The sequence below is a fragment of the Tiliqua scincoides genome, chromosome 6 (assembly GCF_035046505.1).
Source record: "Tiliqua scincoides isolate rTilSci1 chromosome 6, rTilSci1.hap2, whole genome shotgun sequence".
NCBI classification, from domain to species: Eukaryota; Metazoa; Chordata; class Lepidosauria; order Squamata; family Scincidae; genus Tiliqua; species Tiliqua scincoides.
In genome coordinates this window covers 81,442,257-81,586,435 of record NC_089826.1, presented here as the reverse complement: position 1 = coordinate 81,586,435, position 144,179 = coordinate 81,442,257, and the positions used below count along the sequence as shown (strand labels likewise).

Below are 144,179 nucleotides of genomic sequence, written 5' to 3'. Positions count from 1 at the left end.
ATGACTTGTGTGCCAATTAATGTCATTATGTCCTTGTATGAAACAAAAAAAAAAAATTGCCATTGGAAAATATAACTGGGATGTAGTGTCTGTTTCCTTCTCCCTCCTGCCTTTCTGAACTCTCTTCAGTGGCAAATAGCATTATTTTGTACACGGCACAGTCCCAAAGGCAGAATTCTAACTGCCTTGAAGGGTCTGAGCAATGATTGCGGGAGAACCATAACAATCAGTTCCCTGGCTTTCGGCAATTAGAATCTGAACCTGAATATTCCATTAGCATAGATTTTGCATGTAATTTGCTATTCTACTTATAACACATTGCTCTGATTGCCTTTTAACATTCCCCTGCTTTTTGTGTCATTAGTTTTTTGCATGAAAACTCTGATTTTTGGTGAGTGAACAGCAGAATAACGTTCAGTTTTACTGTGTTTTTTTCATTTTTAAAAAGAGAAATATCCCCCAGATATCCATTGCAATCCTGTGAACACTTTCCAGAACAGTGGTTCTCACACTATTAGCACTGGGACCCACTTTTTAGAATGAGAATCTGTCAGGACCCACCAGAAGTGATGTCATGACTGGATGTCATCAAGCAGGGAAATTTTTTAATAATTCTAGGCTGTAATCCTACCCACACTTACCTAGGAGTAAGTCCCATTTACTATCATTGTTAAAAGCATATGCATAGTAGCCCGTTCAAAGTACAGATCTGTAACATCTCCCCAAATGCAGTCACATACCATGGCAGCATCAAGTATAATACATTAAAAATAAAATGCACAATGAAATGAATGGGGACACAACTGAAACTGGCTCGCAACCCACCTAGTGGGTCCTGACCCACAGTTTGAGAAACACTGTTCTAGAAGTCAGCCCCACTGAACATTATGTGACTTACTTCTCAGAAAACATGTAAAGGATTGTGTGGAAAGTTTTCCCTTTGAAGACTCCAAGAAGGAATCATAAAGTGTGGGGTATCTGTACCTGAAGTATATGAGAGCATTTAGTGATGTGCAGCAATGAGAGGAGTAGTAAAATTTGGGGGGGCAAGTTCAAAATGGCAACACTTCCCACTTGAAAATTGCTACCTGTATTGGGTCAATCCAGATCAGTTCAGAAAAGGAGTCACAAATATCCTTCCTTGTCAGTTCTTGTCCAGATCAAAGTCCCGCTTTGCCTGTAACCCACTTAGCTTTGCCAGTGAGTTCTGAGGATAAGATCCAGTGCGCACCATCGCCACTGGATCCACCCCCTTCCACAACCTCCCTGCCTCCCATGCCTCCCCATCCCCACTCCTTCACCCCCTCCTCACCCAACCCACCCATCCCCTGCCCCCACTGCTGCCTTACCTTCTCCAGCAGGCGCAGCGGGGTACATGGTTGGAGTTGGAGCGCTGCCAACTCCTGTGGCACTGCTCTGAAAATGGCTGTCAATGGAGCATTGTGCGCTGTCAGCAGCTGTTTTAAGACAATGGAAGATTCTTCCACTGTCGCAAAGCCCTGTCTTCCAACGGCTGAATCTGGGATAGGATCTGGCTGTTATTTTTATTACCATCATTGGTGAACAAGTTTTATCTGAAATTCCTTCAAAAAATGAGATTGTTTCGGAAAACAGCTGACGGTTTTCCCAGTAGTTAAACCACTCTCTGCAATCTTCTGTAAGTTTTAAAAGATAAGCCTCTTGCTGCTATATACCTTTGTACACTTTATTAAAAGAGCGGGGAGGGCAAAAGCTCCAGTAAGCTTTTTCTCAATCTATTTCCGAAACCAGCTGGGAAGCCCATGGGCTGTGGGCACCATACTAATTTAAGTTTGTTCAAAACACATTTAAACATATCATGGGTTTACCACAGGGAGCCCAGGGAATTGTTGTTCAAAGAGATGGAGATAGGGACTACGCAGCATTCTCAGCACTCATAAAGCTTAACATTCCCCGGAGTGGTTAACTATATTGGTTCAACTGGTTTAACACTTGCCGTGCCATCTCACTGCATCTTAAGCTATTCCAGAAAATTCACAGAGTCTTAGAGAATTGTCCAGCACAAAGCTTTAAATTAGTGGTTCTCACACATTTAGAACCAGGACCCACTTTTTAGAATAAGAATCTGTCAGGATCCACCGGAAGTGATGTCATGACCAGAAGTGATGTCATCAAGCAGGAAAATTTTTAGCAATCCTACCCACACTCACCCAGGAGTAAGTCCCACTGACGATAATTGTTAAAAGATTATACATTATACAAGATTATACATTATACATTATACCTGTACAGGTCTGCAGCATTTCCCCAAATGCAGCCACATACATCAAGTCTAATATATTAAAAATAAAATATTGAATGGGAACCCACCTGAAATTGGCTCATAACCCACCAAGTGGGTCCCAACCCACAGTTTGAGAAACACTACATTTAGAGAGACTGTTGGATTCTCTAACACAGCAGTAGCAAAGAAGCAATTCAAGGAAAAACATTATCTTTGTTTGAGGAGCTGAGCATTGCTCTGGGCCAGCTGCTTTACTGAGTGAGAAGTTATTTAAAAGCAGACTCAACACTCTAGGAGGAACAGCCCTTGAGCAAATCTGCGTCCAGCACCTCTAAGTGACTACAGTCATGCAGTCATTTGCCCTGGAGAAGCCCAGCTGTCTCACTAATCTTTCAGTAAAGTCAACGGGGATGGTTCATACGACATTCCCCGCAAACGTTGTTATTTGTCAAGAGGCCTCCTCATTCCATGTCTCATGTAATCATATCTGAATCAATTCCGGAAGGGTAGCTGCAGAATTGTGCGGTGGCACTTGAAAGATTAATAACTCTGCAGACTAATCCAATGCATGTTTTCCGAGAAGACCCACTGTGTTCAATAAGGAACTACTTCCAGTTCCTTACTCAAGTATGTCTGTATCTTCTGACTTAGCTCTCATTCCCAGCTGAAACAAAGCACATATACGTAAATGCATTTCAATACACTAATTTACAGCCCAATCTTATCAAGCCCCCCTACCGATGCAGCTGTATCATTGTACAGGGGGCCAGTTCCAGAGGTCTCTTCTGGGCAAGGGAATACTTGTTTCCTTGCCCAGAAGTAAGTCTTCACTGCCTCGGTGGGTCTATTTGGATCTGTGCCAACAATTTTGCTCGTGCAGCTTCCAAGTGGACCTGGAAAGGTGGATCCAGGCAAGGAAGGGGGATAGGATATCAGCAGCACTGCTTTCGCTGCTACTGCCCCCTTCTTGGCCTCGATTTGCCCTTCTCCCTGCCCCAGTTTCTGCCTCGTTCCCCCACCCTGTTCTGCCTACTCCCCAATCTCCCTCCTGCACATTGCACTACTTGTAGGCACCGGGGCTCCTGTCCAGGCTGCTAGGGTGTGGGCATGGCTATTCACCACTTACGGCAGCAGCCGGGTTGCACTGAATGGCATGTAACCTTTGTGACAGCTGTAAAGGAACTTGTGGGGGGGGGCAGGTATACGGGTTTTGTAAACGCATCTGGCTGACCTACTGATGCTGGACTAGATGCATCACGGTTCTGACCTAGCACGGCTCTTCCTAAAATAGCAATTTCTCATTTCCCAAATGTAAATAAAGGGTTTGCGTAGATTTCTTCCTGATTTGTAATTGCAGGCTGTTCCTCCTTGAAAAAGACACACAAACACACACACACCATCTCATAGTCAGCCAGTAAAACAGGAAGCAAACAAGTAGCGACAGACATTTGGCTGCCTCCCAGACCCTCATTTGCCATGAACTTGCAAAATCTATGAATCAGCAAAAGCGCCCGGCCCTGCGAATGAGAAAGACCGGCTTCCCAACATCGCAAATGTTTTGGCAAGCGTCTAATTGCCGCGAACAGTGTGTTGGATGTTTTATTTTTACAAACAAGCGTTGTGCATTTATCTTTTTAATTGGTGGATCATACCGCTCCCATAAAACATTTCAGCAACACATAATTTTGAAAAGGCATCCAAAGAGGTGACGGCTGCATTATTAGAAAGACATTTGGCTCAGCGGGAGTCTTCTGCAGCAACACATTGCGTTGCCGAACAGGTTGTGCTAGAATTGAAGCACATGATGTGCTGTCCTTGAAATAATTCTAATGCCTGCTTCTATTATTACTTCCTAGCAATAATGGCTTGAGAGAATGCCGTGTAACCTGCTTGGTCTCTCCTCAACCCTAATCCTCCCAAAGCCATCTGTTAGGGCAGGCCTCACGTCCCACTGACTTTGGTGAGAGCCTGTCTGTTTACATACATGAGCTCCATCTCAAGTCTGTGTCGATACCTGTAACAGCAGCTGTCACACCAAAGCAGGCAAAAATTAGGACACAGTGTGGCTCCAGCCTGCTTCTGATTCACAAACTATGACCCAGATTCAATGATACTTTCTCCCCAGTTGTGCCTCACCCACCAGAAGGGCCTGTCCCCACCAAAGCTCCATGTGTGGGCCTAACAATTTAATAGGGTGTGTGATTGTCAGTGTCCAAGCATGGGGTGAAGGTGGAACACTTTCTTTGGGCTCTTGGATAGATTTCCATGAGTAAAGAAGTGAGGCTAAATTGCAATCATGCCTGAAGGCGTATGTGTACACTCCCCCCCCCCCCCAGTATTTATGTACAGGTATGGGTTGTCTTCATACCACATCGCAATCCGCTTCTAGGTTGTGATCGCGAATCTGGAAGTGGGTCACAATCGCTATTTTCACTTTCTACAAGCTGCGGGGAGCCCTGCAGAGGGCTCTGCAGGGCTCCCCACCTTCCCTGAACCCTGGCAGCAGGAAAGGTAGTAAAAAAAGCCCCCCACCTCCACATGGTCCTGGGGATCACTGCCTTTTTCCCCGCCTGGGAGTTTTATTCCCAAGAAGTTTGAGAATCCCTGTCTTTGACTATTAAGATTGCCAGTGGCATAGCTAAGGGGGTGCAGGGAGTAGCAGTCACACCGGGGAACAAGCTTTAGGGGGGCAACAAGCTGAGCTTGAAACTAGTGACCAAAACTGTGAAAATGTTGGTATGTACGAATAATACCATCATGTTATATATCCTTGGAAAGGTAATTTAATGCAGAATGCAATGAAACAAACCACATTAGAATATCTGTATTCTATCAAAAGTTATGACCAATTAACCAGAAAACAAAAACACAACTCCCTTAAGGAACAAAAAGTGGATTTCTTTAACTCAAAACCGACCTATGAGACTGATTGTTCTGTGAGCCAATGAGAGGTTATAATAATACAGCATGGAACTAATAAGTTGTTAATATGAGTCAGCTCTCATTTCCATGTATCATAATACATCTACTCCTGCTAACTGGTAAAGAGGCACTTTTTCAAGTGGTGCTCCTCTTATATTTAGCAGGGAGAGGATAACAGTCCCTCTTCACCCCAACACAGTGTCTCTAACCGATAAGGGGCACACCTTTTCTTTATTTACTTATTTATTTACTTGCTTATTTGTTTGCTTACTTACTTAATTAATTAATTAAGGGTGCAATCCTAACCCCTTATGTCAGTGCTTTCCAGCACTGGCATTGCAGTGCCAATGGGACATGTGCTGTATCCTGCAGTCACTCACAGAGGCCTCCTTAAAGTAAGGGAATGATTGTTCCCTTACCCCAGAGCTGCATTGCCCTTATGCCAGTGCTGGAAAGCACTGACATAAGGGGTTAGGATTGCTCCCTAAATTTGATTTTGTCGTGGAGGTGGAGGCTACAAATCTTTTTAATCCCAGGCAGCAGATAGATGCCTTAGCTATGCCATTGGCTGGAGGGAGGTGGCAGATCAAGTGGGTGGTGAACTGCTGGGGGGAGGAGGAGACAGGTTTTCCCCCAATTTGCACTTTTTAAAAACAGTGTGTTGTCCCTTCCGGTTGTAACACCACTTCCAGAGCATCGTTTTGAGCTCTGCACTGGGCTACACATTCATTAGCTACGCCACTGAAGGTTGCAGTCTACTATGTGTGAGTTTGACTAATGGAACCATAACCAGACAACCTCGCACTAAAGAGCATACAGCCAAAGAACAGCAAAAGGATGGTGAAATATTCATGTAGCAGATGGAAGCAAATTACCCGAATTACATTGCCATGGACACTGCCTGGTGTATAAGAAACAGATTGTGAGTCATTCCCAGCCTCCTAGAAAATGCTTTCCCAGCCTCGATATGGAGCTCTCTTTCATTGCTACTGTCTTCCGCCAAGGTACCCCAGGTGTGACTGCAATTTCATTGTTCATAATAGTTCAACTGAGTGTACCAGCAGAATATCCATGGATTAGCAAAGCCTCGCAAAAAATACACACGTCAACAAATGTCAGTCAGTGACGGTCAATATGTGAGAACTCTCACGTAACTCTTAGAACTGGATGGGACTGTCACATAGGGTCCATGAAAGGGGGTAAAGGGAGTAATTTGTACCCAGGGTCCAAAAGGGAGTCCAGGAGCCAAAGGTGGGGTCCCAGAAATTGCCCAGGAGCTTGCATGTTCTGATCTCACCCACACTCACTGCCTGTGCAGGATGCTGGCGGCTCTACCACAGACACACTGAGGTCGACTCTGCTGAAAGCCATACGTCCTGGGTTAAGGAATACGTACATGACACTCCTTGACACAGTGACAAATCTGAAAGGAAACTGGCCTGCTGCAGTAACTCTTTGATTTATGGATCCGCTTACCATGAAGGAGTGTGTAGGAGCTCAGGGGAACAGCTGCAGGGCTACAGCTGCTGCAGGAGTGAGTTTTGGTGCACACAGGACGCATCCCATTCTAGAGTGAGCCTAAATATGCCGATGCTAATTTTATGCAATCATTTTCTATACTTAAAAGATTTCAGGTTTTTGTGTCTGGTTTTCTGTATTACTGTATCTACTGTCGTTGCCACACAACCAGATAGACCTGGGCTCTGCACTGAGAAGATCAGCTGTCGCCACTCCCAAACCTCTTTCTCTCCCTCACTGCCCCAGTTCTTTCCATCTCTTCACCGCCCTTCCCTCACTCTGTTTCACCCGTCCCCTCCCCCTTAGGGAAGGGGCCCAAAATAAATTTTGTACCCCCTGATAAAATTCCCCTCAGAGGCCCTGTCATCACAGTTATAATCTGATGGGCTTTACTGAAAGGTCTTGATCCAAATATAGTTGTATGCAACAGTGGGTTGGCAACCTTCAGTCTCGAAAGACTATGGTATAAGCCAGGGGTGCTCAAACATTCAACTTTAGGGATGCTGGACCTTTAACAAGTGTATAGAAGAGAGAATTTCAGCATGTGCAGCTTGTCATCTCTGGGATGACAAGTTGCACCTGCTGCAATTCTCTCTTCTATACACTTGTTAAAGGTCCAGCATCCCTAAAGTTGAAAGTTTGAGCACCCCTGGTATAAGCCTACAGCACCTGATATTCCCAGGCGGTCTCCCATCCAAGTACTAACCAGGCCTGATCCTGCTTAGCTTCCAAGATCAGACATGTGCAGGGTAACAGTTGCTGCGATGAGGTACAGTTTAAAAAGGATTCTCACATCACTGAATCAGACCCTTGGTCCATCTAGATACCTGAAGAAGGCATGCTCAGTAGCATAGCTAGAGGGGGTGCAAAGCACTACGTTTTGCAGGGCGCCTCGCCGCACCATGCAGGCAGCTTCTCCCCCTCCCTTTTGGAGCTATTCCAGGCCGCTAGACCAAAACGGGGGGGGGGGGTTGTTTGTCTTCTGGAGGAGTTCCAGGGAGGCTTTCCGGGTGTGCACTTCCATTTTGCTCTAGCGGTCCAGGATGGCTCTGCTTGCATGGTGCGGTGCAGCTCCCTGCCAAACTTAGCGCTTTGCACCCCCTCTAGCTACACCACTGGGCATGCTGTACAAAAATCCTCTGAGAGAAGGACATGTACATTAAAACTGGCTTCAAAATTGTTGGGTTTATAAATACGTTCCAAGGTTGAAAAGGAGAAGGGACTGGCCTGTTGTTTTGGTTGCCATGTTGCTTATGTCTCTGTGATGTAGCTAAGCATTCTGTAACATCATGTGAAGAATTAATGGTGAAGGCATTAGGTTGCTAAAGATTTCTTGCCCAATTAGAGCTCAGGGAACAGATTAATAGTAGCAATCAAGCTTCACAAATTATATTGGAACTTGCTGAACTTAAATGTTGCCGGAGAGAGTGAAACTTTACAGAAAAGGCAGTCTCCTTTCTGCCTACAATCACAAGGACTGAAAACACCAGTTTCAAAATGGGCTGTTGGGTGTGTGATTGGGAGGATGCAATATGCAGCTTCGGCTTTAGGCATGAGCGTATCATCAGTGGCGTAGCTAGAAGGGGTGCAAAGCACGAAGTTTTGCAGGCACCTGAACGCACTGTGCAAGCGGCCCCTCCCCCCCTTCAGAGCCATTCCAGGTGGGGGGAGCAGAATGGAGGCGAATCGGCGGTGGGAATGCCTCCATTTTGCTCCCACAACTCAGAATGGCACCAAAGAGGAGGGGGAGGGGTTGTTTGCACACCATGGTGAGGCTCCCTGCAAAACCAAGCACTTTGCACCCCCTCTAGCTATGCCACTGCATGCCATAATGTGGTCATTATGGGGAGGATGATATTGTTTTACTTGCATGACTCTTCCCTTCTCTGAGCAGTACGAAAGTACAGAATTTGCCATCTTGAGGTCTGTTTCCTTGTGAGGAGAGAAAACCGATGACAGTCTCTCAAGCAGCGTCAGTTCCCCCCAAAGCAAACAGTTGGATGCTCTTAATACTACAGCTCCTTCCTGCAAGTCAATCACAAAATTCAGTATTTCTTCAGTTGCAGACCATGTTGCAACCAGTACCAGCCCAAGACGGTTTGGTGCGCAAAGTGAACACCAAACACCACTCTCCAGGCTGCCCACACACTCTCAGCCACTGCCTCCTTTCTTGGCAGCATGTTCGGGCTGGTAGGAATGATATTAGGCAAGCATGTGATGTGGAGCAGGCTGACAAATGGCACACCTCCTCCTCCTCACGCACTTGATTTTGCAAGAGGAGGAGGAGAGAGATAGGAAGAGCAAGTGAAGGAGAACATTCTGCTGGAGTTGACCTCCCTTCTCTGCTGCTGCTGGCAGCAGTAAGGGGGACCAAGTGAAGTGAGTGTGTGCACAGGCTAGCTCAATATCTGCCATTCAATAGCATCACTAGGGATAAGGGGTGTGTGGATTGCACTGGGTGACACCATCAGGGGTGGCTGGAAGAGAGCTGGACATTTCCTGACTGGGCTGACTGGGAGGCCAGGATCAGGGCTCTGCCTTGGGAACCTGGTAGACCTGGTCTCCATATACTTTTCTGACCATCATCAAAGTCTGCCTGCCCTGTTTTGCCTTGCTGCCATCCCAGGGCCTCTGAGAGGAATTGTATCAGGGGGTACAAAGTTTCTTTTGGGCCCCTTCGCAAAGGGGGAGGGGTGAAACAGAGTGGGGGAGGGTTGTGATGGGTGAGCAGAATAGGGGCAGGGAAGGGCGAAGCAGGATGAGGGGAGGGGAGAGACAGCTGGAAAAGTTTTTGGCGCTCAGGTCTACCCACCCATGTGGCATCAGTAGTGTCCCCAGCACCCCCAGTCATGGTAGTGTCCCCTGCATGTCGTACGGGCAACAAGCCTGAGTAGATAGGAAAATGTCAGAGCCTAGGAAATTTCTGGGACCTCTCCTTTGGCTCCTGGGCCCCCCTTTTGACCCTGGGCCCGGGTACAAATTACCCCTTTACCTCCCTCTCCTAGGCCCTGCGCCATCCCATGCACCCCCATTGCCACCTTCCCCCTGTACTGGGTAACACAAACCCTATTGATGCCACTGCTAGCATGATGCATTCCTCCAAATTTGCCACTTGAGGCAGTTCACTTTAGCTTGCAGTATGGTAGGGGTAGACATGACTGCAACTCTTAACTGCTCTCCTAACCCCACCGAAGCATGTGGAATGGGCCCTAAGTGATAGTCACCAAACATCAGCATTCATAAAGAAACACCTTCTAGCCACTCAATGCTTTTGCACTAGTATCTTTCACTAATGGTCAAAGCATCAGTTGATGTGTGCCCAGTTAGCAAGAAAGTCTGTTAGAGAAGATATGGCCATGTCTTCGTTGCACACTACACAACATACTAGCACAATCATGCTTCTGTCACAAAATGGATTAGAACTTCATTAAGACCAAAAAACTCTTTACATTGGGATAAGTTAGGACATTTGCATTGTATATAAAATTGTCATAAAGCAACTCATTTGGTATGATATCTAATCACCTAACAACAGCATTTCTCCAAGGGTGAGTTGAGACCCACTTTTTGATGAGTTAAAAGCCCGCCATGCCCAGGAAGCTGCAGAATAAAATGGCACATGACCCTGCAGTTGCACCACACGGAGCACAATCCTATGCTTATCTACTCAGAAGTAAGTCCCATTGTGTTAAATGGGGCTTACTCCCAGCAAAGTGTGTATAGGATTGCAGCCACAGTTTGAGAACTGCAGCACTACCCAACCAATGAAATGGGCCATGCGCTAGCAGGACCTTGTAGCAACCGTTTTATTTTACAACTTCCTGGTTTCAGGGACCCCAGATCTACCATACAGTGGGTCACCAAGGTATGAAGTTTGAGAACCCCTGCCTTACAGCTAATACCTAAATGAGCATCTCCTTCAGGAATGAGCTGGACTACTCTAGAGTTGCCATTCCTTTCTGGAGACATTCAAAGTGATGACAGCATTCTTCCTAGGGAACCACTGAGAGTTCTGAAAAGTAGTGCAAGTCCTCTTGAGCAAAAGGATGGCCTAGATAATCAGAGACTTTTTACAAAGAAAAAGAAAAAAAGAGAGCTCTTTTCTTATCCCAATGTTGTTCCTCTTCCATGGTATTTAATTTTGATGACACAAAAGGAGGAAATGAATAAATAAATGAATGCAAAAGCATGCAAGGCCTTTGCAAATCCACTTGAAATTAGCAGGCAGGCCTAAATACATTTTCAAAGTGTCGGAATGCTGGGTCAGCATCTGACAAGACTCTTCCTTGCGGCTGAAATGAATTTTCAACAAGATGTTGCAGTGACAGATTTCTTCATTCCCTGCATTGTGCGGCCTGATCCAGTGGAGAGTTTGGCATGTTAGCCCTGGCATGGCCACTTAAGTCATGCCTGATGTAGTAGTATAGCCAGTGGGGGGCAGTTCGGTAAGTACCGTGTAAACGGCCCCTCACGCTCACTGTCAGAACCATTCCAGTAGCAAGGGCAATGCAGACACTCAGGGCACAATCCTAACCAGGTCTACTCAGAAGTAAGACCTATTTTGTTCAATGGGGCTTACTCTCAGGAAAGTGTGGCTAGGATTGCAGCCTCACTGAAACATGTTGAAGCTCTCTGCACCCTTTTGAAACTAGCTGGAGCCAGTCCTGGCAGCACCCCAGAATGCCTTCCAGCAGCCAGTAGTGCTTTGAGGCACCAGAGGTGGCTTGGGCTGCAACTTTCCAAACTGCTGAAACTTCAAAGAGGGCTTTCTAAAACTGCAGATTGTTTTTATTCTTTTACACTCTTGTTAGGGCCCTTGGAGCCATCCAGCTAAAAGAAGGGCAGGGATGAATATGAGAGTAGGCAGTCCTTTTTCACCCTGTACAAGTGGGTCTTTGCCATCCCGCAGGTTTGCAATCCGTGGATTTCACTCAACACAGATCACAAGCCCACATTGGAGGACCTCAGAGGACCTTCCAGACACAACCAGAGGTCATATCTAGGAGGTCTTCTGAGGTGTGAGGAGGACACTCACAGCCTTCCCATGCTTCAGAAGGCCTGCTGGAGTCTTCTAACAGGCACTTCTAGTTTTTGCTATATCGGAAGTGCCTATTAACCACAGATTTCATTAACCACAAATTTCGGTATCCACTGGGGGTCTCGGAACAGACCTCCCGCGGATACCAAGGACATACACTATAGTGTATGGCACAGAGGGTTTGTGACCCCTTTAATCCCAAATGATTCCATAAATGCGGTTTCCATATCCCCTGGGTTTTTCAGGAACCTGACTCCAGTGGATAAGGATAAAGTAATTATAATTGCATCGTCGGCAAAGAGGAAGTCACGCAGACATTTCAGCTGGACTTTGGACTTTGCTCTCAGTCTGGAGAGGCTGAAGAGCTTTCCATCTGATCTGGTCCAGAGTGGACCTCAACAAGTGGGAAACCCTGGCCTCTGAGCGGCCCGCTTGGAGGCAGGCTGTGCAACATGGCCTTTCCCAGTTTGAAGAGACACTTGGCCAACAGTCTGAGGCTAAGAGGCAAAGAAGGAAGGCCCATAGCCAGGGAGACAGGCCAGGGACAAGGCTAAGAGGCAAAGAAGGAAGGCCCATAGCCAGGGAGACAGGCCAGGGACAGACTGCACTTGCTCCCAGTGTGGAAGGGATTGTCACTCCCGAATCAGCCTTTTCAGCCACACTAGACGCTGTTCCAGAACCACCTTTCAGAGCGCGATACCATAGTCTTTCGAGACTGAAGGTTGCCAACTATTAATTATAATTGCAAGAACATGATCTTTTTTAAAAAAAAGTATTATCTACGCATCAGAATGAAACATTTTAACTCAGCCTGAGTTTTACCATTTTTGGCATATAGCATATTAAAAGGCACTGCAGACAGAGGGCTTCAGCTACATTTTAATTCCCTATTTTGAAACTGACCCACTTTGCTGCCCTGCATTTGGGTTACATTTATTTGATCAATCCAGCTTCTTATTTCTCAAACAGCTATCAAAGGGCCTTCCAAGCAGCCATGTCACAATTATCAAAAGACAAATGCTTTTCAGATGCGAATGCTGAGATAAGCATCTGGTTAATTATGGGTGTAGCTGACTTGACCTGAAAAGTCCTTGCAGTGCAGCTAATGCATTAATACAATATTATGCAACATTATGCCCAATTAAACACTTGAAAGTGTCATTGATTGGAACTGGAATGACATGCACAGAACTTTGTGCAAGGGTGCAACTCTACCTAGAGCTACAGATGGGTAAAGCTCTTCTGTTCTCATTTAATTGAACTTGGACCAAAAAAGCATATTGTCATTATTCCCATTTTACAGACTGAGGATCTGAGTTTTGGAACCTTAAACCAAACCTGTACCTCCATGGCACACATAAGTTTGGGAACCAAGCAAGGGGAAAAGTGGCTGGGGTCAGAGGCAGGAGGATCATGTACCCCTGCGAAATAGGCAAGAGTCTCTTTCTCCAGTGGTGCTCCTTTTATACTAACAGGGGGAGAGTAACTGTTCCTTTTCACCCCAGTGCAAGACATTTTCTAGTGGCTGTTTGCTGATGTTCTTCTGCATATTTTTAGATCAGAGATCTCTAATCCAGTCCGGCGGCCACATCCTGCCTTCTAGAGGATTTTATCTGGCAACACGAGGTTCCCCAGCATCTCAGATCTAAAAATAATCTCAAAATACGCACTTCCGGGTTTCCCAGCATGGGCCATATACCTCAGTGATATATACCTTTACTGCCCTCCTCCTTCCACTCCCACCTGCTTATTGTATTCAATCCAACTGTCAGTACATCGTTTCTCCATTTATTTATTTATTTATTTTCCGGCACTCAACACCATGTGGCCCTCATGCCAAAAAGTTTGGAGACCCCTGTTTTAGCCATTTAATTCGATTTTTTCCCCTGTAAACTACTTTGTGAACTTTATTATTATTATTATTATTATTATTATTATTATTATTATTATTATTATTATTATTATATTTTCACACAGTCAGGTAGATGTTATTGACTGGTTTGTTTTTTCCAGACATCGAGTGTTCCCAACCTGGGATGGAACATTGAGTCCTTCCTCGAGTCCAACCTGGGACATCGAGTCCTTCACAACCTGGGATGCCTGGTTTTTTGTCCTGTTTTGCTGTTATAAATACCATCGCAAGATGCATGTGATGATTATGATGACTAATGGTGATGATGATGTACACTGCAATTTTTTTGCTGCAGAGTGCCCTTCTCTTGTTGCTGCTTTGAACCAGATAAGCTGCAGCTATGCATTTGCACACTAGCTGTCCAGTAATGAGCAGGTTCAGACCAAAAACAATCATGTTATTCAAGGGGTCGCATTTGGTTATGGACTGCATATAGTATATTCTCATTCATTATTTATATAGTGCCATCAATGTATCCACTCGACTTCAGATATTGGATGAGGCATTTCTCATATTTGCCTGGAGTGTAAGAATATTTTATTGGTGTTTATGCCTGCCTCTGCCAGTCTGAGAAATGCGGAGTCCCTATTTTAATCCCATTGCGGAAAAATGCGTCTCTCTCATCCACACACATGACTCAAACTGATTTCACTGCAAGTCTTTAAAAAATATATATATTTTATGTGGTCCTTTTTTGAAATCCAAAACTGGTATTGAAGAATCCTTACATCCAATCACACATATACAAGCACACAAAACATTATATAAATTATGTAGATGAGTAAGCCTATACCTTATTAGGTCTGGCACATCCCCAAAACACGGCAACATCTTGGGTACAGTGTGTAATGAGATGTGGTTTTAAATTGGTGTACAAACACAGAGGCGCCTATAAATAGTCATTTATAACACCCTGTTATCAGAGTGAAAATGCAAGAAGTAGTGAGGAAAGCCAATTACCTTCTAATTTCCATGGCTACCGTGGCTCTTCATCACAAATGGGGTTAGCATTTCTGTAAAGCAATTAACTCCTTACATTCACAACTGCCTAATAATTCTCTTCTTAATTCTCTTCTGTGACTATTCAGGTAGGTTCAGCAGGATAATGCCTGAGAACTTCTTAAGGAAGGGCCCGCATTCCTTGTTAAATGTTATTCACCCTGCAAAATGAAATGATGCAATAATTTAAATTAAAAAATACAGGATTTCTTTCCTTGTTTTTAATAACATGATCTATGCATTTAAAAACTCAATGAAGCGGTTGCACCTCCAGGGATTACTTCACTTCAGGAGCAGACAGGAGGATTATGGCCATAAGTGCGCGATGCAGTTTTGCTGTCTGCTGGACACACATAGCAAATGAACCTCCTGTTGCTGTGCTGTACCATTTCAGGCTGTCGTAAACAAGAGGAAAGCCCTGCTGGATCAGACCAAGTGTCCATCTAGGACAGCGCAATCCTAACTTGCACTGGAACAGGAAGGCCGGAGGGCCTGCGCTGTATCCAGTGCAAGTTTGAGGCTGACTGCAGGCCAGCCTGGAGCAAGGGGAAAAATTCCCCTTACCCATGGATAACACTGCAGCAGCCCCAATGAGGCTACTAGGATCCACGCCACCTAAATCAGTGGCGCAAATCTGAGCAGCCAGGGGTTGACCCAGGTGGCCTGGGAACAGGATGCGACAGGTGCCATCTCCTGTTCCCTGCCTGCCCACCCACAGAACTGCCTGCTCCCCGCCCTCGCCCCACCCCAAAACATAAATTTTAAGGTCTTGCAAGAATCTATTTTCTTTACTGCATTCACAAAGAGAGTCTGGTCCAACAAGAAGCTGACGGAACATACCAAGATCCAGGTCTACAGAGCTTGCGTCTTGAGTACACTTCTGTACTGCAGCGAGTCATGGACTCTTCACTCACAACAGGAGAGGAAACTGAGTGCTTTCCACATGCACTGCCTCCGACGCATCCTCAGCATCACCTCGAAGGACAAAGTTCCAAACAACACAGTCCTGGAACATGCTGGAATCCCTAGCATGTATGCACTGCTGAAACAGAGACGCCTGCGTTGGTTTGGTCATGTCGTGAGAATGGATGATGGCCGGATCCCAAAGGATCTCCTCTATGGAGAACTCGTGCAAGGAAAGTGCCCTACAGGTAGACCACAGCTGCGATACAAGGACATCTGCAAGAGGGATCTGAAGGCCTTAGGAGTGGACCTCAACAAGTGGGAAACCCTGGCCTCTGAGCGGCCCACTAGGAGGCAGGCTGTGCAGCATGACCTTTCCCAGTTTGAAGAGACACTTGGCCAACAGACTGAGGCAAAGAGGCAAAGAAGGAAGGCCCATAGCCAGGGAGACAGACCAGGGACAGACTGCACTTGCTCCCATTGTGGAAGGGATTGTCATTCCCGAATCGGCCTTTTCAGCCACACTAGACGCTGTTCCAGAACCACCATTCAGAGCGCGATACCATAATCTTTCGAGACTGAAGGTTGCCAACAAATATACTGCATTCAGCATTTTATAAACCTGGATCATGTGGTTTCTCCACCCTTTGTCATCTTCTTTGAAAGTAAAAAGCCCCAAATAGAGTGATTTCTCTCAGAAAACGTTCTCCAGTTTGTTGATTGTGTTGTATTTTCTTTGCCGGAAGATGCCTGGTTGAATAGTCCCTCATATTTATTGAGCAACGTGCATTCATTTTGCATCAAACACAAAGCCCACCTTTAGAAATTGGTTGAAAGGTAGTATATAAATAATCTTAATAAATAAAATCAAATAAATAAAATTGGAAATAGGTGGAGTGTCCTTGTTTCATGAATCACTATTAGCAAAATGAATGTGAGAGCTCCAAATATCATTTATTCCTTTGTTTCATTCAGAATTCTTTGGCATTGCTTCCCACCAGGTGTTTTGGTCATGCAGGGTCTTTATCTCATACTGATTTCTGTGAAGTGAGGTCACTCTACTGAAATCAATGGGAAAAAGAAAGAACCAAGTCAGAGTAGGTATGTGCAAGCTCTTGGTTTTAGAGACAGGCTGCCTCTGACTACCAGGCGCAGAGGAAGGCACCAGGACACAGGTTGTGTCTGTTGTCTTGTGGGCTCCCTGCAGTATTTGGTGGGCCGCCGTGAGATACAGGAAGCTGGACTAGATGGGCCTTTGGCCTGATCCAGCGGGGCTCTTCTTATGTTCTTAACGTGCATGCCTGAAAATTTCATTCCGACTGGATGGAAAACACAGAAGATAACAGGCAGCAGAAAAGCATTCTCCTATTGAAAGGAATGGAAGATGGGCAGCCAAAATGGTCACTGCTGTATCCTCTGGGGCTGAAGCAGCTGCCAGAGTCTCCTTGGGGTAAGGGAACAAATATTCCCTTGCCATGTGCCAAGCGCTGTAGTCAGCAAGGGAGCTCCTTGGATCTGGGCTTGCTATTTAGCAGGCACAGAATCCAGGAGGCCAGTGTCGGGCTTCCGAGTGCAGGAAGGGGCACAGGATTCGGCTACAGACTCCCTACACCCCTACCAGACCTGATCCTTCCCTTGGTCTGTCCTCCCTCCACCCAGTTCTACCCTCTCTCTGCACTCCCCCACCCCAAAACAGCTCCCCAATGCCCAACAGGGCAACTTACCAGCTGGCATGCTCACGGCACAACCTCCTGGCAATGAGGCCTAGCATTGACTGGAACTGGCCTCTTCACTGACACAGCAGGCTTACTACCAGTGGTGACGTGCCTTATGGCACACATGACAGCAGCTGCCCCAACCACCAACAGTGCCCTGCACAGGATCAGGCCCTAAAACAAATGGAATAATGAAGCACAAAGGAAATAATAATAAAACAAAGGTGGTTTTAAGAAATAGCCAAACAAAAATAAATGGAATAACCAAAAGAATATTTCACAGCCCCATTTATGTTCATGCATATGATCGAGTATGGCCTTTCCCAGCATGGCCTTTCCCAGTTTGAAGAGACACTTTGCCAACAGTCTGAGGCTAAGAGGCAAAGAAGGAAGGCCCATAGCCAGGGAGACAGACCAGGGACAGACTGCACTTGCTCCCGGTGTGGAAGGGATTGTCACTCCCGGATTGGCCTTTTCAGCCACACTAGACGCTGTGCCAGAACCACCTTTCAGAGCGCGATACCATAGTCTTTCGAGACTGAAGGTTGCCAATACAATATGATCGAGTATATGTACCCACACACATACATATTATAAATACAACACATACATCCATTGGGACCATGAGTGATTACTTGGGGTCATTTATAATCACTTCTCCTTGGGAGAGGTCAGAGTTGCTTAGATGGGGCTTCCAGTGGTTTCCCTTCCTGTCCGGATTGATACCCACTTAACTTCAACAACGTTTTCAGCACCCCTCAACCATTTACTGGGTTCACTCCAATAAACAGGAGCTCAGCAAAATTTCAGTTGGAGCCTGTAGGAGCAAGAAAGAACTTGAGCCATTCAAGAGCTGCATCACGGATATGAAGAATTTAATAAGACAGATGTACTTATTTTGTACTTGGAAGCGCTTTCAGGAACTTTTTGCCCGCTCGGGGAGCCTGCATGGTGAACTTACGGTGTGAATGGGACACCATGAGAGCTACAGACTGTCATTATGCCCAGAACAAGCTGTGAGTAATTTTCTCACTCCCAGCACAACTGGTAATTGGTACTGATGGTGGAAGCTCGCCCAACCAGTTCACCCAGCATGATGGAGTCTACATGGACTGAAAAAACAAGCAATTGCGTGAATCAGCCTTAAATGAGGGTGTGTGCTCACCGTCCCTTTAATTTTGCCCCATTTCCCCAATGCTTTTCCTCCTTGCTTCTTTTGTACTTATTCGCTCACATCCACCCACGGATACCAGCATGTGTGGGCCGTAGAGCCAAAGCCAACAAGGCATTCCCACAACCCCAGCTCTTTTCATTGCCAAGAAAGTCTCAGGACTCATGGACTCAGCAAGGGAAGCAGAGGGCTATTGGGCGGAGATTCAGCCTGTATGCTCTCAGACAGGTCTGGGAAAAGGAGGACATTGCTGGGAGGTTCCCCACCTTGCCCCTGCAGGCCACATTGGGTCAGGTTATATCTTCTGACACCTATAAAAGATTCCAGGTCAAGTTTGTTTACTGTGCAGCTAGGTAGCCTGCTCCTCTTGCATTTAGACTGCCTTTCATTGTGACACATTAGGGCATTATGGCACACTCACTGGGCCACCATAGGATGTTCCTGGTTGCCCTTCCTAACTGTTCTCTTTGGGTGCCACCACCTTGGATCTCACAAAATCTTGTGAGATGCAAGATGGAAGCACCCAAGTCTCACAATCCAATCTCGAGATCCATCTTGGATCTCATCAAATCTTACAAGATTTGGGTGCCACCTTCTTGGATCTCATGAGATTTTGTGAGATCCAAGATGGCAGTGCCTGGCTAAGCCAGAAAGAAGAGGCTATGGGGGTGTCATGACCCAAGTAAGTTTGCAAACCACTGCCTTAAACAAATAAAACAAATCAAGTACAGAAATGGAGCACAAAGTCTACCAAACCCGTCAGACCAAAAACCAGAGCAAAGTGGTAAAACCAAGCATCACCTGGTCACTCTATCACAGTCCTCAAAGCTGTGAACAACTTCCATTTGTGAACCCAGTTAAGTCATTTCTGTCCAATGGTGCATATACGCAACAGGGACCAAATGTGTACACCTGTGGGGCAGGCAAAAATGGGTTAAGAAGCCCAACAGTCATGAGCTCCTTTCATTCCTCATACTTAACTTCTCTTTTGCATCTATTAGTATAAATTTGGGAGTAACCCAAGAGGAAGACTGTTCATGTACACATATGACAACGATTTAATTAAGCCCTTGAAGTCCAAAATAAGTTTTAGAACAGAGTCCCTCCCTGTACCTTGTCTACCAGCAAGACTGGTTGGTCTGTTTGAAGTGTTAGGTATGGACTGGCCAAGCTAAGATCCGGCTTGGAAATAAGTAAACTAATGCAACAGAATGGTTGAATGTGACCTGACAGGTCACGCTGTCCAGACCTACCACTGCTTAACGCGGTGGCATAACTGGAGGGGGGCGGAGCACCCAGTCTGGCGGGGAGCAAGCGACCGCTCCCTTCGGAGCCATTCCCGGCAGGGGAAGCCAAACGGAGCTGTATGGCTCCGTTTTGCTCCCCCCGCTGGGAATGGTTCCGAAGGGAGGGGCCGCTCGCCCCCCGCCAGACTGGGTGCTCCGCCTCCCTCCAGCTACGCCACCTGCTTAAGATTTTCAGACTCAGGTCCCCACCTATAAAATGAGATCCAATGTTAGTGCTTAGCACTGCTTTCTCTTTCGGTCTCTCCTGTTACGTGAAAATCCCCTTTTCCCTTCCAAGTTGTGATTTTTATATCTGGTTATGTTTCAGAAACATCATGCAGGCCACAACTCCCCCAGCACATGTTTCCAAAGGCCCTGGTCAAGCCACAAGCACATGAATTACACAACCCCCATTTCCTTGCAGGTCAATGTATCCATTGTATTGTTTTAAGAAAGGGTCTCCTGATCCAATCACTGTTATGCAAACCCATTAAACCTCAACACACAGGACAATCAAGTCAAGTCAAGCTCACAATGACGACAAGGAGTCTGGCATAGCTCCTATTGTTGTAGCTTAATCACTCTTAAGTACAGTACTCGAACAGCCAGCTACCCCCTCTCACAGGAAGCCAGCCTTTGCTGATAGCTGATTTCCGGACCCTTCCACTGTTTTACATACTCCACGTGTCCCACTGTGTGTAGTGAGCATGCACATCTAGGACAGCTCTAGGCCACATCCGGGTCATTCAGGTCAGCAAAAACCCTTAAAAGAGAACTTCACCACATGTTCTCTCTCTCTCTCTGGCTGCCCTCCAAGGCAGAAGTCCTCCATAGGACTCTTCCCCCCTCCTATCCAACTGCTCCTCAGGACAGGTAACTATATCTTGCATCTGGAATCTTTTCCCTTCTTCCCCCCTTTTTTCTCCCCTTCTCTCCCCATCTTAGTTAGCAACTGGGTTAGGCAGATTAGGGACCCCTAAAATCCTTCCCTACAACCTATCCTTTTCTAATTTCTTCGGATGCACCAAATACACGGCACATGCAACCACCATAAAGCTAGGTACACAGGATCCAAGTACTAGGAACCAAGAAACATATACTTACCATCTTCCATGCGCATTATGTATACCTGTTTGTTTTTGCAATAAAAATATAATCCTATTGAAAGTTATCTTTCTCCCAGTCTCTTTTCAAGCTAAAAAGGAATTTCTTTGCATTACGCTGTCTTGTTATCTAGCCTGCGATCCTAAAGTTTCCAAAAGGGTAATATAATAATTCCCCTTAAAACATAACAGCCCTTTTTGGTAACACTCCTTCCTCATTCAGCTGACCTTCCTCAATGAGCAAATACCTGAAGGCAGCTATCACAGTATCCCCACCTGACCTGTTCATATCTCTTGATCATTTGCATTCCTGACAATCGGCAGCAAATGAAAGACACCCATTTTCAAAACTAGCAATAGCTGATAATGTTCAGGCATTCCCTTGTTAGTAAACCATAGGGAACGGAAATGTGAGAACATGCCCTAAGGTCGCATGGGCCTGTCGGATTATAAGACTTGAGACCTCTGTAGACAATCCTTTAGTCACAAGGGTCATTAAAGAATGACTCACACCATTCCTTGTCCTGGTATTCATATTTATGAGTATAAAAACATTACCAGTTGCAGTACCACCAGTGCAACCCAGTTTTGGTTTGTTTATGGCAGTGGCGAACCTCCCCAGCCCCACACCACGGGGCAAAGGTCTGTGATAGCATCCCCGTGGGATGACACCGCCCCATGCACAAATCTGCCCCCCCCCCACTTACCTGAGGCTCATAGACTGCATATGGGAATCTTCCTGAGGCTTCCCCAAGGCTTTAAACTGTGCTTCTGGAAAAGCAGAAGCAGTTTCTGTCCCCGTCGAGAGCCTCAGAGAGGCTTCCATGGGATCCTAAAGGTTTGCACCTGGGGCATTCGCCCTGTTGTCTGCAATGGAAAGTCCACCACTGGTTCATGGATTTCAGGTTGAAGACTGAGGCTACAATCCTATCCACACTGACCAGAGTACGCCCCATTGACTATAATGGGCCTTACTTCTGAGTAGACATGCATAGGATTGAGCTCTGAGAGTCCCTAGGGGGATGAAATAACTCTTGGTAACACTCAACCCACCAATCACTAGTCAAGGCCACTAAAACACCTACAGTCTTTGGACCTCATGTGCTCTCCAACATTATTCTCTAATTTTGCAAATATAAGGGACTGGGGACAGAAGTGCAATAGCATCCAGTCAGCTGGTATAACATAGCAGCTAGGGAACTGCAATGCAGAGCAGGATTTCCATGGTTGGACTCACACCTCTGTCATCAGCTTTCATGAAGTGGCTTTAGATAACCCAATGCCTCACAGTGCACCTCAGCTGGTGCTGTCACCCCCTGCCAGCTCAGAGTGCCATAAAGCATGTTTGCAATTACTAGTGAGTAGCACCGAGGTGCAGGGGCACGAAGAAGATGGTGAGGAGTGAGAGAAGGGGTGTATCTGGGTAGGGGGAGTGCAGAAAAGGGGCAGATGAAGCCCAGGAGGGGGTGGAATTGATAGAGCAGGCCTCTGCGATACCCTAGCCCCCCTTCTGGCCTGCCCAGAGTTACACTGGGCTTCCTGGATATGCACCTGTTAAATAGCTGGCACAGATTTAAGAAGTCCCATAGGGCAGGCTGGGGTTTTAGTCAGGGTTTTATATCCCCTGACCCCAAAGAGACCTCCAGCCGCCTCCCAACCTGTGCCAGATACAACGCAGTCCATGCGGCCTGGCTGTGTGGGCGGAGGTTAGCATTGGGCTGTCGGTCTGCCCTGTTTGTGATAAGGGGACACTCATCCTTTCTTACCTTAAAGGGTTGCTGTAGAGAACTTTGCTATAAGCACTTTGCACACTCAGAAGATGCTGCTTCAGTCTTAAATATTATTGTGTGATCTGTTTGCTTTTAGCGATTGGGCACATAGGACAAATTTGGTGCGTCCTCTCTCTCTCCCTGCGTTTTTCCGTTGGTTTAGCCCTCCAATTGTTTTTCTCTCTTCAGTCTGTGCCTTGTTTGTTCTCTGTTCTTTTGTTCCTTTTCTGTCTCTCTTTTTCCAGCTTCCACTCTGTGTGTGTTTTCAATGTTTTTCCTACCACTTTGTTTGCTTTCTCTTCCCCCCCGCCACCTCTCAGCTGGTGACCCTCTGATCTTCATTTTTTATATTAATTTTTTCAAAGTAAACATTCTCTTGATGAGGCTTGCAGACTGTTGGGGCTTGGTGGAAGCTCTGTGTGTGTGTGTGTGTGTGTGTGTGTGTGTGTGTGTGAGAGAGAGAGAGAGAGAGAGAGAGAGAGAGAGAGAGAGCTTATTGCCAGCTTATTGTCCCCCTCTCCCTGGGCAGAGGTCCCACTGGATTCCACAAGTCTCTCTTCAGCGTCATTGTGTCCCAATCACACCGCAAGACTGGAGTGTTCATTCTGTTTCCAGTCTTCCTGGTTCTGCACTTCCATTGTCTTTCCCTTACATCTGCATTTCAGAGGACTTCAAAGAGATGGTGCTACTAAAAGTGAAAAAAAATGACTTTCTGGTGACCGGCCCTGCCTGATTCTTGGCAAGAACTGAATGTCCTGAGTTCTCTCTCTCTCTCTCTCTCTCTCTCTCTCTCTCTCTCACACACACACACACACACACACACACCCCTGCATTCACTAGTCAGATAGCAGATAGTTATGAGGAAGGAAAAGGAATAAATCTGTCTCACCCACACAATCTTTTTTGAGAATGGGTTGTGGTTTTTTTGTTTTTTTTAGAAAGTTTCTAAGCTTTGGAAGGCCCTGTGTCATGAACAATATTCAGTTACCATCCTTTCGTTTTTACCAGTGGCATAGCTAGAGGGGGGAACACGGTAGGTACTGCAGGTGCCGCACCATGTAAATTGCCCCTCCCACTCACCGCCCCAGTCATTCCGGGCAGTGACAGCAATGCGCAGGAGACACTGTTTGGTTCAATGAGCACCTATGTGTTGCCTTCACTGCCCGGAATGCCTCCGACAGCAAGCGGGAGGGGCCACTTACATGGCAAATTGTGGTGCTGCAGTACTTAGTGCTCCCCCCCCAGCGACACTACTGGTTTTTACTTGGTCCTGTTTTGACCTGCTTTAGCACCAAGCTTTCAAGTTCAGCATTAGAAGAAATCATACCTTAATATAATTTACTTCCCGTTCGAGCCTTACAATGGACCCATGAATCATGATCAGTGCTCAAGACATACAGGGTTAAACATTGTTATTTAGATTATTGATCATGCTCTTCCATTCCTTGTATTTTCCCACATCGTCCTCTTTAACCTGAGACTTTTATTTGAACTGCCACTGAAATATTGCTTAAAATAAAAAATTTGAACCTAATTTGGGCTCATTTGTGAGGAATTCCAACAGAAGACAAAACAGCAGTGATAAGACCAGTAAAAGTTCTCAGAGAACTTCTGGGCACTCTGAAATTGTTGCTGGATTTGCCTAAGATTTAATTTTGAATAAGTTTAAAGATTCCTACTCAGTTGAAACATCTGAGGATTTCCAAGGGAAGTCAAAAAATTCTCCATAAAACTGGAGGCGGGGGGAGGTACACATCTGTAGTGTTCACGGCAGTGATGCGGCTACAGGGAAGCAACACAGTAAATACTGAAGGCACTACAACATGCCCTTGCTTTCCGAGCCATTCCAGGTAGCAATGGCAACACACGGGCACTCACAGAACCAAACGGCATCCCCTGTGCATTGCCATTGTTGCCCAGAATGGCTCTGACGGCGAGTGGGAGGGGCTGCTTATATAGCGCATTGTGGTGTCTGCAGCACTTACCACACCGCAGCCCCTGTAGCGACACCATTGGTCCACGAGCATGCACAGTCTTTCTCCCATTAGCTAATCAAGGCTGATTCAAATTTAGTGAAAGCTTAATAGATGCCCCCACATAATCTATTTTCCTTTTCTTTTAAAAACCTTGAACATCAAACGTGGAGTGGACTGTCGGCCAGAACGCCAGTCCAATCCTAACCTCCACCCACATCGGACCTGAATTCTGTGCTCATCAAAAGCATGCATTCTGCTTTGTGAATACTGAGTGGAAGAAGCATCACAGTGAACAACCGAGAAACTTAAGAGTGATGAAATAAGCAGTACCACTTCTCTGAGAATTGTTTCTGGCCTGGTTGCTCCTCTGTAGCGGCCTAGAACAGTCGAGACCCCCGAGGGGGTCATATAGGCTCAACGACTCACACAACCTTCCCCCACAAAAGGGAAACTGGTTCTTCCAGTTCCTCCCATAGTTTGGGAGGCATTCTCCCTTGAGGCATTCTGCCATGAGCCCTTGAGACATTCTGGGTTAGCCCTTTAAAGATCATATTTCTCAACTGGTGGCCCTTGTCATAGGGAACCTGATTTTGACTTGATTTACCTGATTGTGACTTGGCATATATCATACTCAAGACTCAAATCCTACATTATGGGAAAGGATAAAATGTAGCTAAATCAGGATATCATGAAGCATTGTACTTCCTATCAGAACTCATTCTTCTTAGATAATGGCTAGTCTATTGCTACTCAAATGTTCCTGTTAGAATTCTTTTGTGCTATTAGTAGGCAGGACTAATGAGGAGCCACACCAAATGCCACAGAGATACATTGCATACACATTTACGCATATCAGGAGACGCAAAAATTTCCAGGTCTTCCCTTCATGCATATTTTAGCATTTCACGAGGAAATACAGATATAGATAAACCATCATATTCTGGATTCTAGTAAATGCCTGTGGTTTTTTTACCCAGAAGAGTGTGGGCAGCAGCAAGAAATAGCCGGAATAACCACAAGAGCAACAACTGGTCAAGACAATGAAGGTCAGGAAGGAGGTCGCCTAATTTGCTTGAGGGCTTGCCAGAGCAACTTCAGAATTCCCCATCAGCACTGATGAAATATCTAGGTGAGGGGTGTCAAAAATGTGTGTGTCATCCCCCCCCCCTGAAGCTCTTTATCTGGCTCCCCATTAGAACTGGGCTTTCCCAGAACTGCCCTTTCAGCAACGCTGGTTCTGTCATGGATCATTTTAGCAAGGCCTGCCAAGATTTTGGACTGACAATCAGCCTGAAGAAAACACAGGTCATGGTTCAGGATGTGGACTCACCTCCCTGCATTACAATCTCTGCACATGAACTGGAGGTTGTCCATGACTTTGTGTACCTTGGCTCAACGATCTCCGACACTCTTTCTCTCGATACCGAGCTAAACAAATGCATCGGTAGAGCAGCTACCACGTTTTCCAGACTCACAAAGAGAGTCTGGTCCAACAAGAAGCTGACGGAACATACCAAGATCCAGGTCTACACAGCTTGTGTCCTGAGTACACTTCTGTACTGCAGCGAGTCATGGGCTCTTCGCTCACAACAGGAGAGGAAACTGAACGCTTTCCACATGCGCTGCCTCCGACGCAACCTCGGCATCACCTGGAAGGACAAAGTTCCAAACAACACAGTCCTGGAACGAGCTGGAATCCCTAGCATGTATGCACTGCTGAAACAGAGACACCTGCATTGGCTCGGTCATGTTGTGAGAATGGATGACGGCCGGATCCCAAAGGATCTCCTCTATGGAGAACTTGTGCAAGGAAAGTGCCCTACAGGTAGACCACAGCTGCGATACAAGGACATCTGCAAGAGGGATCTGAAGGCCTTAGGAGTGGACCTCAACACGTGGGAAACCCTGGCCTCTGAGCGGCCCGCTTGGAGGCAGGCTGTGCAGCATGGCCTCTCCCAGTTTGAAGAGACACTTGGCCAACAGACTGAGGCAAAGAGGCAAAGAAGGAAGGCCCATAGCCAGGGAGACAGACCAGGGACACACTACACTTGCTCCCAGTGTGGAAGGGACTGTCACTCCCGAATTAGCCTTTTCAGTCACACTAGACACTGTTCCAGAACCACCATTCAGAGCGCGATACCAGAGTCTTTCGAGACTGAAGGTTGCCAACAAAAGAGCATTCTTTCAAAGCTCTGGAAGGGAAAGACAGAAGGAGAAACAGAAGAAGGCAAGGAACACTACAGGAGAAGGGCCAGACCAAGAAAGGAGAGAGGGGGAGCGGCTTCTGAGGCGCTGGGAGACCCAATTATCATGCAGGCTGCCCTTTCTGCAGCACCACTTCCGCTGAGGTGTCAATTCTCAGAGCACCTCTCAACTGCTGGACTGTGGAGTGATGCCTCAGCAGAAGCAGTGCTGCTGAAAGGGCAGCCCACACAACCATTGGGCTCTCTAATATCTTGAAAATATGGTCAAGATTTGAACATTTTTTCTTCTGTGGTTGGCAGCTAATGAGTTTCTAGGTGAGAAAAAGTGCTGTAAAGCTGAGCTACATGACCTGGAGTCCATTTCCCCCCCTTGAGTGTGTCTATATATAGGGAGGAAGAGGAGCAGCAGCGTTGACTTCCTCTTCCTCCACAGCAACTATCAGCCCAATCCTATCCTCTGCAAGTGCATAGCATGCAGTGGTACCAGTTCTGGCTCTGCTGCATGCTGTGGGCTGACCAGAGAACATAATGTGACCAAGAGGACCTCACTTTTTACACAACTTGTGGGGAGGACGACAGCAAACAAACACCCCAAACAAACAGGCACAAACCAGAACAGGCAGGCAAGGGTTAAGAACCGGGATTCTCATTGCTTCTCCACTGCACATTGCTCTTTCCTGAAATTGTTTTTCTTAGTAAAAATGCCACCTGGGTTTAAACATAAGTGGGGGGGGGGAACTATCGATTTTGACATAAAAGTAAAAGAGAAAGCGAAAAGAAAACACTAAAATTGAACTTTGGGTGACGGTGATGGAATAATAGCATCAGCAGAATTTTTCCACGCCAACATCCAGGCGTCGATTTGACATCCAGATCACTTTCATGGGACTTTTGTTCCTGTTCAATCTCTGATGCGATAACATTCTTTGCAAACAAGAAAACCCATTTTTACTTGCTGTACGTGACTCTCCAGGCAATAAGACCTTAGTCGACATTTCAAGGATCAACAGGAAAACCTGTTTCATCCTCTGCATTTTTTAGGGCTTGCTTCAAAATCCCTCCAAGCTTCTTTGGCGTGTACCAGGACTTCTATGGATTCATTCAGAAAGATCACAACCATTATGTTCTCCTGTTTTTTGGAATAGAGGAGAGCCCTGTAAAATAAGGCACATCTGGAGACACTTGTCAAAAGAAAGGGGGCCTCTGCCCACAATTTCTCACCCCAATAGTTTTTACCCTAAAAGAGCTTGTGACTGAGGGGAAAATCCTGGCACTTCTCTGATGATTCAGGAGCAGGCCATGCTGGTGGAAAGATGCTTGCTGGTCTGCTCCCACCAGATCCAGTCCCAGACCTGGTAGGTAAACGCCAGTGTGGGGCTTGGGGGTGGGGGGAGGGCATAACAGAGGCATTTCAGGGCGGGGGGAGAGTGGGTGGCAGGCGAGGAGTGGGATCAAAATCCAGCACTTAGGCCAGACCCTGACCTCACTCCTGGGTGACCCAGTGCAGCTCTGGGTTGGTCAGATCTGCACCACCTCTTTAGGTGGTACATTCAAGTAGCCCCATTGGGGTGCTGCATTGTTACTCGGGGTAAGGGGAATGGCGTCACCCTTGCCCTGGGCTTAGCCATAGGCAGCCCCAATCCCACTCTGAATATGAGGCAGGCCAGCTGGGGCAGGACAGCCAGCCTCCCCATTCAACCATGGGGCAGGCCAGCTGGCCTCCTGTTCCAGCTTGGGTTAGGATTGGGCTGTGAGTTATCTTAAAGACCACCTTCACCCATATGAACCTACCAGAACCCTAAGGTAGCCTCATAGATCTCTCTCTCTCTCTCTCTCTCTCTCCCCCCCCCCCCATCCTTCTGTCAAAGGAATTTGGCAGGTACCATGGACAGGGCCTTCTTAGTGGTACAACCGTGGTTACAAAACTCCCTCCACAAGGATATAATGCCAGGGGTCTAACCTGCCCCCCTTTAGCCACTTTTGAACAGTGACCAAATACCTGGGTGTTTTGCAAGGCTTGTAATGAAGGCTTTTCATCTCTGCTGACTCCTAATATGTTACGGTGCTGGTGTGGTGTGCATGATCCTACCTGGGTGATGGATGTCCTTGGTCCGCTGCTTGCGCAGTCAGCTGCTCACCACTTTCTGGCAGAGGTCGGCCTGCACACTCCAGTGTGCCACACTTTGCGATTGACTGCCAGAAAGCACACAGCACCGCCGAAAGCACGAAGCACCGTTAGGATCAGGCTGCTAGACGATATTTTCTTTGTTTTTAAAAAGTTTTTTTTTAAGTCCTGCCCGTAAAAGTGTCTGGATTTTGGAACAGTCTGGACTTCAGATGTCCAGATGAGGGTATTGGTATTGGCAACCTTCAGTCTCGAAAGACTATGGTATCACGCTCTGAAAGGTGGTTCTGACACAGCGTCTAGTGTGGCTGAAAAGGCCAATCCGGGAGTGACAATCCCTTCCACACCGGGAGCAAGTGCAGTCTGTCCCTGGTCTGTCTCCCTGGCTATGGGCCTTCCTTCTTTGCCTCTTTGTCTCAGACTGTTGGCAAAGTGTCTCTTCAAACTGGGAAAGGCCATGCTGCACAGCCTGCCTCCAAGCGGGCTGCTCAGAGGCCAGGGTTTCCCACTTGTTGAGGTCCATCCCTAAGGCCTTCAGATCCCTCTTGCAGATGTCCTTGTATCGCAGGTGTGGTCTACCTGTAGGGCGCTTTCCTTGCACGAGTTCTCCATAGAGGAGATTCTTTGGGATCCGGCTATCATCCATTCTCACGACATGACCAAGCCAACGCAGGCGTCTCTGTTTCAGCAGTGAATACATGCTAGGGATTCCAGCACGTTCCAGGACTGTGTTGTTTGGAACTTTGTCCTGCCAGGTGATGCCGAGGATGCGTCGGAGGCAGCGCATGTGGAAAGCGCTCAGTTTCCTCTCCTGTTGTGAGCGAAGAGTCCATGACTCGCTGCAGTACAGAAGTGTACTCAGGACGCAAGCTCTGTAGACCTGGATCTTGGTATGTTCCGTCAGCTTCTTGTTGGACCAGACTCTCTTTGTGAGTCTGGAAAACGTGGTAGCTGCTTTACCGATGCGCTTGTTTAGCTCGGTATCGAGAGAAAGAGTGTCGGAGATCGTTGAGCCAAGGTACACAAAGTCATGGACAACCTCCAGTTCATGCTCAGAGATTGTAATGCAGGGAGGTGAGATGGTGGTTGTAATGCAGGGAGGGAGGTGAGGTGGTTCAGATGAGGGAAGCAACCTGTAATTATATGTATGTTTGATAAAGCATATTCAAGTAATTCAAAGAGCTTTACATTCCATGTATCTCAACAATCATTTCCAGACCCGCTACCATTATCCCCATATTGCAGTTGAGGGTTGGGGCAGAGAGAGGGTGGTTCATCCAAGATTGCTTACTGGGTGCACAGCTAAGGTGAGAGCTGAATTGAGGACTTTTTGATTTATAGCTCAACCTCCTCATCATTATACAACAACTCACTTGAGTGACTGGAGCATAGTTGCTAAAGATGTGTGCTGAGAAGTCCCCTTAAAATCTCATCTCAGCCACGAACTCACAGGCAGTCTGATCCTATGCTGGGGCAGCACTAACGGCCCACATGCTGCCCCAGCAGTAGCCATTGCAAACATTCCGTAAGGCAATTTGGGGTGGCTGAGAGATGAATGGCGGTGGTGAAGAGTTGGTGCTGGGCCTCCACACTTGGCTGGAGCACACGGCAGTAAGTTTACCATAGAGCAGCAGGAAGGCATTCCTGGGGGGAGAGTGGGGTGAAGTGAAACTGGGTGGGGGAGAGCAGACTGGGGGGCAGTTGAGGGCGGTGGCAGCAGAGGCTGCTACCAAATCCTCTCCCCCCCCCCCCGTGGGCCTCGGAGCCCAAAACAGGTCTCCTAGGTTCGGTGGCGGGTCTCCTTAGGATACAGTGGCAGCCATTTCAGCATCGCTAAATTGCAGTGCAGCGTCCAAGGATAGGCTTGGGCTCTAAGTGGCCACAGGCAAGCAACCGATCTCTCAGCCTCAGTTTCCCCATCACAATAAGGTGAAACTATCAACTTACCGCACAGGACAGTTGCAAAAACGGCTAAGATATTGCATGCTCCTTGATATGAGAAGGCATTAAAATTGCTGATACATTATGTGGGGAACATTGCTGTGTGTTGCTGGAAGGCTCACATATCCACCACCCCTGGCATTAGTTCAGCAAAATGTGTCACTTTATCCTCACTGTGTATTTCTGGAACACTTTTTAAAAAAAGAAAAAAAAGTTGCTATTGGAAGGATAGGGCACTGCAAAAGATAAAAAGGAAAAAGCAAGTTAAAAGCAAAGCAGCTGTGATGCATGAGGAGGTGTATTTGTTACTCCCTTTCTTTAGCTTTTGATCATTTGAGTTTTCTTACCTCCACACCTGTTTAAAATTGCAGATTCAGATTTGAAATACTGTCCTTTATGTCTGGCCATCTGTTGACACAATTCAGTTTGTGTTGCCTGGGTAAAGTCCAGCTGGTACACACAGAAGGTGAATACATTCAGATCCCCCTGAAAATTGCTGATTTGGGTAGCGGGAAAGAGGCAGGGAAGAGGGCAGCCTTGCTTATAAAGCCCTGTTCTGGATGCAGCCAAGAAGCCTTTCCTTGCAATCAGTGGTAGTGCCAAATGTTATCAATGCGGAGGCATCCTTCACGCCCCCCCCTCCCCTCCACTTGCATGTGGTAATCACAAACAATGGGAAATGCAGAATGCCAATCACAAAGATCACAGCTGCACTCTAGGGTCAGGTTTTGCATATTCCTCCCTTAACAATGGTTACGTGTAACTCCATCTCAGCACCCAGCTCTGAATAATTTATTTATAGATGCCGTATCTTATTTCTAGGGCCCAAGAATGCCTTTTCATTAATGAAAAGACCCAGAGTCCATTTTGCACAGCAGGGCCCCCATCCCACCCTCACCATGACAAGGATCTGCTATTAACAGATAGAATTTAAATTGCATGGGATGGGAGGTGGGAATTGCCAGCAGAAAATTCAAAAGTGATTTTCAAAACAGTTATAATATTACATCCCCATTTCATGAAGAAGTGAGAAAATCAACTTTGAAAGGATCATGAAGAACTATTAATTTTTCTTTCGTGCTATACTTTTGCTATAGCCCTAGGTCAGTAGCGTAGCTAGAAGGGGTGCAAAGCAGTAAGTTTTGCAGGGCGCTTCACCGTGTCATGAAGTGGCCCCTCCCCCTCCCCTTTCAGGCCATTAGAGCAAAATGGAGGCGCCAAAGGAGAGGGGGAGGGGCCACTTGTGTGCCGCGGTGAGGCACCCTGAAGAACTTACTGCTTTGCACCCCCTCTAGCTATGCTACTACTCTAGGTTCTCCAATGGCCATTGCAAAATTCACCATTTCAGGCAAATCCAGCTACTGCCTTGAAAGAAATCAAGTGTACCTGGCCTGTTGCCTGTTGGCATCCTTCAGTCTCGGAAGACTATGGTATCGTGCTCTGAATGGTGGTTCTGGAACAGAGTGTCCTCTCCAGTGCACGAAGTCTGGGTAAAGTAGATATGGAAGATAGACTGTGCCCCATGCAGAAAATCCCCCCTCTCCACCTCGCTGAAATGGTCCAGTGGAAAGGAAGAAGCCAGTACGGTTGGTTCCAGCAGCATCGCAGGAGTTGCCAGAACGTGACTGTGTTCAGCCATGAACTGCCTCAGGGACTCCGGCTCCGGATTTTGCCTCGAGGTTGACTCCTGAAGCCTTTTCCATAACTGGATGTAGCCACAAGGCAGTGGAGGTTTGGGATCAGAGTTTTCCTTCTCTCAGATGAGCTGCCTTCCCAGGCTAACGAGTCCCATCTACCCGGTGGCTGTACCAGGTGTAAAAGAATATGATTCCAGTTCTCAGACATAATTTTTGAAAATTATTTAAATTCTGTATTTTTGATTGAAAATTATTCATTCTGGTCTGAAATGTATTGCGTTTAACAGTATTGATTTTGATTTCTTCAGTTCCCTAGTTACATATATTTATTAATCTACTTCTTTGGCACAGTACTATAAAATATACTATGTTTATGAGTTGATAAGGAGTGATTGTCAAAAGCAATTACAGGTGTGTGTCACTTAATGATGGGGATATGTTTGCTGATCCCCGTTGTTATGCCATTAGGTCATTAAGCGAACATTCAGCCCAATCTAGTGCCTTTGCTGTATAAACAGACACTCCCTGCCAGAAACTAGCTGTCTGTACAGGCTACTGGAGATAGATTGCCTCCTCTTTGCCTTAAGAGCTTCTTTGTTATGTAAACAGACACTCTCCTGCAAGTGATGGAAGTCCTGACGGCCTCATTACAGCCTCTTTGTTGTGCTTTGACCACCATCATATATGCGGTCCATCATTAAGTGGAAGGTTGTTAAGTGATGCACACATGTATACTCCTAATTCTTTGGCAACAGTTTCATCCATAAAGTTAACCAACTCACTAATTCCCACTGTTGCTATCACTTTGGCAGCCTTGGTAATTTCTCAGCTTAACTATTGTAAAGTGTTGCACATGGAGTTGTCCTTGAAAGTAGTTTGGAATGCAACAACACAATTACTGCTGGGAATTGTTAGCATGGAACATGTTAAACCAATTTTAAATGCCCTGTACAGGTTTTCCCGAAAAAGAGTTGCCAAATCAACTCCATTGGTCCTTGTAACCCTTGTAGCCAAATTACAATTATTGACCACCATACTTCATCTAGAGGAGGGGAGCCCAAACCCCAGTTCAGGGGCCACTTGTGGCCCTCAGGGACCCCCAATCCAGCCCTCAAGGAGCCCCCAGTTTCCAATGAGCCTCTGGCCTTCTGGAGACTTGCTGGAGCCCACACTGGCCTGATGCGACTACTCTCAGCGCGAGGGCCAAATGTTTGACAGCTCATGTGAACTGCGGGATAAGGGCTCACTCTGCCTCCTGCTGTTTTGTATCTGTGAAGTGGCAGCAAAGGAAAGGCCAACCTTGCTTTGCACAAGGTTTTTTATAGGCCTTGAGTTATCACGAGACCTTCATTCAGTCATATAAGTTCAGTCTCTAATACAGGGGTGTCCAAAGTTTTTGGCAGGAGAGTCACATCATCTCTCTGACACTGTGTCGGGGGCCTGGGAAAAAAAGAATTAATTTACATTTAAAATTTGACTAAATTTACATAAGTTTACATAAATGAATATATTAAAGAGGAACTTATATGAATGAATGAAGGTCTTGCAATAGCTCAGGGCCTATAAAAGGCCTTGCACAAAGCAAGGCTGGCCTTTCCTTTGCTGCCGCTACTGCATCACAGACATGAAACAGCAAGCAGTGGGGGAAGCCCTCATCCCACAGCTCACGCGAGAGGTCAAACAGTCACCCTCACACTGAGAGCAGTTGCATCGGGCCAGTGTGGGCTCCAACAAATCTCCGGAGGGCCAGAGGCTCACTGGAGACTGGGGGCTCCCTGGGGGCCACATTGAGAGGCTTTGAGGGCCGCATGTGGCCCTAGGGCTGGGGTTTGGGCACCCCTGCTCTAATATATTCATTTATGTAAATTTATTCAAATTTTAAGCATAAATTAATTCTTTTTTCCTGGCCCCCAGCTCAGTGTCAGAGAGATGATGTGATCCTCCTGCCAAAAAGTTTGGACACCCCTGATCTAGAGCTTCAATTTTCAATGTTTTTCTTCTCCCAACACATGAAATCTATGGTCTTCTCTATGGTCTTCTGTTGTGATGTCACTTCTGGTGTCCAGGAGACTCTTCCAAGTTCTACAGCTCTGTTTCTATGGCAACTGCTTGTAGTAAGAAATAGTCTCTCCTTCCTCTGCTGGTTCTGCCTGCAGAGGGACAGACAATTCCTTACAACAGACACTTGCCCTAGAAACAGAGCCACAGAACCTGGAAGAGTTTTTCAGTGATTCTCAACTGCTGTGGTCCAAATCCTTATGACACACCTATCGACCTTTTGTGGCACACCAATGTGCCGTGGCACACTGGTTGAAAATCATGATTTAAAAGCTGTTGAGAAATGGAGCTGCTAGTCACAGTGCTGGTGAACCAACTTCTGGCTCCACAGCCCAACCTGTCCCAGTTAGACGCTTACACAACTGACTCAGAAGTGGTTCTGATGTGCAGCTTTCCCAGCTTCCAATGGAAAAGATTAAAGGTCTCCTCCCATCAAAGTAACTGGGAAGAGAAGCTGGCTGATGAAAAGCAGGGAAGAAGGTGAAAGAGATAAACACTCTTCACTGCCACAGGTAACAGGAAGAATTAAGTTTGAAAAAGGTAGCTAAGTGGTTAGTTTCTTTTTCCTTTAGGAACTGCCATATAAGGGTAAGCCAGAAATTCCCGACATGCTAATCTAGAGACACAAGGACAAAGGCAACTGACCCCCCCCCCCTTTTTGCTATGGCTAAGGATAGGTGGATTCAACTTGGAAGCCCAGGCTGATGTGCTCCTCCACCCAGGTCATCCAGAAGATCTTCCTCTTCTTCTTCCTCTTCCTCTTGTTTCCTTCTACTTCCTCTTCCCTTAGTTAGCACTTGGGGAGCAGGTTGTCCTCTCAACCTATACACGGCTGTAGGTGCTGCTGGGACGGGGTGTGATTCATGACAGGCTTCTACTCTTTGCTATTGCTGGTGATATTTCTCACCTTATCAATGGTCAATCGCTGATTCCTTAGATCTTCCTCAAGGTGTTTGAACCACGTTTTCTTGGGGGCTGCTTGTTGAACCCTCCAGTAGGTGGGTCACTCTTGCCAGAGGAGCTTGTGTGGCAGCCATCTGGGGTTCATTCTGCATTTGCAGTCTGCGTTTTTGGATTTGTTCTTTGACTGATTTGTTTTTCAACTGGTGGTTGATGATTGCACCTCATCCGAATTGTCTCGTTAAGATGGCGATCACAAAGAGAGACACCCAGGATCTGTCTCAAGTATCCCATCAGAAGTTAGGAGGCTTAGGGCTGTGACTGGCAAAAGCCAAGTATCGGGTTTGATGCCTCTTTGTACACCTGGATGTGAGCTCTTTCACAGTTGGCGTACGGTGCTATCATTAGAGCTCCTGTAGATTCTGCCTCCTGTTTATTCATATGAAGTTTTGGCGTCTCCTTAATTGTTGTTGGACTTCATTAAATTCATTGTGAGTGGCTTTGGGGACAAATGTCAAAAAGTGGGATAGCAATTCATAAATATTCATCGGCATGATGCAAACTATTTTGCAAAATCTGGGGGAAGGCTAGACAAAGGAAAGAAGTGACAGGTTTAATGATTTTTCTTCTGCAGTAAATAGAACATTGAATTATTGGGGAACGAAACACATTTTGGAAGTTTCAGTGAGTGAAAATGCATTTTAATACAGAAGGAAGGGTTTATTTGCATCCCTGACGCCTTCCCCCCTCTGCGCCACTCCACTATAATCTGCAAGTCAAGGTCTCCTGACTGGCAGCTGGCTGACTGCCCTGTTATCCCCGTCTGCGTCCAGCCTGGCTAATTACTGACTTTTATTACCCACACACTGAATGTCACTGTCACCTGCCTTGGCCTGACAGGATTATACCATCTGTGCCACATGGCCAGGGTATGGAGAGCTGGTGAAAGGTCAGGGAGAAGGGCACCAAACCCTTAATGGGTGGGAAATGTATGTTTACCGACATGACAGCTGATTGTCATTAGAGAGTGTCTGTTCAGAGCAGAAGACACTCTCCGGGGGAAAGAAGTGACCTAGACAGCATGCCTCAACCGGACATTTTTCACTCTGTGGATATTGTCCTGACAGAATGCACTTTAGAGATCACTAGTGAGGCTCGAAAATTTCTCAGGTTTAGAAAAGAGTTACACAGGCCTCCAAAATTGATGGTCAGAATTTTTTTTTTTTCCAAAATTTATGGTGGTTTTATATGAATTAGGGGTGCCGATTCCAGAAATGGCATCAGTTTCACCCTATCATGTCTAGTTTTGGAGATATGGCATAGCCTCTTTAGTGAATGGTTCATGCAGCTTCCTTGTGAGAAAGCCCTGGCATAGGAAGCCACGCTGGCCTGCCCAGGCCAGCGCGAACCTCCTGGGACCAGAGCTACATCCGGAGTCAGTAGGCTGGTGCACATCCTTGTGCTGGCCTAACCAGCTCACAAGTAGTTTATACAGCACATTCATAACACTCCTAGGCCGGTTCACAGGGCCTGCTCTAGCCTAACGTGTAGTTAGTTTTGCTCCCTAAGAGAATCTGAGTTGACCTTGCAAAACACAATGGGCATCTTCAGAGTCCCTGAAGTCGCAAAGATACAAACTGAAGTAATGACGGAGCCCCAAACGGACCCATTTATTCAGGCTTAATGCAGTTGGATGCTTCACAGCGCAATCCTAAGCACTTGTTGAGCCGGTGCAAGTCCCTTGCACTGGTCCGGGAGGGTCACAAACATGCCGTAAAGCATGTTTGCACCCACTCCGGAGTCAGCTGGACTGGCACAAGGACGTGCGCTGACCCACGGAGGGTGCACCCAGCCTCCGCTGCGCCAAAGCCTGGTAAGTTTGTGCCGGCCTTTCCAGGCCAGCACGGACATCAGGGGGGGGGGGTGTGGGGAGGGCAGAGAGAGAGGGGAGGAGGTGTTTTTGGGTGGGGGGACAGAAAGCGGTGTGCGGGTTTGTGGGATGGTGAGTGGGGAATGGGAGGTGGAGCCAGGATCCAGCACTTATGCCAGATCCTAACCCCATTGCTGGGTTGCCGGGATCAGCGCCATCTTTAGGTGGCGCAGATCCAAATAGCTCCATTGGGGCTGCTGCGATTTTACCCAGAGTAAGGGGAAGTCTTCCCCCTTGCCTCAGGTCAAGCCTGAGCCATCCCGAAACTTGTGCTTAATACAGCACAGGCCCGCCAACCTACTTGTTCCAGTGCAAGTTAGGATTGCGCTGTCAAGTCACCCAGTGCAGAACAAGGCTACAAGATGGAAACAATGCCATGGCCTCCATTCAACTCATTTCTACCAGGAATACATGCTAACACTGTGGGGAGTCAAGCCTGCCTGGGGCTTGCCTTGCCTTTGGGGTAAAGTGTCATGCAGGTGGCAATTATTTTGCTTCTGTGTACAGGACAGATGGCTTGCCCAGCAGACCTGGCAGAAACTCCCTTGTTGAACTGGTGTCTGCTTATCTGTCTTCACAGAGCAGTGTTACCATGTGGTCAAAATGCCACCTGCATAGGGTCATAGTATTTCACAGTGTATATAAAGAACACTCCTATAATATACTGGATATTAAAGCTCCTGGATACTGCAGCTGATGTCAACATCTTGGTAGCATGTCATCTAAAATGAATGCCAGGTCATCTACAGACAAAGAAGTCTGATGTTGCACTTACAGTTTATGGTGACTACAGAAAAGACTGTGAAAGAGAAATCACACTCCAGGCATTGACAAGCAGACGCAAAAAGCTTGTATCCAATTTTGCATCACCGTCGTAGACCATGTTGCCAGTACCCAGCCCAATCTGGTACACCGAATAGGCATGCTACAGCACAAGTCACCCAATACTAAAGAAGATTTGATCGTGCAACATGCCCCAGCTTTCAAGGGGCTTGGAGAGTTTTGTAGGCTATATCGCATATTTACAGCTAGCCTGAGTCCAAGGAGCCTCAGGGATCTGTTGGTTTGGGAAAAGGGGGAATAAAATCTTGCAGATCTTCTGCGACTGAGATCCTCCTCCTCCCACCTTCAAACCATCCCTGATTCAGCCCACTCCCACCCCAATCCTCTTCTGAACTGCCCCTGCTGTAACCCTACCTGCTGCAGTGTAGGCTGAGCGACCTGCTAGCATGCACACAGATTCTACAGCCATTTGCCCCAGCCACCCTAAAGCACATGACAGCAGTACAGCTTTTGCAGCACCAAGAACTAATGGCAGTGGATCATGAGGTCCACTGCCATATGCCCTGGACAGGATTGGGCCCTTAAAGACTCACTGAAACTTTTAGACTCTACCTGCAAGTTTGTAGAAATTATCATCAAGGTGACTGTGCCTAACCCATGGGCTAACAGCCTAGTCTGTTCTCAAATTGTGGGTTCAAGACCAACCAGTGGATGGTTACCCAATTTTTGGCAGGTTGCAGGACTGACATATAAGGCTATGTGCATCAAGGGTTGAACAAGCTGCTATGGGGAGGGGTGGGGCGCTGCTGCCCAATCAGCATTATAGTCACACCCCCTTGGCATTTATAAATCAGGCAACAGCCTCTAGGTCTTCTAAAACGTTTGGGAACCACTGGCCTAGTCCATACTGAGAAAAATAAAATGGCAAGCTGCAGATTTATTTGGATTTCAGTACATTTAACAAAGCCACATTGCAATGACATTATTCCATTCCAACATCAACAGATCTTCAGTGCTAGAAAAGGCATCTTTACCATCTTGGATGAGAAAGATAGATATTGGCAAATCAAGATGGATGAAGACTTTGCTAACCTCTGTACATTGGACACACCACAGAGCAAGTACAAATTTCTTTGTCAGTTGGTAAAGTGTTTCCAAAACAATCATGAGATATTTCGAGACATAATGAGTGTCCAAATAAAGAAGGTGACATAATTATAGCAGCATCCATATAGGAGGAAGATGATCAGATCCTGAGAACGGTAATGAAATGTGCCCTGGAAGAAAATATCAAGTTCAGACCAGATAAGACGCAGTTTGCAGTCCCAGAAGTCAAGCGCATGAGGTATAGTCTCTCATCACAAGCAGCCAGATCAGAAAACAGCAAAAAGAAGCAATAGCCAGCATGAAACCTCCCCAGGAGCAAATGGCACTGCAGAGGCTTTCAGGGATGATCAGGTTCCTTGCACAAGACATCCCAGGAGAATCTTCTTTTAACTGCTCTGCTCGACACTTACTTAAGTGACAATATCATATGGTCCTGGTCAGCACAGCAGGACTGCGACTGATAAAAGCGGCATTTTGTAATCCACTAATCCTCATTTTTCATGATCAGCAAACCAATCCTGATTCCAGCAGACAGCAACGAAGATGGTCTAGTGGAACAATTTTCAGCCAGTGTGCCATGGCACATTGCTGTGCTGTATAAGGTCCACAGGTTTGCCATGGGAGTTTGGAGCACAGCGGCTGAAAACCATTTAAAAACTCTTGGATTCTGTGGCTCTGTTTTTAGGTCCTGTTTGTCGTAATGAATTGTCTGCCCCTCTACCTCCACTGGTTCTAAGGAGCCCACAGAGGAAGACGGGAAGACAGTTGGTTACCCTAGAAATAGGGTTGGTTGCCCTAGAAATAGAGGTGCAGAACCTGGAAGTGTCTCCTGGAAGTGACATCACAAGAGGCGAAGACCATAGAGAAGACCATAGAGGTCAGTGTGCCATGAGAAGAACAGCATTGAAAATTGCTGGTCTAGGAACTTTGAGATGATGATCCAGTCACATATGCAGCATGAGCATAAGAGAATTATGCTCAAATCAAGAAAGAACTTCTAGCTATTTTGTTTGCCAACATGTACACGCAAAGAAAAATTGATCCATTTTACCAACAGAGCGAGAGAGAGAGAGAGAGAGAGAGATTGCAATCTGATCATAAACCATTGCAGACAACCTTTTCAAAGCCCTTGGCAAAGTCCCCTGTGAGACTCCCATGTACATTGTCTCCGCTGCAAAAATGTGACCTTACAGTCTCAGGTACCACAAGCAAAGAAAAACTAATTGCAGACATGCTGTCTAAAACATCAGTAGAAGTCTTAGCCAGCACATTATCTGTTTGATGAACATGTTGTCTGATAAACTTGTTGAACGTGCTGTCTCTGCTATTGCAGCCGCATTCACACTTGACATAGAATTGTGACAGAGGCTGAAAGAGGATACCCTGACAGACCCGGTAATGCAAGCTTAATCCAAGGTGGTTAAGGATGGCTGGCCAAGCAGAATGAAACAAGTGAGCCTCAGGCTGCAGCCATGCTGGGCTGTGAGAGATGTCATCTCATCACAAGAGCGACTGATGATGGCTAGGGTCATAATAGTCATCCCTGACAAGACAGGAAATGCTCAGCTGTCTACAAGGGGCCTATTAAGGCATTCAGAAAACAAAAGCACATGCCAAGCAGCTAATGTACTGGCCAGGGATGACCCAGCATGTGCAACCCATTCATAGAATGCTACAGAATATGTCAAGGACTCAGGCCAAGCAGCCGCTTGACATTCTCCCATGGCACATATTAGTGGCAGCAGTTTTGTTCTTTAGAGCAGTGTTTCCCAAACTGTGGGTCAGGACCCACCAGTGTGGGTCATGAGCCAATTATTACTGGGTCACAAAAAGTTTTTTGGAATGTTAAAAAAAACAAAAAACACTCTGCAAGCACCCGTCCCTGGTTTGCACAAGAAAATTGGTAGCTGGAATGATAAGCTGTGGTATGAGGAAATCTACATAAACCCAAATTAAAATGTCACATTTTCTGATTTTCTATAGTAATTGGTGTGCTGTAGATCATGTGTGAACCCAGTTTCAGACCTTTATCTGCCCTGGAAGACCCTAACTGCACATCTTACTCTCCAGTTCAGCTTTCTGGGTAACCTGGAATGAAGGTTTGGGGGAACAGTCTTTGAACTCCATTTCTAGGGAGAATCTAGCAAATATCCATACACACATACGATACATAAGGTCTCTAGAAGCCTCAGGAGCACAGGACCGTGATTATTATTAATTAATAATTTATTATTAATATTAATAAATAAAAATACTGCTTTCTACATCTCTTTTTTTGTCTAGTGGCTTGTCATTTTAAAAAGTGGGTCCTAGTGCTTAAAACATTTGGGAAGCACTGCTTTAGAGGGTGTCTCAAGCTTATAAACTTCCCAAAAACCCTGAACTCTTGCATCTCTTATGTGAATAAGCATGTTCTCTCACTGTCAACTCAAGAAGGTTTCTGCATCATGTAGTATCCTCAAAGCAATGGTGAGTGATCATTGCAAACAGGAAAAGGAACCATTTTGAAAGATCATGGAGGTGGAACTCATTCACTTTAGTCCTGGCTAACCCCAATCCAACAGGCTGGCAGAAAGACCCACTGAGCCAGTAAAGGTGACATTTCAGGATGTCGCTGGTCACCACTGGCTGGTGCGAATATTCTCCGAGTCCTGAGGAGACACTTTCTATTCTTGCACAGTGCGCTACACCCTGCCCCACCTCAAGGAGCCCATGATGAACTACAGAAACAATAAAAGCACTACTATGATCAGTGGCATAAGAACAGCCCCACTGGATCAGGCCATAGGCACATCTCGTCTAGCTTCCTGTATCTCACAGCGGCCCACCAAATGCCCCAGGGAGTGCAAAAGACAGCAAGAGTCATGCATCCTGGTGCCCTCTGGCATAGCTAGAGGGGGTGCAAAGCATTAAGTTTTTCAGGGAGCTTCACTGTGGCACGCAAGTGGCCACCTTGCCTCCCCTTCGGAGTGTGGGGTGTGGGGAGCAAAATGGAGGCATATGCCTGGCTCTGAAGGGGAGGGGAAGGGGCCACTTGCAAGCTGCAGTGAGGCTCCCAGCAAAACTTAGTGCTTTGCACCCCCTCTAGCTATGCCACTGAATATTATTGCACCTCAACCCTACTGTCTCCATTCCATCTGGAAGATGCTATTTATATGGAGACAGAGCATGATTAGCAGCCCATTAAAATGGCTGCTAAAGGACCAGAACCACGCTCCTACCAGGTGGAAGCATTCTCATGGAAAAACAGTTTGGTGGGAGCATAAAGCAGATGCAACGAACCGGACCTTCATCCTGAACATTCACAATCCACAGGTAAGGAGTAAGACTGTCAACAATGTCCTCCAAACCAATTGCCACTTCTACAGTCCTGCTGGCAAGCAGAAGTGTCAGCCTGGATATTCATGTTCATGAATTATTTGTATCAGAAGCACACAATTTGGCTGCAGTCCTATATGCACTAACCTGGGAGTAAGGTCCTTAGAAATCAATGGGACTTCTGAGTAGACTTGCACAGGATTGTGCTGTTAGAAACATAGCTGGAGCAAGATTGCATTGGATTCTGTCACTGTGATGAGGGTAGCATGGTGAGGGTGGCATGAGAGCTCAGAGTCAGGGTGCTGAAAGCTCCCATTATTTTACGAGCTCACAGAGAAAAAAATGGCTCCTACTCCAAGCTCTCAAGTAAGTGCTAGCTCTGTGTGAGTAGTCTTAAAAAGTCAGTATCACAATATACTAAATCTCCTCTTTAGACCTGTGTTTCATGTGTGTGTGTGTGTGTGTGTGTGTGTGTGTGTGTTTAACAAGGAAACAAATAAGCATTTCAGCAGACAACCCTGTAAAGCTGAATGAACCTCAGCACCACGTCTCACCGTGTGGGTCAGATGTTGCTGGAACAAGTCCCACCGGAGCCCAATCTTTACCATTTGCTCAGTCTACTGTCCTTGGAGCTCTCTCATGTCTGCTGTTGGGGCGGGTGCCTCCCCCAGGGGAGGAAGAGGGATATCAAATGGGTTACCTGTGGTCGTAACAAAAGCATGGTAGTAGTTGGCAACTTTCAGAGAGACTATGGTATTGTGCTCTGAATGGTGGTTCTGGAACAGCGTCTAGTGTGGCTGAAAAGGCCGATTCGGGAGTGACAATCTCTTCCACACTGGGAGCAAGTGCAGTCTGTCCCTGGCCTGTCCCCTTGGCTATGGGCCTTCCTTCTTTGCCTCTTTGCCTCAGTCTGTTGGCCAAGTGTCTCTTCAAACTGGGAAAGGCCATGCTGCACAGCCTGCCTCCAAGCGGGCTGCTCAGAGGCAAGGGTTTCCCACCTGTTGAGGTCCACTCCTAAGGCCTTCAGATCCTTCTTGAAGATGCCCTTGTATCGCAGCTGTGGTCTACCTGTAGGGCGCTTTCCTTGCATGAGTTCTCCATAGAGGAGATCCTTTGGGATCCGGCCATCATCCATTCTCACAACATGACCGAGCCAACGCAGGCGTCTCCGTTTCAGCAGTGCATACATGCTAGGGATTCCAGCTCGTTCCAGGACTGTGTTGTTTGGAACTTTGTCCTGCCAGGTGATGCCGAGGATGTGCCGGAGGCAGCGCATGTGGAAAGTGTTCAGTTTCCTCTCCTGTTGTGAGCAAAGAGTCCATACAGCCCAAGACTACATGATGATAAGAGTGCAGGAAAAAGGGGTTTATAGCAACAGGTCCCTTCCCTGTTTAATTCACCAGGTAGAACAGCCAAGGAACAAAGAACTAAGGCCACCATGACCTGATAGGTTCAATGGAGAAGGATTTTTGCCAACAGGGCAATGATGTTGATGATTCCTGTCCAGTCCAGCTTAGTCCAGGTATAGCTCTCGGAAGGGTGAGGGGGTGGGGACAGTGGGGCTGTTCTCTTCACCCCAGGTAAGCTTCCATGGGATGTTGTCTATGTAACATTGTGGTTTGAGTGGTTGCCGTCCACTCCTAGTGTATGTAGGTTCAGTGGCATTGCTAGAGGCCACACTGAGTGATGTGTATGGGGAGTGACACCACTACTGGCTAAAACTGTTAAAATTTTGGTATTTTTGAATAATGCCATCATGTTATATATCAATTGATGTGTGATTTCATGCGGAATTAATGAAACAAGCCTTGTTGAAATATATTTATTCTTTCAAAAGTTATAGCCAAAAAAACCAGCGGGGGTGGGGCAATGGTACATCACCACACCCACCACCTGGGACATTGTTGCCCCACCCACTGCATGGAAGGAGGTCCAGCGCAAGGGTGAGGTGCTGACCTCCTGCACTAGGTGATGCAAACTGTAGTGGTGTCACTGTGTAAGTTCAGAAGAGTCCATCCACGCCTGAGTCTTTTGGTGAACACATCTCTTAAACAAATAAAGGTGCAATCCTAACCAATTTTCAAGGTAAGAGCGACACAGCCACTAGGTAAGGGCTAGTCTAGAGGGTCTGGTCTAGAGGGTAGAGCCTCCATTTGCCTGAAGATAACATCCACAGGTCGCCAATTCGAGGCCACCGGCACCGTGCGACCTTGAAGCAGCTGACAAGCTGAAGCTGAGCTATTCCATCTGCTCTGAGCATGGGAGGATGGAGGCCAGAATGTGAAACCAGATCAGAGTGAAACATCTGGACTGTTGTGGTTCTTGAAAGATAGAACCTTCTTTCAATTGTAAAAATCCCTACAGGATTTAATCAGTCTGCCTATGTAAACCGCCTTGAATAAAGTCTGAGGAGAAATCTGACGACCAAGAAAGGCGGTATATAAATACCTGTATTATTATTATTATTATTATTATTATTATTATTATTATTATTATTATTATTATTAAGGGAAGAAATATCTCCTTACCCTGAGGAGGCCTCCATGACTGCCATCCAACTGCAGGATGCAGCACATGCCCCATGGCCATGGCTGTGCCAGCTCTGGAAAGTTGGTTAGGATTGGGGCCTAAATAAGCTCTTCCTCTGCTATGTCCAGGGTATGCGTCTTGCAGCCAGTGGGCCGAAAGAAGGGAATAGTTAAAACTGCTCATCTTTTGCCAAATGATCTACCTTCCCTTGTTAAAAATAATTCTCTTTGTGGTTTCTAAAGTAGGTCAGACAATTCCCCCAAGGCAAACGTTAAAATACTGGGATTTATGAATAGCATGGTGTCTAAATATTTGTACATACACTTACAAATTTGGGTAAAATGGAGCAGAAAAGTGTTGCATTTGAAAACAGACTCTTCTAAAACAGGATCTCCTTGAACTGGGCCATTCTGAACTAGAAACATCCAGGGGCACTTTCCTTTGCTGCTCAAAATCAGTATATTTTTCTTCTGTAGGAACAATTGTTTTCTGATGCAAGAAAAATGCTTCAGTTAAGGCTGAACAGGGTGTGGCAGAGGAAGCTCCCCCATTGTACAGAAAGAGCAAGCCAAGGTAGAGCATATTAGAGAATGTCTTTGAATGCAAGACAAAGCCTGTTGCTTCCTCTTTTCCCCTGTATATCTGGACAGATCTGGAGTAGCACTTAAGTGGCTAAGAGACTTACAGCCCAAACCTAAGTAAAAAAGCCCCTGAAGATGCAGCCACACCAAAAGAGCTTGTGCTGCATCTGGGCGGGGGGGGGGGGGGAGAGTCATGGAAGTCTTCTCAAAGTAAGGGAACTTTCATTCCCTTATTCTGGGACAAGTGTCCTCTGCTCAGATGGGTCTCCTTGAACCTGCACCTGCCATTTTGCTGGTGTAGGAGAGTACAGGAGACGGAAAAGGAAAGGGAATTGGGATGGGATACTGGCACACACTGGTGCCACTGGGATCCACACCATCCTTCCCCCCTTCTGCCTCCTGCATACCTCTCTTCCCACTCCCACACTCCCCTGTTCCTCCCCCTCCCTGCCCCATTCCTCCTACCACCCACCCCCTTCACTGGCTTACCTGTGCTTTCCTTGGCAGCCTACAGCAATAGTCAGCGGCTAACTCTTCTGCCACTTGTGGTAGTGGTTCTGAAATGGCCGCCATAAGGCCATTAATGACAGCAGAATTGTGTTCTGCTGTTGTAAAGCCCTAATTAGGACATTTGGGCTGTTAGGTGAGAATCAGGATTTCCCTGATTCAAATCTTGCCTCTTCCATGAACTTAGTCAAGGCTCTCAGTTTCAGCTTCCCAGTTACAATATGATAATAATACCACTTCCCTTACAGGGTTGTTGGAAGGGCGACATCAAGCTAATACTTGTGAAGTGCTTTGAACTCTCAGCGTTGTACAAATGCTAAGTGTCAGTACGTGCGATTTAGATCCGAAAAAAGGCCTGCAGGGAAACTGTTTCCTATATGTGTGCCTGCACAGTACTGCCCAGAATAAACTGCACAATCATAACCAGTCCTCATGCAGCAGGGACAGCATGGCTACACTACATCCTATGCACAAATTGAACAGCTGGAGGTTTCCTTGAGGCAAGGGTACATTTGTCCCCCTTGACCAGGGAAAGCCCCAGCTGGTGCAACAGGTCTACTTGGGCCTGCACCTGTGAATTCGCTGGTGCAAGTCCAAGTGGAGCCATGACAGCAGATCTGGCCTGGGAAGGGCGATAGGATACGGCACACACCACTAGATACGTAACGAAGGAGCCCATGCTTACAAATCTTCTAGAAGCCAGAGTTTGCTCAATGGTTCATGGCATATCTACTTTTCTGTAGCGGCCCACTGGTTTGGGGGGGACGGACGGACGGGGACATAAAAACAAATCCCAAAGCGGAAATTAATCCCTGAGAAAAATCTTGATTGAAATGGCAAAGCCCACTCTCAGCCCTGCTATCGTGAAATTCGATCAAACCGGGCAACCTTGGCATCACATACTGCAAAGGCCTTGAGATAAGAAACAAAAGGCTAGCGAAATTCTGGCCCGGAGAGACAGCGAAAGACAAGCATAGGTGTGTTGACACAGGTTGACGCACAAAGCAGAGCTCCCCGCCCCTTTTCCCTACCCTCTTTTTCAAGGACTAGTTTGTGCTGGAAAGTTGCATCCATGTTTCGGATGTTCATGAGATAAACTGACCTTTGATGAGATAAACCTGCATGAGATAAACACTCCTGAAGGGTGTGTTGTGGAAACACATTTGTGAGGCCCCATTCTCACTGAGGATGGACCTCTGTATTTGGGATATATCACGTTAATCTGCAGTGTGTGGCTAAACAGGGCTGAATGCTGCTCCCTACCAAAAATAAAACAAGCAAGCAAACATTACATGAAAAAAACCAGCACATCAGAGGTGAACAGCCTCCAGCATAGCAACATATGCAGCCTAACAGTAAAAGAGTGAGCCAGGAAGTCCTTACTTGAAACTGTACCTCAGCCATGAACTCACTCATAATGCAGTCCCTTTATGCCACTAGCATAGTTGGGGGGGGGAAACAGTAAGTACTACAGTGACTGCCTCTACTAAGTCAGCCTCTACTAAGAGGCTGATTGCCAGATGCAAGGGAGGGCACCAGGACGCAGGTTGTGTCTGTTGTCTAGTGTGCTCCCTGGGGCATTTGGCGGGCCACTGTGAGATACAGGAAGCTGGACTAGATGGGCCTTTGGCCTGATCCAGTGGAGCTGTTCTTATGTTCTTAACTACAATTCCCAGGAAGCCTTGCAGGTCTCTGGTTATCTGGTGTGCTCCCTGGGGCATTTGGTGGGCCGCTGTGAGATACAGGAAGCTGGACTAGATGGGCCTTTGGCCTGATCCAGTGGAGCTGTTCTTATGTTCTTAACTACAATTCCCAGAATGCCTTGCAGGTCTCTTGTTATCTGGTGTGCTCCCTGGGGCATTTGGTGGGCCACTGTGAGATACAGGAAGCTGGACTAGATGGGCCTTTGGCCTGATCCAGCGGGGCTCTGCTTATGTTCTTATGACCACAATGCAAAGTGTAAGCAGCCCCTTCCATTCGCCTTTGCAGCCATTCCAGGCAGTGATGCGAAGGAACGCCATTTGGTTCAGTGAGCACCTGCACATTGCCTTTGCTGCCTGGAATGTATCCGTTGGTGTGTAGGAGGGGTCGCTTACACGGCGTATTGCAGTGCTTGCAGTGTCTATCCTTTTGTCCCCCTCTAGCTATGCTACTGCTTTACACAGAAATAAGTCCTGCTTTGTTCAGTGGAGCTAACTTCCAAGAAAGTGTCCAGAGGATTACAGCCTTTGACCTGTTACAACTTTTGCTTCCTGCCCTCTGGCCTAACAACATTTCCTCTAAGGATACAGAAATGTGAAATGGAAAGTAAAGGGGAAGGGTGAGTGACAACTTATTTTTGCATTCTGGATTTCAGTGTGTCTAACCAGGAAATGACTTTCAGAAACTTGAATCACGAGAGCAGTGATTTTCAACCAGTGTGCTGCAAAAGGTGTGCCATGGGAGTTTGGAGCACAGCATTGATCATCACTGAAAAACACTTCCGGTTCTGCAGCTCTGTTTGTAGAGCAACTAGAAGGAACAGAGGAAGAGACAATTTGTGAAACCAGACAGCTGCCCTAGAAACAGAGCCACAGAACCAGGAAGAGTTTCTTAGAAGTGACATCACAAGAGGCAAAGACCACAGAGATCATTCCAAAAAAGGTTGAAAATTGCTGCGCTAAGAGGAAATGCCCTTGAGCAACATCCGTGCAAGAAGGCTGATCGAGGCTGACTCCACCAAGTCAGCTGCTGTCGCAGAGTGATTTGCTGGCACAGCCTCTTGGTACAGTCCTTCATACCTTGCATCTCCTGGAGAGCAAGGTACCTCGTCTTGGTGCCCAATCCTGTCCAGCTTTCCAGCACTGATGCAGCGGCAATGTAGCCCCAATGTCTGCCCCTCACTGAAGGATGCAGCACACACCCCATTGGCATGGCTGTATCAGCGCTAGAAAGTTGGATAGGATTGGCCACATTGCTCAGGCGTAGTTGCTAGGCTTTGCCTTTCTTTTTTGCACCCAAGAGTTCAAGAATTTAGGACTGCTGAGACACTGCTTTATGCAATAAGCTTGATGCAGCACTAGAACCGTTGTTCAACAGGGTACTGAATATAGCACTCAATTTCCCATAAACCCCCCCGCCCCCCATGCCCATCCTGATGGGCAGGATTACAGATTATTCCAAAGTCTCATTCAGTTCTGGAAAATGCGCTTCAGACTGCAGCCTTCAAACAGCAGAGGTCCCCCAGTTTGGTGTGGTTTCAGCTGGCTCCTGCTTCTCCTGCCTCCTCATGACTGAAATCAGCCCTTTAATCAGTTATTTCCCGTGCCCTCCCAGTCACAACAGGCCTTTTAATTAGTCATTTCTTCATGGGAGTCAAAGCAAGCAGACTGTTTGCACATTCATTTATTTTATGTTTTTATGAGCATAACTGCGCTTGCACACGGAAAGCAAAATTAACCATTTTTGTTTTGTTTTATGGTCCCGCTTTGGTGTCAAGAAGAAATGAGCCTGTATGTGAGATCAAAATCCAGCTGTGGGGTAAGGGACTCTGCAGCAGGACACAGCCTTGGCAAACACGTGCTTTCTGGTCTGGCTGTTACCCCCATTCCTTCTCCCGTACAGACTGCCACTTGAAGTGGGCACCACTGAGCAGAAGGAATGGGGGCAGCCGAATTGTGAAATCACCAAAGTACAAGGTGGGGGCTTTGTGATCTGGCTGCCCCCCTGGCTGTCTTCTCGCTCAGTAGCACGGTGCCCCCTTCAAGTGGTGCCCAGGGCAGCCATCCGCACCTGACCTACCCTAAATACGCCTCTGCATATGGTAGCATTACATGATAGTGCCACAAAAGTGTCTCCCTGAGAGCAGTGAAGGGGTAAAGGGAAAATTGTGAGCAAAGGGCCCCATTCTGCAAGCAGACAGATAGAACCATTTGCACATGTGGATTTGCACCATTTGCCTAGTGGGCCTTGAAAAGCTGGAAGCAAGGTGCTGCTATTTTCACCCAGAAAAGAAAGAGCTGCTCTGCAGCAATCCACAGAGGGAAGCATCCCAAGATACTGTCGAAGGCTGATTTAATTTTAGAAAATTGCTCAACGGATTTGAGCCTGCTGCTGTTTTTTTTCAAGGGCTCTCGATTTTCTAAACTTAAACCAGGCTTCTCTCTACAGCACCATGGGATGTTTTCTTCCTCTTTCTTCTGGATCTTTACTTACCCAAGCAAGAAGCGCTGACCTATTGCACAAGCAATCAAAGAAACTGCTTCAGGCGGCAATGTTTTAGCAGGGCGGTCCACAAATAAAGAGCATTGTAGAGTGCAATCCTAAGAATGCACTGGGCTGGCCCAAGTCCTGTGCGTTGTCCCAAGAGGGTCGCAAGCATGCCCTAAAGCACTTTTGCACCTACTCCTGAGTCAGCTGGGCCAGCACAAGGACATGTAAAATAGGGTGAGTTTGTGCTGGTTGAACTTGGCCAGCGTGGGGGTCTGTGGGGGTGTGGGGAAGACAGGGAGGTGTTTCCGGGTGGGTAAAGGGCAGGCAGCGGACAGGCGATGGGAGAGCAGGGGCTGGGGCCAGGATACGGCACTTATGCCAGATCCTGACCTCATTCCCAGGCAGCCCAGGCAGCTCTGGATTGCTCAGATCTTTAGGTGGTGCAGATCGAAGTAGATTCATTGTGGCTGCAGCAGCTCTCCCCAGGGTAAGGGGAAGTGATTCTTCGTGCCCCAGGCTGAGTAGCTTTCAGCCCCACACTCGTGCTGGATATGGGGCAGGCCTGCCAGCTTCCCTGTTCCATTGCAAGTTAGCATTGCGCTGCCCGTTGGTCAACCTCCTGTCTTTGACCAAGTTCAGTTATTACACTTGCATGCATCTGCATATTATCAGAACCTGAATATAAGTGTCTTTTCAATGCACTGAGAGAAATGCAAAAATAAATACAATTTAACGTACAAAATTGGCTGCTTTTTATGAGGAATATCCATTCCCTACTACGTACCCTATGACACTAACACACCAGAATACCCCATTATACACACTCCCTCCCCCCAGCACGCCTCCCACCCACCCTCTCCCCGCCCCAGCACGCCTCCATCCGCCCTCTCTCCTCCCTCCCCACGCCTTCCCCCTCCCCGAAACTCCACCTCCCCGCCCCCCTCCTTGCCCCCACTTACCATCCCGCGGCTCGGCGGTCCGTGAGACTGCCAAGCGGCGGAAGCTGGGCGCCCGCCCCTCACTAGCCCAGTGCTAGCCTAGCACTGGCTGGTGCAGGGCTAACACAGCGGTAGCCCAGTGGTGAGGCTCACAAAGGTGCCTGGAACATGCAGAGATGATGATGATGATGATGATGATGATGATGATGATGATGATGATGATAATAATAAAACTTTATTTTTACCCCACCTTTCTCCCTGAAGGGACTCAAGGCGGCTTACAACAGGTTAAAACAGATTAAAAACATAATTTAAAAACAGATAAAAGCATATTAACACATATCATAAAAACAGTAGTCAGATAAAAAGTAGTAAAAAGGTAAAAAGAGCACAGAGCAGCAAGTCATAAAAGAATCAGGCCTGTAAAAAATTAAAAGATGTTGAAAAGATGTTAAAAAGGCCAAGAACTCAGAAGGCTTGTTTAAACAGAAGGGTCTTCAGGCCTCGCCGAAAAGTCTCAAGAGAGGGAGCCATTCTTAAGTCAAGGGGAAAACAAAGCTTGGACTGCAGAATTTTGAGCGCTCACTAAAAGTTGCCCAGGCTTCAAGGTCAGAACACCTGTCAGACATTCTCCCCTGCCATAAACCCCTCCATGATGACACTACCCCTGCCACACCACAGCATCTCTTGTACTACCTAGCGGAGGGATGTTGGACATAAAGCCCACGGGCCAGGTACGGTCCACAGAAGCTCTTTATCTGGCCCGCTTGGTGATTGGATTCTCCCAGAGCTGCCTTTTCAGCAGTACCATTTCCGCTGAGGCTCTGGGAAGCAGAAGGAAGCATCAGAAGTCATGGAGCGCTATGAGAGAAGGAGCAGACCAATAGGGTGAGAGAGAGAAATGCTCCTGAGGCTTTAGGACAGCCCAATTATCACATGGGCCGCTCTTTCAGCAGCAATGCTACTGCTGAGGTGTTAGTTTTCAGAGTGCCTGAGCTGTGATGTCTCAACCTGTGTGATATGGCTCTCCCATAACTTGAAAATACAATTAAGATTTGCATATTTTCTTTTTTTGTCATTTGCAATGAATGAGTTCCTATGCGAGAAGAAAGTCCTTACTTCTGGCCATCACCTGCTTAATGATGTCATTTCCTACTTAATGATGTCACTCCCAGCCCTTAGCGGGTGCCATGAATACCGTTTGGTTCACGGTGTGAAATTGATTTGATACCCCTGAGTCCTAGCCCATATTCTTAGTGCTAGAGCAGGGATGTCCAAACATTTTGGCAAGAGGACCACATCATCTCTCTGACACTGTGTCAGGGGCCGGCAAAAAAGAATTAATTTACATTTCAAATTTGAATAACTTCACATAAATGAATATATTAGAGATGGAACTTATATGAATGAATGAGGGTTCTGCAATAGCTCAAGGCCTGTAAAAGGCCTTGCACAAGCAAGGCTGGCCTTTCCTTTGCTGCCACTGCTGCATCACAGATGTGAAACAGCAAGCCACGAAGGGAGCCCTCATCCCACAGCTCAGGTGAGAGGTCGAACAGTTGGCTGTCATGCTGAGAGCAGTTGTGCTGGTTCAGTGCAGTCTCCAGCAAGTCTCCGGAGGGCCAGAAGCTCATTGGAGACTGGGAGCTCCTCGTGGGCTGGATTGGGAATCCTCAAGGGCTGCAAGTGGCCCAGGGCCAGGGTTTGGGCACCCCTGTGCTAGAGGATTGACCAACTTCTATGGTACTATAATGGAGGATCAGAAGATCATCAGGTGGATGATGTGGTGTTGACAGCGATTCCATGTTTTGACAGCTGTTTGACAGCTCTGGGAAGGGCAGGGCTGGCTCCACATCTGTAATCAATCAAGGCCAATGGATACCTGGTTGGACACCTGAGTTTCATTTGACCTTGATGGGACTTTGAGTGGACATGGACTGAAGAGATGGCTCACCTGAGCCTAATTTGGACTTAACAAGGGGCTAACAAGGTAGCTCATAGGTGAGCTGCATTTTGGATTATGAGACATCCAAGGATAAAAGGCAGCTTCAGAAGGAGACAGAGGTACCCTCACCCCAGACCAGACGCTACCTGACCCAGACCTATGAGAAAAGGGGACTGCCAGGACTCTGCTGAGGACACAGAAGAGAGGACTGCCAGGACTCTGCTGGAGAGGAGGGACTCTGCTGCAGAAGACTGGACTGGGAAGACTGGACAGTGCTTTGGAGACTGGATTGGACTTGAACTGGAGGCTTCAGACCTTTACCCACTGAGGTAAGTGGAGTTTGGGGGAGGGAAAGTCTCTGGACAAGAGAACTTGCAGGGGGTGTATGTGTTTGTTGCAATAAATTCTTGTTAATTGCTCAACTGATACGGAGTTCTGTTCATTTCTTTGCACACCACAGCTGTTGTCCTTGGAAAAAAGAAAGAAAGAGGGTGTTAATTAGCCAAAAAGCGGGCATTAGAAGGGAGTTGGAATATTTGGACGGAACATGTACTAACATCTATTCTTCATGAGTATTTCCTTCACCACTGAGTAACCTCAGCAAGTGCTCCATATCTAGGTTAGAAGGCAATACTTACAGGTAAGAGAATGGTGCCCCCAGATAGGTTTCAGTTCTGGCTTTAGTCTCTCTATAATGGACTGATGGACCAATTTATTTGGGGTGATGCATTCCTTCCCAGTCTTTTTATGAACATGTGTTCTGTTCTCTGTCCTTTGCATTGTCTTCTCTTCTCTTATTTTGTGCCCTCTCTATGCTCTGTGCTTGATGCAGGCTAAGGAAGCCTCATAAGCAATTCTGAAGTTCATCTTAAAAAATAAAATCCAATTTCATTCAGCAGATTCTAGCAACCGGCCCCAAACTCTGGCTTTTACACCAAAGAATTCTGGGAATTGGCCCAAAGGTTTTAACAAAAAGCTGGCCAGGCTGGTTTTTATTTTGTTTTGTTTTTAAATCTGTTGGCAACTCTGAGCAAGGCTTCCTGTGACTTTGTATGAATTGCTTTGTACTGCTGCATCAAGCATATTCTGCAAAGCCAAGGACTGCTGCCAGTCTGCCTGGTGAGACAACCATTCAGGTAGTGGATTCATTCTTTAGTCCTCCATGTCAATGCCCACATACTATTTAAAGGCACTACTTGGAAGTCCTTTATAAATATTATGATGCTTGGCTATCCTAGGGATATGTGTGTATTGTTGTATACTGGCCTTGGCAGGTGAAGGCTACCTCCCCCTTTGGTATCCTCTGAGGCTCACAGAGCAGTGGTGTCACTAGGCCAGGGCAGAGGGCAGACTGCCCCCAGGCACAAGGTTTGACGGGGACTGTCATCACCATAAATGAGCCTCGCTTCGGTGATCTTCAGGCCACTTCGGGCCCAGTTGCTGTGCAGTCTTACCATGGATTGTGTTTTCGCCACTCATCAATAAGAGCACATGTTGGCTGGGCTTAAAGCAGCCCAAAAGTTGCCGAAGGGAGATAGGCTTTATGTATTTAAATCAGTGCAAGAACTCAGAAGGTTCGGGGTGATGTGATTACATCATTATGTCACACACACCCTGAACTTCTGGAACTCCAGGTAAGTGCCACTGCCCTGTGTGCAATCCATGGTAGGATGCCTTTGTCACAGAGTATAATTAAGGTCATTTGGATATACATTTCTATTTTCCTTAAAATGTTAAGATTTCTTTAGGGTACAACAGGCAATAAGCACAACGAAATGAGGCATGCCTCTCTCATGTTTAGAGGTGTTTGTTTCTGGTGAGTAAAATAGGATTATAGCCTAAGGCTGCAGTCCTATACACACTTTCCAGCACTGATGCAACCACAATGCAGCCCCAATGCAAGGGAACAAATGCTCCCTTATGTCAGGGGTGCTCAAACTTTCAACTTTAGGGATGCTGGACCTTTAACAAGTGTATAGAAGAGAGAATTGAAGCAGGTGCAACTTGTCATCCCACAGATTCTAGCTAGTAATTCTAGCATTACTGAACACAATGGGCTTCCTTCTGAACAAAATAACACCATTTTCAAACACCTCTACTCACGTTATATATTATGCTCAGAGATGTAATGCCCTGGCTCAGCACCCGGGGAAGTGACGGCACGATGTCACATGACATTATGTCATGCGATATCACTTCTGGGTTTTCCCCGGAGGAGGGGCTCTCACAGCAGCAGATTCACACCCCCTGTACCTTCTGCTGTGGAGGTTCCCTTTCAAGGGGATCCTCCACAGGAGAAGGAACAGGAAGCATGAAGCCACCAGGCTCCACACTTAACTAGGCTGGAGCCTGGGAGAAGTCACATACACCCCCCCCCCCACATTGATGTAGTGCCTGGAGTATGTGCCCCTCAGGCTCTGCCCTAGTTATGCCTCTGATTATGCTGGTCACAAAGTTAGCATGGAAGCCTCATGGGCAAAGAGGAGCTTTCCAAGCATAAAAAGTTAACATGAGCTGCCTTTGCTTCAAAAAACATGTAATGAGTGTCTCATTCCAATGCTTTTGTCCCATCCAGGATGTCCAAGAGCTTAAGGCTGCAATCCTAACCACACTTTCCTGAGAGTAAGCCCCACTGAACAAAATAGGACTTACTTCTGAGTAGACCTGGTTAGGATTGTGCCCTAAATGTGTTGTGTGCATAAAATCTCAGTGCAGGTTCCTCACAATCTGTTCTTTACAAGTATCAGAATTTCATTTTCTACCACCTACAGAGGTTTCAGAACAAATGGGAGTGGATATGAATGGGGTCCATTTGTATCTGTTTCTGTTTGCTCAGAAATGAATGCCTATGTCTAACTATGACTGCCTCACCTGAAACGGTGAAAAGAAAATTGGAATGGGGTATCATCTGTGGATTCATGGAACCTCACTCCCACCCTTGACTTCCCTTGACTTCACTCAAGGGTTTCACACAGATATTAAATGGAATGGAATGCTATGGCATCCCATAGTATAAATGCCATGGAACTTTTTGCGTAATCCCCAGCACCACCTTTTAGACCTGGCTATCTAAGCAGTGTTCAACAATTCCCCCAATCCCTAATCTATATGGCCTATCCAGAAAGACATACAATTAGACCTCAGTATCCATGGGGGAGAGAGCCCATTCCTGGACCCCAGTGGGTATCAAAACATGTGGATAATGGAATCCATAGGTGGAATCCATCAGAGGACCTCCAGATGTGACCGGAAGCATCTTCTGGTCATGTCTAGATGTATACTGAGACCTGGAGAGGCTGTGCATGGCCTCTCTGGGTCTCAGAAAACCTCCGGGATGCAACTGGAATGCAATTCTGGTTGAGTCTGGGAGGGCTGGTAAGGCCCGCCAGCGCGACTTTGGAACCTGCACTGAGCCAAATCCGTGGGTTCCGAATTCACGGATAAAGGGAGACCACCTGTATAGTGAATGGTATCACAAGCCACCAATAGATTCAGGAGACAAAGCCTGCAATCCTATGTGCACATACCTGGGAACCAGTTCCATTGCAGTCTGTGGGGCTTACTTCTGAGTAGACATGCCTAGGATTGTGCTGTAAGAAGGGTTGCATTCTGTCCTTCTCCCAGCATGTGTTGTCCATCATGACCAAGGCAGCATTTCGTGTACCAAAGCCTGACCTAAAAATAGAGTGAATGAACCCTAATAATTTTATCCAAAAGTAGCTGGAGTCGCACAGCATGCCCACATGAGCACCTTACCCCAGAAGTTGGTGACCTGCCAATAGTAGTCGTTAAAAATTATAACCCTCAGGGTCCAGGGAAGATTTCTCTATGAGTGGTTTATATCAACCTATCCAATTGGACCCCACACAGCCAATGGTTTTCCTAACTTGGATAAGCACTAATCACAATATGTTTTAAAGACGCTTCCTTAGCTTTGTGGATCAGCTTCTGTGTCTTTAAAAGCACTCTGACTTGTTCATTGATGGCAAGGAAGGCACAGGAGTGAGCCCTCCCCCCCCAAAGTTGGCAATATGATTGAACAAGACGTAAATCATGATTTACCAAAATATTCGACTTCCATTGAATGCCTTTCCTACTTTTGTATAATTCATCAAGAGCTTACACTGCATAATGGAAAATATAAAACGTGCATTTCCCCCAAGAAAAGTTGTTGCGTTACACAACTTGCATATGCTAGAAGATACAAAATGAAAACCAACCGCATTTATCTGAGAAGAAACACAGCTCCATATGTTCTTTTGTCTTACCAAAATAGACTTTTCATTAACCGTCAAATTTTCTATGCTCTAGAAACTGTTTACGTCAAGAATTTCATTTACCTGAATAATATTCTGGTTGTGCAATTTTGTTGCTAAAAATACTTCACCTCAATTGTTAACAGTAAAACAAAATAGGAGACAAATATAGTTTTTATAAATGAGCAAAACAGTCCCACTTATTAAGTTTCTGGTAAAAGACATAACGGTGTGATCCATCTACTGTACATTAAAATAAATGAGCTTTTTTGGCATTAAGGTTCTATATGAGATGCACATTAGATTCATATTTAATGGAATAGCCAAATTCCCATGGAATCCCCTCTTACTTACATCTTTACTTATAGAGTGTGCCATAACTCAGCCGCAGAGCACTCGCTATACATCTAAAATATCCCCAGTTCAGTCCCTGGCATTTGCAAGTACAGGAATATGAGGTAGAAGGGCGAGGACAGTGTTTCTCCAACTGTGAGTTGGGACCCACTAGGTGGGTCATGAGCCAATTTCAGGTGGGTCCCCATTCATATCAATATTTTATTTGCATTATATTAGACTTGATGCTGCCATAGTATGTGACTGCATTTGGGGAAATGTTACAGATATGTACTTCAAACAGGCTACTATGTATATGCTTTTAACAATGATAGTCAATGGGACTTACTCCTGGGTAAAAGTGAGGAGGATTACTGCCTAGGATTGTGAAAAATTTTCCTGCTTGATGATGTCACTTCCAGTCACGACATCCATTCCGGTGGATCCTGACAGATTCTCATTCTAAAAAGTGGGTCCCAGTGCTAACAGTGTGAGAACCACTGGGCTAGGAAACACAGCTGCCAGAAAAAATGGAAAGCCTCAACCAATAAGAGCACTGGGATGGCTGGATCAGTGACCTAACAACATAAGGCCATTTCATATACTCATATGAAATACTTTCAGCTTTCCAACGGGGTTATTAACTCTGATTGCAGCTATTCCAGAATGTTCCTCTTTCCGCATCATGATGTCATGCCATTAGAACAAGGAGGCCCTCTTAAAATCTCCAGCATTGCTTTCAGTTGTTCACCTGGGGATTGGTGCTAACTCCTGGAGACTCATGGCCAAACATGGAGGGTTGACTACAAAATGGGACCTCGGTGGTCCAATCATTACATACTAAACATTACATATTTCTGGAAGATCACATTCTGTTAATATTGGCAATCATGCACCTAAGTTATTCAACTCTACCCTAAAAATATACATGTAAAATTAGCTTTCAGTGTAAGATGCATGGGTAAACCTCTCAGTTTCTTGTTACCAAGACAACTACTTAGCAATTGTCCTACATGCCAGGTTAGTACATGTAATTGTCATAAATCATGATGTCTGATGGGCAAACAAAAGTTACCCCCCACACACTCCCCCCCCCTTAGCAGAATCATTAAATGTCCTCCACTAGAACATTTTCAGGTAACCCATGAGAAATTCAGAAACAACTATCTGATAACAGCTGGTGAGTAATTTTTCTGTTCTGCTGCTTTGGCATTCTGCTGTTCTTTCATAATGAAGTGGCAATGATGCAACTCTTCATGCATACTGGATTTGTAGTCCCATTGTGTATATATAGCATTTGAATTGGTTGATCATTTATTATCTCTCTCTAGTTATCATAAGCACTCCATTTCAAAGATACAAGAAATACTGTCCACTCTATCACAACAAAGTCTTGTGGCACCTTAAAAAGGTAATAGATTTATTGTGGCATCAGCTTTTGTGGGTCTGTGCCCATTTTGTCTAAAGTGCTATTCATTTGATGAAGTGGGTTCTAATCCACAAATGCTTATGCCACAATAAATTTGTTAGTCTTTTAAAGTGCCTCAAAATGACTTTCTTCATTTTTGCTGCAACAGACTAATATACCTGCTCCTCTGGAATTTTCCCATTCCATAAAGAGATGAATAGCCTGATCCCTATACATGTTGACTCAGACAGAACTCCTAATAGCTTCAAAGGGACTTACTTCAAAGTGAGTGTGCATAGGAATGTTGCCTTAAATGCCTTTTCTCAAAAAGCTATAATGTCATAGAGCAATGTGGCAGCATCATGCATCACAAGAGCCACTATCCAGCTTTATTCCCCACCTCTGCAGTCATATTTGGAACCCCAACACCATATAAAAAGGTTCAATGCCCTTCCTACCCAGTCATTGTCTGACATTTCTTGTCGCCCTATATCTCTTGCATTCATCCTCACATGCGTGAGGATCTCTACTGATGTCACCAGGGCAAGCCCAAGACCTCTTTGACACCTGCAGCCGCATGCCAAATGCTGCCCCCCCTTACTTGACAGTCTCCCAGCCGCTGCTCCTCCCACTCTTCAATGTTCTAGGTCAGTTCTCCCGTCCACATTTCCTTCTCCTTTCTGTCCCCTTCCTCCTTTTCCAATTCAGGAAGTGGAAGGAGTATGGAGGCAAGTAAGGTGGACAAAGCAAGTAAAGTGGACTCTGCTGCATGAGGTTTCTACTTCCCTTGATTTCATAGATGTTACTAGTCAATGAAAAGGCAGGGAATCTGAAGAAAGAAATGCCTCTCAGCTCCACTGTTTATTTCTCCCATGGACTCCTACATCATTTCAGAGAAGGAGGCTCTTGTGTGATGATGAGTTCTATATATCCACACAACACATGGGAAAATGAAGCAGTGGAAGACCTTGCTTCTGCTTCCCCATTTTTTCTTAGAAAAAAATTGTCTCATAATACTCCATAGCTGAGAAAAATAAGAATTTGGTATTCTAATACAACATTATTAGCCACAATGAAATATATTTTTTTTTTCAATTTCAAAAACCTTTATTAGGCATCGGTAGCCAGACAAAAAAACAGACATACAACCAAAGCAACATATACATAGACTTTCTGCTAAGAAACAGAATTGTTAGAGTGGATGGGGAATATGGTTCTGCATCTAGTTAGAATGTCATGCAAAAATTTAGCCAGTTGGTTTATGACCAATGTGTCAGTAGAGGCTAGAAGCTGACGTACACAATGAAATATACAATTGCTACAACTGGCAGCTTAAAATAACAAATAAAGAAAAAACTATCATGCTGGAGTCAGTTCCTAATGCGTTCATATTTTATCCTTGCTTGTCTCTCATTTTCTGTTTATATTGTCTTTCTCACTGTCTAAATCTTGATTGCATGGTTCATGGGTCTTGTTATACAAATAAAAGGTATGAGCCTTGAGACTGTGAAGTCCTTGTTGAGTTGCTTATTAACGGTTAAGTGTACAGGCGGAGCCTGTTTATCCACAGATATTACATCTGCGGATCTGGCTCAACGCGGGTCCCCTGGACCCAGGTTGGTCAGATTTGGCCCCACCTGAGCCCTTCAAAGGAGACCAGAGCACTTTATGAAGCTCGCCATAAGCAGACACAGCCCCAATCCCCTTTGGAGGGCTTAAGGGCTTGAAATTTGCAAATTTGCTTATCTGCAATTTTTGGTATCTACTGGGGTCCGAGAACAGGTACTGAGGCCCCTCCTGCATTGTTTTGAAGTCCAGTATTATGTTACTATGATGAATTTGCAACTTCTTTTTATATCATTCATATATTAAATATCTTTAACTGAATTCAGATTTAAGCTTCTCCAAGTTGACCATTTCCTTTTTTTGTGTGTTTGCAAAATTCTCACCAACACCAAAACAACAACCCAGAGCACCATTTCAAGTTGGGGGGAAAATAGTAAAGGCTTCACACAACAACCTTCAAAGACTCCTGTTGGGTCTTCAACACACATTGCAAAGAGAAAAGACAGATTGCAAAAGTACTTTTAAAAGTTTAGTCTGCAAGGTTCAAGAAGATCTGTTTTTGTTTTTCACATTTTTATACCGCCCTTCCTCCAAAGAGCTCAGGGTGGTGTACACAGCTGCTCCCCTCCTTTTGTCCTTACAACAACCATGTGAGGTAGGCAAGGCTGAGAGAAAGTGACTGGCCCAAGGTCACCCAGGAAGCTTCATGGCTGAGGGGGGATTTGAACCTGGATATTCCAGGTTGGAGTTCACCTCCAAAATCACTACACCATAAGAACAGCCCCACTGGATCAGACCATAGGCCCATCTAGTCCAGCTTCCTGTATCTCACAGCGGCCCACCAAATGCCCCAGGGAGCACACTAGATAAACAAGAGACCTGCATCCTGGTGCCTTCCCTTGCATCTGGCATTCTGACAGCCCATTTCTAAAATCAGGAGCTTGCACATACACATCATGGCTTGTAACCCATAATGGATTTTTCTTCCAGAAACTTGTCCAATCCCCTTTTAAAGGCATCCAGGCCAGATGCCGTCACCACATCCGGTGGCAAGGAGTTCCACAGTCCTGTGGCAAAGAGTTCCACAAACCGACCACACTGGCTCATAAGATTTCTTGTGGCTAATTTTTTTTACACCTTTTAATAACAAAACAAACAGAAAGAATCCCAAAAATGATCTGAAATGCATAGGAGGGGAGGTGCCAAGGGCTGATTTACAAGTTTAAAAACAAATGCACAGGCTGTGTTGGACTGTTCCATGGCACAGGAGGAGGGATGCATGTTGCAATGTTCACTTACGTAAAGAAGCTAAAGGTTCCTGCCCAGACCAAGCTACCCTAACAGGGAGAAGGGCTCAACCTGACCCTCAGCTTTTTTCCTGTGTGCAGGCGTTTTCTATGAGATGCTACTGTATCCAACCATCAAAATTCCCCCCCCAGAAAGTGGTAGCGTCCAAGAAAAAGCTTGACACTGGACCACTTAATTCTTCTTGACCCTGGCTTGTACTGCAAAGGGGAGGAGCAAATGGAACGTTCAGGTCACGAATCCACGTCTTACCAGGCAAACGCCCCGCCCACTTAACCCTCTCCCTCCCCGTCATCCAAACAGTTTCACTTTCCCCTCTTGGCAAGAAGCTCCTGTAAGGCGCATGCTTCAAATTATGTTGGAACGTCAGAGAGTGACTTTCAGAACGTTGGTACAGTCTGTTCGTGGGGGGCCTATTTTTTCTAGCTGGCTCCCATCCCTCTCCAAAAACTTTCAGAGTCACTTATTACCTTTCCATTCCCCCATTTAAAATTTAAACATGACTCCTTTCACTCTACAACCCAGCCATTGGGCCAAATAAGCTATTAGGTAGGGGTTGGGGGAGAAGCGAAGTTGGTATCGTCCAGTGTAAGTGAGCCAGACCCAGAGCCTTTGAGAGGGGGCGTGGCTAAGCGGGAAAGGGGGAGGGGCGTGACTTTCTTATGAATTATTCATGTAGAGGGCGTGGTCTCATGCTGTGCTGGAGACGTTGACAGGCATCCTGGAAGGAGGGGCGGGGATTGTGATGTGTGACGCCAGTGACGACAGTTCCGGGGTTCTGATGTGTCTGCAGCAGGCAGGCATTGGGGAAGCTGCTGCTGCTGCTGGAGCCTCCAAGAAAAGGGGACTATTTCTATATGGGTGGATAGCAATATTTTTTAAGCTGCTATTTCCCCCCAGCTCTAAAGAGGACAGGTCTGATTAATAGGAGGCAACAATTGGGGGGGGGGCTTTGTTAATTTTTTAATTAATAGGGGCTATTAATGATCAAATAAGGGGCTTTTTCAAAGAGAAAAGCAGCCTAGATTGGACTGGCCTGTAGGCACCTCTTTGCTGTTCTTTAAAGCCTGGGGTTTAATTTATTCTGGGGTTTTGTTTTTTTATAAATTATAGTGGGGGGTTATTTATTGCCAGGGGGTATCTTTTTTAATCCCCCCAAGAGGTATTTTAGTAGCAGATTTGTACTATAGGTGGTAGGCGTGATCAATTTGATCACAAGCAGGGGGAGCTTTTATTTTTCTTGCCCTAAACCATTTGTTTTATTGCAAAAGCGTCTTTTGTTCTAGGCAAGGGAGGGGGGTGTGTTTTTTCTTTCTTTGCTAAAACCCTATTTTTTTTACATATATACTTACATCAAGGGATGTCTTGTACCGAGCAGGGTCCTTATTGAGCAGGAATGATGAGAAGGGGTGGGTGGGTGTCCCCTCCTCAATAGGTGTAGGGTGGGAAGAGGACTAGCTCTTTAATTGCAGGGGGTGATGTGATGTCCTTTTTTTGCACTGGGAGGGGAACTTAATTTGGCTGTTGCAGCAGGTAGCGAATTTGAGCGGGAGGAGGAAAGGAACCTTTGCGTCTAGATAGGGGGGCGTTGCCCTTTGCTAGCTTACCCCCCTTCTCTTGGCATCGGTGGCGGCAGCAGCGCTTCCTCATTCCTGCTCTTTCCAAGACCGGTTCTCTCCAAGCAGCAGCAGCAGCTGATCCAAGGGGGGGGGGGTCTTTGCTGCGGCCACCGCCTTGCTCGTCCCCTGTGTCTTTGCCTGCCTTCCCCCCCCCCACGTCATCAAACCATGAGCCGCTTCGGGGGCTGACAATCGGCAGAGGAGGCGCCGCCGCCACCGGGGAGAGACAGAGAGAGGCAGGCAGGCGGCTGCGAGGCACGACCAGGAGCCAGCCCAGCATAGCCAGCGTGTGTGGAAGGGGAGGGGAAGCCACCCCCCAGCTGGCTTGCTCAACCCTTCAGCCAGGACTTTAAACCGGCGACCAAAGCAAGCAAGCCTCCACGAAGAGCCAGAAGAAGGACGTTTTTCCTTCTCTTCCTTGCTGCTGCTGCACCTCAGAAGCAGCTGCAGTCCTTCCAGCCACCACCACCCTTCGGCCACGACTTTAAACCGGCAGCCGGGGCCAGAAAAGCAAGAAGAGGGGCGATTTCGTTGCTGCTGCACCCCGGAAGCAGCTGCAATCCCCCCAAGCCAGGACTTTTAACCAACCCGTACCAGCCTCCCAGAACGAGGGGGGCAATTTTTCTTTGCCACTGCTGCACCCCAGAAGCAGCTGCAAACCCCCTATTGAATAATCCAACCACCACCTCTAGCCAGGATTTTAAACGGAGCCGAAGAGCCAGAAGAAGGGGGACGTTTTTTGCTGCTGCTGCACCCCAGAGGAAGCTGCAATCTCCCCCCCCCAATAATCCAACCACCCATCAGCCAGGACTTTAAAGCGCCCCAAACCAGCCTCCCAGAAGAGCCAGGAGGAGGGGGACGGTCGCTGCTGCTGCCCCCCAGAAGCAGCTGCAACCCCCCCACCCTACAACCAGGACTTTAAACCCACCCAAAGCAGCCTCCCAGAAGGAGGGGGGCGATTGTTCTTTGCTGCTGCTGCACCCCAGAAGCAGCTGCAACCCCCACCACAACCCCCCCAGAAGCAGAGGGGGGGTTTCCTCTCCTTTGCTGCAGCCGCCCCCCAGGACCCTCCACCCTACCGACAAGCCGCGGGGGGGGGCAGCCCCCGGCCGCTGAACGCCGCCGGCTCCTCCAGGGGCTTCCAGCCAGCGGGGGAGGCCGGTGCCGCCTGTGCCGCCCCCGATGTGGTGCCCGCTGCCGCCGCCGCCGCCCCCCGGCTGGTGAAGCGGCCCGCGCCCTCCCCGCGCCCCATGGAGTCCCCCCCCAACAGCGGCCACTTGCTGGGCGGCGCCGGGAACCTGCTGCCCGGCGGGCTGGGCTCGGGCTTCGGCGGCCCCGAGGCGGCGGGCGGCGCCCCCTCCTCGTCCGCGCCGGCGGCCGCCGCGTCCCCGCCGCCGCCGCTGCCCGGCTTCGGCACGCCCTGGTCGGTGCAGACGTCCTCGCCGCCGCCGCCGCAACCGCCGCCCGCGCCGCCGCCCGCCCCTGCCGCCATGGCGCCGCCGCCCAGCCCCGACGCCGCCGACAGCAGCAGCTTCTACGCGGCCGGCCCGTCCTCGCTGAGCCCGGCCTTCTTCCAGAGCTTCTCGCCGCACGCCGCCTCCGGGCCCTTCGGCGGGCCCTTCTCCGCGCCGCCGCCGCTCGGCCTGCCGCAGCCCCCGCAACCCCCGCAGAGCCGCCGCTCGCCCGTCAGCCCGCAGCTCCAGCAGCACCAGGCGGCCGCCGCCGCCGCCGCCGCGGCCTTCCTGCAGCAGAGGAACTCCTACAACCACCACCAGGTGGGTCGCCGCGCAGCCCCGCGCTCTGGCGGCTGCTGAGGGCCCGCCGGGCTGGCTCGGAGGTGCCCTCCTGGCCACTTGCCCGGGAGTAAGCCCCATCGAGCGTAATGGGACCTCCTTCTGAGGAGACATGCCACGGATAGGGCCCTTATTCTGAGGAGAAAGGGGCAGGAAGGTTGCCACCCTGTCCACCCTTACCTGGGAGTAAGCCCCATTGAATGTAATGGGACCTGCTTCTGAGGAGACATGCCAAGGATAGGGCCCTTATTCTGAGGAGAAAGGGGCAGGAAGGTTGCCACCCTGTCCACCCTTACCTGGGAGTAAGCCCCATTGAATGTAATGGGACCTGCTTCTGAGGAGACATGCCAAGGATAGGGCCCTTATTCTGAGGAGAAAGGGGCAGGAAGGCTGCCACCCTGTCCACCCTTACCTGGGAGTAAACACCATTGAGTGTAATGGGACCTCCTTCTGAGGAGACATGCTAAGGATGGGGCCCTTATTCTGAGGAGAAAGTGGCAGGAAGGTTGCCACTCTGTCCACCCTTACCTGGGAGTAAGCCCCATTGAATGTAATGGGACCTGCTTCTGAGGAGACATGCCAAGGATAGGGCCCTTATTCTGAGGAGAAAGGGGCAGGAAGGCTGCCACCCTGTCCACCCTTACCTGGGAGTAAGCCCCATTGAGTGTAATGGGGCTTACTTCTGAGGAGACATGCTAAGGATGGGGCCCTTATTCTGAGGAGAAAGGGGCAGGAAGGCTGCCACCCTGTCCACCCTTACCTGGGAGTAAGCCCCATTGAGTGTAATGGGGCTTACTTCTGAGGAGACATGCTAAGGATAGGGCCCTTAATTTGAGGAAAAAGTGGCAGGAAGGCTGCCACCCTGTCCACACTTACCTGGGAGGGGGCTTGCTTCTGAGGAGACATGCCTAGGAGTGGGCCCTTAATCTGAGGAGAAGGTGTCAGAAAGGCTGCCATCCTGTCCACACTTACCTAGGAGTAAGTTCCATTGACTATAATGGGACTTAATTTCTGAGGAGACCTATCTAGGATTGGGCCCTTAATCGTGTGTGTGTGTGTGTGTGTGTGTGTGTGTGTGTGTGTGTGTGTGTGTGTGTGTGTGTGTGTGTGAGCGCGAGCGCGCGCGCGCTCAGAAGTAAACCCTATTGTCTTTAATGAGGTCTTACTCCCAGGGAAGTTGAATTGTAGCCACCATCTCGATCACCAAGTGATGCAGGGGGGTGCATTTCTACTCAGAAGTAAGCCCCATTATGTTCAATGAGGGCATACTCCCAGGAAAATTTGTACAGGATTGTAGCCACCGTTTCACACCACCTTCATCAGGTGGGGGGATGAGGGGGAAGACTCTGTGGGCTGCATGTCTACTCAGAAGGAAGTCTTGTTGTGTTCAGTGAGGGCTTATCACCTTCACCAGGTGGGGGGGGTGAAGGAGGGCTCAGTGGGAATGAGGGGAATCCTGTGTACGATGTACACCTCCCCCCCACACACACATTATCAGCCCAATCTTGTGCATGTGTACTCAGGAATAAGCCCCATTGTCTTCAATGAGGGCTTACTCCCAGAAAGTTGTGTACAGGATTGTAACCACAATCTTGCTCATCACCATCACTAGGTGGGGGATAAGGGGGGATCCTATGTATAGTAAATATCCCCTCCAGCGCACACTGTCAGCCCAATCTTGTGCATATCTACTCAGAAGTAAATGCCATTGTGGTGAATGAGGGCTTACTCACCACCTTCACCAGGTGGGGGGATGGGGAGGACTTGATGGGAATGGTGAGGAATCCTATGTACAGTGTATATACTCCCCCATCTGCTCATACTGTCAGCACAATCTTATGCATGACTACCCAGAAGTAAGTCCCATTGTTTTCAATGAGGACTTACTCCCAGGTAAGTGTGTGTAGTATTATATAGTGCCGGGGTATCCAAACTTGCTTAATCTAAGAGCCACATATGATGAACTACAGATGTTTGAGAGCCATAATATTTTGAGAAGCATTGAAATTCTTAAATATTATTTACTCACCATGAACATTAATCATACGTTTTAATCCAGCAGAGGCTCTTGGTTTGTAACCAGTCAGTAGTCATAAAACTTGGGGGGAAAATTACCTTTTGTGTTAATTGTGGTGCAAAAAGGAGCTCAGCCAACCTATTTCTGAGATTTGCACATTATTATGTCAAAGAGCCACATGTGGCTCACAAGCCATGGTTTGACCATGGTTTGTATAGTGTTTGTAGTATTGTAGCCACAATTTATCCTCAGGTGTGCATAAAAAGTATGTGCGCGAACAAGCATCCATGTGGGTTAATAAATAACAATATTTATTTTTATTTTATTTTTCTCATTTTTATACCATCCCTTCCTTACTCCAAGGAACTCAGGGGTGGTGTACATGGTTCCTGCCCCTCCTCCATTTTTTGTCCTCACAACACTCCTGTGAGGTAGATTAGACTGAGATATGGCTGACTGGCCCAAAGTCACTCAGGAAGCTTCATGGATGAGCAGGGTTTTGAATGTGGATCTTACAGGGTCAGAGTAAAATTCCCAAACCATTACATCATCCTGGCCCTGCCTGCCCTTCTTTTGCCCTCACAACCTGTGAGGCAGGTGAGGCTGAGAGACAAGGACTGGCCCAAGGTCACCCAGAAGCTTTGTGGCCAATTGAGAATTTTGAACCTGGGTCTTACAGTTAAAAGTCCAGTTTCCAAACCACTGCACCATTCTGGCTCTCATAATCTGCCCAGATAAAAAATATTTTTATAATGCTTTCCCACCCAAAAAATGGAATTTTGAGTGGCTTGTCACCACATAATGTATAGCACCTAAAAAACTTGTGGAGAAAACCAATTGGTATCCAATTTAAAATGCAAGCAGGGAGGCTGGTGGTGAGATGAAATGAAAAGATGTTAGTAGAAGATGTGTTTCTTCAAGGCCCACTGACCAAGGAAGCATTCCTTTTGCTAGGTGGGTTTGTGTTTTAGCCAAATTTATTAAAGTGGCTTCTTTTCCTTTTTTCTGCACAAATAAACTGACCCACAGCTCAGTCCTGTGCATGTTTACTCAGAAACAAGACACTCTTGTATTAATTGGAGCTTCTAGGAAAGTGTGACTAGGGTTGTTGCCAAAGACACTGTGACAAGCTGCTTCCCCCTGCAAAAAGAAGTCTCTGGTTTTTTCCCTGTAGGGTACACTGTTTTAAATAGAAAGGTTGTGAAGTATCTTGGGCAAGAATTAGACCAGGAAGTTGGTTTTTTTAAAGGAAAGCTCCCTCTCCCTGTTTAGGGGATTGCAGAGAAGTGGGTTGGATGTTAAAGGGAGGCATGAATTGGAGTGATCTTACAGTCTCCTGTAAGTTAGATGTGTGCATTTCTACCCAAACACTAAAAAAATTACAGCAATGAGTTTGCCAGCTGATTTGTGGAAAGCTTGGTGGGGTTTTCATGGATCTCTGCTTTAGGCAGTCCAGTTTTGTCCTTGGGAAGAGTTGGCTGAGATGTGCTTTCCGCCTCCTCCCCTTACACTAGGCATTTGGAAACTGGACTTTTAACTGTAAGGCATCTCAACCCCAGATGCGGGGTGGAGGGGGGGGGGATAAGCAGTCCTGTCAAACATGGAAGTGACAATGTAGGTGACTGTTCTACACTGAGGTAATCCACATGTCTAGGAGAAAACCAAATGTGTGACATAGCCCTCAGGATCATTTTGTGTGTTCCCAAATCCCAACATAGAAAGTGTTGACATTTTAAATAGCACAGATCCTAGTTCTAGGTTGTGTGTGTGTGTGTGTGTGAGAGAGAGAGAGAGGGGGGGGATGGGTTGTGTGTCTGCACACTAGGGAATCAATTGCTGCTTTGTAGTGCACATGAATGGAGTTTGTTGCGGGTTGTATCATGTCCTGTGTGTTTTTGTTGAAAACCCTGTGTGTACTTGTCAATGTAGTGGTCTATTTTGTGTTTAGATGATTAAATTCGCAGAAGTGCCTTCTCTGGTGGAATCTGGTAATGTGTGAAGCTGTCTTAAGAAGGCAGGGGAGGTTTTTAACCCCTACATTTTTTTCTCAAGTTGTATTAGACTTTGGGATGGATATGCAAAATTATTTGCATTTTGAAATCTTTGCTTAGATTTATTATTCCTGCATATTTTGCCCTGAGTCATCCAAGAGTAGTGGTGTGTCATTAGTAATGAGGCTTCTATAATATGTTCCAGTTTGCTATGTTTAAATGATACATTTTTGGATTGCCGTATTACCTGGTTATAGGCTTTCTTCGGTTTGGAACTTTTATTTTACAGTGACTCTGATGGTAACATTGATAATACATAATGAACAGGGTAACAATTGCTGCAAGTATTCAGTGCAATAACTGTTTTAAGTAGGAATCTTAAATGGGTTTATTGTAACCTTCAGTTTTTTAAAAGTCATATGCATTTGAAGAGTAAACCTATGGTTGTCAGTAGAACAAAACATGACAGACATTTGCCAGTAATCCTTACTCTGGTGAATTGGACTAAATAAACTGAAATCCAAGAACAGCATCTTGACTTATCCAGATAATGAATAGGACTGTAACCGAATTTCAGTTTATATTTTATTTTGCAACTCTGAACTATGTGCTAAGCAGCTTGTATAAGTGGCAGTTGATGCCAAGAAATGTTCTATGTGGTATTTCAGGTTGTCCCAGTCTTCCTTCATACAGCATTAACTGCTGTTTTAATGGGTGGGTTGAAATCCTTTTCTCCTATTGGCTGGAAGGCTGCTTCCCTCATTCAGCCCTTTAAGAATTATTTTGATACATACTGACTTTAAAATATGTGTCTAGTTTCATGTATTCTTCTGTGACATATTACCTTTAGTTTCCTCAGTCCACAAAATATTGTATTTTGCTTGGGCTTTAGCATTAAACCTTTTTCCTCCAGTTCTGTTGGTCATTTATAAAGCTGCTGAATGTTGAAAGAACTTTGTTATGTTTGTGTTGTTTTTTTTGTGGAAAACCAGACTGAGTAGATTACCCCTGTTCTTGCACCATTTTATAGATAATGAGGATAAGAAAGTCATTGGCTGTGTAAGGAGCTGATCATGGATCCAGACTAGATGTTGGTCTACAAAAATACAGTAATTGCATTTGTATAACAGAATAGCAAAGGAAAACTAATTATTGCTTGGGTGTAAGGAATAAAATTAGATGGCTAAAATAAGACCATTTCATTCTCTTCAAGTTACTCAAAATCCATTCTCTTTGAATAAATTGAGAAAACATCAACTATTTCCCAGTTTTTCACAAGATGAAAAATCTCTGCTGCCTTTTTCTCTTTCTTATAAACTATGTAAATGATAGTTGGTAAATATCAGACAAATAGAGCAGTAAAGATTAAAGTAGGGTGGATAGAGGTAATTAAAAAAATTAGTTTACCTTTTTCTCAAAGATTCAACTGTAACTGTCTCCTTTTAAAACTGGTATAAAATTATATCTTAATTTAAAGCGCAAATACAAAGCAAACACTTGACTTTAAACTGGATTTATGACTTCTGAAAGGTTGGTATTATTTGTGAAGAAAGAACAGGTGGGGACCACCTATCATACAGCCTTATATAGCCCATGTGTTATGGCTTGATTCCTGGTGCCAAAGACTGGCAAGTTACCTCAGGTGTCATCTACTGATCCATCTGGTGATTTTACTTCTGTTTTGTACCTAGTCAAATCTAATCTCTTCAATTGGCTCAGTCTGTACTCATAAATATGTATGATTCTACCTACCAATCAAAAAACGTAGATGCTTCCCTTACATCTCATGCAGAGCGCTGATGTGTCCAGTAATTATTTGTTTGAGGGGTTGACAGGGCAAGGTAGTTATATGACAAAGGAAAAGGCATTCTAAAACATGCACTGGAAGGAAGCAATACCTTATTGTGTCAATTCTAAAGAGCACCTGTCTCCAAAAACTTGTCATGGCCGGAGGCTGTAAAAGAGATTGTACTGTATTTGGAAATATTTTTAAGAAATCAATTCTCTAGGAATCAAACTTAAACGGTACAGCAATGAGATGCAAGGCCCCACTGTCAGTATGATGCAACCTTAAACCATGTTTATGTGGCTATAGCAAGCAATTAGTATGTGATTAAAACTTCAAGACACAAAAGGCCAATTTAAATCAAAGTGTTTCATTGATTTAGAAATTATCTGCTGTGGATTAAAGCCTGGATACAACTGGACTATACCTTCAATATTCACAGTTGAATGAGTGTTTCTAAAATTCCAACATGAAATTTAAGATTTGCAACATAATTATGTATAGTTGCAGGTCTGAACCATACACAAATTCTCCTTCTCCTGCCTTCTCCCCACCAAAGCATCTATGCATGCCCCTACACCACCACATCCTTTTAATCTACCTAAGAAGCTGGGTGGGTGGACAAGGTGGGGGGCCAGAGAAGGAGCAATGGTTCAGTGGCTCTCCTGTCTGTTTTCATGCAGGGATCGTCCCCCAACCCAGATGTAATTGCAGTGATGTCAGAACTTCTTTGTACCATTAGAAGTGGCGCCCAGGAGGTAAGCGGCCATTTCTAAGAGGTCGGTGCTGCTTCTAGTGGCGTGAAAAGAGCCTTTGAAACAGCACCCACCTCCTGGAAGTGCCTGCTAAAAGTGGTGCTCACCTCTTGGATACCGCTTCTAGCTACGCTAAAAAGCTTTGCTAGCAGCAGCACAAAACCCTCCATCAGAGCTAGAAGTGGCACCCACTTCCTCTGAAATCGGAGGAGGCAAGTGCCACTTCCGGCCAGCTACCCAGCCATTCTGAGGGCTACCCTCTTGTGTCCCCGCCTTTCTTTAAACAGAAGGAGATGAGGGCAGCCCTAGGATGCAGTCTGAAATCATGCTGACAGTGGATACAAGAGTGCAGTCACTGTTAGTGTGGTTCCAGACCATGCCAAAAATCCAGTGGCATGGGGGAGTGGGTTGTGGTGATGTCCCCCCCAAGCCTGACACCCTGGGCATTTGCCCCCATTGCCCCACTAGCCACTGCAGTGGTTCACTCTCTTACCTTGAGCTCTGCCTCCTTCCTCTGTGCCATCCTGTTGGAAATAAACTGGAAGATTAGAGCATATTTCAAGCGGAATTGTGAGGAGGGCCATGGTGGCATCACTGCAAGACATCAGAGTAAGGGGGAAGGCTCCAGATCACTGAGCTCCACCTCCTTGCCCACCCCTGTCACTTAGTGGGCAAGTAGGAGCTGCAGCTGCTGCCCTCATCCTCTTCTCATTTGCTGAGAATGAGTGGGAAGTGTAGCATTTTGGTGCTACTTGAGGAGCAGCCTGAGATGCTGTGTTGGTGTGGCAAAAAAGTCATGGCAAGAATTAGACAACAGACACAGGTTTCAAAGAGGTTGAAAGTGCTGGAAGCAGGAGCAAGAATGAAATCAAGGGAGAAGTGAAGTGCCGTCTCCCAGCTCCTGACCCAGCCTTTTATTAAGTCTCAAAACACATGATATAAGGTTACGTAGTTGGGGAATTTCCACAAGGATGCTACTTTTCATACCGGCTAGTTCTAGCTTAACCACAAACACATTCCTAGATAAGATTCTCCTTAACATCCTGTGTTTACAGGCTCTGGGCGAAGACCCTCAGCGTATCATCAAGCCCAAGAGTGTGCTCTTGTTCAGACGCCTGTGTGCCTGCGTCATTATTGCCAAATACTGCTAAGACATCTTAAAGCCCAGCGCCTGTATATTCTATATCTACTACAGGGAAGAGTATTAGAGTTGATTTCAGTCAGCATGGTGGGCAGACACAGAATACAGTGCACCCATCATCAGTTCAGTGCTTTTCCCCTCCAACTTGCAGCTCCAAACGACCATGTCAGTAGGCCTCACTGCTAGGTTAGCCCAATACAGTTGTATAGAACTTCAGCGTCTGCTTAAATATCCTATCAGAATGGTTTGGGATTTTAAATAGTTTCTGTTTGGTGGACAAAGATGCATTGCAGCATTTTTTAAATAATAGTATACGTTGAAATGATTGTATGACATACTTGAGTTTTAAAACAGAAGGCTGTTTGTTGTTTCTGTCAGAAGTTAAGAAATTGAACTTTGAATACTAAAACAGTTTTCCAGTGAGATGCCAGAGCTTTTTTAATTCAGTGACTTTCAGACTGTGACACTTCACAGCTATAGATAGTCAAATGTTGCTGTTATTGAACAGCTGTTTTACTTCATACTTTTTGACATGGAATTGTGCTACCAAAAGTAGCAAAAGACTGACAGCCCAATCCTATCCGCACCTTCCTGGGACTAAGTCCCATTGACTCTAATGGGACATACTTCTGAGTAGACATGCCCAGGATCGGGCTGTTAAGCATTTTTATTCTGCACAATTTTCTTATTTCTTACTCCTTTCACTCTGGGTGGAGGGATAGCTGCAGCCCCCTCTACCTGATGTTGCCATGCTTTTTGTTGTGTCTTCTTAGCCACCATCAGTTAATCATGTTTTTATTGTCTCTTCATATTTATTTGATATGTTGTAACAGAAATGACTACCAGTACTTTATGTAACTGGGCTAGTATGTTTTGTGAGCTCTTATCTATGCAATTTCAAAGTAATCCCTTTAAATTACAGACTCTTAAAATTAAAACTCTTATCTATGTAATTTCACACAGTCCCTATTTGGCCACCTAACCCTCACTTGTCAAAGTAAATGTGTATGTATATTACATAATTGTCAAATTATATATTGTTATTGGAATAGGGAGCAGCACTGATCTTTTCTGTTAAGTTTTCATTGGCTGTATTTATAAACTGAGTCACTTTTCTATACAGCTACAGCAGTGGTGTCAGTAGGGTGTGGGAGGCTAGTACATCACCCGCATGATGGACCATGCAGTGAGCGGAGCAGTGATGGACCATTGCCCCGCCCCTGCTGGGTTTTTTTGGCTAAAACTTTTGATAGAATAGAGATTTCAACATGGTTTGTTTCATTGCATTTTGCATGAAATTACTCATCGAATGATACATAACATGATGGTATTATTCGAAAATACCAAGATTTTAAAATGTTTGGCCATTAGTGGTATTGCCTTCCTATGCATGTCACCCGGTGTGGTTTGCACCCCCTAGCAACTTCACTGAGCATCGGAGATGTAAAGTGGTGAGATAAATTAAATCAGATATTCAAGCTGAGGAATCTAAATTATTGACAAATATAAACATTATATAATTTTATGGAACTTATAAGCCTACAAGGCTTATATTTGGGATTCTGGGAATTGTAGCTGATATTTAATATTTGGGATATTAAAAATTTGGGGTGTAGTTAGTGTTAAGGAAAAACCCTTAAATGGAGTCTCTCGTTTATCAGATCTAAGGCTATTTTGTATAAACAATTAAAAGATCAGTTCTCTCTCTCTGCTTGGTATGCAAGGAAAGCATTACCATACTGATTCAAGGAAGTTGCTGAAACTGCAGTCTCCAAAAACTCCTTCTGTTTCCCTTCTGTTCATTGTCATTTTTGCTTACATTGGTACAGGGGCCCTGAAATGTCCTAGAAAAGCTGTGTGTGCATGTGTGTAACAGACATTTACATTGCTCTGTAGGGACGCGCAACAAAAATACAGGTCTCTACTAGTAACTTCAGTGCTATCAGATTAGCAGTTTATACAGGGGAATGCTCAGCCCACATAGTCCACAACTTTGGCCCAGAGAAAATAGGCATACGAATTGGAATAGGCTAGGGATGTTTGCTGTACTTGTTCTCCCCAAACAATGTTCAGTGCTTGTTTATGCCACACTCAGATAAGTAGACTATAGTCCTGTAGAGAAACTCTCCTTGGAATCAGTTCCACTAAACTCTGAGTCTTGCTTCTGAGTAGATATGCATAGGATTGTGCTGTTAACAGTATACAGGGGATCGTATTCACAGATCAGGTCTGAGCTCCCCCCAGGCTTCCATGGACCTCCCAGTGCCTTATAAGGCGTTAAAAATGTTCAGGTTTTTTGTAAGAACCAGAAGTCACATGTTTTTCACTCTGTCTGAGCCCGGCAGAGGCTGCCGATGGACATGATGAGCCAGAAGAGGCAAGGGGAGCAGAACTTCCTTCTCCTCCAGAGGGTGGGGGTGGATTTTGCCTGTATCCATGGTTTCACTTAACTGTGGGGGTTTTGGGGGCATGCCTGTAATACACACATTTTGAATTTCTTGATCAATTGGTTCTTTTTTTTTCTTTTCTCTTCCGGCCTAGAAAAATATATTTTGGAACTTCTATAAGCCTTCAGTCCCAACGTGTTTACTCAGTAGCAAGTCGCAATGAAGTCATCGGGTTACTTCTGAGCAACCATGTATAAGATTGAGCTGTATTTATGAAAGTAGTAATGTCATCTTTCTCCTTTCCCCCCCTTCAGCCTCTCCTGAAGCCGTCACCCTGGAGCAACCATCAGAGTAGTGGCTGGAGCACTGGAAACATGTCCTGGGGAAGCATGCATGGTAGAGACCATCGTAGAACTGGAAACATGGGAATTCCAGGAACTATGAACCAAATCTCTCCCTTAAAGAAGCCGTTTTCTGGTAACGTCATAGCTCCCCCGAAATTTACTCGTTCTACTCCGTCGCTGACACCGAAATCTTGGATTGAAGATAACGTTTTCCGAACAGACAACAACAGTAATACGCTGTTACCCCTACAGGTAAGAATGGTATGTAATCATAGTCTTTTGGATGTTGTTTAATTTTAATATTGAAAGTAGTATGTTGGTGAAAATTTACCAGTATCTTAAATAATTAAAACAGCTGAAAAATGTATTTCCTTGTTGTAGCTTACTACAAGTACTATCTCATGGTGCTTGTCTCTAATATCTTTTTGATTTAGACACTGAACAAGAAAAATAACATTTTGGCCTTGAACGTAAAACTTCTAGTGAGTGCTAGTTTACAACTGCAATATATTTGTTGCAGCTCAATCTTGCAGTGAATGTGTGATTTGGAGGGAGGTGTATCAGGCATCACATATGATTTTACATCAGCATTAAAATGCCGAACAGTGTTATTGCTTATGTGATTTTTGCAAGTGTTTTAGGACATGAGTGTCAATCCTTTTTTAATCATTAGAGTTAATCCTGACTATTCTTTAACTTTACTTTTTTATTGTTATTAAAAAAAATAGTACCACTGAAATAAGCCTCTGTGACTGGCACAAAAACTCCCTTAGTATTTAGACATGACCAAATAACAATCTGCACCAAGTCTGCTGCTGTTCATTGTTTCCAGTAAGGGGCTGCATGAAAGAATGTAGCACACTTAAACTAGTACATTTTGCAGCCAAGGCTAGGATTAGAGTGCAATGAAATAGTTTAGCGCTGCTTTGGATTCCATTCCAAGAGAAATGAAGTGCTAATGAGGTTAATTGTATAGACCTGCTGTGCTGAAAAATATATGTGAGATTTTAAAAGATGAACAACCTTGTTATATTGTAGATAGCCTCAGATAAAAGATACAGGAAATAGCTGTTATGACATTGATTAGACATCTGGTGGGCACAGTTTATTTTCCATGTTAAGACTCGGAACTTGCACCCTGCAGCATGTACATAGTTTTTGCAGATTAGCAGTTCATACAGCAGTTCCATATTGTAGAAAATATGGAAAATATGCTGGCAAAAGTTAAGGTAATTCCTCTCTGCTATATACCATTTTTGCTGGGCCTCAGGCAAACTGTCTTTTTTCTACATACAAATAACTTTTTTTTCTGTGACTCTTGTACAGCAATAGTTGTTTCTAGGCACTATTCAAATGAATGTATGTATAGGTTCAGGGATGTTATGACATCACTGGTAACAAGAGATACATCCAGGAAGACTTCAGGAAAGTGCATCTTTGGGTGGGTCCTGTGGAAACCTACTAGAAATGCATTCATAATTGTCTGTCTGGATAATTTCAAAATTCAAAAGAACTGCACAGATCTTGATCTTCATGTTTTGATTCTGTGTGCTAGAAAACTCATGATTCACTACTGATGTGTTCCCATATCTTTCAGCATGTATGCATGCTTCTCTTTACAAATGCAAAGGATCTTTGCATATGCTCTTTGTGTAAGTTTTATGTCGTTTGCATCTATATAGGAATCTCATTTTTGTCAGTGGTGGTTGTCAGCCCCTGTGCCTCCCAAGGCAAGCCTGGAAATTCCACCCACCCCGACTGGTCATGTTCGGAAGCATTATGAGGGCCAGAGAGGCCGCATGTGGCCTCTCTGGCCTTCAGAAGACCTTCTGAGGCCACTGAAAGGTCTTAGAAAAGTGGTTTTTTGGAAAACAGCTGTCGCCACCCTCCAGATATGCCGTCCAGGAGCACTTGCACCTGCTGACCTCCCCCAGGTATGCCAGTGATGTTTGGTATAGCATTGTGTGCAGAATGGCCCACAGTCCACTGGGTACCACTGCCTTTTGGCTCTGTTCTATCTGTACTACCACTGCTCTGTATAATGTTTGGTGTAGTAATTGTGTGGAGTCAGCCTATACTCTTTAGGTCAGTGCTCTGTTTCCAACAAGGTGCAGCTTTTGCATGTCTCCTCAAAAGTAGTCCCACTGAATTCAGTAGAACATTCCTGCCTAGGAGTAAGTATCAGATTGCAGCATAAGGAACTTGTGGGAAGTTCACAAGGCCTGTTAGGATGGCATGATCCTTTATTTACTCTTGCTTTTGGCAGAATATACTCACACTGGCACACTGTCTATGAACATAGAAGTTTAACTTGGTGATCATGACCTCTAGTGTGGATAAACACATTCTCCATGGACACATTGTCCATGAAGCCATCTGTGCCAGTGGCCATCAACAACACATCTTGTGACATTGAATTTAATGTACTTCATTCTGCGTTTGTGAAGAAATACTGTACTTGACTGCCTTTAACTTTCTTCCAGTAAGTTTTATTGAGTGAGCCTGAGATCTGGTATTAGAGGAAAGGGAGCAAAAGAAATTCTTATATAAATTTTAATAATGTCTCGTGTTCCATTTCATTTTTTTTTTTGGTCGGAAAAGCCTTAGACTTCAATTATAGGGAAGGTGCTCCAGCACTTTCATTCTGATCTTACTTTTTCCAACTGTGCAATAACCTTTTGAGATGAAGGTCAGAACTACACACAGCATTTCAAATGGAGCATACTGTTGATTATATGTAGTGGCATTACAGTACTTACAAGTTTATTTTCAGTCCATTCCTTAATTACCCCCTAACATAGGATTTATCTTTTGCTGCTGCACACCACCTGTCTGGCCCTAGGATGCTGTCCCTCGTTAGTCTCCACAAGGTCAGTTCTGTGTTTGAAGTTAGGAGGTATATTATTGCTTTATAGGGTATATTGCTTTACAGTGGACCCATCTGCTGTTTTGTTGTTGATTCACTCAGTATGGAGAGAGAGCCTTTTGGAACACTTGCTGTCTGCTTGGTTTACCATGATCCTGGAAAACTTGGTGTCCTCTGTAAACAATGCTACCTCTGTATTCACCTATTCTACATCATTAACTTATTAATAAAGTAGCACTAGTCCCAATGCAGATGCTTCGGGACTCTGCTGCTTGCTTTGCTCTGTTGTGAAAACTGTGCTTGCTGCTGCTCTCTGCTTCCTGTTCTTTATGTTAATGATCCATAAAAAGACCTCTTGTCCTATGATTGCTCATTTATTCAGGCATCTTGATGAAGTACTTTGTCAGTAGCTTTTTAAAAGAAATCCAGGTACATTAAGTCTACCAGATCACACTGTGCATATTTTTTTTACTCTTCCGCAGTACAACCTTTAGCAAGTTTACCTGAAAGTAAACCTCACTGTGTTTAATGGGACTTATTTTCAGAGAAGCATGCATATGGTTTCAACCTCAAAAAGTAGTGAATAGTTTGACTACTTCTCTTGCTACTGCTTTCTCAGCATGTTTTGCTCTATATGCTTATTTCTAACTTTATTAATGTTTCAGTGATTTACCCAAAATAGGCATTAAACTGGCTCCTTTCTTAAAAATTATTGTTGCCCTGCCTACTTTCTAATTCTATAGTAAGGAGGGAAGTTTATTATTAGATGAAGAGCACTTCCTTATTTGAGGTCCTTAAGGACTCTCAGTCATATCCCTTAAGTATAGTATTAGAATAGATGAAAGAAAGGTAATAACATTCCATTTTAAAGATGGGTATCTTTCTGTATAGGTAGAATGGACTGAAAGCCTTAAAGTATCTTGGTGCATTGTTAACAAAGAAACATACAGTGGGTCCTTGATATCTGCAGGAGATCCATTCCCGGACCTCCCAGGGATACTGAATTCCATTGATAGGTTGATCCATGGGGGGGGGGGGGCGGCTGCCATCAAACCAGAAGTGCCTTTAAGAAACCTCTAGGAGGCCTTCTGAGGCATGGGGATGCAGGGTGCAACCTCTTTGTGCCTCAGAAGACCTCCCAGACATGACTGGTAGTTCCAGTCACATCCAGGAGGATTTCTGAGGCCCTCCAGCACAGGCTCGGGATCTGCATTGAGTCAGATCTGCAGACACCAAGCCCGTGGATAAGGAGGGCCCATTGCACATTTAATTAACTCCATAACATTGAATTTTAAGAGCCAATACCAAAATCTTACAGGAGTGGTGTGTACGTGAGAACATAATAGCAGCCCTGCTGAATTTGAGCAAGGACTTGTGTATCCATCATCCTGTTTCCAACAGAAGTCAGATGTTTCTAGAAATCCCACTGCACGACATGAAGGCAGCAGTCCTCCCTTGCTGTTCACCAGTTAGTTGTTCAGAGACATTCAATGGCAAACTGCCTCTGAACTTGAAGTCTCCATCATTGCCTTCATGGCTAATACCCATAGCTAAACTTGTCTTCCCATATGCTTTTCAAGTCTGTAGTTGTCATTACATCTTGTGGCAGAGAAGACTGTACACTGTATGGAAAGGTATCTTTTGTTGATCCTGATCTACTTACAGTGAATTTTTGTCAGTGGCTCTGTGTGTTGTAATATTGGGGAAAGGGAGGAATGATTACCTCCTTTCACATCATGTATAATTTAGAAACCTTTAATTGTATTCCCTCTCAATCATCTTTTTTTTAAAGCTAGTTTGCTTCCAAAGCTTTTCCTCTTAGTGAATATGTTCCATCCCTCGGATCACTTTGGTTACTCTTTCCTCTACTTCTTCCATATCTGTGATGTACATTTTGGGCTGGAGCGACTGAAATACATGTATTCAAGATGTGATTGTGCTGTAGATTTAAAAAGGATTTGCAGTATCAGCAGTTTTAGTTTCATTCTCTTTCCTCATAATCGCCCAGCATGGAATTTGATCTCTTCATTGCTGCAGTGCACTAAATCAGTGTTTCCACTGAGCTATCTGTCACAACCTCAAGACCTCTGTCACAGTTTTTCATCCCAATTTAAACCCATCGGTGTATATGTACATTCAGGATGTTTGTGAAATAGGCAGATTCAAATTTTCATACCCGAACTAATCAAAAAGAATTTTGTCAAAAGCAGATTCTTTTTTGAAATCTATGCATTTCAATCCTAGATAAAATATTCAAAGATTGACAGATTGTGTCATTAAAATGCGTCCAGCAAAAACCCAAGTAAAAGAATTTACTTTATAATTTGGGGAAAATGTGTTCTCAGTCATCTAAACATCTACTGTCATCAGACTGGTTCAGGTACCATTGTGGTCCATCTTGATGTTCCCTCAACAAGAGTTGTTGTTGGCATACTTCAGTCTCGGAAGACTATGATATCATGCTCTGAATGGTGGTTCTGGAACAGAGTGTCCTCTCCAGTGCGCGAAGCCTGGGTAAAGTAGATATGGAGGATAGACTGTTTCCCATGCAGCAAATCCCCCCTCTCCACGTCACTGAAATGGTCCAATGGAAAGGCAGAAGCCAATACGGTTGGTTCCAGCAGTGTTGCAGGGGTTGCCAGAACGTGACTGTGTTCAGCCATGAACTGCCTCAGGGACTCTGGCTCTGGATTTTGCCTCGAGGTTGACTCCTGAAGCCTTTTCCATAACTGGATGTAGCCACAAGGCAGTGGAGGTTTGGGATCAGAGTTTTCCTTCTCTCAGATGAGCTGTCTTCCCAGGCTATCGAGTCCCATCTACCCGGTGGCTGTTTAGTCGCCTCTTACGACAAGTACAGCCAAACTGAGGGCCTATTCTTATCCCCAGCCCCCAGGGGATAAGAGTGAACCCCTAAGAGTGCAGTATAGTATTTAATCTGCATAAAAAAATAACAGAAGATAAAGGTATTAATACTGTTAGGGTCTTTATTAGAAATGGGCAACAAATATTATGTTCAGATGTTGGAGAAGTATTCTGTCTTACCTCAGTTTGAAATGTGACTTTCAGACTCTGCCAACAAATGTGGAAATTCACACTTGGAGGAAATACAGTATGAGGAGAGAGAAAGTTTGAAACATAATCCAGTAATATGCAGATATTTTGCTTATTTACATAAGATGGAATCCTGAGATAGAAACAACCATCAGTTTTCATTCCTTATGGGTTTTCCAAGGAAAGAGATACTTTTGTAGTCTAAACAGTTTCTCATATGTTTAATGTAATTAGAATTGTCAGTGGCATTCCCAAAGCGGGATACAGCGCTAAGTCTTGCAGGGCCCCTCAATGCGCCATGTAAGGTGCTGCTCCTCCTCACTGTCGGAGCCATTCCAGTCAGTGAGAGCAACAGGGAGGAGATACTCCATGTTGCTCTCACCACCTGGAATGGCTCCAACAGCGAGGGAAAGGAGCACCTTACATGATGTGTTGCGGTACCCTGCAAGACTTAGCACTGTGCCCCCCCCCCAAATACCACCAGTTAATGTGACACTGAAATCTTGTTCCCAATTTAAGATAATAAAACTTGGATTGAAACTTTTAAAAAAATGACTAACTTCTTCACATTGTAAGTTCTCTGGACAGGTTAAATTGTGTTTCTTGCAGTTGTAACATCAAATTTTAAAACCTCTTTAATATTGTTGCTGTATGCAAGAACAGTTTCGCAAGAAACTTTAGAACAGTTTCAATTTGTACTGAGTTTCTGCTAACTGTTTAATACCACTCAAAAGAACAATTGACTTATTTTTTTTTTTAATCTGTATCTTGACTGGTACATTAATCTCTACAGAAATTTTGTTGATACTTTGGATGGATGGCCTGGTTTTATTTGCTTGAGTGAATGACTGGGTAAGTGCAGATGTGCTAAGTGTGTAAGCTATCTTTGAAGAAACAGTTCCTTTGTATGTAAAAATACTTGGAGGGAAAGGCCAGATATAAATCATTTGAATATAAGTATGCTTTAAGTATTGTTCTTTAACGCCTATACTCTCTGCTTACACTGACTGAAACGTTAAAGCGAGGACCGAACAGGGGAATAGGCTGATTTTAAGGAGAAAAATAAACTATTCTAATTCCTTCATTATTTACTTTTATGATGGTTATAGAAGTAGGTTCCCATGTTAATCTGTACAGGGTACAACTCCCCATCTTAGAGGGTTTTTTTTGCACTTTTGAGCTGTGCACACTCTGTGTTTACTTTCATGTCATGTATTATGTCCAGTTCAGGATTAAACAAATGTGGGTCTAAATTTCAGATGCTGCAAATTGATTCTCAAACTTTGCTTAGACTGAAAGTGTGCATATTTTAGCAACTGTTCTTCTAGATTTGACATTGTGTATTAAGGTTCTGCAAAAGTAATTGAAAGACTGTCTTGACTCCTTAATGCAAGCCATACTTCTCTTAAGGTTCAGCAAGACTTTTGTCACTTGCATTGTGGTGCTTGTTTAATAGTATTTAATAGATGTATTTTAATTTCCAGAGGAGTGAGTTACTGTGACTCATCAGATAGAACTTTGCCAGCAGCTCAGCAGTGTGAGTTGTCTTTCCAGGTATCGGTTTAGGTACCTGGGATCACAGGTGACCGGAATACAGTGAATACAGGTGCAACCTATTTATCCACTGATTTTTTAATCTTCCGATTTATGTCAACATCAGAGGAATTCAAAGTCGAACACATCTTTGCCTCCTTTGCCCTGGTATCTCACTCTGTTTCAAGGCAGCCCAAAACACTGCAAAAAGGCTCTGCCTGGAACAGGCAGGGAATAGCCCTGGAGCCATGGAAGAGATTCCCCTTGAAGGAACAGCAAGACTCCTGGAGCTCCTGAGCCAGTAAAGAGGGGAAGGGGGGGGGAAACCTCTGTAGCCAGAACACCTGCAGCAAGGTGGAGCTCTCTCTCTCTCTCTCTCTCTCTCTCTCTCTCTCTCTCTCTCTCTCTCTCACACACACACACACACACACACACACACACACACACACACACACACACAGGGGCAGTTGCGGTAGTAACATAGCAGACTGCTTTAAAAAAACCCAGGGAGTGTTTACTGAATTCTCCCGCCTTCAGACTGAGATGGTGCAGGCTCTCCGTGCTCCAGCCGACACAAACAAAACAGCCGAGCAAGCAAGTCTTCCCAACAAGCCAAAGCATGAGATTTAGGTTACAATCCGATCCACACTTTTCTAGGAGTAAGCCCCATTGACTAGAATGGGATTTACTTTTGAGTAGGTAGGCATAGGACTGGACTCTTAAAAGCTCAGCATCCCTGTGAAAGAAGCGGGGACAGCTGGCAGCGGGGAGGGCTGAGTACGGAGGAGGTGATTGAGAAACACTGCCTTAGTTTCCTTCCATCCCCAAGTGTCAGGCTGTAGCATATTTGCATAACTCTATGCAATTTGTGTAAAACACGTCATTTCCGGGTCTAGTGACTGTTTGCTGGTGGTACTTTGAATATTTTATTAGAATGAAAGTCAAGGCGTTTCTTTGATGTCTTGTTAGATGAAATTTTTGCTTTGCTTTGCTTGACTTTATAAACACAAGTATTTTTTGTTATTTGGTGGGGGCTGGCTTTCTGCAAGATGCCAGAACATTAATGTGTAGGGTGTTCTGAAATTTGATTGTGAATGGTTAAAATGTGTGTGTTAATTAAAAAAAGAAATAAGTTGTTGAACATAAAGAGGGAAAAGTGCAAATGTATTATATGGTTTGTCTGTATGTGAAATACCTTAACTTAATTGGAAAGTTACGGTATTGTAACCTAGTATTTACATTTAGAATCAAGTCCTCTGCCTCCAATGCTAGAATATTTTTCATCATTCTATTTTATGTTATTGGTTCATGTGTGTGTTTTTCAGGGTTTTGTTTTGTTGTGTTTTTTTCATGAATATATGTATAATAGAAACTGAGTTTCTCAGAGAAGCTGTCTTAGGACAGATGTACTTGGTATGGCAGAATTAGTTTCTAGAGAAGCATAAACCCTTCTCACCTTTTCTCAGGATATGTTTTGAGTGCTTGAAGAAGCAATGTGCCAACACATCCTGTATGATATGGGAGTAATACAACCTATATATTCCACCTTATATCAGCGGATACTGGATTCCGCTGATAATGAACTCCACAATTGGAGGTCCTCAGAGGACCTCCCAGACGTAACTGGAAGTTACTGGCACAAACCGGAAGTGACTTCTGGTTATTTCTGGGAGGCCTTCTGAGGTCCTCCAGCTGCGTGCTCAGTACATGTGGATGCTGAAATCCTTGCCAAGCTCCCAGATAAGGAGTGCCCACTGTATTATAATTGCTACCACCACAAAGGCTACAATCAGTCAGAGGGTGGCTGCTTTATAGAAGTTGTCATGCATTCAAAAGTCCTTAGATTCCCAGGAAGTACTCCAAAAACAGGTGTAGTCACATAGGGTTAATGGTCATAGGGATGAGGCAATGTGCTCTCCACTGTGTCATCCAAACCAAGCAGATTTTAAAAATGGGAGGGCTTTTTAAAACTAGAGTGGCAAACAAGAGATTAAAAGGTAGTACATACAGAATTACATGCTAAAAACTCAAGACTTAGAAATGCAGTGGCAGTTGGGTAAAAGGCAAGCGTAGAAACAGAATTCTATTATGACTTTCTAAACATAATCCCCGATATCTACTCCAGGTGATGGTTCCCATTCACCTTGGTACCTTGCTTCCCAAAAGATGAACTGGATCCTGACATTACCGGTCACTTGGTCAAGAGCATCCTTCTTATTCAACCTTGTATGCCCTTTGTCACTGTTCTGCCACATTGGTCAAATCTAGGTCACCAGGCAGCCTTACTGCACCAGCCAGCTCCAGTAGATGGGAGCACCAAAGTGATGCCTTTTGAGGTGGGCTCATAATCTTTAATTATTGTCCTGGCTCCTGACAGCAGCAATCCTAAAGTGTTCACTAGTTCTATTTCAGACGGTGATGGGGAAAATTCTGAGATTTTTCACTACAGATTCAGTATATTATTTTCGGTAAGCATTAATTCTGTGTAGTTCCAACCTGGTGATTAACAATTGATTTCCTCATGTGGTTCACATAAGAACATAAGAACAGCCCCACTGGATCAGGCCATAGGCCCATCTAGTCCAGCTTCCTGTATCTCACAGCGGCCCACCAAATGCCCCAGGGAGCACACCAGATAACAAGAGACCTCATCCTGGTGTCCTCCCTTGCATCTGGCATTCTGACATAACCCATTTCTAAAATCAGGAGATTGTGCATCATGGCTTGTACCCCGTAATGGATTTTTCCTCCAGAAACTTGTCCAATCCCCTTTTAAAGGCGTCCAGGCCAGTCGCCATCACCACATCCTGTGGCGAAGTGTGTCCTCTCAGGTTAATGGCCAAGCATGGGTGCTGTCAGATAAATCTTCCCTTGACAGTGTTTTGGAAGATTTGAGCAGATGTTGGCTTTCCCACATCAGGGTCACTCAGACAGAATTTGAGGTTCCCTCTGCTCTTGTCTATACTAAATTTGTCCTGACAGACAATTTCTGTTGGTTGTAGGCTATGCAATGATTCATACTGAGGCTATGCTCAGTTTGAACGAGTGAGATAATGACAGAAATCAGGAAAAGCACAGTATTTGAAGCCTTCGCTGTTGGTTTGTTTTTTACAAGTTGTAGTGGGGCAGATATATGGGGGGGCCATATCAGCAGTTTCATTTATCCAGCAGTTTCAGAGCCCCTCACGGATTGGGTCCACAAGGGGCTTTGCTCCCCTCGCCTCCAGAGGGTCTTCTGAGCCCAGCACAGGCCACATACCTCCGTCCGCGGCTTCTGCTGGACTCAGAATTAAGTTTATAACTGGAAGTTGCGTTTTTCGACCTCTAATCATCATTCTGAGGCCTGCAGAGCCGGCGGATGAATGTGTGTGGCCTCTGCTAGGCTCAGAAGACCGTCCAGGCATTCCCTTATATCTGCCCTGTAGTGAAACTACATGGGATTCTGGAATAGAACCCTTTCATATACGAGGGCACACCTGTACCTAGTCTGATAGCATTAAAAACAACTTGTGTTAACGTGAAAATATGATTCTCTGTTTTCACTGCTATTTTGAAAGAAGACTGAGCTGAGGGTATTGAACCATATATGAGCTTGGCTCCTCTGTGTTCGTTTTGTTAAAGAATGCACATCTATTCAATAGCTGAGGATACTGGAACTGGAAAGTGTGGTATGAATTGCTGCCCATTGTAGGTATGTTCTCGCCTCTTCAAAAGTGTCTGCAACTTACTATGTATAGTTAGAAGTTTGTGACTATGGTTGGCAGCAACTGAATTATTCAAGTGCAAAGAAACAGTAAAGTTGGGAAACTGAGGGAGAATAATATATGCTGTCATTGAGGATTGATCACAAGTGAGCCAGTAAATTTCTAATTAAGTAGAGGTAAATATGCAGACCTTGGTTTCCTTTCAAACACTCAGTATATCCAAAATTTTAAAAAACAAGAGTGGAAAAAAAGTTTCTCTTCATGCAAACTAGATGAAACATGGCTCCTGGCTTGTGTTCAGTGATGGGGCAGCCAAGATAAATGGTGGGGGACATTATGTGAAAGTCTCTACCAGTGCTCCGATGTTCTGTGGCTGCCTCTACAGACCCTGCAAACGAGCCCAGGAGAAATGCTTAATATTGTGCAGTGGTTCTTATAGTCTGTCCCCAGGACTAGAACCTAGATTTGGTTATCATTGCTATTGATACCGCATTTAGTGATGTGATTGTTTTCCAGACTTTGCTAACTGTGTAAAAGAATATGGCAGAGACTTACCCTAATAGTCAACACCTTTAACTAATGCATGTTCCAGGATTATAAAAGGGAAGACATATTATTCAAATTGCTTTCAGTCATCTTGCATGCTTCCCACAAAGTGAAAAAAAAATGGCAGTGTTGGGATGGTGGACCCTTTGCAGGCCTTGCCCAGCCTTGCCGCTGTCTGATTCCAGCTCAGCCTCCATCCTTCAGCTGAGAGAGCTACTTGACCCAAGACATTTTGCCCACAGTGAGAGATCATCTACATAGTGAACCTTAAATGACTTTCCTACTTAAAGAGAGTGGTATCTTGGACTAACTGAAACCTTCCTATATACTGAGAGTCATGGTGGAGTATTGTTTGCACTACATTTGTAAAACTCCTTGGTTTTAGATTGAATGTTGTATATAAGAATTTTAAATGAATTAAACCTTCTGCTAGATTTTTTTGAGTGTATGCTTAATAAATACTACCAATAGGTGTACATTTTAACAGAAGGCAAAAGGTCCTAAAGACTGTATTCTAACTCCTTCTTCCATGATCAGATGGAACTTACATGCATGCCTGGAGAAGACAGTCTTCAACAATTCTCCCCCCCCCCCCATCATGCATTCCGCACAGTCCTGTCCTAGAAGGTCCCCCAACCTTTTAAAGCACATTTGGGGTTATAGGAGATTGCTGCACTGTGGAAGGGACAGGGAAGCTTATTTCTACAATCTTCCTTCCATGTATGCCCTTACAATCCATTATGTGTTTTGGTGGACTTCATTAAAAATGATGATAGATTGTCAGATCAAATATAATATGGAAGTATAGTTAGTGCAATGTTGTATTTGTATGTTGGGATTCAGAACTAGGACCTCCTGAGCAAATATGGCTCCCTCTCTTCCCTGACCCTTTGCAAATAGTTAAATCAGATGTGGAGAAAGTGTCACCTCTGGCAACAAATCTGGAATTTAGTTTAGGCAATTTGGGGCAAGGTGTTCTGATCACTCTTCTATTGTATCTCAGAGTGACCTCTAGGAAGACTAGTTGTTGCTCAGAGTGTTAGTACAACCAGGGGATATATAATTCAATTGCTGTTTGCTTTTGGCTGGCACAGAAATGCAGAAGAGTTGGAGCAGTGATTTTTCTTAGTCCTCTTTGCTTCTGTCCTATACAGAGTTGTTTAGCTAAAGAGAAATGTGAACATGACTACTAATCCCTCTTACGCTGCATAGTGAAGAACTTGCAACAAAGAATAGTATCTTTGTCTTAATGCTCTTAACCATTTTACCTAGATCAGTGATGTTGAGCCTATGACACGCATGTCAAAGGTGAAACACCATGGCGTTTTGGGTGACTCACCAGAGTTCCCCAGCCTTCGACAACAACTGAGTTTACTTGCCAAATAATTACAAAAATGAAATATGTTTTTTATACAATACATAGCACCACACATGATTGGACTGTCTTTTTAAAATAAATATGTAAATATTTCAGTTTTGGGGGGTTTTGGAGTGAGTGAGATACACCAGCAGAATCAAGTTAGGGATTCTATAATTTTTGGCTCAAAAGTGTTGCCATCACTAATCTATATGATTCTGGTCAGGCTATCTAGAATTTGTTCTGGGATTGACTGTTCAGCATTCTTTATAGTCCCTGTAATTGAACTGGGAGAGAGAATGACAAAACTGTCCTCTTCAGAATGTGCATGTTTATCATTGTAGAATAATAGTATAGAATTGCCCAACCCCACACTCTAAAAAATTCATTAGCTGAGGCTGTGTCATAGTTCATTCATTTTGCTAAAATTGGACTATAGAGCAGGTTGCATCTCATCAACCTAACCTTAGATTTAAAACTCAGTTCTTTTACACATTTCCATACCAGCATGCTTCGCAAGGAGAACTTGTCCTATTAACATTTGAATTATTTACTTAAATATATTTATGTGTGATGGTAAATGTACTTGTAAGCAAGCTAGCATTGCTTCCAAGTAAATTTAGTCACATTAAGTGCTTGTCTGAGAGGAAAAGCACTGTCAGCGAAATACTTCCTTCAGTTTTGCAACAGAAGTGAATTGTGTGTTAAAATGCTTTATGAGAATACCTCTGAGAAATAGCTGTTATTTTGCAGTTTAAAATACCTTTTCTACCACCGCTGAAGTATACTTTGTGTAGAGTTCTTGTAAAAATGGCCAGTTGCTAAGCTAAATGAAGTCAACCTATTATGCTAGTAGAAAATCTGTCCTTCCTCTATTTTTCTAAGAACTGTTGCTCTAATACTTAGTATTTGTTTTTTTCCTAGGATCGAAACAGAATGTATGACAGTCTGAATATGCATTCATTGGAAAATTCTCTTATTGATATAATGAGAGCTGAGCATGATCCTCTTAAAGGTATGTTACTATGCTGGGTTAACTTTTCAATCAGCAGCTCATTCTGTATTGCTGTATTCCTTCTTGGAAAAAAAAAATCATGTAATACACTGAATTAGTTTTTAACTTTGTTAATACTGAATAAAGCAAAATTTTCAATGTTACACGCACATAAAATTCTCTCTGGAGACCTGAGTGCTGCTTTCCCTACTAGTACCACCACAGCTAGAAAAGAAAATGCTCAGTATATGGTATTCTGTAGTAAAATAAACAATTCATTCTTTCCTTCCAAAAATGATTGAAGCTGTTCATCTTGTTTTTTTTAAAAAAAGGTAAATTAGATGCCATTTGTTAAGTCTCCTAAATCCAACATTGAATTCTTTTGCAGTAGCCATTATGACATGGCAGGTCTATATTCACAACAGAGATGCATGATTGTCACTTATGATGCTGTTCTCTCATTACTATAAGTAGTGTCAAAATGAGTGTCTGAAGATATTGCCCACAGGTAACACCAATTAGAATTGATTGTAACAACTTCAGTAATTTGATAGCATGAATGTATCCAATCTAGTTTCTAACTGAACTACAGCATCTACTAGACAACAGATGCAAGCAATTATACTGTAAACAGAAGAGGCAAAAGTAACATTAGACTTGATATTATACCTTTCTGGCAGCAGAACATGGTTGTACGCTTTCCCTTACTTACCTGGAAAAATTCCACTGGACAGAGATTTCCTGTGCTATGGGTATTGGTTGCCATTTGCTTACTTTTAGGGTAGGGTTAACCAAAAGTGTTACAGTTCTCCTGTTATAAGTCGCTCCTCAGTACTGTACAGTTGCCTCTTGGTATCCATAGGGGATTCATTTCTGGACCCCCCCCCCCCCAAAGAATCTGCGGGAGTGCCTCAAGGACCTCCTGGAAGCAACTAGAAGTGTCTTCCAGTCATGTCTGGGAGGTATTCCAAGATGTGGGGAGGTGCGGCCTCCCTGGGCCACAGGAAGCATCCAGAAGCCACCTAGTTTTTGCTGAAAATCAGGAGTGCCTTTCAGGTACATCCTGAAACCCAGGGAAACAGTGCATGGAACACCTCCTGGATGTGATCAGAAGGCACTTCTGGTCAGATCTGGCAGGTCCTTGAAGCCCTCCAGGTGCAGGGTTAGCATCTGTGTTGAGTCAAACCTGCAGGTGCCAAACACACAGATAAGGAGGGCCTTATAAGTAATTCAATGGTAGAATGAAAGCTTTTTGGAATTGATAGCACATGTTTCAGATTAAGTTTCTGATAATTTCTTGAATATGACTAAACATCTTGTTCTGTTTGGGTTTTTAAACTTATGGAATATAAGTTTACAACTATATGTTGAAAATCAAACTTTTATGGAATTCGTTAAATTACAGTAGGGGTTTGTTCAGTTATAAGGACACTGATTATATGGAGGTCTTCTGCTCTCCAATATTTTAAATTGCATACTTACAACTTGACAAATGTAACTCCTGTGATTGGAAAGTGTGTTATGTCTGTTTAGTAATGCTTTAAAAAGTGGGAATAGTGTTACAGTTAGAAAAAAAATACATCTTACAGAATGAAAGTGCTAACCTTAAAACATTTTTAATGAATCACTGCAAGCAGGATAGTGTCTCTGTGGTGTTCTAGTATAAATGGTGGTTGCCCATGCTGAATTTTAACAATTTGAGCAAATTATGGAAGATGCCCAACAGCTACTGGCATGGATGCCATGCCTCAAATGGTTGAAGAATAATTCCTACAATTTTCAGAAAGCCTGAACCACCATTGTTTATTAGGGCAATAGTCACCTGTTTTGTATCCCATAAAGTGGAAAAAAAATCTGAAAAAGTCACTCTTGAATACTTCTGTGAAATTAACTGTTTAATTAAACAGGGGCATCCTTTTGCAAGGGAGAGCCCCAGAAATGTTGAGCAGTACTGAAGTGGAGTGTAGTATAGTGGTGTGCTGCATCTCTTCATTTTTTCCCATGGAATCAGCATGTTGGTGAACTGTGTTGTAAGAACCTAAGCTGAAGATTTGCTCTGTTTCTGTGTAATGTATCTGATTAGACACACCAGCATCACAGTATTGCAACATTGCCCTATGCTTTTGTCTCAGTAAAGTCACGCCTACTTCAGAGGCAGATATAACTGTAAACACATTTAGGATCAAGATGTTAGAATTAAAGGGTTCAATAGAGATGTAGCATTGCAAACTTTTTAAGGTATATTTCATTGATTGGATTGGCAGTGGCACAAGGTTTGCCAATCAAACTACTAAAAATGAAGTGCTCAGCAGAAGAATTGAATTGGGGTCTTGTGCTCAAATGTATTCTAAAACAAGAGAGCTCACATGGGCCTGATTCAGGACGCCAGTCATTCTGTAAGGAGTATTTACTGCTAGATTCCAAGCTATATTGTTCAGCATTTTCTTTATTAATAGATTTATATCCTGCCTTTCCACCAATTTAGATGTTCAAGGTGGCTTCCACCAACAATTAGGTGTTCAAGGCAGCTTGCAGACATATTTGAAAGTTAAACTTTGTTTGGTCATAGTGGAAATGGGCTAAAAATGTATAATTCACACTGGAACAAATCCCTTGCTCTGTGTTGAATATCTTCTCTGGAGAGCCAATATTTTTCAGTAATGCATCAGCAATGGCAAAGGGGCAAAAAGCAAGTCCTCCCCAATAGTACCTGAGCCAGGAGGTCTGGGCTGCTTCTGTCAAAATTGTCAAAGGGGTAGAATTGCCCTCCTCCCTCACCAATGTCAGGGGTGATTCTAGTGGTTTCATCTCACTGGTGGAGCAAAGTGCAAACCGTTTCCAGAAATCCTCCTCCCCCACCCAGATTAAATCTGGGAACAGAGCAATAACAACTGGGTCAGGAGGACAAGTCTTCTCCTGTTCTACAGTTCTTCCCACAGACTTGTTTAGTCAAGAGTTGTTTCTCTTTAAAGAAGAGAGAGAGAGACTCAGAAATTTACAAAGTATTTAAATTTTAGATTTAAAAAATCCTTTTCTAGTTTAAGGATATCATATGTTTAAAAGTGTCTGTTTTTGTTCATTAGTATTAATAAATACAAATAGCTGAAATAAACATGCATTCTATATGCCCAGGTCTGAATGAATAGGACCCTTCATTATTTGTCAGTAGCTATTTTGAAGATAGAATAATGCTTCTAAAAGTTGAAGTATGTTACACATTTGGGGATTATAGTAGGTTTACTTAGTGTTTAAATGGAGATAAAAAGGCAGTCTTATGTATTTGTAGTAAAACAAGGGAGCTATTATGTGTTGCTAGAAACAGAAAGCTCTTTAATAAAATAGAAAACATTTTGCTATGTGATCCTAAATACTTAGAATTGAATTATCATGGAAGTTTCCTGTATTTTGTTTAACATTTTATAACTTGAATCCTAAAACTTGCCATCAGGAAATATTCATAGAGCTCATATCACCTTAAAAGACTTCTTAAGGTATTTGAATTAAAATGAAAATGGAATGTCAGATGAAATTCTTTACTCTGAACTGCAGCTTCAAAAGATGTGTTAAAACTTCAGCCATTAAAGATTTCTCTGACATGACTGAGTTAAACAAAGTTAGGTAGAAGGGCTCATAATGAGAATAAAAAAGACTTGGAATAGTCAGCACTATTTCTGGATTTCTTGAAACAAAGAGGACCTTTATCCTCTTGGCGCTGATCCCAAAGCACACTGCAGATCTTATGACCAGAGAATTAAGAAGTTTGTTCTTTCAACTTTAAGATGTGTCCAGAGTAATGTTGCCTAATGTAGTAAAATATTAGCTTGTTTTATGCTGAATAAACTGGACATACCACTTTTAAACCTTTTGAGTATTGTAATTCATTTGTCTTTTTTTTGGTTGTCCTCTCCAAATCTCCATATTTTTTTTTTTTAGGTCGTTTGAATTACCCACATCCAGGGACTGATAATCTTCTGATGTTAAATGGTAAGAGTAGTTTTCAAATAGCTGCAGTTTGAGCTGTTATTTCTAATCTATACCACTGCATTCTGTTACTGAATTACCATAACTGGAGAACAGTCTGTTTCTCTAGGGAATAATGTCCTTCTTCTAGCTACAACTTTTTTAAAAATTTTACAACAGATTTTTATATATAGTTTACTATTTTTTTAAAATCTATTTCAGTTATGTTATCAGTACATGACATTTCATTTGTATCTATATTTAACACATTGAGTTTGAGGCACTGAATGTGTATTTTCTGTAAGGCTACTCTTCCTTTAATTCTTGCTGTTCAAAACTAATGGTACTTTGTTATATATCGTCAGGACGTCTGAAGATAAATTAAAAATGTGATTCTGAGACAGTGCACTCTTACTACATTTGCAGTTACGAATAATGGAGAATGCAGTTTTTTAATGCGTTAAACAAATGCAGAATTTATAGAATATAGATCTTTTGTTAGTGCAATTCTACTAAAATTAGTGATGGCATAGTAGTACTGTTGAGGAATGCATATTTTTATGAATAGAAATGTTCATGAATTACAGCACAGATATTGATTTATCTTTTTAAAAAAAAATCCATCCTGCCTTTCAGCATAACATTTCCAAGATGGCTAACAAAAGCATTGTTTTTTTTCTTAACCCATAAAAAGCAATAAAACAGCAAAAATAAAAATGGTAAAACAGTGATAAAAAGCAAGTCAAAGCAGGAGCAAAATATAGTACCTCATTCATTATCTGGCTCAAGAGAATAAAACTGCCTTTACCTGACATGTAACAACTTGGAAGGGGAATAGCACCATTTGGGAAAAGTGGGGATAGGATTCCAAAACTGGGTTACTGTCATTGAAAAGGCCTTCCTTGTAGTTGTCATTTCCTAACTTCTACTTCTGGACGGGCCTCTGAAAATCTTGGCGAAAGGACAAGGTCATATGAGAGCTGTCACTCCTTCATGTATCATGAGTTGGAAGCTAAGGGCCTCATCAAATTTTAGTATGGTGGTTGGGAGACTTTAGGGCTTTGTCCCTCTATGGTTTTTCTCACAATTGCCTTCATCGGTGAGCTTTTGGCTATTTGTGCAATTTTTTTTTCCAGTTTAAAATAAGGCATGATTAGAAGCAAAACCATAGCATGGACAAAACTCTAAATCCCTTCAAACCCTCTAGTTCTGCTCTTCGCAGCCTTTCTGCCTGCTGTTTTAAAAAATAAACAGCCCACACACCTGGCCACGTTTGCTTAGAGTTATGCCTTATAGGCTCTAAAGTTTTCTTTATAGATGAGAAGGAGCATTTCAGATTTTGCCTGGGAACAAATAAGGAGCCAGTGAACATTTTAAATACTGGCAATTTATGTAGCAATTAGCCATTTCCAGTAAAGGGTTATGTTGTGAATTAGGTGAGATGTCTACATAGTCTTCAACAGCAGCTTCTCATACAGTACATTGCAGTAATCAAGTCTGGCCTTGCCACATACAGTCTCTATGCAGGAAGGGTGTGGTTACACATCATCCTAAGTGATAGGTGTTTCATTCCACTCAGGCATCCAGAGTCAGAGCCAGGTCTAACAACACACCCAGTCTGTAGACTTGATCCTTGGAGGAGGAGAATAATGTGGCACAAAGTAGATTGAATGCCATTTCTTGGTTCCAACTACCCACCATCACTACTTTTGTCTTGTGTATGTTAAACTTCAGACTGTTAGCTTTGTTCAGCCTATTACCAACTCCAGGCACCTGTCCAGTGCTTCTACCAGCTCACTTTTTAGTCTGAATTGGATCAAGTTGAGTGTCATCAGTATAATGCTGAAACCTCGCTTTCAGTCCTCAACCACCAGTAGTGTTATATGAATGTTATATACAACCTGGGATACAAACTTTATTTTTAATTCAAGTCATGTCAGCTAGCATGACATTGCGACTCTATCACCCCTGTGATTTTCATGGCCAAAAATGGAGATTTTGAGACCAGCCCCAGCAACTTGGGAATCTTCAATTTAACCTTTGTGAACCCAAGAAGGGAACTGTTAGGCAGTGGTCATTAGCAATAGAATTCTCTGTTTTGTATGTCTCACACTAAATAGAAGCATTTAAAACTAGGACTCTGCCAAACAGAGAACCTGGAGAAAATGGAACTCTGATAGACCACAGTAGCCTCTCTTCCTCAGTCATTGAGACTGTTGGAGATTAAGTCTTATCCACTCAAGTTTTGGCGATTGATACCTGGTCATCAAAAATGAAATCTGGGTGAAAACTGCATTATCATGTACTGACTTGGCAAACAACACTACCATATGACTTCATAGTTTGCTGATAGAGCAGGCAGACCATCTTGGCTGAGAGGAGAACTGGAATAGGGAATGGCTTTTGCCACTTGTAAACAAGGATCTGAGAACATGGTTGGCAGTGACAACCCTAATTTGAATTTTGCTAATCTCCGAAGCCAGTGAGATGATGGCACAACCTTTTACGCTTGTTTGTGCCAGGGAGAAAGGAACTAGAATGCAGACATGTAGCTCATAAAGACTAGGAAGAGAGGGAGATGATGCAGTAGGCACCAAAGATAATAGCTGTCTATCAAATCAGCAAGTTATTTGACACCCTTTTCACAAATATTGGGTAATTTTAAATGGCTCTTGTTACTGGTGCACTTCATAAATATTTAAACCTGTGCAAAATGCATTTGCTACAAAAATGTGATCCAGGCCACTGTGGCAATTGTTTTACACATTAGATGAATTTTTTTCAAAAGTGCAGTTCCTGAAACCCTAGAGAATGAGTAGCAGATGTTTGATACTGAAATAAAAATTTACCACTTGGCAGCCAAGATCTTGTAGCCTTAAAACATTTTGACTAGAAACTATGTTATGGATGTGTTTGATTTTTATAAAGCCCACCATAATAATTATAGGTGCAAAACCCAAGACATAATTTGTGGGTATTGCTAGCTTTGTTTTTGCTCTTGTAAAATAGTAACTAGTACCAGTGGTCTAAATATAGAACAGAAAAACCTGGACTACTGCTCTGTTGCAGGCAGTTATCAGCAGCATTCTACTTATGAAGAGTGAGCATATAACAGAAAAATATATGCTGTAAAGGTACTTCTGAATTTTACATCCATTTTCTGGCAAAATTTTTGCACTTGATATACACTTGATAAATGAAGCATTAAACAAGCTGATCTGATTATTACTGTAGGATTAGGTAGGGTTCACCAACTGACAGAGTACATGATGCTATAGTAGGTTAACTTTATAGCCTTGTATATAAATGCTACAGCCAAATAATACAAATGTTTGGGATTCAGATACCAGTTGTTGGCATTTATGGAACAGTAGATCCTATGTTAGCCTATTTGACTAAAAGCTGTTTTGCATATCCTAGTGGTTTCCTCTTATGTTTCTGGTCCCATCTGAGAGAGGGGTGAATGGGTTTTCTGCACATCAGTCTGATCTACATTGGGAGAATAATATTCCGTGCCCAGGGGTGGATCCAAGGGGGGCCATGGATGTGTGACCCCCCCCCCAAGCTGTCTGGCAGCAGGAAAGGGCACCTGCTGGCCAGGGGAGCAAAATTGGGGAATGCCCACTAGGCAGGGTGCCAGCAAGATCGGCTGGTTGGAATGGGAGTCCAGGTCTACCCAGCTGGTAGATCTGGGCTCCAAATCCAGGCCTATTTACCAAGTAAACCTGGACTCCCATTCCAGCCAATAGCTCCAAATCCAGGCGGGAGTCCAAGTCTACCAGCTGGACATGGAGTCCAGATCTACCTGCCAGGTAGAACTGGGCTTCCAATTTAACATGCCATCTGTAACCAAGGTTTGGTGGATGGATAGGCCTGGGCTTCTGCCTGGACTTGGGGTAGACCTGGACTCCCATTCCAGCCAATGTCTCAGAATTCATGCGGGAGCCCAGGTCTACCTGCCTGGTTGACCTGGGCTCTGGAGTTGGTAGTGATCATGGGCCCACCCAACATAAACACTGGATCCACCCCGTGCCTGCCATCAACACACAGCCTGGATGAAATCTGAAAGCAAGGGGAGAGGAAGTGCAAGTCACTCTTCTTTACTCTGCCAGTGCTTCTCAGAACATCTGAAGTTGCTCTAAGATGCAGGATGTCACACAACCATGTTCACGTATGAAAAGTGGCCACTTTACTACTAAAACTCCCTTCCCCTGGAGCTGAGAACAGCTCCCTCTCTAGAGTTCTATCAGTGGGGGCCTAAGACCTTTTTATTTACACAAACCTTTTAATGCTGACACAGGGGGGCATGGCTTGTTTATTGTTTTTAAATGTGCGGTTTTTATATTTGTTTATATTTTTTATGGTTGTTATATTTCACTTGTTGGCCACCTTGAGTGCTCTTTTCTGGAGTGGAAAGGCAGGATATAAATTTTGCAAATAAATAAATAAATAAAACCCCTGGAAGTTAGTTCCAAGTGCAAGAACAATTTCTCCTTCTTTAACTGCCTTCATTTTATTTCAGAACTGAAGAGACCATAAACAAACTTTGTAGGGCTTTCATTTGCACATCTTGCATTGCTTTATATTTTTAAGCTATGATTCTACGGCTGCAATCCTATACAGGAGGGCCCCCTGTATCCGTGGATCCTGTATCTGGTTTCATGTGTCTGCCTTTCCATGGATGAGGGAGATACCCCCACACCCTTCCTCCAGATGGCAGGGAGGTGTTCTCCATATCCACAGTTTCAGTTATCTGCTGGGGTACCATAATGGAACCCCCACACAGGGGCACGCCTGTACACACTTTCCTGGGAGTAAGACACACTGACTACAGTGGGACTTAATTCTTAATTGACATGCATAGAATTGTACTGTAAGTATACTTACCTGGGAGTAGGTTTCATTCAGTTCAGTTCAGTTTGCTATCAAGTACTATGGGGAGGGTATTCAGTGATTTAGTTTTGATATTCTCTCCTCTTTATCACTGGTTCTCAAACCTTTCAGCACTGGAACACACTTTTTAGAATGACAACCTGTCAGGACCCACCAGAAGTTATGTCATTAACCTGGAAATGACGTCATGGCCAAAGTGACACCATCAAGCAGGAGAATTTTAACACCTCCCCTATAATGACCAGATTGAATCAATCAAGTAAATCAAAAGTTTACAATAAGTATAAGTTTATTTATTTCAAATAAAGAACCCTCCTAGCCCTCTGAAGCAGTTGCTGATTGTTTTTTAAAATATTCCCCAAACATCCCAAAGCAATCCTGCAATCCTGTCCACACTTACCTGGGAGTAAGCCCCACTGATTATCATTGTTAAAAAGTATATTCACAATAGCCTGTTTAAATTACAGATCTGCAACATTTCCCCAGATGCAGTCACATATGGTATCATCAGGTCTAACATATTAAAAATAAAATACATATTGAAATGAATGGGGACCCACCTAGTAGATGCTGATCCATAGTTTTAAGAAACACTGTTCTGTATATTAAGGCAGTGCTTCCCAAATCTTCTGGGGCCTGCAATGCCCCTCTTGCACTGCAGGAGCAGCACATGTCTCCTGAAAGTGTCTGGCAGTGACATCATCATCAGTTACTTCCAGGTTCAGAGACCTTGATGTGACAGTGCAGAGGTCAGGAAGAGGCTCAGGACAGGCAGGAGGGCCTTTCCCAGTGTGTAAAAACCACTCTCAGGAGTTCATCCAGCTGAGCCGAGCCTCTTACCAGCCATTGCAGTGTTGTGTTGCAGTTTTGCTGCTGGCCGGTGGCCGGCTCGCGATGTTCCAGGACATTGCGACACACAGTTTGGGAACCCCTATACTAAGGCGTGGTTTTCACTGGTATGGTAAACCTAGGCTATAGCTCTTCCATCATGCAAGTCTCAAACTACAGGGTGAACAGTCTCTTGTGGGGAAAAAAGATCCCTACAGATAAAAACTTGTGTGTTGAAGGTAAAGCTACATAAGCCCTACTCTTTGATACATAGTTTATGCGCAAAAGGATTTCTTTTATTTTTGAATGGAAGAGCTTTAATGGAAGCATTGACTGGAAAAGAAATTTCTCCTTTATGGGTTTTGTTTTTTTTTTACAATCTTGCTGTGTTCCAAGCTAGCTGTTGTCTTTATCAAGGCATTAGAACCAAGAGTGAAACTCCTTGTGTATAATCATTATTTGTAAGCTGATTTAGGAACTTACTGGGCTAAAGAGCAGGATACAAAATACCTTAGGGAAATAAATCATTCAAATGGAAGGAGAGGTAAAAAATTAACATAATTGCTGACAAATGTGTGTGTTTCTGTTTCTGGTGACCATTCTTTTAAAAGAAGTCTATAACATGCAAGTGTGACTTTACTTCAGAGCAGGGAATATTTTACATAGTAAATAATGACTTCATCCTCTTGAACTACATGTTATAGTGCATGTGAAGCCTTTTTTCCTATTGGTCATGGTCAAATGCTGGGTCCTAAGTTTTCAAAAGTATAAGCCAGGGCTTTTCAAACTGGGGCGTCGTGATGCCCCAGCCTGAGGGCCCTGGCCTCTGTCCCCTTAAGGGGCAGGGGCAGGGAGGAGACAGGGAGGAGGCCAGTTTTGTGGAGGTGGGGCACAATCGCTCCACTTTCACTTCTTAAGCTTCGGGAGCCTTGTAGATGGTCTCACAGGGCTCCCCGCACCCCCGGGAGACTGTAGGAGGCTCTGGTAAGTACAGCCTTACTTACTTATGCGATCCTGGGGATCACATCACTGCCTTCCCCCCCCCCCCCCCCCCCGCAAGGACTTAGAGTGGCTCAAACTCTCCCAGAGAGTTTGAAAACCACTGGTATAAGTTATGGCTGGGATCTGCTACTTGAGCATTTCCAAGGGAATTACCAATTAGGGCTCACCATGTCCAACTTTCCAGCACCAATTCAGCCCTGAAGCAAGGGAGCAAATGTTCCTTTATCTTCAGGAGGCCTCCATGACTGCCCCTCCACTGCAGGATGCAGCACACACTCCACTGATATGGCTGCATCAGTGCTGGAAAGTTGGATAGGATTCGGTCCTTACAGACCTGTCACATGTCGTATCACCAACTGCGTTTGATTATCTCCTCTGTTTCAAAAGAAGTTATATTTTACAAACAACTTTCCCCTGATCTGCAAGTCTGCAGCCTCTGATTAAATGGAAGTTTAATATAAATTGCCATTTAATATAAATTGCCAAAAATTCCATTCACTGAAAATGTAATGTATTTAGGCACGTTTTAATTAGTCTCTGCTATTTCAAGAGCATTTGTGAACATTGATGTTCCCCGAAATATCTGTGAGCCTAATAGATCCTGAGCAAACTTCCCAATGAAAGTGCTAATACTTTAATTAAAGTGAGTATACTGTACGAGTCTTTTTTTAAAGTTAAATCCATTCTTAACTCGACTAGAAATCTAGTAATGGGAAGAAATGTACATACAAATTTTGGCTTATGTAGCGCAGAACTGAACTACAGTGGTTCTTTTTGTCTTTGCCGTGTGGCTGACACCAAATTTTCCTATTTTCAGGAACTTCCCACTCATTGACATACATCTCAGAGGGTATGCTATCAGTTTCTTAGATACAAAAATTGATTTCTGCCAGCAGTGAAAATGGGGTGAGGGGAGAACGGGTGCCAAGATTTTTCTAATACGTACATTTAATGTTTATTATCAATACGGCTTCAGGCCAGCGTGTATTTCAAAACAACATTCTACTCCTCTAATATGTACAATGAAAATTTGCTATGTCTGGGCAGGGGGGCAGAGGAAAAACTCAACAAGCCTCTGAAAATTGTGTAGTGGATGGGGCATTTGGAGGCCCGATCAGCAGACAGTGTCTTCTCTTTCTTTTAACTTGGAAAACTGTTACCCATGAGCAGGGCTTTTCGAAATGGGGCGTCACAATGCCCCAGCCAGAGAGCCCTGGCCACTTTCCCCTTAAGGGTCGGGGGCAGGGGGGAGGCAGTGATGCAGTACCCAGGATCACATCACTAAGGGGGCTTCAGGGACTGGGATGCACTCACCAGTCCCTGCAGCAGCCTGTCAGGGGTACAGGGAGCCCTGCGCAACCTGCACAAGAAGTAGCAGTTCGAAAACTGCTGCCCATGAGAGTAGTGACTGTTTTAGTGAACTTGCTGCTGCTTTTTCTGTCTTTTACTGGGTGTGGTTATATTTCTCAGAGTGCACTGGTATATCACATCACTGCTGCTGCCTTCACACGCTCTAGCTCTTCAAGTTGTAGACCCCACTGTCACACCAATCAGTCCACCAAATATTCCCCAAATTTGTGACTTCCCCCCCAATCAGTGTATTCCAGTTTTCATTTACTCCTAAAACTGAAAACAGGCACCAAAAATAAGTGGAAGTGCTTTTCCAAAATGTTAAAATATTTAACACTGTTTTCAATAATTTAGAAAACATGATATGGCATTTTTAGATTAATGCTCATAATCATGTAAAGTTATATTACATATGTAGACATTTGCATTACAAAAATGGCATTTTATTAAACTTACAAAACAGACCTACGTCTTACAGACTGACAGCAGACTAGATTGCCTCATCTTAAAGTATACTTCTGGTATTGGAGTTGAATGTACCCCAAAAAGTTGTTAATGATAATAAATATGGGTGTGTTGCCTTTAGCATGACTTCAGCTGCAAAGAAAAACAAGAACCTTTTATTAAATATTTCTCTTTAGCAATATAGGGATAATGAGATCAAAAATAGCAGTATTTTTGGCCGTACAGAAATGATGCTGAACACTAGATACTGATCAATTTCCATTTAGTGTAATTGGGGTACAAAATGGACCACAACAGAATATACACTATATATTACACTGAACATACACAGAATATGCATTGTATAACACTACATCAGTCAGGAAGCAAGAAATACCATAGGTTCGTTGACCTCGTTAAATTTGAGGAATATGAGCAGTATGGAGTTGCAGAGGTTTGAAATAAAATGAAAGTAACAAAAATATTCTGCAGCTGAATTCTTGGGGGAGGGGGATTAGTTTAGCTCCTTCTCCTTTTAGTGAAGCTGAAGCAACATATTGTTACAGATATGTTTTGCTGTTTCAGCAACCTCTTATCTTGCACTGAATCTTTGACTAAGAGTTGCATTAAATTGCAAGTTGCAAGCATAGTCAGTCTTCTGTCACATTCTAGAGTTCTTTTACACCTTTACTGTGCCCTTGACAGCTGCCTTGCAGGGATATGGTGGCGTCACAGTGCCAAGTCCTGAATGTCCGCTTCCGTGACTCGACTCACCCACAACTCATGAGTGGTCATCACAACTTGTCTAGAGGTGTTTTTAGAGTTATTTTGACTTGAGTCATTCTGAAAAACGAGTCAAGCCGCAAGTCAGGCACAAAAAGAAAACAAAAACAGAGTGTGTGTGTGTGTGAGAGAGTTCTCATTTAACACTGCCCTGATGTTCCCATCCCATCTGCCTTCAGCGATGTGCTTAAGTCCTTCACTTCACCCACCCTTTTCATTTCACTGATATAAACAAGCACTGCTGTTATTCAGTTGAGTGCAGAAAGCGATCAGTTCCTCATAAACCCCAACGATGCCCTCCCCCCCACGTTCACATCAGGATTCCTGATTCCACCCTCAAAAGGAGTGCCAGACCAATAGGGAGGTGCCTGACCTCAGCAAGGTGGGAGAGGACAAGCTGCAAAAAGGAGGGTCACCCACAGCAAGTGGTAGGCTTATGACCCAATCTTTTGCAGCTCTGCTCAGAAGTGCCATTGAGGTAAGTGGGGCTTCCTCTCAGGTAACTGTGGAGGAGAATACTAGGACTGCACATTCATTCATTGCAACCTGTGGCACAAAGGGACACAAGCAGGGATAAAGAACTGGCCTGGGAGGGAGGCACACAGGCAGTCTGGGGGCAAGCAGGCAGGGCTGGCCTGCCCCATTCCTTCAGAGATGGACAAGGGAGTTGTTCCCTCCTTCCCCAGGCTGCCCCTGCCTTAGTCTGGTGTCCCGTACCCCCGCCCCAGCCTTGTGCAGCCTCTCTCCTCTCCTCCATCCCCAGCCACTGCCTCCTGGAGCCAACCTACCCTTCTCCCACCAAGTCTACTGCTCAAGCCAGACTAAATGCAGACTTTCAGGTCGCCTGTGAGGTATTCCAGAGTGACGCAGACACGGTGAAAAAAATAATAGGCAAGCAAGCATACACACGAAACAAGCCTTTGGCCCAAAATGACGGGTCTTCATGACTCAAGTGTATATGAGTCTTCACTCTTTTAGGGTAAAACCCCCAATTCAATGCCCAAGGTTTTCACACGTGAGTTCCCATGAATAATGAAAAATGCGTGTTTTCTTGACTCGAGTCAAGTCTGCAAGTTATGAGTCCCCATCCCTGCTGCCTTGTTTCACTACCCTTTTTATTGCTGTTGCTTAGGTCATGCTATAATGCTTGAGAATATTGGTGGAATGCTTCAGAGAACTTGAACCTGAGAAGCTGACAGCAGGACTCGGAGCCTTGCTCCCTGTGCCACTGAGTTGTTCTTGGGCAAAAGAAGCTGTTGGTCAGGCCTTTGCTGTGCTGCAGTGCCACCCAACAAAAGACATAAAAGGGTTTTGCAGAAAATCAACCTGACCTAGCCAGGTGATTTGAGGATTCAGTATGGATCTGGCTGCCTTATGATTGTTACTTTATGTTTGGTGCCTCTGTTTGAATAACTCATCAACTAGAGTCACATTGAAGACTTTAAGTGCCTCACCTCACACTGCCCCAGCCTCTGTCTCATCTGAACTTGACCTTTGTCCCAATTCTGACCAAGTTTCTGCATCTGATCCCTTAGATCAGGGGTGCCCAAACCCCGGCCCTGGGGTCACTTGCAGCCCTTGAGGACTCCCAATCTGGCCCTCAGGGATTCCCCAGTCTCCAATGAGCCTCTGACCCTCCAGAGACTTACCAGAGCCTGCGCTGGCCTGATGCAACTGCTCTCAGCTCTCAGTCAACTGTTCAGCCTCTCATGTGAGCTGTGGGATGAGAGCTCCCTCCACTGCTTGCTGTTTCACATCTGTGATGCAGCAGCAACAGCAAAGGAAAGGCTGGCATTGCTTTGTGCAAGGCCTTTTATAGGCCTTGAGCTATTGTATGCCCTTCATTCATTCATATAAGTTCAATCCCTAATATATTCATTTATTTAAATTTATTCAAATTTGAAATGTAAATTAATTTCCCCCCCAGCCCCTGACACAGCATCAGAGAGATGCTATGGCCCTCCTACCAAAAAGTTTGGACACCCCTGCCTTAGAGCCTGATCTGTCTTTCAGAACCTGACCTCTTAATTGGGTTTAGATGTTCTGATCTCTGCCATCTGCTCCAGACCCTGATTTCTGCTTCACCTACCACTACCCCTCCTTCTGCCAACAGGTCTTTGTTTTCTGCATCTTGACTCTGGCTGTATCTGGAATGGATAACATCCTCCTGTGCCTTCCAACTGGCCACTTGTAGGGCTGATCCCATCGGGCTAGACAATTGGGCATGAGATGACCTAAACCCATTTTTACATAGAAGTCACCAAGGAGAAATAGCCTTGTATTTAATGTTATTCTGCTAGTTGTGTTTGACAAGACATCATTACGCAGGTCTAAATCTTCTGATTTAGCGTACAGAGTTCACATATAAAGGGCTGACTATTTCAGAAGCCGCCCACTGCTGATGATCTGAAATAGTGCTCATAAATTGCCCGAGGCATGTCAGTTTTTATATCTCTGCATCTCTAATTGAAAAACCTATTTCACATTCACAATATTTATGAGTGCTCATGCTGTGCTAATAAAAGAACAGCAAACTGACTTCATGTTGTGAACCAGTATCAGGGAGTTATTTTTCCTAAAGAGCTGTGATATCAAGATCCAGTATGTGCAGCTCATGATCAGTCAGAACAGTCGTGCAAACACATGTACAGGTAAACATCGCTTAGTGACAATCAACAATGGACTGCATATATGAGCAGCAATGGAGACCCTTTCGTCCTCAACCCTGCTCTCTTGTTTCTCTGTTAGAGGAAAGCCCCAGTGATGTTTGGGGATCTGAGACCTCCCCCTGGGCTGTTGCAATGCATTTGTTAGTTTGGCCAGGTTGTTAGCGGTAATTTTCATGATGAAACTTGCTTATTATAAGTATTCATATGAAAGTGATACAATGGACAAATTTGTTCAAAGATGGATTTTATTTATCAATTCCTGGAATAATAATTTTCAGGACAATATTAACTCATTTATATTCTCTTTATTGTAGATATGATTTTATGAGCCTATTTGCATTTGATCTTAAAGCTCAAACTTTTGTGTGGTTAAAATGTATTAATTTCTTTTAAAGAACTTTTTTCTGAAGCAATTCACAGAATAACTTTTTTTAAAGCATATCTTTCCTAAAAACCAACTGGTCTGAATAATAGAAAGATTTAAGACCTGAAGTGGTGTGGAAGTGAGAGGGCAGAAGATTATTCTACAGTTTGCATAAGAGGGCTTATTGGTATGCAGTACACTAGGCAAGATGCTATTTTTGTGTAAGGATTTAGGCTTAGAAATCTTATTTCAAAGTGATTACTTCTAATGGATGCAATATATATTTGTTTTTTTAAAAAAATGCAAGCTAATTGTAACAAACAGTCTTTTACTGCTGCTTTTTTTCTTTAAAGATAAAAGAAGGGACATTTATAGTCCCTTTTTAGGAAAAATTGTGCAATTTAGTGTAATGAAAAGTTAAGTTCTCCCCGCTTAATTTTAAGTGACCTACATTTGGTTTAAGTGTATAGTATATAAATATTTATTTGCTAGATTATCATCACATTCTTCTAAAAAAGAAGACCAGAACAGATGACACGCCGGCTATTTGCAAACCATAGTTTGCTAATTAGCAGCCACCCATAGAGATCCTTGTGTTGTCCTGTGTGCTCCCTTGGGCATTTGGTGGGCCACTGTGAGATACAGGAAGCTGGACTAGATGGGGCTCTTCTTATGTTCTTGTTTCTCCCTTTCCTTTCAGAAATGATTTGTTTTTTTTCGTACCTTCCCTTTCTGGTTTAAACCATGGTTTTGCACTACATATACCTTAACACAAACTTTTAATTCCTTGCAGCTATAGTTTACAAATTCTGCTTCAAAATATCTGCTTCTCTCATACAAATTACACAAAACCATCATTAATACTAGAGAGGGAGGAGGGAGAGCACTCAAGAGTGGGAAGACAAGAGAAAAGGTATACTGGTCAGCCCTAATTATCTGCAGGTTTTGAACCCATGAATTTGACTCCGAACTGGTCCCGGACTACGTCTGGAAGACTGACCTATACCTTCCAGATGTGACCAAAGGTGCCCTCCAGTCACATCCGGAGAGGTTCTGAATTGTGGGGAGGACCTGTTGGAAGCCTCTAAGATTCATGTCCAATTTTTTGAGAAATTGGAAGAGAGGTCTCTGTCAGGCCTTCCAAGATGCAGAGAGGCTGTGTGCAGATTCCGCACTTCAGAATGCCTGCAGACAAAACCAGAAGACACCTCTGGGAGCAAAACCCCTGCTGATGCCAAGGGTCAACTGTACATCACAGAATCCAGCTCCTCCTGTGTAGCAAGTCATGGTTAGCAGGGAGCCAGCATTGCATCTGCACGAGCCCAGAGTAGCATACTCAGTATTCCCAGGTATCATCCCAGCCATGGCCCAGAAGTACTTCAGTTATGCATTTATCACTACATAAAGTTCCTTCAAAGCATTCTTGGGGTTACTGTAACAAAGAGAGCTGCTCTCCACATTATTGTCTGAGGGTTTAATCCTATCCAATTTTCCCGTGCCAGTGCTGCTGTACCAGTACTGCTGTGCTCCCTGCACCCCCCAGAGGCTAGCGCTTCTAACAATAAGTAAAGAAACCCCAGCTTTGTCCCCAACAGTGGCACATCCTAACACTTCATCTATGTTGATGACTCTGGTACTGACTCAAGTCTGAAGCCACTGACTTGGCACTCAGTCCTCATGCATGCAGACTCGAGTCCCTCTGTGTCTGGGTGTGCTTGCTTACTCTTTTCGTATGTGAAAGACCACCATTCGGGCCAGGCAAGCAGCAGGGAAGTTCCTGCCAGGAGGCAGGAAAGAGTTGATTTTTGCTTTTGCATCAAAATGGGGGGGGGGGAGTGGACTCACTTGTCCATCATTGAAGGAATCAATGATCCTTGGACAAAAGATGGGCAGTCTGATTATTTTTTCTTTGTATGAGGTAAGACGAGAGGAGGAGCCCATGGAGGTTCTTGCCTTAGAAATGTCTAGAGGTGGAAAAGGAGGCAGGGAAACCGGGAGGAAGGCCGTTTGTAGCAATCATGCTTTCCAACCTCGTGGCTCCTGTGGGCTCTGTTGTTACTTGGGAGGAGGAAGCCTCTTTGAAATGTCTGGCTGCAGTGGGACTACTTCTGAGTAGAGCTGCAAAGGGTAGGGTCATATTGATGCGCCTCTCAGCTGCTGCCCATGATCCTCTTCCTCTTGCCGCTTCTGACCCAGCTCTCACGCAGACCATCCCACCCCCCTCCTGCCTTGTTTACAGATAGGGATGGGGATAGCTTGAGTATTGAAGGAAAACTCTTGACACACACACACCCCAGCAGCAGCTCTGTTTTTTTTTCTGTGAAGCTGTGGCTATCTTTTTAAAGGGGAAGGCTCAGGACTTGAGACTTTTGAAGTCTCCAGAACACTTTGGGTGACTTAGAAAGTCTGCCTATTAGGACATGTTTTCAAGTTGAGTCACAGTGGGTGGCTGTGTATCTCGACTTGAGTCAAGCTATCCTGGACTCGCCCATCCCTGCTAAGAAATAATTAAACCATGGTTTTCTTTCATCCAGAAAACCAGGATAGGGAACGATGGTTTTAAGTGGGTTTGCAAGCCATGGCTTGGCATTATTTCTGTATAGACAGACCATTGTTAATCATTGCTCCTCCTCCAGAAACTGTTGCGCCATGGAAATTGATGAATTTGTGAAGCTGACTGTATAAATGATTTGCCAGTTGCATATTTTGAAGTGCATAGTATGATGGGTTCTAACTAATGGATTTGTGCAAACCATTTTTGGGTGTCTGAATTAAGCTATAGAAGTGATGACCATGCAGACATTCCTTACAAGTACTTGCCCACGTGCCTTGAGTGGCAGGCCAGTGGGCAAGAGCAGCTGGAAATAAGAACCCTGGGCCAGAAATAGTTTCTCGGTGCTTGCACAGCTAAGTGTGCTGCACTCAGTTTCTTTCAAACCAGACAGAATGTCAGGACAATAATGAACTATGGTGGTTTCTGGTATGTGGGATTCAGAAGAATATCTGTAGTTCTGTTGTGGCTGAATACGCAACGCTCCTAAGATTAAACTGCAGAAAGTCATCCTTTGGGTGTACCAACTGGGCCTAAACCATCCAGTATTATTTAGGTCAGTGTTTCTCAACCAGTAGTACAGGTACCACCAGTGGTATTTGAGGTGATGTCTGGTAGTATCCATGAGACCCCTGGACACCTGCTGTCTGGCAGCAAGACCAGGAACATGACACAACAAACAGTGGTAGGAGGCTCCAAAGCATGCTTTTCCATGCTCAAAAAAGCCCGAACATCCTGAGCCTTTTACTGGTATTTGTCATGTCCTATCAGGCCTCCCAACCCAGAAGTAACTGGTAATGATGCTATCACCAGTTACTTCTGGTGGTACAGGTATATGCCCCTTAGTGACGTTCTGGCTAATGCTGGGAATCGCATATCCAACAACCATGTGTGGTCATGTGGTCGTCGGGCGGTGCACACCCCCACCCTCCGAATGCGAGGGGAGCTCTGCTCCGCTCACCTCTGGAGGGTTGTCTGAGCTTCCCAGAAGCAACACACATCCGAGCGCTGCCTCTGCAGAGCTCAGACTGAGGGACATCGCCTCTCTTGCGCAATTTCCGGCTTCCTCTGTGAAACCAGAAGTCGTGTGAGAGACGCAATTTCCCTCAGTCTGAGCCTTGCAGAAGCACTGCCTCTGGGAGGTTCAGACGACCCTCCAGAGGGGAGTCGAGCACCCCCTTACCTGTGGGGGGTCCGCATTGCATCAAGCGCTGCTTAACGACAGGGATCATGGTCCCGATTCTGGTCATTAAGTGGCGCACAACTGTACTTAGAATAGCTGGACCTTGTGAAGTGGTATGGTGGTGGACAAACGTTGAGAAACTAATTTAGGTACTAGGCAGAGATTTTTTCCCCATATATCTGCAAGACCAATCTTTGCTCATAAGGAGTCTTTTGTTCCAGACAAAAGCCTTTGAGTTAATTTTCATCCAGCTGTTTTCATGACAAATGAAGGTCATGGCTTGTAGTATTTGCATTGCATTTGCAAGGGATGGTACAAAATGTCCCAAGAGCCAGGACATTTCTGAGATTGATTCTCAACAGTGTAGACAGATTTAAATGAAAGTGCCCTCTGTCGATAGTAAAGTTCTGTCCATCTTGTTTATGAGAACTGAAAGCCAGAGTGCAAGAAACAAATTTCAAAATACTTCCATGTAATGTGTCGTATTCTGTTACAACCTTAAGATATTAAATGCAACACTTCTAAAATGAAATGATCTAAAACTATTTCCATATTTAAATATAAAGTATGTCCAGTGTGCAACAATTTTGTTTGTAAAATGAAAGTAAAATTTCCCATCCCACTAATGTGGATTGAATTTGCCTGGTGTACAAGCAGACCCCTTTATAATAATTATATTTTCACAAGGGCATGTATGTAGTTCTTTGACATTTTATAATTTGTCCTTTGTTTACATGCAGCAAGGAGTTATGGGCGAAGACGAGGTAATTGCCTTCTGTTTGCTATAATATGTCTAATCCTGATGGGAATGGGGGCCTAGTACTGCTAATTGTGACTAATTACTCCAAATCAGTGGTTTTGAGGGTGCCAATTACTTCTCATTGAAGTTGGTGGTAAAATGCCAATTGATTTTTAATCATTGTTCCCTTCATTTTGTATGATCTCAATTGAACAAAATTTTTATCTACTTTGGATATTGATTTTTGTAAATGAGTGATAATTCTTAAAAAAAAAACACACATTTTGCTATACTATTTATAATTTTGTTAATAAATTGCTTATAGTCCTGAATATGCTTCTTAAAATGACTTTTTAATACCCCCCCAAATCCTCTTTATTCCAGCATTATAGTTCAGATTCAATATAGTTTTTATATAAACTAAAACAAATATTAGAAGTGTAATTTCACAGCCACTGTTAATATGGTAAAAATTGATGTTCAGGTATCAAGCTTTGTGGTTCGTAAAGGTATTAAATCCTCAATTTGTCTGAATTGGATAAAGATACATGATTTTTGTAGCCTAGCTTATGCAGGGAAATAGCTTTGTGGCAGGTGAAGAAGGGGTAGCATAATCTCATTATACGTAGGGAGGCTTATCTGTTTTTTAAAATGCTGTTACCTGTCTTGAAACATTGATACAACATGTGCTATAAATTCTGAGAGAGAAAACAGTACAGGTAGATTACCTCTTATCTGGACATCCAAAATCCAAACTATTCTGAAATCCAGAGATATTTGTCCAAGACTTGATTTTAATTTTCTGTAGTACGAACACTAGAAGGTCTTGCGCTCATTCCCACATACAGTGCAGGCTGTAAGTTCTGTTCTCTGCCCTGTGGTTTGTAGCTGTTACAGACATTGGAACTGAGGCTTTTGTGGTTAGGGGCAGGGCGACAGCTATCAGGGAGCTGATTAGCAGGAACTCCTTGGACCAGGAAAGCCTCTGACTATAAAATACCCTTTTCTCTCTGCACTCAGATGGGAGCAGGCTTTTGAAGATGCTAGATTGCAACTGAATTGTCCAGGTCTGGGATCCTAGTGGACTTTTGGCTGGAAGATTTGTTTTAGTCTTTTTGTCTGTACCTAGTGGAGCCTCAACATCTTGGCTCCTAGCGGTTTTCAGCATTTTGGGTGTTATTTTTCGTCCTTTGACAATGCCCTACACAACTAAGAGCGAAACGACAGGAAAAGCTAGACTTAATGAATGTGGCCTTGAAATCCGTAGAAGGAACCTGTCACTCAATGTACAGACATTGTTGTAAAACAATGAAGAGTGCAGCAGACACCCGTAAGAGTAATAATGAAAAGACCAAGAGGAAGCTGTTCTCATTATATTTATGTCGTTATTCCAAAATCCAGATACCTTCCCATCCCAAGCAGTCCAGATAAGGGATATTCAACCTACGCTAAGATGAATGTATGTTTATGTTCTGGAGTTCTAATAAAGGACTAAGTGGACGCACTTGCAAAAGTGGCCCATGGACTACACAAAAATAAAATAGAATATTATGTTTATGGTTCTGAATAGATCAGCTTTTTCAGGGCTTAACCAATTTTGCAGTACTGCCAAGTTATGGTGTATCTTTAATAAAGCTATCTATACTTCCATCCAAGCAAGGTTTCTGTGCCCATAAATTCCATAGCTTTTTCCACCCCATTTACTGGTAACTAAAGTATCTTCATCTTGACAGTAAATCTTTTTTAATTTGATGGATAAAGTAATACTTGTCGTCTTTATGCTTCACACTGTTGGTTAAGGAAAGTATATCCTTGCTTATTTAACCAAATTCTTACTGAAAGGACCGAGCAATATTATATTCCACACTGACTAGGACAGTCTTTAGACCCATTGCAAATCACAGTTAAAGTTGAAATGTTCCTGGAATGGGGCTCCTGGAAGAAAGCAGGCTGACTTAAGGGGGATAGTGCCTAGTGGTTAGCTCACAAACACCCCTCCTTGCTTTCCCTTTGCTGGACTACCAGCTGAGCAGAGAAGAAACGTTGGTTGTTTATGTAACATCCCAGGCTACAGAGACCAGGCAGAGGAGGATCATCTGGGGGGGAAATGATCCCCAGGATTGCACTGAACTCAAGGGAGTTTGTATTAAAAATCAAACCCAGAGTAGCATCTGCAGGACAAGAGACTTGGAAATCCACTGAATTTCCTGAGAATATGGACCAGGCAGACAAAGTGTCAAAATGTAACTACTGTAGTTTATTAAAAGTAAAAAAAAAAATAGAATTAAACAATATGTGGAAAGAAAGGGGGTAGTAGCAGTGCAAGCAGGTGAAGGGGAAATGTCTAAACTTGACTGAAAAGCATAAAGAAACATTTTCATCACATGGATGTAGTAACCATAAAGCTCAGCAAATTGAGCTGGGATGCTAGTCAGAACTCTCACAACCCATCCTGGGGAAGTTTGCTCTCGTGCTGGAGGTACAAAGCAACAAAACAGTCCATGATCACCATCTACCTAGACAGTCCCTAGCTTAAGCTACTTATACTGCTCAAGGAATCCCCAGTCACTGCATTTGCTGGTGAGCAAGTGGATGCTGCTGTCTGAGGCGCCTGAGGGGGGACATGACTGAGTCATACAAAATTATGCAGGGGCTGGATAGAGCGGATAGTAAGATGCTCTTTTCCTTTTCACATAACACCAGAACCAGGGGACATCCACTAAAGTTGAGTGTTCGGAGAGTTAGGAGAGACAAAAGAAAATATTTCTTTATTTATTTCTTTATTTCTTTACAAATATTTCAATGTGTAATTAGTCTGTGGAACTCCTTGCCACAGGAAGTAGTGACGGCATCTTGCCTAGATGCCTTTAAGAGTGGATCGGACAAATTTCTGGAGGAAAAGTTCATCAAGGGTTACAAGTCATGGTAGGTATGTGCAAGGTAGAGTTAGGCTGCCTCTGATTGCCAGATGCAGGGGAGGGCACCAGGACACAGGTTGTGTCTGTTGTCTAGTGCAGGAGTGTCAAACCCGTTTCATATAGAGGGCCGAATGGGTGATGTCATTAGGCAAGAAGTGATGTCATTAAACTGGTCATAACCAAAAATATGCACCACTTTTTCTCACTTAGGAACTCATTAGTTGCAAATGACAGAAGAGAAAATACACAAATCTTGATAATCTTTCAAGATATGGGAGAGCCCAATTTTCATGTAGGCTGCCCTTTCAGCAGTAACACCTCAGCACTGCTCAGAAGCTGCAAGCCTAAGGGCCAGATGAAAAGCTTCCGTGGGCCACATGTGGCCCCCCGGGCCTTATGTTTGACACCCCTGGTCTAGTGTGTTTCCTGAAGCATTCGGTGGGCCACTGTGAGATACAGGAAGCTGGACTAGATGGGCCTTTGGCCTGATCTAGCAGGGCTCTTCTTATGTTCTTATGAGTTCCCAATGAATGTATCACTCAAGTGACTGGCAAGAACAGCCCCTACTTCCTGTGGGCTGGGAAATATAACTTTGCTTTGGTGATGTCATCAAGCTACCTGACTAGAGGAGTCTGGTCTCTACATCCCACCCCCTTGACCTAGATAGACAAGTTTGGGCTGCCCAGTCACTAAGCGCACGTCAGTCTCAGTCCTACAGACAATTTCCCCAATTCACAAAATGCATGTTGGGCTGGATAATAGGTTTTTTTGTTTTTTTAAGGATGCCCACTTCAGCAGCACTTCAGTATGCCCCAGCAGATTTTTAGGCTGCTGAACTTGCACAGGCACTTTTGGGTAATTAAATGTCCGAAAACACAGGAAAATAAGGGAAGAAAGAGGGAATTCATCACATGTACCAACATTCCCTTTGGATCATTCATTTACCTCATGGAAGATACTGCAAAGACCCCTACTGCAAATTTGCAGAGTCTTAATTTGTTCCAAATCTGATTGAGACTGTTACGCAGAACTATAGATGGCTGTTGCTTTTGAGGAAGTTAGGCCCCGAAGACAATGCAACTTCTTAGTAGGCAAGCATGGGACTGTGCTCTTAGTCTGTTTACTTTTTAAGTGTAGAATTGAGCAGATGCCATACTCAGCCCTCCCTGAAGTGTGCTAGTAGCTTTGAATCCTGCTTGACTTCAAAGGTACGGTATGGCCAAACTTGGTGTTCCTGTTTGTTTCTTGGAACTTCTCAGAAGCCTTAAAGCAATTTTCAGAAGTTTATATGAGAAATTGCACATGCACATATTATTTGACACCCTGCTTGTGGAGTTCATGGAAGCATCTTGTTGGTCACTGTTGGAAATAATACTGTGGTCAGTGATATAAAAACCTGCTGAATGATCCATAGAGATGCATTCCTTCTGACTCTCCCATTGTAGGCCAAACTGCAAGGGTGATCAAAGTAGTCTGAATGCTGAAACTTGATTGAAATGGGTTGTTACTCACCTTCATCCAGGAGTCTATAGAGTTGAACAGTCACCACCTGTGCAAGTATCTTGCCCAAAAAGGAGCATTAGAAACCCACTGATAGTTTTACACTGTTTTGAGCCCAGAGGCTATTTTTGGTGGTGGTGGTGAGGCTGTTCTCATGACCATTTTCTTCAAGGCAGCTGAAACCATGCCATCCCTCAGTGACATAAGCACTGTCTCTTGGACCAAACGTTTCCTTGGCTAGATGCGCTAAGCAGGATGGACAAAGATTCAGTGTACGGGTGTTAAGCCCGCATCCCTCCAACATCCTATTGGTATCCTTGGGCTGTCGTAACTGAAACTTATCTAAGTATAAGCACCCAGAGCAATCCCAAGAAACTTCCTGTATTTTTTAGCAGAATACAATGTATTATCCAAGTAGTGAATGTAGTTGATTTATCTGCGAAATATATTGCAAATAACTCTGTGGTCCACTCGCTATTTAGATACACAGAAAGCAATCTTGAGTAATTTTAAGTACACTCCTCATGACATTTTTATGTTGACTTGCTGTACTACATCCTTCCTCAAAGGAGGTTTGTACAGCATTGTGCAGTTCCTCAGCAACCTGCAGGAATAAGGAGGGCACCCACAATTCAAAACTAAAAACGGCAGAATGGCGTGCATCGCAGTATGCTGAATAAAATAGTGTAATTTTATTCACAAAAGCATTCTAAGATACTATAGGCATTCCCCCTTATCTGCAGGGATCTGTTCTGGACCACCACCACCACCACCCCACGGATCACTGAAATGGCTGATATGGGTGAATGTCTGTCCCACAGTTCCAGGGGCTTCCCCCGTCCGAACGCTTGGGAACCTCCACTCCCCTCGCCATTGAAGGGGGCTCTGAGCTCAGTAGAGGCCGAGGACATCTCTCTCCGGCCTCTGTTGCACTCAGACTGAGAACTGGTTTCAAGGAGAAACCAGAAGTGACTTTTTAATGCCTTATAAGGCATTGGAAGGACCAGGGAAGCCCTCCAGGGTTTTCTGTGAAACCAGAAGTCACATTTTTTAAGCCTCTGTGCTCGGCAGACATCCTTGGCCTCTGCTGAGCTCAAAGACTCTTCCAGAGGCGAGGAGAACAGTGCTCCCTTTGCCTCAGGAGGAGGTGCGTGCACTGGGGAGCCCTGAGACCCGATTCACATATAAGTGAATCCATGGACATGGGATCCACAGATATGGGGCCCCCCTGTATTATCCCTAATGCCTTCCTCTGTATGTAACAATCTTTGGCAAAGGCTATAGAAATAATTTCCACTGAATTAGGGGTTTCTTCCGATTTTGAGAGGACTTCCAAAGGAACATCTTCTTGTTTATGAGACAAGAAGTGCCTACCACCTCTGAAAAGTGTTCCTGTCAAAATGCATCTGGCATAATACAGAATTTGAAGTACTGTGGTAAATAAACTTCAGTATTTTCTTCAGTTGCTTGTGAGGTTTACCGCTCTGGTTGCCAGGGAATGAACAAACAATCTTTCATCTGGTTTTGAATGGGCACAGTTCTACTTAGCTCTAGAAATGTTGCCTTTCATGTGCCTTTACACAACGTCTGCATCACAATTTGATTTTTGCAATTTACACATAGCCAAGGAAGTGCGATGATTTTTCTTTGAACTATCTCTGTTTTCCTTAGTTTTACTCTAAACTACCAGTAATCACCTAGGCACTTATGCCTGCACAGCTGTATGTTATCCTGTATATATTTCAACCTCAGAACATTCTGAGGAATTCAGGCATATCTGTGATTTGTTGGGTGCAGTCAGTGGCGTGCCTAGGTCATTTGACATTCCAATTGGACAATTAACAGCAATCCCTTTTTAGAGTACCTTAACACATTCTAAAATTTGCTTTGTTTATTCTGCATCAACCTAAAATTTGTTTATTCTGTATCATTCTAAAATTTGCTTTGTTTATTCTGCTTTGTTTATTCTAAATATTACAACTACCATTATAGCATTCAAGCTTACTTTTGAAACTTGCTCTTTAAAATATTTTTAAAAGTCAGTGCTTTAAACAGCAAGCCAGTTACTAAATTGTGTGTATCTCTTCACATTCCTTCTTTTTTGCACTAACGTATCCATTGTTTAGAATGGGTTAGCTCCCAAGTTCAGCATATGAAATGAAGTTCCCTCAAGAGAGCTTCCTTGTCTCTTCTTCAGCAAAATGCCCCCTCCAACAACACCCTGTGTCCCTTAGATACCCTCTCTTGTGGGTTGGAATTCTTCCCTTCCATTCCCAATCTCCCCCCCCCCAATGTTTCCTCTCCATTCCCATTCTCTAAAGACACTTGTGTGGTAGAAAGGGAATGAGAAAATACGTTATAGGAATTTCTGCACATGGTACTTAGGATCTGCCCCATTGTCTTTTAAAGTCTATAAAACATTTTGCTTACATGAGCTCACAAATAAATTAAACTAATGTGTATAATAGATCTGTATTACTGATGTCATATCACAGGTGTGGGGCCTGAATCTGAGATATAATGGCTTCATGGCTAAAGTAAAACATTCCACATTTGACCACTATACTGCGCCCATTCTTAAGTATTTATAGCAGGCTGCAAAATTATATTCAGTGCTGTCTTCTCTCTTACTCCCTAGGCCGCTCCTCTCTCTTTCCAATAGATGATGGCTTGTTGGATGATGGTCATAGTGATCAGGTGGGCGTGTTGAATTCACCTACATGTTATTCTGCTCATCAGAATGGAGAACGGATAGAACGTTTCTCTCGGAAGGTGTTTGTCGGTGGTCTTCCTCCGGACATTGATGAAGGTGATTTGTTGACAAAGCACAAAGGGGATTTATTTTAATTATTTATATAATATATATAATTTGTTTAATGCCAGTCATGCCTGTTCTTGTTGTTATTAATGGGGAGGGGAACAACAACATAGTGATATTGCAGTGTATCTGTGTTAAATGTTTCTGAATGATTAGAGCAAGAATCAGAGCAAGAGATCTCCATTGGAAGGCACAGCATTTTGGGAGATGGGGGCTGCAGTCTGATGCAAGAGATCCACTGGCAATCCTGGCCCCTGTGCCACCCCGAGCCATGGCCATAGAAGGCTGCCCTCCCCATTGGTCGTCCCCCTTACCAGTCATGTCTGGGGCCGTGCATGCCTCCTCTGCCCTCCAGAGGCCTTCAAATGTCACTTCCGGTTTTTATTGGAAAACTGGAAGTGATGCTTAAAGGCCCCTCAGGTGGCTTCAGAAAGCCTCTGGAATGTGACTGAGGAAGGCAGTGGGGGGAGGGACGTGGATGGAGGCTAGGTGTGGTGCCCCGGGGCATTTGCCCCCCTTAAACTCCCCCCCCCAGTACACCAGTGAAGAGATCAGTCATGATTCTCCCTGGTAAAGCTTTGAGCAAACTGCTGTGTCTTTCAGCCTTTTGGGATGAAGGAAAAAGCTGAAATGAAAGAGGAATTCACTGACAAAAACAATAGAAATGATTATTAAGAGTTTGTAAAATGTGCTCAGTATTTTAATGCTTAATCCAGGAGTGTCAGACATAAGGCCCGGGGGCCAGATGTGGCTCACAGAAGCTTTTTATCCAGCCCTCAGGCTCTCAGCTGCTGAGCAGTGCTGAAGTATTACTGGAGTAAGGGCAGCCCACATGAAAACTGGGCACTCTCATATCTTGAAATACGATCAAGATTTGTGTATTTTTTCTTGTCATTTGCAGCTAATGAGTTCCTAAGTGAGAAAAAGTGCTTATTTTTGGTTATGACCTGTTTAATGATATCACTTCCTGCCTAATGACATCACTTCCGGCCCTCAGCAGGTATCATGAATGCTGTATGGCCATCAGTACGAAAAATTTGACACCACTGGCTTAATCCTTTGATCCCATGGCTTGCAGCCTCTACTTTCCCTATAAACAGAGGAAAAAATGTTCTCATTGACATGATGTACTAATTTGGTCACATGACCAGGTCAGAAGACAGGTCATAATACCCAGGTGGTCTTGCATTGTGTATCCATATCTGTATGGAAGACAATCTAATTAACGGCCAAACTGCACATTACATAAAACCAGTAGTTTAGCCCGGTGTGTATGTTTTTAAAGCTTTAGTTCCAGGGCTATTTGGCCCAAAGAAACAAAGACAATTTGTGTGAGCCCATAATAGGTTTATTTTTAAGACTCTGCAAAATTAGATCAGTTATAGCTTTGCCTTTTTAAAATAGCCTCACTTTTAATTAGTGATGCTAACATAGTTTGAACACAAGGTACCTGCTGCTTGAAAGGGGATGCAATTTTTCAAGTTGGTCCCGTGTTTCAAGTTGGTCACTTGAGTTTGGCTCACTTTAAAATGCGGGTTGCTCCTGCTGCTTTCTCTGCCAATTTTTCCTTTGCAAGCAAATCACTTTGAAGTGATATAGGATGGAGTTGGGCAGGCCTGTTAGAAGACCTGTCCTGTTGCCAGTTACTCTCCCACCCCCATGATGATTGAGTTCCCCTTGCTCCCTTTTTTTATCCATATGTGTCTCATATAAGAAAATACTCACCATAGGGCTTTGCAGGAACCTGTGCTCTGGCACTGTGAAATTGACACCATTGCAGAAAAACTGCATGACCAAGCAGACAGTTTTGCAGATTGCTTGTCTTCATCTGGGTTCACCAAGAACAGTAACCCCTAGGTAGCCCACTTTTTGAGATTGAATTATACCAACCAATTGGGCATTCAAGCCCACCTGACCAAGGCACTCCCCCCCCAATCAGTGCACATCCCTTTACAAATGTGAGTGAGATTTTGTAGCTGGTGGAGGAGGGGGCTCATGAAAACCATTGGGCTTTCTCTCATGGGATTTTCCAGTAATTCAGTAGGAATGCTCACGAAACCCAATTGGTGTGAGGGATTGTACATCACTATTTTTAATGGGTATCCTTCTCTTATGAGTCTCAAGTAAACATTGTTTAATTAAAAAAAATAGTAGTTCAAGTAGCTACAAAGAAAGGAAGCACACCCTAATACAATAACTGCAACTATTAAATCAAATTTTTAGATGAAATTACTGCTAGCTTCAGACGATTTGGACCTCTGGTGGTTGATTGGCCTCACAAAGCAGAAAGTAAATCCTACTTTCCACCTAAAGGTAAAATTTTTGCTTTTCTGAGTTCTTTGGTAATTATAAGGTACTATATTTTCAGAGACACTCAGGACTTGTTCACATACTTGGAACCAAGAGTTAACTGAGCAAAATTCCCAGAAATAATCCATGAACATTTTCTTCTAGCTGCCTCTTAGCATTAGAAAACGTAGGCCAAAATCCTAACCAACTTTCCAGCACTGGCATAGCAGTGCCAGTGGGGCATGTACTGCATCCTGCAGTTGGGTGGCACTCACAGAGGCCTCCTCAAAGTAAGTAATGCTTGTTCCCATACCTCACAGCTGCATTGCCCTTATGCTGGTGCTGGAAAGTGGGTTCGGATTGCGCCCTTAGTCTCTTCTCACTTTCTAGGGAATACTGAGAAGCTCCATCTTTTTTTTTCTTTTTTTTAAAGCCTATTGGAACAGAACTGTTCAAGGAGCAAGGAATCTTTTCTAGCAGAAATACGTTATGAATAAATTTGGATAGATTTAGATGAACAGGTTTTTTGTTTTGAGCTTATCATAAGATTTTGCAGTGTTCTGATGGCAGGGGGTCTTCTCAAATTCCATGTTGCTTTCAGATTGTGGGTCACTGTAGATTTGGTAAATTTGCAGTAGATATTGTACGCAACTATAATGTTATTATATAAGCAAATAGTTCATACTACATCATCATAAACGGGCTGTTGTGTTCCAAAGCATTTCCTTTGAACCAGGAAATAAATTATGGCACAAATCAGATTCCAGAAGCTGGGTTTTATCTCACAAAATTGAACTTCCTTAATTAAATTGACTCTGAATTGAAACTGAAGGAAAAACCTGACTAAACAGAAAACCTAACACGGGAAATAGAACTGTAGTTCATAGTATCATGGAAGGGACCCACATGGTCATCTGGTCCAGCCCCCTACCTGCAAATTCACTCATGTTTTAAAATGCATGGAAATTGTAAGTTTCACACTCTGTAAGCAACACAAATACGTCATAAAGTTGCACTAGTCTCACATATTTTTCTCCTGCATTTACCCATAGCTTTCTATCAATTTCTATTTCCCCCCATGCTCTTCATCTGGAGTTTCAGAGGCAGCAGGAACTCTTAAATCAGTAGTAGGCCAATCTCTAATAAGAATGTTGTTAAATCTTAAATTATATAAAAACCATTTAAATTAATGTCAGATTTATTTGGCCACAGTTGTTCATGTTGTAAACTGTCTTTGCTGGTTAAATAGTATACAAGTTAAGCTGTGCCTTGTTACAGCATGGTTCACTAAGACAGTTTGTAATTTCACGTAGCATACTTGCGTGCATTTGGCTTAAGTACATATGAGATTATAAACAGTTTTTAGTGATACAAGCCATGCAATTTAAGACTTGGCTTAACTGCTATTTAACCAGAAAAGATGGTTTCCAATTTAAGCTATTGTGATCATGTAAATTGTAATTGTATTCTCTTGAACCTGAGAAGGGCACACAATCAATATATGGAGGGCAAATTTTTGTTCACAAATGGTAGTTAAGGCTTCTTCTTGGAGGAAAAACAAAAATTTTAGCTGCTAAACTCAACTGTTTCAATTCGAGTTGTTCACAAATTTGAGCAGAATAAATTCCATATCAGGCAGATTCTTTCTGCCCTACTTCATACTGGCAGGATGACTTGTGTGGATTTTAGAATGTATAGATAGATTTTCAATATATAGTAGCAGAATAGTTAAAACAAAAGCCAGTTCCAGTCTTAATACAAAGCTGACATGTTGTTTAACTACTTGATGTGTATACAAATTTTTTCATCATAACATATGTTGAATTGTTACTGCTGATGGCAGTTAAAGGGAACTCTGATCCAATTAAAAAAATTAGAAGTGCAAGAAAACATAACAGACTTCACCTAGCTCCTAAAAGATAGCAAAGAGGGCACCAGCTGCAGGTGTTTAGGAGGGAGTTTCATAATTGGAGTGCCACTGAGAATAATAATTTTTTACACACATACATGCCTGCGCATGCATACTCCCTACTTTTCACCTCCCTTATGAGGAAGGCTATATAGTGTTTGGGACTTTTCAGTCTATAAAAAAGGTGCCAGGAGGGGGACATGATGTAGACATACAAAATTATGCAGGGGGTGGATTGAGTGTATAGGGCAGTGATTTTCAACCTTTTTCCTCTTGTGGTACACTGACAAGGTACTAAAATTGTCAAGTCACACCATCAGTCTATTGACAATTAACAAGGCACACCATGCTGTTGGTGGGGCTCACATCCCCCAGTTGCCCTACTAAAAAGTGACCCTCCCCCAAACTCCCACGGCACACCTGCAGACCATTCACAGGTGGACCTGCAGGCCACCAGTGTGCCACGGCACAGTGGTTGAAAATGAGTAGTATAGGGGATGTACTTTCCCCCTCACACAACACCAGAATCAAGGGACATCCACTAAAATTGTGTGTCAGGAGAGTTAGAGCAGACCAAAGAAAATATGTCTTTACCCAGCATGTAATTATTCTGTTCTGTTACTACTTGCTGCAGGATGTGGTGATGCCAACTGACCTAGATACCTTTAAAAGGGGATTGGACGATTTTTTTTGGAGAAAAAGTCAATCACAGATTACAAGCCATGATGGGTACAAAGCAACCTGCTGGTTTTAGAAGTAGGCTACCTCTGAATGCCAGATGCAAGAGAGTGGCATCAGGATGCAGCTCTTGTTGTCTTGTGTGCTCCCTGAGTGGGCCACTGTGAGATACAGGAAACTGGACTAGGTGGGCCTTTGGCCTGATCTAACAGGGCTCTTGTTATGTTCTTAAGATATGAACAAAATTGTTTACATAGTAAAACAAATTGAAAACTTTGAGCCTTTCCAAAGCACACACAATCCTAAAAACACACACTGGGATGAATCAAAACAATTGCTCAGTATAAAATAACCACTTGAAAATGTGCTTCTAAGCCCACTTAGCACATTCTTTGGTATCTATCCACCTAACTGAAAGCAGAAACACCTGGAAAAGGTCTTCTGAGGATCTTGACTGATGAACAGGTTCGTGTGGAAGAAGGCAATATTTTAGATACCCAGGATATTTAGGGCTTTAAAAGCAAAAAACCAGCATTTTGAACTAAGTCCAGAAGCAAACCAGGCACTAGTAAAGTTCTTTTAACACTGGAATCATGTGTTTGTGATTAGTAAGCCTTGTGGGCTATCCAGCTATGTCAACCATTTATGTGTGGGCATGTATGTATAAATAAAATGTAGTGTTCACACATTAGACAAGCTTCGAATTTCTCTTTTGTTGTGTATTTGGAAGCTAGGTCACTTATGCAACTGTTTTGCTTTAATCTCCAGAAGAGAGATTAGTCCTTTTTTTACCAAATCTAATTTTCATGGTATAGTGTTCATTGGTGATAGTAAAATATGTATCCAGGAATGAAATAAAACATCCTAAATTATTTTTCTGACATAAAGCAAGTATATAATATATATCATGATGATTAGACTCAGAGGAAGCATAAAAAAAATTACATCAGAGACATTTTTGGCATGTTTAAAGTCATGCTTTCGGTCGTTGGCTAGAAGGGGGGAAAAAAGCATTTGTGGAGAATTTATTTTATATATTGAAACGCTTTTATCCCACAATTTGATTCACTGAATGTCCAGTGCTTGTTTTCTAGAACAGCGATTTGGGGAAGGTTCATTTATTTAGTAGGGCCATTGGGGGATGTGAACCTCCCATCAGCAGCGTGGTGTTCCTTGTCCATTGTCAGGAAACTGATGGTATGCCTTGACAATTTTATCACCTTGTCAGTGTGCTGTGAGATGAAAAAGTTTGAAAATAACTGTTTTAGAAGCTTAGAATGATGGACAGGAAGCCCCTCTGGTGACTTTCACCTCATGCATCAGGACTTTTCAGGTTCTTCTTCACATCAGCAGCTCCCCCCCCCTTCCCAAGACACTCATGTTACAAAAGAAGGTCACCTGATCATTGTCTGATGCAGAATGATCAGAAAGTCAAAGATAGAAGCAAATATTGGCAAAGTCCTTTGCACATGTGGAAGCACTTTAGGCCACTGGATCCTTCTCATGCTTAAGAAATGCTTTTCAAAATTGGTTGAAAATAAGAGGGAGAAAACCATTAACTATATTCATGATTTCCCCCCCCCCCAGGTTATGCATTCCTCCTTTTCCAAGAGGAGAGTTCTGTTCAGGCACTGATTGATGCCTGCATTGAAGAGGATGGAAAGCTCTATCTGTGTGTTTCCAGCCCTACTATCAAGGACAAGCCGGTAAGTAAATACAAGATGGCCTTCAGGCTGTCACTGCCATCTGGCTGAAGGCTGCTGCTAAGAGGAGGAAAATAATCAGAAACAGGCTATAGAGTTCAACATTTGGGAATATTTTATTTGATATAAAACATTTAGTACCTTGAATGCATACTGTAGGTTTACAAAGATGAACACTAGACAAGTTAACAGGGCTGGGCTGTGCCTGGCTAAGTTTATAAAGACTGATGAAAATGCAGTTTCAGTACTGTGAGACTTTGGTAATATACAGTTATCTTTCTGTCTCTTAATAGGTCCAGATCCGTCCCTGGAACTTAAGTGATAGTGACTTTGTGATGGATGGTTCACAGCCTCTTGACCCTCGAAAAACAATTTTTGTTGGTGGTGTCCCCAGGCCACTAAGAGCTGGTAAGTGTACCACTATAACTGAAAAAATTATATACTCTTCCCCTTCCTACCCCTGTCGCCATTTCTCTTTCTTCCTTTGTTATTTCTTTGTGTATTATTTTTAGGTAATTAACCCCTTGGGGCCAGGACCCGTCCTCTCATTCTCTGTAAATTGCAACATAAATAGATATTTATATACTTTACTCTTATGATTGGGTTTAGAACAGTGCTATTGTTAGTAACCAATTCTACTATAAATATATGCACAGCTATATTTTACAGTCTAGCTAAATCACCATCCTTTGATTTCAGAGAACATAATCCCTTAGAAATCAGTAATCCAGTTTGAGTGGAGTCATACTTGAGCTGCTTTTACTCTCTGCATTAGCCATTACCACATATTGCCTTGACACTTTATTTTTATTGCTTTAATAAAGCTAGAGAGTCCAGTTGAGCTCTAGAAATTTCTAGAGTCCAGTTGAGCTCTAGAAATGACTTGCATCAGCAATTAATATACAGGGTGTCTCACGTTATCCAAGGGGGGTTCTGTTCCAGGACCCCCTACAGATAAGGAAACCAGCAAATGATGAAATCCGCTGTTATTGGGGCTGTATAATCCTCTAGAGGCAATGGAAGCTGTGCTCCTGTCACTCTGAAATATGTTCTGATGGCTGGGCAGGCCGCACACAGCAGGAGACCTTAGAAGGTCACTTCCAGTTTTCAGGGGGAAACAGACGTGACATTTTAGGCCCTTATACGACCTTCTGAGGCCTGAAGACCCATGGATTTGATCATCCGCAGTTCCACATCCATGGAATCTGCCTGACATGGACCCTCTGGAGACGAAGGGAGCTGCATCCTGGGGATCATGTCACTGCCATTCCTCCACCCCACCACATAAGAGGGCAGACACACCCACCAGTTTGAGAACCCCTGTACTAGGTTACTATAACTGAGTGTGTGTCTTTGGTGCTTGCCCACTGTGCTTACAGACACAGTTCTCTACTTCAGATGTTATATTTGTTTACCAGAAAACATAAGAAAACAATAAAAAAGAGGTTATAATTTGTTATATGATGGAAAAACATAAATGGATCCTATCAAGTATTTTTCCCATGATGTTCCTACCATTTTAAATTTTTTCAATTCATTTTTTAGTGCCACTTCAAATTTTATGCCTTTGTTCCTTTGTAGTGGAATTAGCCATGATAATGGACCGCCTGTATGGTGGAGTTTGTTACGCAGGAATTGATACCGATCCTGAACTGAAATATCCGAAAGGTGCTGGGCGAGTTGCTTTTTCCAATCAACAGAGCTACATTGCTGCCATCAGTGCTCGGTTTGTTCAACTTCAACATGGTGATATTGATAAACGAGTAAGTTGTATAGAATTAATACAGAATCAGTTTGATCTCCTTTCCACAACCTGATAGTGCACTAAATTTAATATTTATAGCAGCTGCCCACTTCTGTAGGAGAAATTGAGCAAACCGCATTGTGGGAAACGGATTAGGGAGCAACCTGTGTCACCCAGCCTCACATTGGCATCTTCAGTGTATGGAGTGAGAGCATATGGAGTGTGTATCTCTCTACTCACTCACTGCTATGTGAACTAGTGATATATAAATATTTACAGGCTACAAATATTTATATATAATATGTGTATATTATATACAAAGTGATATATAGTGATATATAAATATTTGAGGCTACAAATCAGGACCACATCTGATTTAGAATTGCAACCTAAAGATTTCCAGCTAGGAAGGTTCATCTCATTTCAGGCACATGTCAGTTGTTGGGGGACCAGCTAAGTACTATATTATCCACTAAAATTAGTTGTCAAATTTATCAGAGTCACGGCACCCTTCTTTTGCTGTGACCTCTTCTTCCTAGCTCTCCTGGGCATTGCCATTTTGAATCACATGTGAGAGTTTGCGCGATCCAGATGGTGGCACCCAGGAGAGGGGAAAAAGAGGCTGTGACAGACATCCCGTGGCACCCTCAGGCACTGTGGTGCACAGTTTAGGAACCACTGCTCTAAAATAACAGTGGGGATACTTTGTACCCCATATTCTAAGGTTCCCTGACTCACCCTTGTCCAGTCTTAAAAAAACACTGGCTTCCTTAATCAGGACTCATAAGAACTTTGCCTAGAACCTCTGCTCTGAATTTTTTCAAATTTAGTTTGGCAGATAGCATGTAGTAGTGATACCTGACTGTCAGTAATTCGTCTGTATTGACTATTTGAAGGATATCCTCAAATTCCTTTTTTGCAAAAAGTTGCAGTCCAGTGCATGGCCAGCAGCAAGATCACAATCATGCAGTGTTCACTACACACAGAGGTGCTTCATTTGTGTAAATGGAGCTGTGGGGACTGCATTCATAGTCACGTCATCACCACAGTTCAAAAAAATGCAATAGGAACAGTCTGGTAATGTGAGTTTAACTCATACTCATCAAAATACATGCCATTTACGTGACTCTCAATAACCTTCAAAATACAAGAAGTATTTCAAAGTTAAGAGCACTTACAGTGCAGTCCAATGTATGCTTATTCAGTAGTCATAAGAACATAAGAAGAGCCCTGCTGGATCAGGCCAAAGGCCCATCTAGTCCAGCTTTCTGTATCTCACTCATAGTGGCCCACCAAATGCTTCAGGGAGCACACAAGACAAGAAGACACAACCTGCATCCTGGTGCCCTCCCCTGAATCTAGCACTCTGAAGTAGCCCACCTCTAAAACCAGGAGCTTGCACATACCTACCATGAATTGTAATCTATGATGGACTTTTCCTCCAGAAATTTGTTTAATCCCCTCTTAAAGGCTCCTAGGCAAGATGCCATACTACTTCCTGTGGCATGGAGTTTCACAGATTAATTACACACTGGGTAAAGAAATATTTTGTCTGTCGTAACTCTCCCAACACGCATTTTAGTGGATGTCCTCTGGTTCTGGTGTTGTATGAGAGGGAAAAGAGTGTCACTCTATCCACTCTGTCCATCTCCTGCTTAATTTTGTATGTCTCAATCATGTCCCCCCTCAGGCGCCTCTTTTCTAGACTGAAGAACCCCAAACACTGTAGCCTTTCCTTGTAAGGGAGGTGCCCCAGCCCAGTAATCATTTTGGTTGCTCTCTTTTGCACATTTTCCATCTCCACTATATCCTTTTTGAGATGTGGCGACCAGAACTGGACACAGTTCTCCCTTCCCACTCCACTCATTTCACTTCCCGCTCCAATACTCCACTCTCATTCCAATCCCACTCTCTTCTCAGTGGGGCTAACTCTCAGCTAAGTATGCACAGGATTGAAGCCTAAGAATGCCTTTTCACAGATGTATTCTGATATAGATGTTTAAGTAGTCTTACATTATTTGTGGCTGTGTTTGACTTCAAAAAAAATTTCTTGGACATACTTACATTGTAAAGGGAGGGAAGAGAGAAAACAAAGGCTTAAAAATGTGTCAGTTTGTTTACTTTCTATTTTGAGGTTCCGTTTTACGTCCTTAACACAAGCTGTTACAGTTCAGCAGCGCAGTGCTTCATGCAAATTAGTTTCTGGATTTCTGCCATTTTTCCATTCTGGCACTCAGATGTGTTTAGTAGGAAAACAGTATGCAAGACAGGTGTCTCTCTGGCAACTTGAAAATCCACACTGAACCTTAGCAAATACTGTTACTAAAAACATACGGAGACTTAGCAATTTACCATTGTATTGTGTTACAAATGCAACAGTTACAAGTTGTTGTTTTTTTAACCCTGTTAATTTCTTGTTGCTAAAATGGGTTTATTTTGGGACTCATTACCTTTGGATACAATTAATTGTACATAGTGCTGGAATGTGTAACTGGCTAATAAGAAAATTGTGTAGAAATGTTGTGAACGTACAACACGTGATTCACAGCCCAATCCTGTGCCTATCTATTAAGAAGTAAGTCCCATTATATTCAATGGGGCTTACTCTCAGGAAAGTGTGTATAGGTTTGCAACCTAAGTCAATCAAGTTCATACTCAATTTTAATTCAAACACAATATTAATGTGTCTGAGATTTTTGTACAACCCCATCCATACCCAAAATAAATGAGTTTCTCCAAAATGGTTTGGTATATCATGTTAGACTATATGTAGGGAACCTTCATTAGCAAAAAATATTAGACTGTAAGTTTATGCACATTTTACTATATCTTGTAGTAAAATCATTGGGATTTATGTCTGTAAAAGTGGGAGTTTTTGGAACAAATCTTTGTTTTCATACATATTCTTTCTTTAGTTAAACATTTATAGCATTTTTATTCTGTCCTCCATTCGAAGAGCTCAGAGCAGTACATTGGCTACTCCCTCTGACCCATCCTTGTCATTTTAATTTCACAGCCGCCTTGTGAGGTAGGTTTCAAATAAAGTTTAAATGTGCAAAAACTCACATAGAAATAGCTGGCACAGATCTGAGAAGCCCCATTGTGGTGGCTGGGGCATTACTCGGGGTAAAGGGAAACCCCAAGGACACCCCTAGCTGTTTCCTAACCTGTGCTGGATACAGCACAGGCCATGCAGCCTGGCAAGTCAGTACTGCCCATAAAATTAGCGTAACTGTCAAACATATGGTCTTGGGCCAGTCACAGTCTCTCATTCATCTGGCATGGGACATACTCATAGGAAAACATTCACTGATGTATGCCACTCTAAATTCCCTGGAGAAAAGATTGGATACAAATTTAATAATAATTAATATTGAATAGTTTTCTGAAGAACAATACCCAGGACTACTGAAAGGCATGTTGCTGGCATGAGGTATGCATTTTTAACAATAAATAACTGGTTTTTTTCCTTGGTGTGTTTCTTAAACAGGTGGAGGTAAAGCCATATGTATTGGATGACCAGATGTGTGATGAATGCCAGGGTGCACGATGTGGTGGAAAGTTTGCTCCCTTTTTTTGTGCCAATGTCACTTGCCTGCAGTATTACTGTGAGTTTTGCTGGGCAAACATCCACTCTAGGGCAGGACGTGAATTCCATAAGCCATTGGTTAAGGAGGGGGCTGATCGCCCACGCCAAATCCACTTCCGTTGGAACTGAGCCTGGTTCTCCAGCATCTCCTTAAGGAAAGAATGGTGCATGTGGCATACTGTGTTTGAAGATACCGACATGCAGAAGAAATAAGTGCATTCTTCTGCTTCTCACCCCAACTCTCAATACATGCATCTTTTTCAGCAGCCAAAACACTACAAAGCCTCTTGTTTTTCACCAAAACCCTACATCTCAGGCTTACTAATTTTTGTGATATTTTCATGTTAAAATAAAAAAAAAATGTTTTTTTGTATTTTCTCCAACTTATTTTTGTATGTAAAATTAAAGCTAGATATGAGAATGTTTTTTGCGTAGGGGCACACAGTCTGCTGCTATATATAGTGGGTGAAGCGTGCACTTATTTCTACACATGGGTTTTTAACTTCAAGATCTGCCCCAGTAATTTACCAAAGGTAGCAAAAATAGTGAAGATGGAATATGTCTGCTACAAAAAAAGCTTATTTTTATTGTTGTTGCTATTTTCAGTGTATACATCGATTAAAAAAATTAGGGTTGATTTTTTGCTCTCCATTTTGACTTGCAAGAAATAATACCTCAAGATAATCTGATTTATTAGCTATTTTTAAACATTTATAATCACAAGCTGTATTAGCTTTGCTGCTATATAGGTGTTATGTGTAATGCCACCTATTAATACGGGATTGAAACGTTTTAAGATACACTGCATTACAGATTAAAATGCAGGCAGCACAATATGGCCTAAACTGCCATAGTTTTAGAATGTGAAAAATTGCATGTTTACTTACCTGTATAAACCATATGCATGCACTAGAACCTAACAAGAGGTGAGTTGTTGCAAAATGTTTTTTTTAAGGCTCTGAAATCTAGGTAGCATGAGCAAACTGCAAAATTTGTTACAAAAAGGACTTGCATGCATTATTGTGACTCAAGTTTTATTTTTTCCTAAAAAAATGTCCTACACGTGTACAATATGCAAATTAGTTTTAGATTAGAAAGTGCAGCCATTTTGTGACCTGGTTGGTAGTGGAATTCGATTTTTGCAGACTGGATGTAGTATTGTAATCCCTGTGCAACGTTGTGATGTGTGGTTCTATTTAACGTGGAGTGGTGTAGCATAGACACAAGTTTGAGTAAAAACCTCGAGTTTATTGTGGTTCTTTTTAAAAAAATATTATTATTTATTTCAGTCCCCTTGATTGTTCATGGTTAAAACTTCCTCTACAAACCAAAGATGGCCAGCCCACTGCTAACCAGTCACCAAATGGGAAACTATTGAGAAACTCACATAGAAAATGTTTGTACCAGAAAACCTGATGCTTTAGTAATAAAATCTAAATAAAGTCAAAATGGAGATGGTATATAATATACAAACAGCTAGTTGCATAAGCTAAACCTTACCTTTTAAGACAACAGTGAAATCTGGCTTAAAGTGTGTGTGCTTGTATGGCCTTGGGCATATCTGGATCTTCTGTCAAGTCACTGTTGCATGAAATGTAGTTAGTTGACTGACAGTCAATTTTTAATTTTGATGAAGGAGTTCTAAGCAATGATGTTGCTTGCAAAGTTTGAAAAACAACCCCCCCCCTTTTTTTTTCTTGGTACTGATTACAAGAAGTTCATTAGCAGTGTTTTAGTCCATCTCAGAACATTTTAATGCAACTAGCCCTTATGTTTCTGTGGAAGAAAGAGCTACTCTACAGTTTAAGCAAGCACCCAGCAAATGCAGAATGGTGAGTCTTATTCCTAGAGAGAAATGTGCAAGGGTTTTGCTCTTGGCAAATCCCTTGGGGACAATCCTTCATGTAAGCAAAGTGTTGCTCTTCTATTGGTTGTCTGCAGTGTGCTTTTTGTACTGTACAATATGTGGTTCATGTCTAACTCTGCTGTTTTGTTGTGGTTGTGGTTCAGATTTTTAATGTTTTAAAGTTGATGCTGTTTTAAGAAAAGCTTTTGAACTGATTTATTTGTCAAGGTTCCTTCTTTGTTACTTAACCATGATCCTCCAGATTTTTTGGAGTATTGTTTTCTAACCTTAAACCCTGCCAGACCTTGATCCATTTTTGACATTTGTTATGCACTATTTTTATATCTCTGTGAGAGATTTTTTTCCAACAAGTCAGCTATTTTAAGGCACACATTTTTTTGACTGATGACATCTCCTTTGCTATACCTCAATTTTTGGAATTTAAAAAAGAAAAAAAATCAGTAGTTTTGCAATGTTAATTATTTAGATATAATTTAATTCTGCAGATGTTTTTAACTTTATTTTCATATTTCTTGCTTGAAGTTTAAAATTAAAGAGCCTTTACATGTTTTAAATAATGAAAAATGAATATGGAAGAAAAAAAATACACAACTAAAATAATTGGAGATGTTGCATAATCCTCTTTCTCGCCCCAAATTCCCCCCGTCCCAAAGTTATATAAGCTATAACAAAACATGAGGATATTTTATCTTTTTTTCTTTTCTTTTTTTTGGTATGGGTAAAGTAACCAAAATGTCAGGCTATGGCTGTCACTTCATTTTTGGAGCTAGCAATGCAAATAAGCTCCCGTAACCTGCATCTCCTCTTCTTGCTTTTAAAATCCATATTCTTAAAACATAGTCACCCAGGAAGGTCACCTGCACTGGCTTTCTTTGAAATGAATGGCAGCTCTGCAAGAGCAGCATGATGGCTGTTGTCCATATAAGTGGGGGGCTAGCACATCCCACACTCCTGCATGCCTCCATTTCAGCAGGGGGACAGTGTAACCCATCTTCCTGGAGGGGTTGTGTACCCTGTTCTCTTAACTGTTCAACACTGTATTGGTTTTTGGTTCTCTCTCTTTTTTTTTTTTACAAATTATATTTATTTTACTATTTTTGTAGGAGATCATTAATTTTATTGTATTTTTGTATTTTTAAAGCTTCTTTACTTTTGTTCCCCCAAATGTGCATATTGCTGCCCAAACATATATGACTGTGGAGGAAAAAAAAAAACTAAAAGTCCACACTTTTTGTTAAGAAGGAAACATTTAGCATTTATATATTTGTGTATGGAAAACACTTGATATTTTATTCCCTGTTGCATCTGGCTGCACAGAGCCTCTCCTCAAAGATGCTACAAAACTTGAATATAACACATTTTGGAAGGCTGACTAACCTCGATTCTGTGTTGTGATGTGCAATACTGTTTCTAATGTTTGTATAAAAAGAATAACAGTGTAAACCTTTTTAATGCAAATTTTATTTTTTTCATTGCATCTTTTGCAAATTTTATCCACAGTGTCATTTTTACTGTCAGAAAAAGAAAAAAAACCCCTTTTGTCATTGCAAATATTTTTTAAAATCCAGAAATCTTTGTACTGATGTAAATGATCGTAGTTATTTTGGATAGTGTTTTGCTAACAAAAGGAGAGACTTTTTTCATGCATATTTCTATTTTGTTGTCGTTCTTTGTTTTTTTGTTTGTTTTATTTCAAATAGTAAAAATACTTGGAATAATTTTTCATATTCTTGTCATTAATATTATTTTGTATTTTTATGTGGAAATATATAATTTTATGACACTAATTGCTAAAAGTTTATTTTATGTTGAATTATTTTTGGAGCTGAAATCTTTGTAATATTAAAGCAACTAGTTTCTAAATTCCGAGTTTCTGTAAAGAATCGCACAAGTGGTTTATGGAGTGTTTGGATTGTAATTATAAATGGTTCTTTGATATGCAAATTAATATTTTCAGTTAATTTTATTTTATATTCCTAATGGGGTATGAAAACAGTTTTTATTATTTTTTTTCTAAATAAAAAGAAAACCCATGCTTTTATGGACACAAAGGGAGCAATCCATCAAGCACTGTTGCTGCGCTACCTAAATTGATTTCAGTGGAGCACCAGAAAAGCCCACCAAAATTAGAGAGGGTTTCATGGCAGCAGGGTCTGGTGGATTCCACCCCTAGTTAATCGCCTTCAGCTTAAAATCTTCTGTTAAAATCTTTTAGTTCATTTTACTGTTATCTTCCAGGTGTCTAAATCTCCAGTCTGTCTGTTGTACTGGTAATTTAACTCTGTAATGGAATAGTTTGCTGCCAACTATTTATATATTAAGTAATTTTTAAATATTTGTAATATTGTTGACTGACTAATAAACTATTAAGTTATTGGCATATTTTTTTTTCCCTCAAAATTGTGTCACCTTGTACTTCAGTAATGGACAAAACAGACTGGGCACTCAAATAACAGGAATGTGTTTTTCATGACTCTCAGTTTTGTTACTTTCATATAAGGCATATAAGAATATGCCTCCCCATGCAAATTTCTCTTTGGGTTATCCTATAAGTTTTGCATCATTTCAAGATGTGCACCGTCACCTAGCCACAAGAGTCCTTGGGTCATATCTGATTCTGTGCCTGCTCCTTTGGTGCTCTTGCACATGCGTGCGCAAGCCCCTTACGCAGCGTTATCTCATAGGAGCTGTCTTGGCATTGCCTTTCCCTGAATTAGGGAAATGGAGAAGAGTGATTTTAGTGGAGGACACAACACTCAGTGGCACTGAGCAAAAGACACTGTCTAGGATGAAGCCCTTTTCACAGTATTCCTGCGGCTTTGAGGGAGCAGCACCCAAACAGGCTCCTCTCCTGCCCTTCCCATTCACAATTGGGCTTCCTCGGAGGGTGCTGCAGCATCTGAAGGCTTCTGAGGAAGCCCAACTGTAAATAGATAGGATGTGACAAGACAGTAATGATGGGAGTTGCTCTGTTAGACAACTCATGCCACCTCTGCCTGCATGTTTCAGAAACACCCCAAAGCAGTATGCAGAGGATAAAATGCTGTAAAAATAAGCAACAAGCTTTGAAAACCACAAAAAAGCTGAGACTAAAAATCTTCACCCTCAAATGCTTGATGGTATGTATTTCAGCCACTAGAGTAGTGGTCTCCAAATTGGAGATCACTATGTGCCAGGAAAGGCTTCCTTGGCACGAACAGCACTTACCATTCCACCCGGGAGCCACTGTTCTGCCACTGATCTCCCTAAACCTATTCTCTGACCATCCATGTCTGCCCAGAAGTCCAGGCACAATGGCTGCTGGGGCAATGGAACTTGGAAGTGGCTGGCTGGGGTGTAGTTTCAGGGAGATTGGTGGTGCGGAGCAATGGCCCCCTGTCCGAACGGTAAGCACCATTCACCCAGATCCAGCTGTGCACCAGATACCCATGGGCTAGGATATGAAGAGCCCTGCCCTAGAAAAATGAGAAGGGTTGGGCATTATAAACCAGTACTACGTAATATGTCTTATTTCATTATTCACCTCCAGATTGAAAGAGAAGGTGGATTTCATGGTGGGAAAGATCCACATGGTAATGAGGTAGAGGGGAACCATAGAAGAGTCCAAGACCCTTGCTATGGTGAGATTCAGGCCAGGAAGTACTATCTGAATAAGTCTTCTCTGTAGTCTACACATTCTCTGTAGTCTACACAGTTTATACATTCTCTGCCATGTGATGTGAGGTTATGCTTCTGTTCTTGAACAGGACAACAATAAGGTACAAAGGTGTCTTCTCAAAAGCCTTTAAAGTAATTATAATAATTATCAGACACAATACTGTCTGAAAAAGAGGCACTTGAAAAAGTGCCTCTTACCCAATTAGCAGGGGTAAGCATATGCATAGTAGCCTATTAAAAGTACAGATCTGTAACATTTCCCCAAATGCATACCTTGGTAGCATCAAGTCTAATATATTAAAAATAAAATATTGAAATGAATGGGGACCCACCCACCTGAAATTGGCTTGCAACCCACCTAGTGGGTCCTGACCCACAGTTTGAGAAACACTGCCCTAAGATGTCACAGTGCACACTTTGGGAACATCTGCTTTAATAGTTAAGAAAGCAATGCTAATGTTTTAGTTATTGATTATGATGATATTTTGATAATTTAATTTTTCCCTCAAAGAATGGTTAACACAATGACCACAGAAGGACAATATTTTTCAGGCTTGAAGCAGAAAAAGCCGAAAGCAAACTTGAAGCAGAAAGGAGAAACCATTATTATGCCTTGAGACATGTATTCAAATTGTATTTAAATACAATAGTATTCAGATTGTATTCTGGGTTTCCTTGAAAGCTTATTGAAGTTTTTAAAGCATCACAGGCTGTCAGGCTGGATATGGCCAAAGGCCCAATTCAGCCCACTGTACGAAAGATGTTTGACACCCCTGAACTGTCAGTAGGGCAGACAGGATTTCATGAGACCACTTGCCTTCCACTACTAATCTCCCCTAGCAATGTGACCCTGCAACAGAATGTTGGAAACTGTGGTGTCTGTTCACAACAGACAATGACAAGGTCCAACAGGTCTGACCTGTGTGAACTGACTGCATTGCAACATGCCCCAGAATCTTCTGCAGACAAGTCCCAGGCATGCTCTGCGAGGAGTGGCCAACCTTTAAATTTTAGGGCTCCTGAACCTTTAATAATTGTGTGATCTGTGAGATGACAAGCTGCACTGGCTGAAATTCCCTCCTCTATGGAATTGTTAAAGGTCCACAAGCCCTGAAGTTGAAAAGTTGGCCACCTCTGCTCTATGGGTATATGATACAGACACACTACAAGAAGTTAAGTGGGATTGGCTATGGTCTGAACTGTAGCCTGAGAATTGCATGGACATTTCCTTGAGTTCCGCTACAGAAGAAAGGAACATGTATGCAACATCTAATCAATAAGTCAGCGTGGAAAAGTTGAAAGCTTTTGAAAACCAGGGCTTTATGCCATTGCAAAGCTTCCAATTGCTATTTCCACCAAAGAGTTCAGTGACCTTTAAGAAAAGGTAACATCTGATGATGCAATTTGGCACAGTTGTTCTAGGTCAGTGGTTCTCACACATTTAGCACCTGGACCCACTTTTTAGAATGAGAATCTGTCAGGACCCACCAGAAATGATGCCATGACCTGAAGTACAGATCTGTAACATTTCCCCAAATGCAGTCATATTCTGGTAGCATGAAGCCTAATATATTAAAAATAAAATATTGAAATGAATGGGGACCCACCTGAAGTTGGCTTGCGACCTGCCTAGTGGATCCCGACCCACAGTTTGAGAAACACTGTTCTAGATGATGCAAGTCAATAACTATTTTGTAGCTACATTGCTTACGTCTGCCGTTAAAGTGATCTATTTAAGCTCTCAACCCGCAAAGGTGTTTGACTGACTGAAAGGCTAACAATGGCAAGGGTTAATATATGAAGATAAGTTCAGCATCTTACTACCAGAGAGAGAGCCATACGGCAAGCACAACCATTCTATTAACCTAATCGCAATGAATTTTCGGTGACGTACAGGCCCACGCTCCCTCTTTGAAGATTGCAAAGCAGATGGCAGGGAAGTGCTTTGCCTGCCGTAAATGAGCTCCCAATTCAAATGACTTGCCAGGGTGGATTTTACAAGGGAAATTATCTCCAAGTTTCTGAGGCAAGGATAGTTAATTATTCAGCTCTTGCTTTTGGGGGGAAAGCCCTCAAAGAACCAAGTTTTTTTTAAAACACACACACACACATACACACACGCACACACTCTTACATATAACATTCACGGGATTCATAGAACAGTAAAGCAGTGACATAGCTAGAGGGGGTGCAAAGCACTAAATTTTGCATTTTGCATAACCTGCAACAGCTCCGAATGGGAGAGGGGAGCCGCTTGCACAGTACATTTGCAACACTTAGTGCTTTGCACCCCTTCTAGCTATGCCATTGCAGGAAAGGAGAGCAAGCAGGAATGTTGCATCTTGTATTAGTGATCTAGCACCTCCTAGATTCTGGTAATGCACCTTCTAATATGGTTGCATATGAACCATATTAGAATATGAACATTCTTCCATCCTGATTTCTGAGCCTTGAGTAGTGTTGGGAAGAAGAGGTTGAAATATTTCCTGAAAATCCCCCTGGAAGAATATCCAGCTCTTTATGATTCTGTCCTCAGTCATTGTTTTGCCATCTGCTGTTCCGTTATGGTTTTCCCCCTTCTAATTCCTACTGCTGCTGCTGCTTCCTGCATTAGAACAATAACAACAACAAAAAAATCCTCTCACATTTTATAGACTCGCACATTTATTTCAGCGTAAGTGTACGTGATGAAGTCCACAACGGCTTATGCTTGAAACACATCTGTTAGTCTTGAATGTGCTGCAAGACTTTTTGTGGATTTTGCTGCTGCAGACCAACATGGCTCTCCTGAAAAAAATGGGATTATAGCCCAATCCACAGTGCGCTAGCAGTGGCAGTGGCATGCTGTCACAAATGTTCTGTAAAGCATATTACAGCAATGCAGACACTCGTGCAGGTGGGAAGGCTATCACTGGTCTTCCAGCACCCATGGAAGACCAGCATGTGCCAGAGCAGGTAAGTACCACATGGGCCTGTGGAGGGGGGGGGACAGAACGAGGAGGAGGGCTGTAACCGGGTAGGGGTGGGGAGAGTAGATGGGTGGAGAGGAGGACAATGTCTCTGAAGGAAGATGTTGTGTTACCATCTTTCATTCCAGTCTCACTGCTGACCTATTGTTATTTTTCTGTTCTGCTATCTTGCTCTGTTTTGATCATTGAATATTGGTATAGGTGGGAGAAAATGGTTTTATTTTTTCACAGATTTTGTTTTCCAAAGGTAGAAGTACAGAAAGCGGAGTTATCAGTGGCATAGCTAGAGGGGGTGCAAAGCAGAAAGTTTTGCAGGGAGCCTCACTGTGGCATGCAAGCAGCCCCTCCCTTTCGGAGCCATTCTGGGTGGTGGGAGACAAACAGTGGCGTATGCTTCTGGAATGGCTCCAAAGGGGAGGGGGAGGGGTTGCTTTCATGCTGCAGTGAGGCTCGCTGAAAAACTTAGTGCTTTGCACCCCCTCTAGCTATGCCACTGGGTGTAATGAATTTTTATTCAAAATTTGCATTATAAATTATAATCACTTTAAAAGTGTGCTCGGTAGGTGATATAGTGTCAGCAGATGAAGCCACAGTCATGCACCTCTCCAATGCACCTCCCATGCACCCATGCACCTAGCCCATTAAATAAAACTTTCTTTTTGCAGATTTCCGGGTGTTAGTTTAGTTTTTTTGTTTGTTTTTACAGAAATGAGAGGCGCAGAAAGCAGCGTTATGTCTTTTTATTTCATTGTCACCCTTTTCTCCCAGCTCTAACTATTGGGTGTGTTTTGTTTCTCCTGCTGTCACCCATCTCGGAGGCCTCTTGGCCAAAAGGCAGGATAGAAATCTAAGAACTTAAACAGAGCCCTCTCAACAAGAGAGCTGCTCTGACCTTTTGCCGAAGAGTGACACTTGGTACATGGCAGATCATATCACAAGGTGAACACCATAGTGACAGACAGTATTATTAATTTTCCGTAAAGAAATTTGCATGGTTGCTCTTTTCCTCCCTGTCTTTGCTGATGTGTTGCAAAAAGCAGTCCTATTGTCAGGCATCACCTCTGTTCTCCTAAATCAATTGAGACATTAATCCTTTCAGTGGTCAGTAATTTTGTTCAGGGTTTAGACATGAATTAAACCAGACAGGGTAATACATTAACCTTCCACCTCTGAAGTTCTGCTCAAAACACTGGCTTAAATCAGGAGTTCAAATTAGATTGGCGGCCAGCCTCGTGGCCCCATAAAAGCTACTGGGCCATCACACCATTGGTGCATGGTCTGCCCAAGAAAAAACCTCAGAGGCTAGCTTTATGTGACATGCTGGTGGTGGACAGGCAGGGCAGGGTCTGTAGGACCATCAAGCTTTGTGCTTAACAAAGATGGCTGCTGCTGTTCTGCCACAGGTTTTATGGGTACAAACTTTAATAGCGCTTCCTCTTTTTTAAGAGGTCTGTGTCAGTGGTTCCCAAACTGCCTCAGGGCACTGCAGCAAACTCACACTGTGGGTGAGTTTGCACTGTGGGGTGTCCCCAGTGGCCTTTTCTTCCCGAGTTCTACCATGTACCACCATATTGGATCATGCAAGATCTCATGGATCATGCAAGATCCAAGATGGTGGCACCCATCTTCAGCTCTCCCTGGCACTGCCATCTTGGATTGTGTGAGATCTCATGTGATGGCGGTGCCTGGGAGGGCCAGGAAGAAGAGGCCACAGTGAAAGAAAGGCATCATGACCATGGTAAGTTTGGGAGCCACTGGGTTATATATTTTTTTCCAAATAACTAGGTGCGACATTTTTCTCAGAAAAGCATTTTCGTTACTGTCACTTCAGAGTATACCCTAACAGCAGCGGTGCCAGATTTGTGGCACCCCCAAGCCTAAGATTCAGTCATAAAATATCTATGAAACTCCTTGCCACATGATGTGAGTCAACACATTGAACAGCCACTGAGTTCAGGCTTTTTAGTGGATAGTATGTGTATTTGCATGCTGGCAAAGGTGTGGTAAGCAGGTTCTTAGAATATAGTATGAGAGTTTAATCTACTTGACTGAGAGCTGGGGTAGCATTGTGGCTGACAGCCAATTCTATTTGGACATGGCATTGACATCACACAGACGCTGGCATGATGTCCATCATATATATACTAAGTCCATCCTGGCAATGGCGCACTAGTGCCGGTGCAACAAGGGCTAAGTGTGAAACCTTCCCAGTACCGCTCCCGTTATCCGGTTACATGCCCATCAACACAGCCTGGCCAATGAGTAGCTAATTCCGGGGCATATACCATCATATCTGGAGGGTAGGATCAGGCCTTAAGACACTGAACTGCTATAAACAGAGACTTTCCTGCTTTGAATCTTGCCTCACTCACATCATGGCCTTTAGCAAGGCCTAGCCTTGGCTCTCTAGCTTCAAGATGGAGGTGAAAATACTTATCTTGCAGGGTTGTTGTAATGTCAACATCAAGATAATACACATGAAGAACTTTGTACACTCTAAAAGTACTAGACAAATGCTAAGCGTTATTATTGATTAGAAAAAAAAATTCAGTGGGTCAGCTAGCTGCCAAACCTGTAGTACAAAAGACATCCAACTTCCATTGCCATTACGTTTGATGTATTTCATACATTGAGACGTATAAAACTATGCATGGAATGGATAGAGAGGATAGAAGAATATTTTCCCCCCTCTCGCATAACAGCAAAACCACAAGGCATCTACTAAAATTGACTGGCAGAAGAATTAGAACAGGCAAAAGGAAAAAAAAAAATTTAATCCAGTGAATAATTAAAGTGTGGAATTCCTTGCCACATGATGTGACGGCACCTGGCCAAGACGCCTTTAAAAGGGGATTGGATAAATTTATGGATGAAAAGTCCATCACAGGTAACAAGCCATGGTGGGTATATATATGCACTATCCTGGTTTTAGAAATAGGCTATCTCAGAATGCCAGCTGCCAGGGAGGGCACCAGGATGCAGGTAGATTGTTGTCTTGAGAGCTCCCTGATGCATCTGATAGGCCACTGTGAGATACAGGAAGCTGGACTAGATTGGCCTGATCCAGCATGGCTCTTCTCATGGTCTTATGGTCTTATGTTCAAATCCATTTCCTCTAGTGGTAAGCAGTGAATCCTACAAATGGCAGAGAAGATTCTGCTGGTTGTCTGATCCACAGTGGCATCTCCTTCCCACAAGAAATTCAAAACGTCCTGAGGTCTTTCCCCTTCCCTTCCCAGCTTTCTGGTTTATTCTGCCCCTGTTATCATGTTATTTTGTTATTTCTGAGATTCTGTTGCATCTTCTTTTTCTTTTCATGGCTTTGAAGGCAGTGGCTGAAAAGCAGGCCATACATTGCTGAATGAATAAATAAAACACACACACACACACTGACATATTTTGGGAACTTTGAACCATTTTCTCTTGTATCATGATGGTTGTGATTCTCAGTGAGACAGATGATGACTTTGCCAGCTCAAATCAGCCAAGAAAATAGGTTTTTCAAAGCCAAGCCAGGTGCCAGGTATGTTAATTTTACTCCTCTGAATGTTGGTTTATTGCTGCGGTCACTAGCGCCTCGTAATGGGCGTCCACACCTGTGTTCGGCAAAACAGCATGGCATTTTGCTAAGCAAGATGAATACTGGCCAGATGGTGACTCCAGAAGGATGAATTTCACAGAGCATTTTTCCTGCCCTGCAGTTCCCTATGCAGGAATTTTGAATGTCATCATAAAGACCAAGATGAAACCAGGCAAACAAACAAGCACACTGTCATTTAGAATAAGTGAACAGGCACACTTGGTATAAAGAATCTTGGCAGAGCTTTCATAGGAGATCAGATGCATGGGAGCTCACAAACCTTGAGTGACAGCTTGCCTGTTAATTATCTGTCTTGCCATGCCCAGCAATATGACGTCATTGAACTTATGCACAACCTGATAAGTGCACAAGCACGTCCAAATCTCAAGTCACAACTAAAGTCTCTGAGCTAAATTTAAAGAAAAAAATTTAAAATTTAAAATGGTGGGGTGTGGGCGGGAGTTGTAAACAACACCCTGACAGCAGGCACTTCTGGATGTCAGCTCCCTGCCACCCAACTGACTAGTGGTAATCAAAGTGCTGTAGGCAGTCTGGAGCCACCAACTGCAGCATGATCACCTGGGCAAGGCAGGCAGTCACTTCCTGCCTTACCCAGGTGATCATGCTTGCTTCTGGATTGCCCAGGGCATCTTGTGGAGCTACATGGAAGCACTGGTAAAATGAGTTCACAAGAACACAAACCGACTTGGAGGTGAAAATGCAATGTGATGGGGCAGGGAGGAGGGCAGTTCAGGCCTGGGAAGGGGTGGGATCAGCTGGGGCAGCTTACACAAAACCTTGAGCCCCTTCCTGGGCCTGATCTGCCATCACAGAACAATGCAGACTGGCACCAGTGTTACCCTTATCCCTGGAGACCTCTAGCAACCGAAAGTCCCCCGCAGGATGTCATGATAGCTCTTGCACTTTAAAATTTACCACCACCCCATGATGCACACATACATATACATGTCCATTGAAATAGTGTGGCAAAAAGGAATCAAGTCCCCAAACAAGATCAGACAGTTCACAGTCTCCAAAGCTGGGCAGACATTTGCACAGGGGGAATATTATGAGGATCAGACAGGCTTTCTCCCCTGATGTAAGCCTGCACTGTGTATTTTGTGTTCAGGTTATTTCTACCCAAGTAAAAAGGGTTGTGTGGGAAGGGCTGTGTGGGAAGGCGCTCATTGATCTCATCTTCTGCAGAGCGAACCTACTGAGAGGGACTGACAGTAGCCACAGCTGACTGAGCACAAACACACCAAGTGCTCCATCTAATTCTCTTCCTAATAAAACCCTTGGCATGCATTATTCACCTAGGTAATGTGATGAATCAAAAGGAGGCTGAGCTGGCAGGATTCACAGCCTGCCTCGGTAACTGTAGTGCTCCAAGTCAAAAATGGTAACCTCGATGTTCCTGAGAGCCAGCCAGCAGATCCAATCTACAAATATGAAAGGACAAAGGAACCTTAACCCTCCGACAGCCCAATCCTATTCACACTTTCCTGGGAGTAAGCCCCATTGACTTAATGGGACTTCCTTCTGCACAGACATGCATAGGTTTGTGTTGTGAGTCATTCATTCTAGGAGAGCCAAAACTTAGCCTTGGAGGCATTGGGAAAATCTTGTTAGAAGCCATCCAAGATGAAATATCTGTGTGACGCAGTGGCGTAGCTGGAGGGGGTGCAAAGCACTAAGTTTTGCAGGATCTGAACACACCATGCAAGTGGCCCCTCCCCCCCAGCCATTCTGGGTGATGGGAGCAAAATGGAGGTAATGCCTCTGTTTTGCTCCCATCACCCAGAATGGATCCAAAGAGGAGGGGAATAGGCTGCTTGCATGGTGTGTTCAGGCACCTGCAAAACTTCATGCTTTGCACCCCCTCTAACTACACCACTGGTGTGAAGTGGTTCTGTTGCCTATCTTTTACTGAAAACAAATCAAGTTTCCACCCAGAGCCTTCAGACTTGCATATATGTCCATCTAGGAAGAAACTATTCTTTGTCTACTAGAATTTATGACCCAGGTAGACTCAGGTAGGTATCATGGAGCCCATTACAACAGTGGAAGCGATCTGCTTGGAAAAATCATATGGAAAAAGACAGGTGGACATCCTTCAGTCTCGGAAGACTATGGTATCGCACTCTGAATAGTGTTCTGGAACAGAGTGT

At 43.9% G+C, this 144,179-nt stretch overlaps 1 protein-coding gene across 2 annotated transcripts; it reads left to right on the top strand.

The window, feature by feature from the left end:
- The first annotated feature begins 65,452 nt into the window (after window positions 1–65,452).
- Window positions 65,453–133,463, top strand: CPEB2 (cytoplasmic polyadenylation element binding protein 2). Of its 2 annotated transcripts, none has more exons than XM_066632413.1 (10): window positions 65,453–65,531; window positions 75,941–76,222; window positions 89,952–90,042; window positions 93,955–94,005; window positions 117,844–118,014; window positions 120,247–120,336; window positions 124,487–124,605; window positions 124,896–125,010; window positions 126,184–126,365; window positions 129,837–133,463. In XM_066632413.1, the coding sequence occupies exons 2-10, from the start codon at window positions 76,001–76,003 to the stop codon at window positions 130,062–130,064; spliced, it is 1,269 nt and encodes a 422-aa protein (XP_066488510.1). In that variant the 5' UTR covers window positions 65,453–65,531; window positions 75,941–76,000; the 3' UTR covers window positions 130,065–133,463. The 2 variants fall into 2 exon arrangements, with proteins under 2 accessions (XP_066488510.1, XP_066488509.1); XM_066632412.1 differs by having other exon boundaries at window positions 75,941–76,231.
- Window positions 133,464–144,179: the final 10,716 nt, after the last annotated feature.

What these genes read in the sequence shown, in the direction of transcription:
- CPEB2 (XM_066632412.1), top strand. Translation starts at nt 76,001, where the DNA reads ATGTCCTGGGGAAGCATGCATGGTAGAGACCATCGTAGAACTGGAAAC. An exon ending in CCCCAGGCCACTAAGAGCTG is followed by an intron (nt 125,011 to 126,183) that starts GTAAGTGTACCA and finishes GTTCCTTTGTAG; the next exon opens with TGGAATTAGCCATGATAATG. An exon ending in ATGGTGATATTGATAAACGA is followed by an intron (nt 126,366 to 129,836) that starts GTAAGTTGTATA and finishes TTTCTTAAACAG; the next exon opens with GTGGAGGTAAAGCCATATGT.